General features: G+C 37.3%; 2 long non-coding RNA genes across 2 annotated transcripts; one reads left to right on the forward strand and one right to left on the reverse strand.

Annotated features, from left to right (window-relative positions):
• Nucleotides 1-19,290: 19,290 nt before the first annotated feature.
• On the forward strand, nucleotides 19,291-85,498 carry LOC147995456 (uncharacterized). The gene is made up of 4 exons (XR_015684938.1): nucleotides 19,291-19,360; nucleotides 66,215-66,378; nucleotides 67,926-67,996; nucleotides 85,414-85,498. It is a non-coding gene; the product is annotated as an uncharacterized LOC147995456 (long non-coding RNA).
• On the reverse strand, nucleotides 19,550-21,403 carry LOC134486358 (uncharacterized). Its single transcript, XR_015684937.1, has 2 exons — nucleotides 21,230-21,403; nucleotides 19,550-19,773 (listed from the first exon to the last, which is right to left on the reverse strand). It is a non-coding gene; the product is annotated as an uncharacterized LOC134486358 (long non-coding RNA).
• Nucleotides 85,499-144,179: the final 58,681 nt, after the last annotated feature.

A 144,179-nucleotide genomic window follows, 5' to 3' on the forward strand; every position in this document is an offset into this window, starting at 1 on the left:
AGGGAGTATGTCGTATGCTAGGAAAAGTAATCCTGAATTGGCACTCACAGGAAAGGTAGGATTTGCTGAGTTCTTTGAACATTAGTTCATATCCTTCATGTTCATTACACTGCAGACCATTAAGCTATTTTATGGGCAAGAGAGAAGTTCAAGTGCAGAACAAGCTGCCAAAAGGATTATGAAGTTCATTTTGATTGATCAATAATTAACTGTACCTTGTGAAATTACAGGCTTGACTAACCGTGGAACGTATTGTAGTGAACAGGCTCAGGCTGCCAGAAAGAACAGAGCAGAGAGAAGAAAAAGCAGTGCAAACCAAAACATCTGTCTCCTTTATGCAGCGAGAGCTGGTACACAGGGCCTCAGTGCTTCCTTCTCGATCTAAAGTACAAACAGCATAAAGCAGGATGGGGTTGATATGGGACGCCACAGAAGATATTTACTTATAATTATTTGTAGCACTTTTTTTGAAGCTCAGGGATAAAACGTTTCAAATTATTCATCAATCTCTTGGAACTCATAGGCCTCTGTAATAAGGATTTAGCAGAACAACAAATAACATACAAAGATTCAGATAAAAGGAAGGAAAATGAAGGGATTATTACCATATAAAAGCAAATGACTATTTGATGAAATTACACCAATATAGAGTCAGAGAGAGAGAGAGAGAGAGAGAGAGAGAGCGAAATAATGCTAATTGATAAACACATAGCTATTAGCATTGATTTGAATCATGTTATGACTCTGAAACCAATATTACCTGTCATTTTCTTTCCACTAACAAATATCACACACCTTTTGTGGCATACTGCAGTATCAGAGTAGCTCTCTTAAGAAAAAAATGCTAATATTTGACCACAAATTTCAGGCTTGAAAATACTTAAAGGAAATATCTTTGAATAGTAGTTGATTGCTTTAGTTTTATCCAACATTTTCTTACTCTCTGTGACCTCTGAAATACTTCTGAGCTGTTTTGGACATGATGTAAGATAAACTACCCTAAGTATTAAGCAAAGCACGAGAGTGAATTTCTTCACTTCTGCTGTAAAATTCTTTATACCTCTCCCTTCCTTTATCGATACAGAGAAAAAGTTAAATTATCTATAGACAATGACAATTATAACAGAGATACATTTCAAAAACAGAAATTGGACTTTCTAAGTAAAGAGGTCATGGCATTGGAGGTGATGACAGATAGAAGGTGAGTATGATCCTTTTAAAAGATGAATTGCATGAAATTCTCAAATGATTAGTGGAGATATCTTAAAAACATGTTTTCATAGCCATTTAGATACTAAGTTGCCTCGGAGTGGATGACAAAGTTACCTTTTGGCTATAAATATCTGAATTCCTCTTTTGACAGTAGACTTCAGAACAGAAAGGGGAAAATATTTAAATAGTTTACGTTGCCCCAAATTAGACAAAATTTTCTATTTTGTATAAAATGCTGTAAGGAAAAACTAATAAATACGAAGATGTCAAAATAGCATCTCAAAACATCTATTGCCCCAAGCCAGAGTAATCCACTGCCGATGGCTCATATCGGTAGGACGCTGAAGACCTCAATGTCAAACTACCCCCTTCTGTTACCCAGAATCTTCGGAGTTGGGCACAGAGCCATTCAGAGGACCAGGCAGCTAAAGCCTGCTGAATTTCATGTAGTTTTATGTCCTTATAAAAACAGTGTTGTGTTCTGAACTCTACTTGGTATTTGACTCCAATCTCTAGTTTGAAACACTGATAGCATATTGGTAGAACAGCCAAGCTTATGGGGTGCTGATGGCATAAAAAAAGTCAGGGTTGCTACCTAGTAGTAGCGGATATTTGAAGAATTTAAGAATTCAAACTAGCAGTTCCTAGAAGCTCAGGCTTATAATTAGGACACATGTGTTAGTATTGTACATGGTAACTTTATATCTACATTACTGAAGTTTGCAGTATGAGGACCATTCCTGGCTGGCTTCAGATGGGAAGGGAGAAAGGATATTATATTATGAACACCAGGGAAACCCAGACTACTAAGTATCAGTTGTGTCAATGAATACATGTGAGGAAAATAGTCTTCTGAGTTCTTTTTCAACAAAGAGAGGAGGTCAAGGCATGGGTGAAGAGTAAGTCAGAGAAGGAAGGATATGTAAACATTTCTATCCCTCTCTTCCCTGCAATTAGGAGCAGAGAAAGGTTTCAGTTTTCTGTACTTTTTATGGGTTTGGAAATTATTTATTTATATCATACTATATATAAATGTCACAGCAGAGTTTGTTGTTTGTTGCTGCTGATGTTCATCATGACTTAAAGTAAATGTTTGATGACCAAACTTTAGTTGTGTGTTTGTGACTGCAAACAATTCTTAGAAACTAATATTTTCCTGCGAACAGATCTGCAACATGTCGCTTTAAAAATGAAATAAAGCTTGTTGTGTTCATAGTGAGTCAATAACGTGGCAACATAATAATCAATTGCTATTTGTAGCAGCGAGACTACCAGTGGGGGCAGATCAGTGCAAATTACTGTCACTGTGTGCTGTCGTGTCTGTAGCCAGCCTGGAGAACCCAAGACAACTGATACTTGATGCCATGCCTGAGACAGTACTTAGTCATGCCCACACAATGGCAAGAGGCATGCTCCAGCACCATGTCGAAAGCATTGGTGGGTAGGGAAAATGAACTAATCCAGCTATGCTTTCCGTCCCCAAGATTTAAAGTTAAATGCCTGTAGTTTTTTCTATGAGCCAGAAATAGGTGGATTACTGGTGTTCGGGGAGCTACAAAAAGGTCCAGTTGCATTTCAGTGAATGCCAGTGAAGTTGGTGTTGTACTTGAGTCCACTGTGGCGAAGAGATGATTCAGATACCGTCTACACAATATAAACCACTCCTCCCGGCTAATGCTAAAGGCAAACTGAACTGACAACTTATTTCATATACAATTAAGAGAAACCTGAAGATTAGCAGAACCACAGTTGTCAGCAACATCAACTACGAACCTATTTTAGAATTCTTTTCATAATTTTACATTTAATTCAAAGGAAGAATGAAACTTCTGGGTTTCCTTAAGCCTTGTAATAAATTGAACAAGTAAATTTGAATCTAGTCTTCTCCTCTTTTTTTTTTTACCCTTGTTCCATTGTTGCACGAAACAGGCAAATCCCCCCCCACACCTATTTTTGGCAGGTGGCTAATGGGAAGAAAAGTGAAAAGGCATACTCATTCAAATTCTCACATGACTGTTTGCAAGAACCACATTGTCCGCATGCTTTTTTTGTGCATCGCAAAAACTCCCCCTAAGTAGCTAATCAGGTCTGCAAAGAAAAATATTAGCTCATAAATGAGAAATGCTTCAAATGCTATCTTGAACAGGATCAGAACCAGTTGCTTGGTTTACTATACCCTGTATGAAATGAATCCACCAAGGCTTCTGCTCCAACAACCTGTTAAGAATGTCACAGGGTCAACAGGAGAACACTACCCCAAACCGGGTGCCTTTCTAAGTGTGTGGTTCTTGCAGGTCACAGAGGTTGTCCATCTACGAAGTCCTCTCTCAAGAGGATGATTTATCTTCTTACTTTTTGACCCCTCAGCAAATACTTAGCTTCGTTTATGTTACTTAATCAAGCTTTGACAAATTGATTGCTTAAACAAGGTCTGAAGACTGATAGCCTTCAGGGAGAGGTTGGGGCCATAGGCACGTGAGACATATTTTCTTTTAGCTTGATTGACAGCATAAATGGATTAGCACAATGACAGCTGTGTTTAGATGACTCTTACTCTCTCCTTGTTTCTTAGGCTCAGGTATTTTCTATTGCTTTTCAATTAGTCAATTTTTGTCCCTTTTAGTACCTGTCCATATCATTGACATTTTAGTCTTTTGTCCACAACAACGGTAAAAACTTCATATTGATAAAGCTACATAGATACTAAGAATATGTTGGTTCAGACAAAAATAAATTTGGTTCCTTAGCATATTCTATAAAGTATGCTGTCAGGAGCAGATGGTTCAGTACACTTCTAATAAAGACCTGTTAGAACTGAATGCTGTCTCCACGCTGATCTAGAGGTAGAAAACCACACAAATTTTAGTCATCAATGTAGCAAGCCATTTCCAATTCTGAAATCATATTAAAAGCAACTAACAAATGCCAAAGAGAGAGGATTTTTAAGTGTTTCTAAGAAATCAACTGTGGTTAAAGAAAACTACCAACCAAATATGAGGTTTATTAAATCTGTCATAAATTTTCTTTTTTAAGGGATGGAAGAATTTACTTCATTGTCGTGTCAAACACACAGGAGATGAATTGAAATTACATGAAGGGAAATAATGCCCTGAAAAACACTGGAGGAAAAATTTAAGAGATATATGACAATTCTTTGAGTTCAATATAATGATTTTCTTAATGATGGTTCATGTGATCAGTGACTTACGAATTTTACCTTGAGTTATAATTCCATCGGTGGTTGAATCCAGCTGCAAACTCAGTATGAAACTCTATTTTCAAGTTCCTATGACATTTCTGAGTTAATGTGTAGTGATTGGACATGACTTCCGAATTCAGTTACCATGTAACAATATGAACAGGTAAGTCAGCACATTTAATAAATAATTATAATTATCTACTAATTAGGTTTATATATATAATTAGTATATATATCTACTAATTAGGTTTATATAAAATGGTCTATAGCCTCTTTTAGACCATTAGCTTTTCCTCATAAAAGCTATTTGCCTACTAAAAATGCACAGAGCAAACCATGGCATTAAATGTGCTCCATAGTTATCCACAACTGCATATTATATAATTTTGTATTCTTCCTTTTTATTATACTCCCCAAAGTGTATTTTATTGTTTTAAAAAATAGTCAAGTAACTAATCATATATGAGAACTCTCATTAAGAGATTTTTCATAAAATGTTGGTATTTTTCAAGACGAAGAATAAGTATGTCAACCTATAATATCTGAATTTTTTCTCAGGATGATAATTTTTAATAGTGGAAACTGCACTCTAGATCTTGCTATTGAAATATATACCACAGAAATAAGTGTGTTGGAAATGGATGGTTCTAGGATAAATGCATGTTGGGCTTTCCGTGTTACAGAAAGTGTTTTCTAAGAATCAATTTGCTTCACAGTGTGTGACTGACTCACTTGGTCCAGCAAGGCTGTGAAGTGAATGTCACTAGAAAGCTTGCATTTTTGAGGTACTCTGTATAGCTTCTTCCTTCCTGATGATCTCCATTTAATCTTTCCCTGGTTTTCTGTCTCATTGACAGCCTATCTTCTGTAATAAAGCTGGTTAGCAAAAGGAGGAATAAAGCTAGGCTTTGACAAGAACAGAAGACACCAAGTAGAAATTGGCTTTGCACAAACTCTTTTATTATGTAGAATCATTTGGAATCCCATAGTCCAAGGATGAGGCTGACTTGGCAACTATGTGCTTGATTGACCTGCTAAAATGCGCATGCTTGGAAAATGCCAGGGTGACTCTCTACCCCATGCGTGAAGGCCTTACACTTCCACTGGGCCTTGCTTTCTGCTCAGACCCTGTGGAAGATAGACCTCCGTACTTTAAAGGCCTTATCAAGAAATGACTCACAATCTTGTAGAATATTCTGGATTGCATCATAGGAAAACTTATAAAGATAGATACTCAAATTCAAACTCTCTTTTCCTCATATAACCTAGTGAGGAATATTCTATTACAGTAATAGTCATAAAAATACAGAGATTTTTTTGGGGGGGTGGCAGGGAGCAGGCCTGGTGGCTCAGGTCTTTAATCCCAACACTCAGGAGTCACAGGCAGAGAAATCTCTGAGTTTGAGGCTAAATTGGTCTACAGTGCAAGACCCAGGACAGCCAGAGCTACAAAGAAAAAAACTTTTCTCTAAACAAACAAACTTAACTTCTCCCACAAAAAACAAACAAACAAAAATCCAAAAAAAACCCCAAAAAACAAACAAACAAACAAAAACCCTACTACTTAGTTTGGATTAAACCTGGGATTAGAGTTCAGACACCTGAGTGGGGCTTGTCACATTCACAGAAAAAGATGGAAACACAATACAAATATCAAGATTAAAAGAAAATTAAGCATTTTCAACTACTTAAAAGTGAAATATACACAGAATATCTGTACACTAATGTCATTGACAATGGCTGTTTTAGTGATTCCATTGCTGTAAAGAGACACAATGACCAAGGCTACTCTTATAAAGGAAAATATGTAGTTGTACTGGCTTATAGTTTCAGAGGCTTGGTCCATGATGGTCACGGTTGAAGCACGGCAGCACCTAGGCAGCTATGGTGCTCAAGAAGGAGCTGAGAGTTCTACATCTTAATCTGAAGGCAGCCAGGAGAAAATTGAATATGTGCCATACTGGGCAAAGGCTGCCTTCACAGTGATACACTTCCTCTCACAAGCCATATCTCCTCCAATAAGGCCACACCTCCTAATTGTGGCACTCGCTATGGCCAAGCAGTCAAACACATGGATTTCTATTCAAACCACCACAATGGCCAATGCAGAGGAAACACCCACCTGGGATATTTTGAATCCAACCAATGACTTCAGTAACAGAGTACACTTCAGGAAAGCAGATGCATCTAATGTTAGGAAGTTTTCATGAGTAAATATGAAACAGTGAAAGATGGTGAGACTGTGTAGACTATTCTAAATGGAAGCAGCTGAGAAAGAGAACAAACAGGAAGCTAGAAAGCAACTTAGAAAGAAAATAGAATGCTGGGGGTGAGTATTTTGTTTCCCATTTTAAGAAGGACTGAAGCATGCATATTTTGGTCTTCCTTCTTCTTGAGCTTCATATGGTCTGTGAATTGTATCTTGAGAATTCTGAGCTTTTGGGCTAATATTCACTTATCAGTAAGTGTATACCATATGGGTTCTTTGTGACTGGGTTTCCTCACTTAGAATGATATTTTCTAGTTCCATTCATTTGCCTAAGAATTTCATGATGTCATTGTTTTTTTAATAGCTGAGTAGTACTCCATTGTGTAGATGTACCACATTTTCTGTATCCATTACTCTGCTGAAGGATATCTGGGTTCTTTCCAGCTTCTGGCTAATATAAAAAAAGGGCTGCTATGAACACACTGGAGCATGTGTCCTTGTTATATTTTGGAGCATCTTTTGGGTATACAGCCAGGTGTGGTATAGCTGGGTCCTCATGTAATACTATGTCGAATTTTCTGAGGAACTTCCAGACTGATTTCCAGAATGTTTGCACCAGCTTGGAATCCCACCAACAATGGAGGAGTGAGTGTTCCTCTTTCTCCACATCCTTGCCAGCATCTGCTGTCACCTGAGTTTTTGATCTTAGTCATTCTGACTGGTGTGAGGTAGAACACTCACAGGGGAGATACAGGAACAAACTGGAGCAGAGACTGAAGGAAAGACTGTCCAGAGACTGCTTCTCCCTGAGATCCATCTCATATGCAGCCACCAACCCCAGTCACTACTGCTGATGCCAAGAAGTGCTTGTTGACAGGAGCCTGATATGAATGTCTCTGGAGAGGCTCTGCCAGAGCCTTACTGATACAGATTAAGAAGCTTGCAGCTAACCATCAGACTGAACACTGAGACCCTTGTCAAGGAGTTATGAGAAAGGACTGAAGGAGCTAATGGGGTATGCAACCCCATAGGAAGAACAATATCAACCAACTAGACTCCCCCCCCAGAGCTTTCATGGACTAAACCACCATCCAAAGAGTACTCATGGGAAGGACCCATGTCTCCAGCTGCATATGTAGCAGAGGATGGCATTGACTGCGATCAATAGGAGGAGAAGCCCTTTTGAACGCTCTTTTCCCCAGTGTAGGGGAATGCCAGGGTAGTAAGGTGGGAGTGGGCGGGTGGGAGGGGGAGCATCCTCATAGAAGCAGGGGCATGGTGGATGGGAGAGGTAGGAACAGGGAAAGGGGATAATATTTGAAACATAAATACATAAATTATCCAATAAAAGAAAAGAAAAAATAAATAATGCTAGGGGTAGAGGCCCATGCCTTTATCTTCAGCTCTAAGGAGGTAAAGGCTAGAAGTTCTCTTTGAGTTCAAAAACAGTCTTATGGGAAAAGTGAATTGCAGCCCAGCCAGGGCTAAATAGTCAAAGTTTGTCAAAAGGAAAAATAAAAAGAATAAGAAAAAGAGATTAGAGATTTTGGAAATAACAAGGTGTCAGGGTGGTCTCCAGGGCAACCTGTGTCAAATCTCAACCTCAATATTTGTCAGTGTGATATTCCTTGACTTAAACTAGTTGCAATTGCTTTTTTTCCCTATGAAAAGAAAGAATAGTAATATATAACTTAAATTCCTTGAAATAAGGTTTTACACTATGTGGCTAAGGAACCAACAAAGTGCCTACCCATTCCTAACTATTTCATCTCAATTCAATCATGATATGTTTAGTTCTTCAGTCTAATAATTTGATTCCTGAAAGGTAACACCCAGGATTATTTTCTCCAAACTATTTGTAGGATTCTCACTATCCTGGAAAGCAAAATTTAGGAGATGAGCAGAAGAGGGGTAGGAACAGGTAGCGAGCAGATTGCAATCTTTCTTGCCACTATTTCTGCTTCTGTTTTTCCCAGAATTCCAATGGTTGTGTTAAGGTGAATGGAGCAGAAGAACCTGCCACGGTCCAAACACACAATGAATTCACAAAACTGTCCTTAATCTTTCCCTTTGAATGTAAATGTAGAATCTTGAGGTTTGTTTCCAGTAAGGAAGCCTTTAACAACCATCTATACTCTGGTGAGGTGGGGACCATTTCTCCTACCTCCACCCCATCCCTGCCAGGGGCTTTAGCTTAATTTTTTATGATGATGAATTATTCATAATTTATAAAAAGGAAGAAAAAGAATGACAGCCAAGCTTGTTCTCTGACCTCTACATACAAGCATATTATCCATGCATATTCTCACATACAAGTATGCCTCCCGACACTTAATGTGAAATGGCACTGTCACTGTGATGTTATGGAGGTTCCCTTGGATATCAAAAATAGAATTATATGTGCCTAAAGAATTCATAGCAAACCTACAGGAGATATTTGCTTACCCAGTTTCATACTATAATTCCGAAGGTACAAGAATCCCAAGTTGACAGTTGAATGGGTAAGGCATATGGAATACACACACACACACACACACACACACACACACACACACACACACACACACAACATGGTGAATCGGCAACCAGACATAAAGCTAATTCTGACAAATATAACAGCCTGCATGGAATTTGAAGGCATCACACCAAGGGCAAAAGACAGGAACAAGTATCTGATCGCACTTACAGGAGGACCCAAAGTGGTCAAATTTATAGACAGAAAGTAGAAGCATTGACAGGGGCTGGAGGAGAGAGGAATAGAACTTACTTGAGAGGAATAAAGTTTCAGTTTAGGGAAATGAGACAGGTTCTGGATATGGAGATGGATAACGGGGATGGATAATGGAGCCATCGATGTATCATGCAAATAAATGTTCTTAATGTCTCTGAACTATGTTTGAAACCAGTTTCTTAAGAAGAAGCAAGTACTACTCAGCTATTAATAACAATGACTTTATGAAATTCGCAGGCAAATGGATGGAACTTGAAATTATCACCCTGAGTGAGGTAACCCCATTACAAAAGAAAACAAATGGTATATATTTACTGATAAGTGGATATTAGCCAAAAAGAGCTCAGAGTACCGACGATACAACTCACAGAGCATATGAAACCCAAGAAGAAAGAAGACCACACCGAAGTGTGGATGCCACAGTCCTACTCAGAAGGGGGTAGAACATAATCTCAGGAAGTAGAGAAAGGGATTTGGGAGGATGAGAGGAAGGGAAGGGGAAGAGAGGATGATTCAGATATGGGAGGAGATGAGGGAGAAGTACAGAGGGTCAGGAATTTGTAAGGAGGTGTGTAGCAGTGCGGGAGGGAGAACTGGGGGTAGCTACTAGAAAGTTCCAGATGCCAGAGACCCAAGAATTTCCCAGGACCCAACATGGATAACATTAGCCAAAATACCTAACAGAGAGGAGAGAGAACCTGTAGAGACCATATCCAGTGGACAAGCACAGCACCCAGTTGAGGAATGGGACCACTCACCCACCTCAAAAATATTAATCCAGAATTCCTCCTGTCAAAAGGAAATGTGGAGATAAAGGATAGAGCAGAAACTGAAAGAAAGACCATCCAGAGATTTCCCCACCTAGGGATCTGACATCCATCTGTTGATGTCAAGAAAGATTTGCTGACAGGATCCTGCTACATATAGCTCTCCCCTGAGAAGCTCTACCAGAGTCTGATCAATACAAATGCAGATGCACACAGCCAAACATTGGATTGAGTGCAGGGACCCCAATGGAGAAATTAGGGCAAGGACTGAAGGAACTGAAGGGGTTTGCAATCCCATAGGAAGAACAACAACATCATCCAACCTGATTCTCCCCAGAGCTTCCAGGGACTAAACCAGCCTTCAAAGAGTATAAATGGGGGGACCCATGGCTCCAGCTGGATATATAGCAGAGGATGGCATTGTCTGACATCAATGGGAGGGAAGTTTCTTGGTCCCGTGGAGGCTCAATGGACCTAGGTAAGGGACAGCTAGTGTGCTGAGGCAGGAGTGGGTGGCTGGGTGGGGAAGCACCCTGATAGAGACAGGGGAGGCGCTAGAGGGTCTGTTGGGGGAAAACTGAGGAGAATATCAATTTGAATATAAATAATTAAAATAAGAAATAAAAATGATAAAAAAGCAAGTCTACTGCTTATGGATTTGTGATAAACTTTCTTTGATGTGACACTTATAAAGTGTTACATGATCTATTTCATTTTAAAATAATTTCTAAACTTTGAAATTTTAATCTTTTTAATGAGATATTTATCTTTATGCATTATATATTATATTATTAAGCTAATGCTTTAAAATTTAGTTGCTTATTCAGAAAGTTCTCATAAGGGGATATTTTATATATTAAGATAAATTATAAACTGCTCTTTGCTCAGTTTGTATATGATTAAAAAAATATCTGTACTAACCAGAATACTTAGGCTTTTCTGTTCGAAAAACTTGAGACTCTGAGCTGCAAAAACGTTTAAGATAATACATGTGGATAATAATATCTTAAACCCAGCTCTATACACCAGTGGAAGGGGAAGCCCTGGGTCCTGCTAAGACTGAACCCCCAGTGAACTAGATTGTTGGGGGGAGGGTGACAAGGGGGGGAGGATGGGGAGGGGAACACCCATAAAGAAGGGGAGGGGGGAGGGGGATGTTTGCCCGGAAACCGGGAAAGGGAATAACACTCGAAATGTATATAAGAAATACTCAAGTTAATAAAAAACAAAAAAACAAAAACAAAAAAACCCAGCTCTATAAAATGACAGGTACAACTATCAATTTCATGATTATCCTACACAGGTAACTTCAACACATCTCCATATTTCTATTCTCCTTCTTCTTGTTGTTCTTCTTCCTCCTCTCCTCCTCTTTCTACTCCTCACAATTCCTCCCTCCTCTTTCCTCCTTTTCCCCATTCTTCCTTCCTCCTCCTTCTCCCTTCCTCCCTACTTCCTCTTATTTTACTTCTTCTTTTTTGTTTGTCCTTAATAGTAACATGCGAACTATGTTTTATAACAACTCTGTCAATTATCTAATTTGCAGTTTGTAATTTTTTCATAAACTTTCTTAGTAGTCTAAATACTAGTTATTTTTTTAACCCTTTCACTTTTCATTGCAAATTCCCATGTCAAGTAAACAGCAGTGTATTTCACTCAATCAATCATTCACTGGTAATCCTGTTATTTATGAATAGAGAGGAAAAAGGAACTCTAGAAAAACCCATTTATTTTATGTAATATATATGATAAAGTGCATATCGAGATTTTTATTAAAATAGAAACTCACATTGGATGTTTGCTTGCAATGCTGACAGTATGCTCACAACTGTTGGTTCCAAAAGCATTGTGAAGAATTTTAATGATCTGCATTGTAAGAAAGGCATTAACATTAACTAAAGGTGGTAAAAATCTCTAGTTCTAATTTGCAAACTCCGTTTTTTTTTTCTTTCTTTTTTTATCACTTCTGTCTTACAATGGATTTTTGTTACATGAATAGGTATAGTATCGTCTTTTGTGAAGAGGTTAGGCTGATTGGGTACAAGAAAGTTAAAATTAAATAAATAGACTAAAAGTCAAGCTATCACTGAAGGAAGTGTACTCAATGTATTTTTTTAATAAAAGGCAAAATAGCAACTTAGATTTCTAATTCTTGCAGACTGTAAACTATCAGAAATTGTATTGCATTCTTTTTACTTGTAGCATAGTGACAAGCAACAACAACAACAGCAGCAGCAACAACAACAACAATAACAATAACAACAACAACAACAACAACAACAACAACAACAACAACAAAATTTAGACCATCCAAACCAAGATAAGGAGCAGAGAGCTGAAGCTGAGAGAATTGATGGCAGTGTATTCAGGTCAAATACCCCGGAAGGGAAAACCCTCCTACAATTGTAGACTATCAAGAGGAAATCCAGCCATAGAACTTGGGAATGAACTTCTCAGTACCTTTAGGTCTGAAGGAGGAAATAACTCTGGCAACTGACCTAAAGATATTTGCTGGCTGGCAATAATGATGTGTTTATATATAAAAAAAAAAGAGAGTGGGCATATGCTCTATGGAGGCGTAGGGGAAGGGGGTGCCTCTTGGCACCCATGCTGAGGCATCCTTTTCCTCTGAGGGACCAGCCACAATATGGTATAGATATAGTATAGAATAGTTCATTTGGGGCATGGGGAAGAGAGCGGGGGGAGGGGGAAGAGAGAGAGAGAGAAAGAGAGAGAGAGAGAGAGAGAGAGAGAGAGAGAGAGAGAGAGAGAGAGAGACTGGCCATGAGCATATGGAGAGAGACAGGGGAGAGGAATGGGGAGAGAAGGAACAAAGAGGGAAAAGGGTAAGAGAAGAAGAGAGCAAGAGAGTGAGGAGGAGAGGGTCAGAGGGCAAGCAGCCCCTTTTATAGTGAGTCAGGCATACCTGGCTATTGCCAGGTAACTGTGGGGTGGAGTTTAGACAGAATGTTTACAAATAATGATGACAGTGCTCAGATCTTTAAAAATGGTAATTTTCTTCTTACTAAAGATGTGTCTCAAGACCGTGAGGCCATTACAGAATGAAATAAAACCAATTCTACTTTAATCTAAAGTGAGAGGTAGCATTACATCCAGAAGCCCTTTTTCTGTTCTCGATAGTTTTCACGGAGACAAAAGTCAGCTTGTTATAGTATTGAAGAAGGATCTACTGACTGGTGCTGGGACCTCTAGTCTTCAAGTGAGTTTTCTTGTGCTCCACACAGTGAAACTTGTGTTTGCTACTGTCATTAATATGGATGTGAAAGATTCCAAAGTGTCTCACCTGTGTTTATCTCTTCTAACAAATTTCTAGTTGGGGACAAGTTCAAGTTCTCCATGTTTGATGGTATAAGTTAAGTGTTATTTTCAACAGTACGGTCTTACCATCAGATTGTAAAAGGCAAGCAGTAAATTGTTCTGGTGATAGCCTGTGATATTTGGAATTACCAAAGGCATCAGCAAGATGTAGCTGTAACTCACTCCTGGCTCCAGAGGTTTTACTTGGTGGTATAGGAGGTCTAGTGATGGCAATATCTGCTCCAATATATGATGACTCCATATAGAGTCCTTCCACATGTGCTTATATTTTAGGCTGCATTTATAGTTGTAATTTTCCATGAAGTTTTTTCGAAAGTCCCATGTCTAACCAAGAAGCTATTTGCAATTGATAGGCACTGGCAAAGAAAAAAGTCATCTTTCTTTATTGTAGTGTAACTAAGTATATCTACCATGCTCTAGGGGATCCCCCATGCCTTGGAGTAGTTGGCCAGTGTGAAAGTAACGTCATTTTCTTTTTGTGGGCATTTTGTTTTGTTTTGGTAGTTTTCTGTATTCTTTATTTGTCTGTTTTGATTTTATGTTATTTTTGTGTGTGTGCCTTTTTAGAAGGGGAGGGAGTAAGGGAGGGAGGGGAAGAGGGAGGGAGAGAGAGAGAGAGAGAGAGAGAGAGAGAGAGAGAGAGAGAGAGAGAGAGAAGGGAAGTGTATACTATTGCATTGGTAGGGAGGTGGGGAGAATATAGAAGTTGAGTAAGGGGTAAAAGGACCAAATATACTGCATGATAAGTATTTTTCTAAATAAAAAAGAGAAGACTATGTTCAATGTTCTCAGCCACTAAGCATGAGCGATCTGAATACAAAGAGAGCGATGGAGCTTTATAGAATAAAGCTGAACTCTGACCCTCAGGAACTTGCTCAATTACCAGCACCACTTTCCTTGTTTTCTCTGGTTTTCCAGATTAACCTCACGGGATCATCAGTGCATTTCTCATAAACGGAATTACACACCCAACATATTATAGATGTGGTTTTGCTTGTAGAATAACCAATCATATCAGCATTGTCCTCAGTTTGATTCAGTCAGCATATGATTCTGACACATGCCATTCATACATTACCAGAAGGAAAGAAGAAATGTAACTGAATTTCCAAAATACTTTATTTTGAAATCATATAACGCATTTTTTTACTCCAAGTTTTGATGTCTAAAGGAAGTTGCAATTATCAGGTAATGGAAAATATGCTATATAAATACATATTTGCTAGTAGTTCCCCCATAAATCAGAATTTTATTTGTTTTTAAAATGTAGTCTTGTTAAAACCATGATAATATTGACATTCAAGGGATTTTGGTTGAATCTATATTCTTATTCATTCTTATTCTATATGGTAGTCAACAATTTTAAAAGGTCTTAATCTTATTTATTTAAATAAAAGGCTAATACTATGTACAACAAGGATCCTTTTATATTGCTAAAAATAACAATCTTAAATATTACTTTGGGGGAAAACTCTGGGGTTTATAGATCACAGATACTCCACAAATATGTACAGTGTTGGGATAACAGGGAATCTGCCAGTGAAATGATGGCCTGATATTGAAGGAAATATCACCATTCATGATGTATATGTTTTTAGCATTTAAAATTATAAAAACAACTATAAGACTTGGTGAAACTGTCCTATTATTTAAAAATTATTATATTTTTCAAAGACTTCTATGGAGGTATTTTGAAGCACTTAGGATTCGTCAAAGTGCAACATTTTTAAAATGGAAAATTGACTTCAGTAATATCCCTTGCCCTAAAATGGTGGTGATTGTGGAGGACCTAATATGATTTGGCAAGAAGTATATTGTGTACTTCAATCAAGAACTGATTTAATCTCATTACAAAAACTATAATGGTTTTATTGAACTCCTGTCTAGTGTCTTCTGGTCTAGTCATGTGGGCAGAAAATTACTTCCTTTTTCTTTTTAAGTTAAGATGTTTTTGAAAAGGAAATTATAGTTATCAAGATAATGTAGTTGATGCTAAGGAGAGAACTTTGAAGTTGAAAGTAGTGTAGTTGGAGGAAAGTCAGCCTGTCTTCTATGGGGTGCTTAGATGCCTCATGTTTATGTGTGTGACCAGCCTCCTTTCAGAGAAAGGCAAATAGTAGTTGTTTCATATTATCCATGAAATTAGTATCAATCTACCCTTTTATTTCCAAAATAATCCATATATGACTAATATTTCACATCAGTTGAACAAGTTGCCAATCAAAAAGATATCAAATGGCTACGCTTCTTTACCTTTGTATTCTAAATTGAAAGGAACTACATTCACTGATAATTATTATGATGCTCATTGAGTTAAAATGGTTTGATAATATAGGGCAAAGGGCACTGTTACTGTTGAACTACAAAGGAAGGGGAGACTTCAGTTTTCCTTGGGAGTCTTCTTTAGTGATTTTCAATAAAGTGAACAGGAAGATTTACTGAACATTAGAGGCCCTGTTGAGCTTAGCTGAGAACAGGGTTTCAGTTCTTAGCATTGGCTCACCAAGCTCATGGTGACAAATAGGATGAGAGCCTGGTCTGTGAAAAAAAAAAACCTTCTCCTAGGTGAAAAGGTGGTGCTTTCCTTGACACAATATGCATCTTAGTTTGGTTCAGAATATGCAGCTCCAAAACACTGAAGTTTTTCCTAAAAGTGTCTCAGTTTGTAGGAACTCAGCAATTATTCTGCACGTATGACTAGGGCCATGACTGCCAGGACCACCACTTCTCTATTAAATGTGTTTTAAAATTTCCCTTGGGTTTTACTTGTTTGCTTTACAATTTTGTTTTGTTTTGTTTTCCTTAACATGTCTTTGCATGTATCTTGGGGTGACCATGAACTCGTAATCCTCTTGCTTCTGTATCTATAGTACCAGATTTATAATTGGAAACCTGAACTGAACCAACTTATTCATTGGGACTAGTCACTTGCGTAGATATTCTGATTTCAAACAAGGATCTGACCTGGAAACTGCCATTTTTAATGTGTTTATCTGCCATTTATTATTGAATACCATTAAATATATATTTATTCTTATTCTTATTCCTGTAAACATTTATATAAAATATCACACACACATACACACCCCAATACATATATACAACCAATAGATTCTCAAGAACAATAGAGAAACTAGAGTATTTTTATCTATTGTCCTAAAAATAGTGTTCTGGAAGATTATCTACACATTAACAAGAATGAATAAATTTATCTCTATTCAAAGCTGTTTTCTCTTAGAAATGCTGGAGAATTTAATATGTAATCAGTTTCAACTGGCACAGAACTGTCCTACTTTTGAATAGACTACACTTCAATCTACTTTTTTTTGAAATCATAGAGGGAACTTGGGAATCAAATTCAGGAATGGGAGTGTTGCCACCAAAGCATTTTATACACAGAACATATTTAACCTTCTCCATCAGCCTGCACCTATTCAGTTATACGTTCTAAATGGGAGAAAACACAAATAAATCTGAAGATTTTAGGGAGGTATCAGAAGGTGGTTTAGGCAAACAACAGAACAGGTCCCAATGTTCCTGGGGCCCTTCCTCTTCTTTGTAATGAACTCTCTGAATGTGGCTTAGACCAAGAAACTCACTTTTGACAAAAAGAATATTTTAAGATGTTGAAATGATTCTCATAAGACTAAATATGTAACTACCTATAATCATATTTGTTGACCAGTTTTTCCCAAAGGCATGATAGCTTAAGATCATTTAAGATGGTACTCAGATGCTTTAGGAGCTTTGTTTAGCTTTGTCAAAACTGGTCTTGGAATCTGGAGCATGACTCAGTCAGTAAAATCCCTGTTGGAAAATGATAAAGACCTGGTTTGGATCCTCATTACCCATGTAAAAAGCCAGACCTGGGGACATGGATCTGTAATAGTAGTGTCACTACTGAGGCTAGTCCGGGAAGCTCTAAGAACAGTGAGATGCCCTGTCTCAAAAAGTGAGATGATGACAGTGATGTCTGTCTTCCACATGAAAGTAAACTTGTGTATGGTCAACCCATGTGTTTGTTCGTGTGTGTGTGTGTGTGTGTGTGTGTGTGTGTGTGTTATTTACAGACATAAGAAGCAAAAAGTGAGAATGAAAATTATATTCTTCAATAACTAATTGCTTATACTAACCCATACCTATCATAGATGATAACTCATGACACACAGGGAATGACTTTTGATGTGTGTGATAACTTGGTTAACTTGATTAGATCTTGAAGTAATTGTGCTGAGTGGAAAAGTTAATCTAAAATCCATTGATGTACAATGGACTATTCAATGCATATAATAATTTAAAATAACAAATAATAGAACTTGAGAAAAGACAATGGTTGGCAATATTAGATATAGAGAGAAGGTAGGGTGTAGGTAGGGTAAGATTAGGAGAAAAAAGTATGAAAAAATAAGCCAATAAAGATAAATTCATTGCCAGCACAGTTAAAAATATCAGGTGAAGAAATAAGACTCATAAATTTACACATGTGGTAAAAGTATAAGGAGTTAAATACAAATATGCACTTGACTAAGCAAGAAATAATCTGTAGAAATCTTTTTTAAAAAATCTGATGAAATATGTATCAATTTCTTGAGTTCATTTTACTATAGTTTTACAAAAATTTTATTTCTCTATATTATTCTTTATAATTACATGCAGTTTTCATTATCTGGAGAAGTGTATCAATAAAGTTCAGATAAATTTTTAAGATAGACTACACAAAGACATAGTACTACTATTAATAGCTACTTCAGTCTCTTTGCTCTTCTCTTTTCTCTTTCCTATACCTTCTCAGGTAAGACAGATGCTGGGCTGTGAGAAACCCTATGTCAAAGCCAACAAGAAGGTGTGAGTACAGCCATCTGTAGCCTTAGAAATACCATCTTCTCACGTGGCCTCTAGCTGTAGGTGACACCTTGGAGACAAACATGGCCTTAGGTGGTATGACTTTGGACAACAGCAGGGACCACAGACCCAAAACCTAGACATGACCTTCATTGGCAGCATAGTTTGTGGACGACCACATGCCCGCCATACTACTGGAGGCCATTATGAGGTTCGTGTTGCATGCTGTCACCAGGGACCACATTGAAATCCATCTTCCATGGTACAACCTGAGGCTATGTGGATGTCCAAGATCCATGTAGCCATGAGAAACCATGAAAGTCCAGATCCATGCTGTTGCTGGCTGTTTGAGACAAGAAGCTTCTATTGCAGTGATATAATGACTCCAGACTCCTAATTGAGTCTGGGAGACATTGAAGACTTCTTTAACAAACCTTCCGGCTAAAATTGAAACACTCTAGACAGGAAGCCATTGTGGAGTGTACTTAAAATTGTGATAAAGATGCTGTTGTATAGCTTTTCACAGTTGATAGCTTATCCTGGGGCATGGGGTAGGGACAGACTCAGTTACTTTTAAAGGGATGACCATACTCCAATGAGTACATAGGTAACAAAAAGTGAATTTGGTATTTTGTTTTGTTTTTTATATTATTTTTTGGGGGAGCACATGGGTAATGGTTAGACGTGGAAGGAATTGGAAATGCGTGTGATAGGTACATGTATAAAATACTCAAAAGTGGGTCACTGCTGATGGGAGAGACTCTGAGCTAGAGGACCACAGATGATCATTGGCTGGACAATCAACTACAGCATCTTCAACATAGCAAAGAAATACACAACTGAGAAGTTATACATGGAAACAGTGGTTCTCAACCTTCCTGATGCTGTGCCTCTTCAACCCTGTTCCAGGTGTTGTGGGGACTCTCAATTATGAAACAATTTCTGTTGTTACTTCATACTGCTACTATTATGAATCATAATGCAACTATCATAGATGCAAGATATCTGATATACCACCCTTGCAAAAAGGTTCATTGACCCCAAGAGGCCACAACTCACAGGTATGGAACTATTGCCCTAACATGTCTTCATTTGGTTTCTTACTGGATGATGCATTTCATGGTGTCACCATCATACTCAGTTCCCCTTTCAGCCTCTCACTACAAAGTTTCAGTCCCATGGTCTATCTGCCTACCTTCTCAGATATTTCAAGCATATTCAGTCCAGCTCTACAAAAACAAGGCTGCAAGTATGAATAAATACAGATAAAACTTTTATTGGGTTTGATGTGAACAATGAGTAGATGCTGGAAAACGAAAGAATATGAAATTATATCTATATTTCTGACTCTGTAGGTTTCCATCAATATGGTGACAGCTGGACTGTATCCATTGATAGAGGATCTGCTTTTCCCAAAGCAGGTTGTACCTTTGGACTCTGGGATCTTGCTCTGAGGTTCTGCTCTTGCCACTTTCTGTAATGAAAATAATTTACATATTGTCAGCTGTCCACTGTGGTTTCCTCTACTTTCTAACCATACCTTTGCAATTAGACTTGGAAAATTATCCCACTACTAATTTCCTCTCCTATTCAGAGTTAATAGTTTCTTAATCTCATTTCCATTTCTTTTCTATGTGCTTTTTTCTTCACTCAGAATCTTTCTTTCTGCTAAGAGACCCATTTTGTTTCTTTGTTTTACCCAGATTACCTTGATGATCTTTCTAATGTTAATTTAGCTTCTCTAACTTTCTTTCAGGACTTAGAACTGAGCACTTCAAAAGAGTATTACTTGAAAAGCAGAAGCTGGTTAATCATTTTGAAGAGGTGTTAGTTTTGTCTAGGGTAACTTTGCAAGGATATATAGCTTTTATTCACCATAAAATCTCTGGAGAATAGGAGCAAACACAATTGAAATTCAAACTAGGCCATGCTCTACCTGTCAGAGCTTCGATTCAGGTATAGAACAGAACTGTTTCATAAGAACAATGCTTGAAACAAATGCACTTTCTTCTACATTCGCCTTTGACTGGGAGAGGGATTCTTCCAGAGGGAAGGATCTGATACACGAAGGAATCTACTATGATATATCTATATCATAGTAATATAATATATTCACCACATTTCCCTTTTCTTTTCCTTCCAAACCCTCCCACATAACTATTCCTTCTCTCCTTCAAATTTCCAAATAGATCCAAACCACATGGTCAAGAGAAAGGTTTCAGAATTATAGTGATAGATCTTGGATCCAATGTAGGTCAAAGGTAAACGTGTAGAAATGTTTGGATAAGTATATCATTCCACACTCCTATTTTGAAATATGGAGTCCAAGAAATTAGGTCTAAAGATTGAAGAGTCTGGATTCTCTAGGAGCAAATTGCATTTCTTAATTTTTGTTTCTCTTAACTTTCCTTCTTCTCTGCTTGTGACTAAACTTTGTAATTAATATCATTTATCTAAGAAAAACAGCTTGTATACAATTCAGAACTTTAAATTTATGCTAACCTCTTTGGAAGAATTTAATGTAACTTCACGATTGTAAGATGAGGAAAAAATAAAAACTTCTTATTTTTTCTAAATTCAAAAAACCTATCACATTTATATATACGTATGCATATACATCACATACACATAATGTACACATACACATATACACACAAACATACTCATACACATACACACACATGCACACATACAAACACATAAACATGCATACATATTACTCAGATAACTGTTCACTCTATACAATATTGTTTGTATGCATGTTTTCAGTATTGATTATTTGGCACTGGACAAGAAAATGGTATGTTCATCCCAGAAGAGGACCACTTCTACGGGTCCCCGATTTCCTCAATTGCCTATATTTCTTTGTGTAGGATTGAGGGTCTGTGAACTTTACTCTAATAGCAGTCTGGAAACATTTGTCTTCATACCCACTGATGCGTACAGTCTTCACTCGTCATCACAAAAACCTCTTATGACAGATGGAGAGCACAACAGAAATCTACAACTAATAGAAATGCATAGTTGAGGAATCCACTCTCAATGGATACATCTAGAAGACACTCCCACACCTAAGGTTCAGGCAACATGGCAGAATATGGGGCGAGAAGATTCTAAGAGTGTGCTGTGTGATGTGTCTCTTAGTAACATCAGAATCTATAGCCATAGAATCTCAGCAACATGACTGCTCAAATGTGAGCTGAACAAGAAAGATACAATGGAGATGCCAAGTTGATCTTCTTTTTATATAATTCTCACTGTGTGCTCCTGAAGGCTTTGGTTACATTTTCATTATCAGTTTTTGTTTACCTGCATTAATATGTTGGTACAAGAACTCCAATGTTTGGATCAGAGAACAAGACGTCTAATACAGGAAGCTAAGAATGACACTTATGTCCCAAGTGGCAGAACCTTTCTTCTTCTCTTTGCCTAGCAAGTGCTTCTTTATTTGTAACAGTTCTATATCCATCGTCTATCAGATTTTGGTAGCCAGTTGAATGGCAGCCAGTGTGATTGGGCTTCAATGAAAACATGAAATTAAGCCATAATGTGAGATATATTTAAAGCTGATTTGGCACCTCGTAGTCAACAAACTCCTATGCACTTAGAGATTCTCTCAGCCAAATAATGTAACCTCATAATTTATCAGTCAAGAGAAATTTAAATGGAAATGACAAACACATACACAGTATAAGCATGAACATGAAATGCCATCTTTTAAAAATGTTAAGAAATTTGGATCAAGCTCATCTGTGAATTATTTAGAAGCTGTTCATTTCTCATTCACACATACATACATTCAATCAGTCTGTATATGATTTTTCCTTTTTCTTGGGGGCATATCATGGCTCGATGTTCTAGGGTCAGCTTGCTTTTTACAAGAGAACCTAGCTTCATCTGTGCTATACATTCAGTAAAGTGCATGGAACAATGATTATCATGCCTAGGAAAGCAGAGATACCGGGATGCAGCAACAGTGCCTCTGAAAGCTTCCCTGAGCAATGACTCTCTTTGTTCAGTTAAAAATTTCTCTTGATTCTTACTGGTAATAGCTCTGTATGAGATAAGATACTGGCGATTAAATGCCTGCATCCTCATCATTTTCCATAAATTTTTAATTAGTATGGTTTTAATTTTTCAAAATATTTTAGGATTATATATCTAATTTCTTGAGGTTCTGCATGTGATCTTCATTCTCATCAAAACTGTATCTGAAAATTATCTCTGCTATGTCTTGATAAAATTATAATAAGAATGTTGGGTTCTGGCAGGAAAGTTTTTACTTATACTATGAATTATTTAAATGTTTTTGCTTGTAAAGTAGGTAGGAGAAATATACTTTTTTGATTTTGACATAATTAAAGTAACATTTTTTATTAAAACAAGCAAATATAGATGGTAAGCAGGCTAAGAATAGAGAATAAAGCATGTTTCAAACATGATGTTATAATAAAGATCCTTCAAAATATGGGCTTTATCTGCCTAAGCTAAAGAAAATATTATCTTCATAAACAACTAGATTTTAAAATAGAACAAACTATAGATCAGACAGCAAATAATTTTCTATGCATAAGCCTTTAAGATTTTACAGTATTAATTTGTAAGTATTCATTTATAACTACATGCAAATTTCCTTTCATTTTTTTCTCTTAGCTGGACAATTAAAAACTGATCACTTACAATTGTTCTTGAGAGATTAGTGACCAGAAAATTTACAAATGCTCTGGCTGCCAGAGAAGTGGGAAGTGCACGAACATGTTGAAGCAAACGCTACAGGCAAATTTGGCCATCATTAGTTACTCCTGCAGATACTGCAGAAGTTGAAATGCTTCCCTCATTGAAAATGTTGCTGAAGTGTCTTTGTAAAAATCCAAAGATGTATGCATGTGTATATATTATGTACATATTATGACATAATGTTGTATAATGTATTTTGTGATCACATTTCACAAATCACTTGTACTCAGTAGGTTCAAGATATTTTAAATGCCAAAACTTCAGCTGTATTTTATGACTTCATAAAACTCACATAACTCACCACAGAACAGAGGTGGCCCTCCAGACTCCTTCCCACATCCAGGGACAGCTTGACTCCCAGGAACTCCATCACAACCAGGTCACAGGTGAAACATACCCTGACCCAATACCTAGTATATTTGGGACCCCCAAGGGGCACAGCATAAGCAGGCCCTTTCTGCCCTGCCATCCTAAAGATACATCTTTTTTCCAGCCCACTATTTGACCCCAGGGGGTCAGGGGTGGCAAAGTTAGCACTCCAGACACCCTTCCACACCCAGACACAACTTGACTCCCAGGAGATTCATCACAACCAGGCAAAGTCTCACAGGGAGGAAGGAATCTAGTCAGAGACAGCAAGGCCAGATAACACCTGAGATAACCAGATGGTGTGGGGTAAGTGCAAAAACATAGGCAAAAGAAGCCAATGCCACTTGTTAAAATCAGAACCCAGTTCTCCTACCACAGCAAGCCCTGGATATCCTAACACACCAAAAAAGCAAAACTCTGACCTAAATTCCCGTCTCATGAAGATGATAGAGACCTTGAAACATATGTAATTCTCTTAAAGAAATATAGGAGAACACAGGTAAACCCTTAAAGAGGAAACACATAAATCCCTCAAAGAAATACAGGAAAACACAGTCAAACAGATGAAGGAGTTGAACAAAACCATCCAGTATCTAAAGCTGGAAATAGAAACAATAGAGGAAAACCCAGGAAAGAAATCAGTAGTTACAGATGCAAGCATCACCAACAGAATACAAGAGATAGAAGACAAAATCTCAGGCCTAGAAGATACCATAAAATATATTGACACAACAAAGAAAATACAAAGTAAAAAAAAAAAGCTTCTAACCCAAAACATTTAGGAAATTCCGGATATACAATGAAAATAAATAAACCTAAGAATAATAGAAATAGAAGATTTCCAAAGCAAAGGGTCAGGAAATATCTTAAACCAATCATAGAAGAAAACTGCCCTAACCTAAAGAAAGAAATGATCATAAATGTACAAGAAGCTCTCATAGAATACCAAATAGATGCAACCAGAAAAGAAATTCTTCCCATCACATAATAATCAAAACACTAAATGCACAGAACAAATTTTAAAAGTTGTAAGGGAAAAAGGTGAAGTAACACATATAGGCAGACCTATCAGAATAACACCAGACTTCTCAGCAAAGCTAGAAGATCTTGGACAGATGGCATATAGGCCCTGAAAGAATACAAATGCCAGCCCAGGCTACGATACCCAGCAAAATTCTCAATCACCATAGATGGAAAAAACCAATATATTCCATGACAAAACTAAAATTAAGCAATATCTTTCCAGCCCTACAGAGGATAATAGAAGGAAAACTCCAACACAAAGAGGGAAATGATACCCTAGGAAAAGCAAGAAAATAATCTTTCAACAAACCCAAAAGAACATAGCTACACAAACATAATTCTACCTCTAATAACTTAGATTTCTCAAATGGCCTAGAAGCATCTAAATAAATGTTCAATTTCCTTAGTCATCATGAAAATGCAAATCAAATTGACCCTGAGATTCCACCTTACACCAATCAAAACTCAGTTGACAGCAAATGCTGGTGAGGATGGGGAGAAAGAGGAACACTCCTCCATTGCTGGTGGGATTCTAAGCTGGTACAGTCACTTTGGAAATCAGTCTGTGGGTTCCTTGGAAAATGGAAATGTCTCTACCTGAAGACCCAACTATACCACTCCTGGGTGTGTACCCAAAAGGTGCTTCAACATATAACAAAGACACAGCTCCAATATGTTCATAGAAGCCATATTTATAATACCCAGAAGCTGGAAAAAACCCAGACGCTCCTCAATGGCACAATGGATACAATGGACACAGAAAATGTGGTACATTTACATAATGGAGTTCTACTTAACTATTAAAAATGACAACTTAGCAAAGCTATTAAAAACAATGACTTCCTAAAATCCATAGGCAAATGGACGAAACTAGAAAAACTCATCCTGTGTGAGGCAGCCCAGACTCAAAAGAACATACATGGTACGCACTTATTTACCCAAAAGTTCAGAAACGCGCAATACAACTTATAGACCATACAATACAACTTATAGACCATACAATACAACTTATAGACCATACAATACAACTTATAGACCATACAATACAACTTATAGACCATACAATACAACTTATAGACCATACAATACAACTTATAGACCATATGAAACTGAACAAGAAGGAAGGCCAAAGTGTGAAGGCTTCAAACCTACTTAGAAGGGGTAACAAAATAATTATGGTAGGCAGAGGGAAGGAGGAACCTGGCTGGGCGATGGGGAGCAGAGAGGAAAATAAGCAGAGGCAGGACCAGGTATGTGAGGAGACAGAGGATAAGTTCAGAGGGAAAGGAGAATGAGTAAAAATAAGTAGCAGTGAGCAGTAAGAGTGGGGAATGGGGGAACCACTAGAAAGTCCCAGATGTCAAGGATATGGGAGGCTCCCAGGACCTAGTGGGGATGATATTAGCTGAAATACTCAACAACAGGGCGATAGACCCTGAAGTGACCATCTCTAATAGATAGATATTGCCCACAGTGGAGGGATGGCACCATCCACACATCTCAAATGTTTTAATCCAGAACTATCTCTGTCTAAAGGAAATGCATGGGGGGAAAATGGAGCAGAGGCTGAAGGAAAGGGTGTCCAGACACTGACCCACTCCATCCCCAGATACCAAACTCCAACACTGTGGCTTATGCCAAGATGTTCTTGCAGACAGGAGCCTCGAATGACTCTCGTCTGAGAGACTCTGCTACACCCGACAAAGACAGATGCAGATATTCACAATCATTGCACTGAGTTTTCTCCAATGGAGTGACACTGGGTATACCAGCCACACTCTGTGCTGAGGAGTACTTAACTAACAACCACAACCACAACTACCACCACTACAACAACAACAACAACACCAACAACAACAAAATAGGATCCTCAGAGAGAGAGAGAGAGAGAGAGAGAGAGAGAGAGAGAGAGAGAGAGAGAGAGAGCACCTAAATGTTGGAGGGGAAGGGGATGAAAAGATCTAGAAGTAGTTGGAGAAGGGAAAAATAAAGCAATCAAAATATGTTTTATGAAACTCTCAAAGAATAAATAAAAACATTAAGAAGTATCTATTTATGCATATATACTTTGATGATGTTTTTGGAGGATGGAGGACATCATAGTCAATTCCTCTTGGATATTGCTTTTCTTTTCCATTTTAACAGTGACTTCATTTTCTCCTTGCTATTTTCAGTTTTCATGCTTACAGATGACCTTATTGTAAACATCTCTGTCAAGTACATTTTCCTAACACCTGTTACAAAATGCTACAGGCTTCCATACACATGTGACACCATATTGGAATGATCCAGTTCATTTGGCATAATGCAAATAGGTAGAGTGTATGTTGCCTAACAAATTTAAGCAGCATTATATTTTTTACCAAGGAGACTTTGAGAAGATTTTGGATGATATAGTATATAAATATTCTTTCAAATTACTTATTATCAAAGCAAACCATCCAAAGATACAATACTTAGAACTATGTGCTATTTTGTTAAAGATAATATAAAACATAAAATAAAATGTAAATATTTAAATCAGAATTTTCACAATATTACTATACATATAAGAATAAATTACAATTTTATAGATATTAATTTTTAGTTAATCAAATGTTTCCTGAAGGAAAATTTACAGCATACATACATATATGCATACATTCATGCATACATACAAACATACATATAAACATTAATTGATTGGTTTTTTGGGGTTTTTTTTTGCAGAGGTACTCAGGTGTCACTGTGCATGTAAGAAGGCCTACTTCCATCCTGTAGGTTCTGGGGATCAGGGTTAGAGCTAAGCACCTCACTCAGCAGACCACTAGCCCAGAGGGAGTCTTGTGCTTTACATTTTAAAATAGATTAAAAAGAGAAAATGGAAGATATTCTAAGGGGGAATTTTCCTCTTCGAATAATGTTCTATCTGTTGAGGAACTAGGAAATATTTAGTATCATCTATTGGTAAATAAATTCATAAAATGTTTATATGCTATTGATTTCACAATCAGAATAGAATCAGTATAATATAGAATAAAAAGATTATCTCTATGACTTCATTTATTTATTTCAAAAGGTGTTTTACAACCCAATATGTATCTTTATACTTGTTTTATTCATTTATAAGTCAAATTATCCAGTTACTATCCTATCGCCAAAGAAAAAATACACACACACACACACACACACACACACACACACACACACACACACCATCGTGCAAAGATTTTCTCCCAATTCAACAACAAGGTGTTCTAAAGGAGAATACAGTTACTGATTAGAAAGAGAAAAATTTAAGTCTAAAACTTCAAAATAATATTTTCCCTGAATATTGTTTTGCTTTGAGAGTAGTGTGTACATGTCCAGGACAGAGAAAGTGGCCAGGACCCTTACAACAGGTTGAGAAGACAGAATCACTTCTGAGAAGTAGGCCCTGAAGATTTTATTAGGAGTGCACAAGAGATTATTTTCCTGCAAGCCACTCAGGTAATTCTTAAGCACAGTCTGTGTTTCAGATAAACACTGATGGTAAGGGCCACCGTCCTTAGAACACACCACATGATACACAGATGCTTCACCATTAATGTTGCATATTTTCTGAATGTGACACTGATGGTTTTCTGTCCGTGTGAAATCTGGATTATCCCTTTAACAACATAGTCACATTTTTAACTTTGTATGTGAGGGATTTTATTAGTTTTTGTTGACAAAAAGCCTGCTTTTACGTGGGTTCCTAAAGCATACCTCTTATTTTATAGCCTCTTATTTTCGACTGCTAATTTTAAAAGAAAATCTAGCGATTATTAGTTTGGCAAACATTTCCATTTCTGTGTATTATTGCCTAAACGCTAGGTTTCCTGTCGCAAAGGCATCTTAGTTTTTCTGTTTTCAAGTGTCACTCCAAGTAGATGCTTCTTACCTAATTACTTTCTAATACATGTGTCGTCCCATCAAATAATTATCAAGAAAAAGCAGTAGGCACTGGAAATGAACAGCTCCTCTGTAATATGCTGTGTTCCCTGAGCATGGCTGGTCTTACTTCCTTAGCCTTTAAGACAGCAAAAATGCAAGCATAAACATACTACACATCAAATAACAAATTGCGTAGGAACGAACATAATAATATTGGATTCCTAAGCTGCACTGCTGTCCTTGTTTATACACAGGGCTTAGGCTTGATTAGGTGGTGGAGGATGATGCAAATGGCATAACAAATCTCTATTAATTGGGAAAGATTTCCCTAAGGATGCAGATTTGAAATTCTCTGCTAAAGGAGTCGAGCCTAGGAGGATGCTAGGAAAGAGATGCTTGAATGTATGACACCTTGTTTCCATAAAGGGATAAGGAGAGATTAGAAGTGATGGGGGGGAAATGCATCTTGGGAGTCTATTGGGAAATAAGGAAGTCCATACTCAGGATGCTTAAGTGCATGCGGCCATGTCAGGTTTGAAGACCTGAATGATCGCTGGGATGGTGACATTAGAGGAGGGGAACCATTTAAAACAGGGATCCCAGAGAGATGACTAAGGGTTGTGGCAGTGGTGTCTATTGTGGTGATGTTGATGGTGATGAAGTCTACATAGACGCATTTAACAGGTAGAGGGGAAGCAGTTTGCATGATTCTCTCAGGATGTTTTTTGTTTTTGTTTTTGTTTTTGTTTTTTTTTGTATTTCAACTTTTTTATAAGCCTGCTCTTAAGGCAATTATTAGACATTTTAAAGAATCATAATATGTGTATAGTTATGTCAAAGAATTAGAAACATGGGAAGCAGGAGGGAACTGAGACCAGATATTTGCCATTTAACCTCAGGCTCTTTTGGAGAGAAATTAGCAATGTTATATGAAAAGAAAGCTATACCTGGTGTCCTGTTTTCAAGGCTGGTGATACATTGTTCTAATGCCGGGTGATCACCAGCTAGAGAAGGCCTAGCTGACCTTCAGATCTTCTGGTATGTCATATCTGTCTATTAAGAGACCCCTAAAGAAAAGCAACAAATGATTTTAATTACTCTGAAAGAAACGAAATGTTGAACACTATAAACGGTTTGCTTTGTGAGGCTTCGTATATCAGATTAAGACTGTAATAAACTCACATATTGCATGATACTACAATACAACAAAACCCTGATTTTATTAAACACTGATAAAATGGAGAGTTTTGCTCAATAATACTGGGCCATCTGTACAGACTCTATATGGATATAGTGATCATAATGTGAGATTTTAGTTTAGGAAAGGCCAGAAAATATAGTCCTATAGGCATAAATACGTCACCATGGCAAGTATATTAATAAGTGTGCTGAGAATTACATTAAATATATGCTCTCTTGAAAATACATGTAGTTTGCCTAGCTGTGAGATCATTATTGAAAATATGATAACCAACATTTCTTACCCACCGCATTTCTTTGGTTTTGGTTGATAATTTTAGTCACCACATAACTAACTGTTAAAGCTCCATTTGGTTACAGGAAGAGGCTTTTACTGATTGGGATGTTTGTACAAAATGACTTGCCATCTCTCCTGAGTGTGAGCTATGCCAACCTTGAACTCTGCTGCTTTGAGAAAAGTGCATGCTTTCTGGTTTATTCTAACAGGATGGGGGCATCATATCTACTTTGTCACCAGTAGCTGAACTACGAAAGAAACAGTTTAATTAAATTAAAAGACATTGAATTGAATCTGCAGTACTTATAAACATCTTTGTACATTAAAACTGTGGAGAATCAGGTTTAGTTTGATAATTTGTAGAGGAGAAACATTCTGTGTTTTCTCCCATTGTTCAGACATTTATTTAGTTTAGTAAATATCATTTGTGCATTTTGAAACACCTTGTCTGTAATGATTCCTACTGTGACGAACTCTCCCACCATCACTTCACATATTTACCTACTGGAACCCTTACTTCTGAAGGGATTTTAGCAAGGGTTTACTTTCCTTAGCTCAAAGTATGTTTTTCTCTTGCACTGAGAATGAGAACTTAACTAATTAGTTAACACAAAACAATCAAAATATTTTGCACAACGAATTCTCACACATCTCAAGTGTAACAGCATGCTTTTGTGTAAAGGCCATTGTTCTGAATGACTTTCAAAAAAATTATACAAGTTCGAGGATGCTTGTTCCTGATGGCAGTCTTTCTTTGTCCACCATGAGATTATTTCTGTCTTGCTTTTTTGGAACTCTCTAGTGGACATGACATAATCAGTTAGTAATTTATACTTTTTTGTCCATTGGTTCCAAAAATGCAGGCTTTGCTGATTACGGAGGCGATACTCAGGAGAAATGAAAAGAAATAGGAAGATAGCCGAACAAAAGACAATTCAAAAACGACATAAATGACAGGATTTTTTAAAAATCTGGAATTACACAAATCGTCTTCTTGATACAGTTTAAAGATACTTCTGTAATGAGTCATGGGTGTTTGCATGTCCTTATGCACAAAGCTGTTTATTTCATACCAAAATATCAGATGTAGATGATTTTTCAAGTTCTTTTTCCCCTTAGACGTTTAGCAAAACCTGATCAGAAATAAAGATTGGAGAAGAATATTTTTCATATTGGTGACTTAGATTGAAACACACAGTAATTTATAACTTTAGCTTATTAAAAGCATGTGAATTGAACGTGCCAGAACTCAATAACAGCACTGTGATGCTTAACTCCAGCTGTATCTGTCTTTGTGAATGGGGTTCTAAAAAGGCAAATTTGCTTGCATCTTTCCTTGCTGACACTGAGGTCATTGCTTTATGGGATTGCTTTCATTTGTTCGTCTAGAGTCATTTCTGATTTTGGCTGCTGCTGCAAAAAAAAAAAAAAATCAGATGCCCCAGATCAAAACAGGGTCTCATAGCATAGTTGTAACACCAAGAAATAAAGGGAAGATCATGACTGATTTTATCATAAAACATAAGCAACAACATTATGATATTTAACAAGGGGGAAAGATTCCACACACCATTCTTTGCTATTACAGAAAATGCATTTTAAGGTTTTGCTTCACACGCAGTCTTTACAAAATAAATTAATATATCACATTACCTGTAACTGAAATTATGGTAAATTTTTAAAGAAAGGGTGCAGTGGCTCCTTCAAAGTACATCTTCCATAACTTGCTGCCTTGCTAATCGTAAGCACGCTGTACACTATGTGAGCCTGAAGCTAAGTTAAGCAGGCAGATTAGGGCTGGTAATATAGTATCCGAACTCATAAATCAGGCGTGTTTGCAGATTTTCTTTCACATATTGCTCCTTCTTACAGTTCAGACAAGTCATAATTACACATCAGTAGGCATTGTGAACAGAGGAATGAGCTACAACATAACGCACAATAAACCCTGTCATATAAAAGCAAACTGGATAAAATAGCAGAAGCAATACTCCATTTTACAACACAACACTAAAGAATTACACTGTGCCATTGTGTATTATTCCGATCAATCATGAATCCATCAACAATGGACAGCTCAGTGGGCTAAAATTTACCATTGAAGAATAGTTTTCAGCTTTATTATTCTCCTGTTTGATTATATACATTAAGTACGAGATTGCGGGTGATTCTTAAAAGCCACAGGTACATAGTATAACACCGCCCTGAACACATTGCAATTAAATAAATTCTGCTAATGCTCTTTTAAAGCGTTTTTTATTAGACATACTTAAAATAATTCATGCCAGATGAAGTATAAGTGGTTCTTTATTCATGTTTTATTAGTATTATAATTTTGAGTAATTATTCAGGTATTCTTGTTACCTTAGACCAAAGAGATGTTGACTTTGAAGTCTTTTCTGTTATTCTCAGGCTTAAATGATATTACCACTAAGCTCAAAGGACCTTCCTTCATCACTAGGTTTGAGCTCAACATTGAAAATGGGATTTAATGAAACATGAGCAAATATTGGTCGTTTCAATTCCAATAAAACATTTAAAAGAACTAATAAATGCTAGGTAATTGTTGAATGCTAATCTGAAATTGCTACTACAGGTTTTATTTTATAGCCTTAACCCAGCAGGTGTTGTGGGGTGTATTTTTGACGTTGTTCATCACAAATTATTTTTGAGAAGCATGGGGGTGTCTTGCTTGCTCAGTCTTCCGAAGAATTGCATTATGGTTAATCTATCAGAAATATAGGGTACACAATTTAAAAGCCAGAGAGTAAATTTAAGATGCACTGGAATTCCCCTCCATCTGTTGCTGGTTCACATTCTAAGTAGTATTGGCAGACATGTGAAGGAGAGCACCCCTTATTAAGAAATGGGGGGACATTTTAAATGAGAGGTTATTGTCATTACATTTATTTGACTTATTTATTCTTTTGATTTTCTTCTTCCTTTGGATGCCTGGGTCTTCTCTCTTTTTTTTTTTAATTTTAGGTTTTCCATACAAAATGAAAATAGATAATCGGGATAAAGAGAATGAGCACAAGTCAAACATTTTGTGCAAATATGTATGATATTGGAACAGCACACCCATATTGAGCATTGAGATGACAAGATTCCACTGTGCCCATGATGGCCACACTGATTAGTAAACAGTCCAATCTCACATTTGCATCATAGTAATACAAATACTTAGTGATGGTAATTTATATGTGCTTTCTAGATTAGCTCTCATTTCATTCCCAGAACAAGTAGACACGCACACAGAGCACTGTTTTCACAGTTGTTATTCACATTTATTACATATGGAAGTTGCTTAAGATAAATACCTAAGCCAGGTGCAGTGGTATAAACCTATAAGCCACCGTTCAGAAGGCTGAAGCATAGTTTCTGAGAGTTTCAGTCCAGCTTGGACTATGTAATGACCGCTGAGTTTGGCAGGTCTACTTTGTAGGACCGTGCCTCAAAAAATATACTAAAATAAAACATTAATCCACTCTGTCATGGAGAAGCCACATCTGAGTTCAGATGGCCTAAGTCTGAAAGCCTTCCGAGCAATCGTTTTCCAATTGCTGTCTTTTAGATAACCCCTATTTTACCAAATTCTAGTAAATTCTATTCTCCCCTCCTGAGGAGGTTACTGTCTAAATGGCTAAACTCAAACCTGATGCTGGGCTCGGCCCTGTTCTGGCTGCAATGTTCCCAGCACCTACACTGCACACACCTGCAGAGGAACTGGAGAAGACACCATGGCTGGATTCTCACCAGTACCACCTGCATTTTCTTTCTCGAAACATACAACAGTGCCTTATAGGTTTTATTCCATTTACTCTTTAATTCCATTTTGTTTGTTTTTGTTTGGCAGTTGCTCAATTCCTCTTTGAGTTTAGATGTTAAAATATATATATATATATATATATATATATATATATATATATATATATATATAAAGATCTATTTCCAAAAGGCCGATTAAACTTTTTTCTCTAATTCTCTAAATTGAAAACCACAATTATTTTGTTGGGGATATGATAAAAGTATGTGTTTTGCCATCGAAAAAAGGGACATCGGCTTGCTGTTCCTATTGTTCTATTGACTGAGATTAATAATACACTTCAACATCAGAAACATAATATAAAAAGTTGGGGAAGCTGACAACTCAGTACTGAGCTCAAAGTATGATTTCCAGTTGGCAAAATATTTGAAGACTTTATCTTTTGATTTGTTATTGCTGAAATATGACCTGATAGGGCAGGGAAAAGATGTTTAGGTCTGTGTCCAGAAAAAAAAAAAAGGTATCTTTTTAATTTAATTTTTTACTTATTTACTTTACATCCTGCTCACCCTCCTAGTTATTCCTTCCCACAATCCTTCCCCTATCCCCCTCCTTTGCCCTCTGAGTGGGTGGAGACCCCTGGGTATCCTCTGACCCTGGCACTTCAAGTTTCTGTGATGCCAGGCTTTCCTTTCCCGCTAAAGCCAGACAAGGCAGGCAACTAGAAGAACATATCCCACATACAAGCAATAGTTTTTTGGGACAGCCCCCACTCAAGTTGTTTGGAACCCACAGGAAGACTGAACTGCATATCTGCTGTATAAGTGCAGGGAGGCCTAGGTCCAGCCCCTGTATGTTCTTTGGTTGGTGGTTCAGACTCTGAGAGTCCTAAGGGTCCAGGTTAGTAGACTCTTGTACTACCTGTGGAGTTCCTATTCTGTTCTCTGCCAGCAACCTTCTTCTTATTCTTTCATAAGTGTCCCCAAAAATCCAACAACTGTTTGACTGTGGGTGTCTATATCTGTCTGAGTCAGTTTCTGGGTAGACCCTCTCAGAGGAAAACATGCTCCTGGCTATAACCATAATAAGTTTCATAAACAGTTTCAGGGATTGGTGCTTGTCCATGGAATGGGTCTTAAGTTGGGCCAGTCATTGGTTGGCCATCCCCCAAGTCTCTGTTCCATCCCCTGTGCCTGCATTTCTTGTAAACAGAGTACATTTTGGGTTAAAAGTTTTGTGGGTAAGTTTATGTCTCTATGACTCCACTGGTGTACCTGTCTGGCTAAAGGAGGTGGCCTTTCCAGGTTCGATATCCAAAAGGGGATGTTTAAGTGACTAGAGCTCTAATAATGATTGATAGATTTAAATCTCATTTTATAAAATAATTCCACTTTTCTCTGTGAATCTTTTATATGATCTGTTAGTAAACATTTGAAACAATTGCTTGAAAGTTTTCCCTTTATTAATATACTAGAGAAATTAACAACAAAGTAAGTGCAAATGAGAATGAAGGTGGGCATGTAAAGACCTAGCCCTCTCAACAAAGCAATGTCATATGTAGTTAAATATGAAATATAATACAAAAATAATGCTTTGTTTCCCAACCTGTGGGTCAAGTTAGAAACTTACGAAATTCTTGCTCAATGTTGATAATAATGCCAGCATTTCAAATAAGGAAACATATTTGTTTTCAAATGCAAAACTACATCTCTCTCTCTAACATACATGCACACTCACACCACAGGCAGAGGGAGAAGGGGGATGGATGGAGGGAAGGAGAGAGAGAGAGGGAGGGAGAGGGAGTGGGGATATTAGTATGTCTGTCAAGCTGAGAGGTGGCAAAGGGTAATTTTGTCTTTATCTAGAAATCTTGCTAACATCAGAAGGAATTGGTACAAAGAGTATTATGAGACATCTGTTAACTGGATCAGCCAAATTACACATATACATTCTTTAAAATTTCTAAATAGTCATCACTTTCAATGGATAGCTATGTGGACAGCAAAACTGTAGGAAATTCAGTTGAACTCCAATTGAATGAAAAAGGCATTTTGGCAATGAAAAATTTCGGCTGGAAACATGGCTGCTTAAATAATGAGTAATTCACAGTTGATTTGCAGTTTGGAGTTTATGTAAGTATATGCAGCCATGGGGTTAAAAGGCCTTTCTTCCTCATTCATTTTCTTAGAAAGTGCTATTATCCAGCCTGTTTAAATAGCAACTATGCAAATTTTCATGCTTTACAAATGTTACACCAAAGAATTTTCAACCAATCAATTAATTCTATTTATTTTTTTCTGATTGTCAGCAGATGATTATCTAGAGAGGATAACACTTTTTTTTTTATTTTTAAGTTGGGTTTGTACGAAGCTATGAAGCTGTTTTCTATGGAAGTAGTGAAGGAAAAGAAAATAATGAAACAAATGATGACACATGTTTTATCTCCTCATAGATTTAACGTCTTTTCACTCTCTTATCTCTTTCCTTCTTCATATTTGAAATATGGAGTAAAGAAAAATACACCCCACAATATTTTGTATTCACATTATTTAGTTTATTGCGTAGGCTATATTAAAGCTGCTTAGCAATCTCTAACATTTATTTTCCTGCACCGTCTCTAGTTCTTACTTTTGTAAATATCTGTGAGGAAATAGAGTGGGGGACTCTCACATTTTTGCTGTTCTTATAACTGTTTTGTGCTATCCGGCATTGCTTTGTGGTCTAGTTTATGCTTTACGTTACTATGTGTCTGCCTTTACTGCTGTCCCTACCACAATACCCCACTGGACTCTCACTTTTACAAAGGATATGTAAAAACACATCACCTTATAGCAAACCTGTAAAGCTATCATCTCCAATAAAATATTCCACAGAGAGTATGGATTAAAAGAAGAATATATAATGCGATCAATTTTTATGGCATCTAATATTATAAGACTGGAAATTTGAATGGAACTCAGTAAAATAAAATAAAGTTTGGAAAGAAGCAAACACTGAGTTTTGAAAGAAATCATGGCTATAATATCCTAGAAGCCAAGTGAAGACAATGGTCACATGTCAAGAATGTCAGAATTGTCCTTTCCCCCTGGGAACGGGAGGGATGAGGCAGGGAAGGATTGAGGGAGCGAATACTGAGAGAAACAACTGGATTGTGGGAACATCTATAGGATGAGCTAGAAACCTAGGACAATGGAAACTCCTGAAATCTATGAGGGTGACCCTAGCTAAGACTCCTAGCAATGAGGCAATATGGAGCCCTAACTGGCCATCTCCTATAACCAGGCAAGACTTCCAATGGAGGGCTTCAGACTCCAACCCATCTGCAAATTGTTAGACCCACAATCTTTCCTGTCTACAATATGTATAGGGATAAAAGATTGAGCAGAATTTGAGGGAAAGGCTAATCAATGACTGGTCCATCTTGAGACCCATGCAATGAGAAATAACCAACCTCTGAGACTATTAGTGATATTCTGTTAAACTTGCAGACAGGTACCTAGCATAACAGTCATTATAGAGGCTTCACCCAGCAACTGATGGAAACCCATGCAGAGACACACAACCAAACATTAAGTGGGTGTTGGTGAATCCTGTAAGTGAAGGAAAAATTGAAGGAGTCAAAAGGGTCAAAGACACCACATGAAAACCTACAGAAATCAACTAACCTGAAACTATAGCAGTCAGAGTCTGAACTGCCAGAGAGTACTCATTGGATTGACCTAGACTCCCTGCACATATACAATTGTACAGCTGTGCCTTCATGTGGGACTCTTAAACAGGAGTAAGGGTTGTCTGCACTGTTGGCCTTTGGATCACTTTCCACTAATTGGGCTGCTCTGTCTAGCCTCAATAGAATATGTGCCTAGTCTTACTGCAACTTGATATACCAAGGCTGGTTGATATTCCTGGGAGACCTCTACTTTACTTAGGAGAAAGGCAGGAGTGGTGGATGGGGGGTGAGGAGCAAGTACTAGTTGGAGAGGAGGGAGGGGAAGTTGTGATTGGGATATAAAGTAAATAATTTGTTAAAAGAATATCAGAATCAACAAGATAATAAAATAGGAGGCCTTAATGAGGCTCCATCAATAGTTTCTCTAGTAAAATATATTACTACACCTTTTGAGATAACAGGAGGAGAGAAACTGATTAATTTCTGAATAATTTTTATGAGAACTGACTCTATGGAATGATGAAGCAGCAGTAACTGGAAAGTAAAATAACTTTAGAGAAAATAAGATGATCCTAGTAACAGCAAGCCTCTATGACCATGAAAGTCAGTAAAAAGTAAATCCTTAACCTTGTAGGAGAAAATAATTGGAGGAAGACAATGTTGAAATAAGAGGTTTATATCCACTTTACTGAGTTAAATGATTTACAGGGAGCAGTTGAATTTAAAATTCTGCAATTACCAAGATTAGGACCCTATATCACTGTATGAATGGACATTTTAGCGTGCATGACACCTATAAATGTTCAGTGCCGAATAGCATTCAGCTATAAGGAGCAAGGAATTCATGAACTGTATAGGCAAATAGATTGAGCTACAGAAGAGTATATTGAGTAAGGTAACCCAGACTCCCAAAACACTCTACATGTTCTCTCATCTGAGGTTTCTAACTCTAAGTCCCCAGATTTCAGTACATAGCCCAGAGTAAGTGCAGAAACAAGGAAAGTAGTAATAAAGCATATCCAAGGTGGGTAAGTGGGTGAAAAAGAGTGGGTGAAAAATCTGATGAAGGAAATGAATGGAATAAAGTTGCCTCTACTTGGGGCGAAGGTAGAAGATAAATGCAGAAGAAGGAAAGATGTCTAGGAAACTCACTGGGAATCATATTTTTTACTACTTACCAAACAAAACAAAAAAAAAAAACTTAAACACTATAAAACCTACTATGCTGTTCATTGGTATGGTTTGTGTTAATCTGGGTATGATTATTGGCTGTTTCCCTCCTTTGGAAGGTTGTAAAAAGTTGTTCTCATGGAGGGACATTAAGGTCAGCTCCAGTTCAGGGTTTCAGTTTCCTGTTTCAGAAATATATCATGTCTTCAAAATGGAACTCATTTCTCACCTCCGGAGCTAAGCAAAGACAACTGTAATAGGCTGTATACGTTGGGAGCCTCTTAGACTGCCTTGGTGATGAACTCAAAATGGTACTACTCATGCCTTGATAAGGATGTAGAGGTAATCAACAGTTCTTAAATTGAGCTTGACATCAACCCAAAAAGAGGGTGATCATGCCTGGCACTGGAAACCTAGCCACCAACCCAGGGCTAGATCTTAGATCTTAGAAGAAAATCCTTAGCCACCACTTTATTAAACTATCATAATATATAATTATTTGTCCTTATGCCCACAGATAAGTGGTCCTCATCTCTCATCAAGGAATTTTCTCCTTGCAACTGACAGAGACCACTCCAAAACCCATGATCAATCAGAATGCAGAGCTATGGGACCAAATCCCAGGATATACGTTTATGAGAAAACTCCTGCACTCAATCCTTAGGGAATATTTGAAAAATGTCGATAAAAAGAATATAAGCTTAAGATTTTTTTCTGTGAAATTGTGTCTTCTACAATGTCAGAATCTCTAGCCATAGTGTCTAACCAACATGGTTGCTTAAACACTAGGTGAACATGGATAACAAAAATAAATATACTAAAGAGGACTGGGGAAAGTCCAGGAGGCCTCAGTTTTACACAAAGAACTACAGGCAAATAAGGAATGCCAAGAATCAGAGAAATAATCTTCCCTAGGAAAGAGTATACCAACTAATTTTTCAAATGACTAGCCCTGAAAACAAGCATAAAAGCAACTTTATACACATTGGGTAGGATGTAATTATGGATTTAAAAACTGTATCTGTGTTCATGAGTGCATGTGGGCGTACCAACAATTAATGAAAGAAGAAGAAGAGGAGGAAGAAGATGTCAGGAAGTTGAAAGATAGCAAATTGGAGGAAAGGAAAGGGAAAATTGATGTAATTATATCATAATATCAAATACTAAGTGCAATAATTTAAAAAATGAAGTCAAAACGCACAATTTGTGTTATTGGTAGATTATGTAATGTATTAGTTTGGTGTCCTAACTTTTATTCTCATTGCTCTGGAATGAAGTGTGTAATCGGCTTGTGGTGCCTGCATCCACCCCGCCACATGGCACTGCCACTTGGGGAGATGGAACTTGGGGAGTTTGTCTGTGTTTAAGGTGTGGGTACTGGGCCGTAGGGAAGCCCAGAGGCACTTCTCTGGTGTGGGAAAATACAGTCTGAGATGTGGGAAAGCCAGAGCTGGCTCAAGGGTCCCAGGGTCTGCCATGAGATCTGGGCTGAGGGGTTCCCATGCTCTTAGACATCCAGGCACCGCTGGGAGTCACAGAAGAGCAGAGAATGGATTCAGGACCCCAAGGGCTGGGGAGCCTGGAGCAGGGGGTGGGGGGTCGAAGTGGGGATTGTCCTTATCTTGGTGGTGGTTATGGCAGATCTTGGTGGAAAGAGACAGACCGTGGTTCTAAACAGTTTATTGCCACGGCAGAAAATAGATGACTAAAACCATACCCTGCTTCTCAGGGTGGGCCTGAGACTAAATACATTTTATAAGGAGGAATGTCTGGGAAGGAAAGCTTATTGGCTAAGCCCTCTGTGCCTCTAGGTACCTCATTAGGATAGAGAACTCAGTTTGGGGCCTATGTGACTGCAGTCATGTCCTTTTTTTGTAAGAACATTGGCAGGTTTTCTATGTCAGGAGTCTGGCAGGGAGCAGGGAGTCACCTAAGCCTCAGGTGTGTGACCACTGAGTCTCCAGGACTCAGTCTGCTCCACCTTACCAAACTTCCTGGCATGGTTACATCCTCCAGGCTTTAGTAAAGAACCCAGAAATGTAGGAAGGGAAAAGCATGGTTTGTCTACTGGTCAATGCCATTCTTCTTGTGTTTTAAATTAAGGCAACACCAGCAGCAGGTTGGTACAATTGTCTGTAGGTTGTCTGTAGCGTGGGAAGACCCAGAACACGAGGCTGTGGGGTCAGATTGAGATTTGAATCAAAGATGTGGGAAATTAATCTGGTAGGTCTTGTGAGGGTTCTGGGTGTGCCTTCAGGTACTTTCAGAGTTGCCACATATGATTCATTTAGGTAAAGGATGGCTAGCTGCTGTCTCTCAAGGTAGCCACCAAGGTGTGTACTTGTCATGGCGCTGAATCCAGCTTATCTTCCCTTTTCTTCTTTCTATTTTGTTTTCTTCACATCTGGCAGTGCCAGTGCCGACACAGTACTGAGAACCGGGCATAGGCCTGGGAGGTTTAAGGAAAAACACACACACTCATGTTATGTGAATGCCAAAGCTTTTACTGTGGTTCACAGAATATATACCCCAAGTTCACTGGGTGGAAAATTCCAGGAAGCACAGTGGAAAAACAGTCTTATGCCCTCAGGAACAAAGAAACAGGAACAAAAAACAGGAACCGACTTAACAGTGTTTCTACCCAGGTGTACCTCCCTGGTGTACCTCCCAGGGCAAACAGAAAGGTCAGGGCGTTCCTTTGTTAAGAAAAAAAAAAGGCTTCCACATGCATCAGCAAGACTCAGCAGGGGTCAAACACTGATGGGACCCAGGAGGGTGGAACATACATTCTGCCCCAGGGATTATATACTGGTTCCCCCATACATTGCTGAATTGTTTTCTAATGAGAATCCACTAGTCTTTTCTCATGGGTCTCCATTTCTCTTGGAAAATAAAATAAAAATTTACTTCTTTGCACATACCATTCTCCTCTCTTTATTCTCATTGGAACTGGTTCACACTTTTGGAGGATTTTGTCGCTCAGTGGTAATGAATATTGCCACATCTGAATCATTAGAAATGGGTTTTAAAAAGTTGTAGTGTAGGTGATGTTCATTTATTTATGCCTTGTGACTCTAATAGTTTCTGCTTATAATTATAAGTCGACATGTGTTATTATGAATAAATAATACAAAACGAGAGTGCGCAGTGATGACAAATGATTTTAAAATTTGGTAGCGAATGAGGTAAATTGAATTTAATGTATCAGACAGAATAAAGAAATACAAACTATATGGTGAAATACGAAGTATTCTTCTTAGAAAGATTGTGTCTCAGTACTTAATAGGAAAAAGGGAAAGAGCGTACAAGGAATTGGGGAGATGTCAGAGAAGCATACTTTGAATTCTGAGCTACCAGTTATAAACAGTCCAACAGCGCAACTATTTTCATTGTAAGGTGGATGCCGGTCCTCCCTCTGGCAGTGATACTGATGCTCTTTCCCCAGGGTTGTTTTACCTCTGATACCTTTTTGTGCAATGCATGATTTACCTGGCAACACTCAGTTTGTTTAGGTGCACACGGTCCATGATGAATTTTAGTATGTTTATATTACAAATTTTTGACACTAGAAATAAAAATCTACACAAAATTCCTATTAATGGTCTAGATGCATTGCTAATTGAAGTAAGAAAGAAAATCTGAATTCTAGTTGGAGATTGAAAGCCAGGCCCAGGTTGGTTTCATTTACTTAATAAATAAACACTAATTTAATGGGAAAACTAAACATTTATGTCAAATCTTCTGATTTGATCCAAAAAAATGCACTCGGAGGGGAAAGAATAACTTCCAGCTCTAGTTATCCACCGACTACGGGCAATCTGGCACCAGCACTCATGATAGGAATGTTCCCACGATATGGGTCACCTCTTTATGATATACAAAGCAATAAGCAACAACATATGAAGGCTTTTCTCAGATAAGGCAGCATCTGGGCTCAAGAAGTACCATACAGACATTACATTACTTACAAAAACCTAAACCAGAAAGAATACACTGAAAAGGATACAGAGAAAACAATAGGAGTGTCCAAATTCTGGAGAACTGGTAAGAGATCAAAGTTAGACAAAAGACCTAACTTAGTCCAGCAAATTCTAAAAGAAAATACAATCTGGAAAACTTTCATTCTATGTAACTTCTGTCCCCAGACTCATCATATGGGTAGCATTGGTAGTTGCAGGTTACATGCTTTTGTTAGTTGAAACAGCTGTGGTGAGCTGTAGTTTTGAACCTATTTTCTGAATGATATAGACTTTTCATTACACCTGACATCCATTTAGTGATATTATTGACTAGGTTTTCAATGTTGCAGTGTTCTATATAGTCTTGGCTAACCATCAGTAAAGGCATATAATCTGAAAACAGAACAAATAGCAAAGAAAAAATAAGGAAAGATTTTAAAACCTTAATTAGCTGTATTCCAGTAAACACACACATACACCACACACACACACACACACACACACACACACACACTGGAAAAAGTCTTTAATCTGTCTAGCTTTTGGTAAATGTTCAGTGTCTAGAGAACAAAAATAAATAAATAAAATAATATAGGTATGCAATTTTAAAAATGCAGTTATTTTCTTGTGTAAAGTATTGAAAAACTTTAATGTTATTGGCTATAAGGAAAAAATTAAGCAGAAGAGATTTTTCAATTATAAAGCATGGAGCTTTTATTGACTGCCCCCTTTTAATTACACCCCTTCTTCAGACTCTAAGTTTATTATACATAAGGCTACTTCCAAGAAAATTTACTAACAAAATATTGGCATGTAGGTGTTGGCCCAGAGCTGAGCACATGAGCTTTCGTAGCTGACCCTGTAAATGAGACATCTCTTTCTCTAATCCCTGAGATCTTAATTTTGCATTTGTGTAATCGCATGCTAGCTTCATCCATTTGACTTCCCTGACTGGCACTTGTTAGCCTTTGAGTTTAAAGCCCCACCCTTAATGGGGTCCTGACCTCTTTGACAAAGCTTGTCTCTCAGCCCTATGCTGACATGTTAAATTTATATTATATAATGAGGGGTCATTGCGTTCTGGATAGCAGGAAAAATTGTGTCAATTTTAATCGACACCCTTATAGGCATGTCTTGCTGTTTTAACCCTATAAATAATTAGCCCTTCTGTAAAAACAGGGACATTGATTCAAGTTCAGTAATGAAAGAATATTTGCAATAATTAAAGCATAATCAAAGAAATTAGATGAGCACGTTTGGTAGAACAAAGGCGTAAGGAATGGGGAGTTTTGAGAAATGGTAAAATATAAACAAAGCAAACAAAAAAATTTTTAAAAGCATCTATATCAGAAGTCTTTCAGCAGAATGGGCTGAAACAATTGCACAGCTTTTGGAACGGCTGCAATACCATCTCCAAAGAAGATACAGCAGATTTTCAGAAATACAAAATGATAATGGTTTTTTTTTCTCATTAGAACCAGATTTCTTGGATTAAATTGCTATTTAAGTTGAATTTGATAAAGATAAAATTTACAAATCCATGGAAAATATATTCATAATGATATTGTACCTTGCAGGAAAAGTAGATGAAGTAGATAATATGATATTTTTTTATTGGACCAATAAATAAAAGGTAATTCTCAAGCCCCAAAGTCTCAAGTACATTTTCAGTTTAAATGAATGCACTCAGGAAGCATTTTATTGCAACATTTTCTTGAGGGAATATATAGGTAAATGGTCACAAAATATGCAAGCATGTTGTAAACTATAAAGCTCTTGCTTGGTTTTTATTATTTCTACCACACAACCGACTACTGGTCTGACTTCTGAGTGCCAAAGGATTCACATCTGTCTGACAGAATATGAAGTAACTAGAAAAGAAAAAACTTACTAAAAGTCATGGAACCGAGAAAATAAATGAATGCTCGGTATGCAAAAAAAAAAAATGTCGATTTAGCAAGTGTTAATAAACGTAATTATGAGCCCATAGCAACAATTAGTGTAATTGCTATACAGTAATATTTCCAGTTATGCAATCGTAAGACTAATAGCTAGCATTTATTGAATATTTACTATGTGCCAATAAGGATTTTGCATGTATTAACTAATTTAATCCTTACATAAAACCAACTGTAGTTATTTGAAATTACAAATTGAGAATAACTGTCCCAAAATATTCTGGAGCAGAAAAGCTTCGAACTGTGGAGTTTTTCAGATGTGGCACTATTTGCATATGTAAAAATGACGTACCTATGGTATAGAACTCAAATGTAAAGATTTAATTCAGTTACTTACTTACTTTCCCATAGACATGTATGTCCTGAAAGTAATTGATAGGGGTGGGAGGATTCCTGATGCTGAGTTTCCAGCTCGTGGTGGCTGTGGGGCTCCCAGAAACTGAAGCCTGGAGGTCCCGGGAGCAGAAGGACAAACAAAACCCTGAGTGAAGACAGCACAATGTCACCAGTTTCTAACAAGCCAAAACCCGTGTGACCAGGCGCTAAGCACAACAGGCTAAAAGAAGCCCCACAACTACAACTGATGATCATTTTTTGTTCAGACCACTCTTCCTGATTGCCTGGATGCCAGTTTGGGGGTTTTGATACCTACTTTTGCTGAGGAACTCTTCTGTCTTCTACTACTGTAGCCAGGGCCAGCCCTAGATGCTCCTGTGTCTGCTAACTTACCCTAGATGAGGAACCAGATGACAGCCTTTCGGGCCTGGCAGACAGGTCACCAGAGAGTTCTTTATTTTCTACCCCTGCTCTAGTCAGTAATCAGGACTCTTCAAGCAGAGGGACTCTTTCCTGTCTCAACTATCAGTGACCTGTGACATTAGACTTCAAAACTGCCAGAGACATGAGGAGGTCTGCACCTGCTACTTCTGCGAGAAGACCTAGTCAGCAAAGGGCTGCTGTCTGATCACACTCTGAGCCCCGAAGAGTGTGGACATTAACACTTCTTGAAGCTTTAGTGGCTAGTATCTCAGTGCTAGGCAGAGTTCAAACTCCTTTTACTTGAATCCCCTGTGGCAATGCAGTTTAAGCAGTTTTACTGGTTTAAAGGTCTCTGCACTAAAGAATCTTCCATTTGCACTCATTGTCTCCCCCAACTCTGTTCTGCTAGCTAATGGGACAGGAACCAGGTTAGAGGGAGCAGACTGTGTCTACCTGGTGACCGTTCCATATTCAAATATAACAGTTGAAATAAATCTGTGATGAGCATAATTGATTTCAATTTTTCCACTTCTGGTACCATGGTAACACTAAAAATGTATCACATTTTAGAATATTTTTTAATTAATTATTCTATGTATTTACATCCCAGATGTTGCCTCCTCCTTGTCAACCTTCAGAGTTCTTTCCCCTATCCCCCATCCACTTTGCCTCAAACTCAGAGAGGCCACCCATATCCCCCCAACCTGGGACATCAAGCCTCTACAGAATTAGGTGAATCCTCTACCACGGAGGCCACACAAAGCAGCCCTCTGCTACATATGTGCCAGCGGGTTTGAATATTTTTAAATCACAGTTTTAGACTGAGATTGCCAACTGATATTTGCTGCATTTTAAAGTTGGGAAGCTGATTGGGGGAGGGGTGTTTATTGGGAGTGGAGTGTTCATACATTCTTTGAAATGACCCAATGAGAAGATTGCACTGTTGATTCTTTGAACATAACTGGGTTTGAGGCTTTGCCTATGCCTGATTAGACAGTAACACTCAGGGCAGAGGATGGTAACATTGCAACTCCTGCCTACTCCTTACGTGCATCAGTGTTTGCTCTCAGAGCTGACCAAAATAAGCTCCTATCCTTGCACTCAATGGCAAAATCTGGCATGTGGGATATTTCTAAGGCTGTATAAGAACCCAACTCTTCAGCTATACAGATTCAGATGCATTGACATTTGTCTGCAAACATAAACAGCCATCTATTCGCCCTACATAGGTCACCAGTGAAACACCAAAGAACTGATTCTACTCCAGCCCACATTAGAAACACAGCGAGTTTATTGGGGTTACTTACCAGCACATAGATGACTCAAAGGAAGTTCATCACCAAAAGCCCACCCCAGCAGGGGTGGTGAGTTCCAACAGCTTCACCTCTGGAGTTATGGAGGCAGGCAGCTTGCAAGTCACTCAGCATAATTCACTCTTCCCAACTGGACAGTCATGTGGCCTGCATATCCTTGGGCAGAACCCTTGCAAATATTTTGTTTCAGAAAATTCCTAAGATTTCTGGGCATTGTATACTTTGTTCTCCTTCTCCAGAAGGACACTGTTTATTTCCAAGTGGTTCTTTTCAGTTATTTATGGCCTTTATTTTTTTCACAGCCAGTATATTTTGATATTCTTTCCCCTCTGTCAGTTCGTTCTAGATTCTACCCTCCATGCTACCCAACCAAGTTCATATTCAGTCTCTGTAAAACAAAACAAAAACAAAACAAAACAAAACAAGCAAACAAATAGAAACTCCAGACAGAAATGTTCCTTTGGGTTTCTGTCCTACATCTTTCAGTGATGGATGGTAATTTGATACTGTAAGCAAGACAAACACTTTCCTCCCAAGGTGCTTCTGTCTATGATGTTCTATCACACAGAGCAGTAGATGCTGTAACTAAGGCAAACATTGTTATTGAGTTATGACATATTTCTATCAGATTGTGAGATATTGCTATGACTATCGTGACCAGTTTGGGGAGGGTTGTCAAAAGACTTTGAAATTTTAGGCTGTAGAAGTCATTACTTTCTGAGAGCACATAATGCTGTTCTGTAGGAACTTAGAAAAGAATGCTCATCTCTTAAAGACTATTGAAGTCATTTGATATTTTGAGCTTTAAGAACATGTAGATCTGGCTAGCCAGAGCTGAGAAATAGGCTATGATTAACAAGAGACCAGAACCATTAAAGTGAAATCTTGTAGGTCAAGTTGACTAGGCTCAGTTGTGTAGGCAAATTTTACATCAACTTTTAAAAAAATACAGAGTCATTCAGGAAGATGAGCTTCAATTAAGGAAATACCCATCATACACACACACACACACACACACACACACACACACACACACACACACGCACACACACACACACACAGATTGGCTTGTGGACAAGCCCATAGTGAATAGCGGTCGATGTGAGAGGGCCTAATAAGGCAGCAGTCATTTGTGATTATAAAGTTTTAATTAATATTAAATAAGTTATCTGGCCATATGAATCAACTCACATTAAGCATTTTAGAAAATTTTCTCAACCGGGAAAGGGAATAACACTCGAAATATATATAAGAAATACTCAAGTTAATAAAAAAAAAGAAAAATTTCCCAACACTTCCTGGTGGCATTGAATTGACAAATGTGGCCATGCCACAAACGTACTTTAGCAGAAGAGTACAGATGCAGGTGGAATACTTGTTGTTGAAATAATTGATGATGATCAAAAGCCACAGGCAAACCTGATCAAGAACAGAAACTGAAGTAGAGATGGGAGATGAACTCACCTACAGACAGACACACAGACGTTTTGCCTGATGTAACCAAAACTTATTCGAAGTTTATTGTGATAGGACATTGGAAAATTGCAGCCTGCATCACGTAAGGAAGGGGTGCAGACAATGGAGAGCATTAAGTGAAAAGAACATACCATGGAATGAGAAATATGAAATCTAGGAAGTGTCAGGAGAAAGATATCTCAGATCAGAGACTGCCTTCTCTCTGGTGCTGATAGAATGCTACACAAGCAGCTGCAGAAGAGGAAAGGACACAACCTGAGCTAAACGAGTTCAAGCATGAATGAAAAGAAATCAAATATTAGTTTCTCAGAAGTTATTTGGATTAAATGTCATGTCATCAGGTTTCCTATAATCTTGAAAGTCAGATTCTTTCTGTCTATGTTTACAGAGCATTTGGAAATAGTATACCGTATCTGTCAAATGTCAAAAGAAAATCTGAGTAAGATATCAGGGTAATGACAGTATCTAAAGATGAATACTTTGTGTATGGTATGACGTCAAGGTGGATTACAAAATAAAGAGATTATAATTTCCAAATAGAAAAGGAACCCATCATGTTAACATATTAACATATAACATATGTTGTATAATTTGTGTAGTAGACCTTGTGATATAACTCATTAATGAGATATGATGTAAAAAATGTACATATGCAACTTGTACTTATATTGAAAATCTGAAAATTAAATGGAAGAGAAGGTTATAGTCCTACATGGTAATAAACAAAAATACTGTATGCTTCTTTGGAAAATATTAATTCTATAAGAAAAATATAAAAAGAATGCAGTTCTGGAAATGAAAAGTAGATTAGTATGTCTAAGTGCCAAAAATCACCCTGAGGATCAGTTCTGAGAATGGTGAATTGGGTAAAACAAGAAGAAAAACCAGGAAAGGTTCATTTGGAGACAATGGGCTTTCTAGGCCACTGGATAAAGGATAGATTTGAATATGTAAAATGCATTCTTGTTCTTTTTGGTTAAGTGCAACTGAATGGAAAAAAAACAAAAACAAAAACAAAAACCCTTACCACCATAATCAACTAAAAGGCAAAGACAAAGAGAAAAAAAACCTATTTCAACAGAAATGTCTGAAGAATGTAAAATGCATTCTTCTTCTTTTTGGTTAAGTGCAACTGAATGGAAAAAAACCAAAACAAAACCAAAAACCTTTACCACCATAATCAACTAAAAGGCAAAGACAAAGAGGAAAAAAATCATTTCAACGGAAATGTCTGAAGAAAACCTATTACTATATATATGTATAATACATACTTACATATGTTGGTATGAGAAAAGAAATATTTTAATGAAAAGAGAAAGCACACAAAATTTAATTTCCTTTGTATTTAATACAGATCAAATTTGCTACTATGATGAAGCATCTCGGTTTAGGAAAGAAAGAACTATTCTAATACATTGTTAATAGCAAGGTAAACTAACACAAAGTTTCTGGAAGTAACGTAGTTATTAATATTTTTATAAGATTTGTAAGAACATTAATAAGAACCCAGTAATTTCATTATTCTTAAGAAGCCTATCAAAGAATTGTATACGTGATTTTCATTAAAATGTTAATACTAAAACAAGCTGAAAACAAGATATACTTCAACAATAGTAAAAAAAATAATAGTAATGATGGACTATCAATCAAAGTGAACTCTTCTCTTAAGACTTAAATAGGTGTGTGTGTCATAGAGATGTGGTTGGCCAAATTGTTTTGGAAGTAAATATATACACTACATATAAAAATGCATGAGTATCTTCATATATATCCACAAGGGCAAAGGAGGGGTGAGAAATGTGTGTGTGTGTGTGTGTGTGTGTGTGTGTGTGTGTGTGTGTGTGTGTGTGTGCATGTATATGCAATACCCACGGAAACCAGAAGAGGGCTTTGTACCTCCTAGATTTGGAGTTATAGGTGGCAGTGAGTGGCCTGACATGGGTGCTGGGAACAAAACTCTGGTACTCTGCAGGGGTAACAAGCATTCTTCACACTTTAATCATTTCTCTAGCTCAACATTAAAGTTCCATTGTCATATACATACATATCTATTATATTTGCATATCGTCTTTTCTACAACATACATTTGTTGCTATCTCTTTCTTGATCTATATTTCACACAATTTCCTAAGAAATATAGGTCTTACCTGTCAATCATGACTATGTCAGTATTATAGGAATGTTGATGAATTTATCATTTCATGATCTTTACTCGTATCTTTATGTTTTCTATATGTGCACATTAAATAATGTGAGTAAATTGCCTGCCATGAGTTAGCAACTAACTTTGTCCTTTTCTATGTGTGATTGGTGTGATTCTGATTAGATTTTGTGCTTGGTTGAGAATAAAAAGTTCCTTCTTCAATTTTAATCAACTCCTGCATTAGTCACTGGCAGCTCGAACAAATATTTCACTGATGAACACGAGGAAGAAACTGGTTTTTGTACAAATGCATCTTTCTAAAGAACTACCCACTGCTTAGTAGGTTGTAACTCATTAGCGTTGTTCTGTAAACTGATATTAAAAATAGAGGCGAATAGTTAAGACTGACACAAAAATCACACTAATGAAGTACACTAAGATGTTTTTTCTTTCTCTCTCTCTCAAACTACAGTGGGCAGTGCTGTCTGGATTTGCTTTAAATTCTCAGTGAATATTCTCCATTAGCAACACACCATCTCTCTTTGACTGCAGTGCATGTCATCTTTGCCTAGTGGGAACCCTAATTTGCTTTGAATTGCCAAAGTGCTCATTATGGAGTGCTTAGTAGCTACAGTTTGTACATAATATTTGAAAATCAGCCTTAATTTTTTTTCTGCCTGAGATGAACACTTGGATTTCACAGTAAATATAATCAGAGATTTACAGAAACCTAGTGAACCCTGTTTATTATACTTGCCCAGAATAGCTACAAAAAAGGTCAGAGGTCCAATGTCTTCATGCAGAGACAGATCATGTTCTAGCTGGTTCTGTGGAAGGAAAAAACAGTAGGTGACGCTTTAATGAATGGCTTCTCATGTGAAACACACTATGTGATAATAGCAGTGTGGGTAAGACAAGAAGCAAGGTTTTTTTTTTTCCTTCTTCTTTTTTTTCCCCCTAAGGGTTTAGTTAGCTTTCATGACGGCAGTACAGTGGTAGCAGGCAAACCCCTCAGTTCACTAAGGGACTATGAGACTCTACGATAACTCCCAAACAACTTTGACTTCATAGACGACTAGAAACATTTAAAATATTTAACTTATATCTGAAAAATAACTTTTATAAAGGTAAACACCTGGAATAGACTTCACGGGACTTGCTAAATCTCTGATTTTTCTGGTTAGCTTTTCTCCTCTGAAATTGCCTTTAGCTGAAGAAAACAGACCCTCACAGTAGAACACACTTTAAATAAACATGGTCTTAGGGTTGGTTCAACATGAGGTCCTGGAAGAAAACAGGAGTATTTTAGGCAACCCCTCTTTTTACAAATGCCTCTTTCACAATGCAGTAGATCATTGAGACATTTAACTTTCCGGAGTCTCTTGTCTCCATATTATATGCTTGCTCCCTTGTGTGTCCATCAGAACAAGAACAAACATAATGCTGACGTACAATGTTGGTTTGTAAGTTCCTCTGACTTCAATGTCTGTTTGAGTAGAGCAAGGAACCTGAATGGTTAGAGCTTGGATGCTCTTTTATAAACTGGAGAGCAATGCTACTACTCACCAGCCAACACTCCGTCCAACACTAGGTGAGGAGGGAATGGACAGTGGTCAAAAGGACAAATCTATGAATCACTGTATGAACTAGAAGAGGATGGAATGACAAGACTGGGGTTAAAAAAAATGAGAATTTATGAAATGATTGTGCTAGTGCTTTAACTAATTGCAAAACCAAGATTTACTCCATTGCTGATGCTGGGAAATCAACTATGCTTTTGAAGAAGAGTCAAACGAATTTGATTTTTATACCTGTGTTAAAAACCATTATTGATATATAAAAATATTTCAAAATAAAACAAATTATGAATATATTAAATTAGCGCAGACTCAGAATAAGAAAGATTATTTTATATACAAAACAAAAACAGTACCCTAGAGGAAAACAATGGCAACATTTGAAAAAAATAGGTGTAAAGCTTCTGACATCAATATCATTGAATGCAATCGAGCTATAGGGTTTCATGTTCAAAGCTTTTTGGCATTCGGCTTAAATTTTAAGAAAGTATGCCCAGATGTTTTCTGGTTGATCTTGGTTATTACAAATAATATTACTTCGTAACAGAAGATAGCTAACCAGATTGTGAATGAGAGATGTACACTGAAATGCTGTAACAATAGATGGGGTAGGCATTTTAAAGCAGTACTGGATGCCACAAGAGGGTCTCATGACTATTTTGCACTGTGAAGTGAATCATAAAATTCCGATAAACATAAATATGTACATGTATATATGATGTATATTATGATCATGGGCATATGCATTCATAGTTAGAGAATAAGCAGATTGATACAAGTACATTGAAGAAAACATTTGTGAAAGGCAGGTTTCAATAAACATTCCCTGAAGTTTTGGAGCATTAATTTATTTTTTATTCCCTTCTATTAATTCAAATTTTCAGTGTGAAACTACATTACTTTATGGTTATAAAAGATCCAACTGTGTTCTTGTAAACGAGTTAGGGATGTCAGTGTTGAAGGGGCATTTTCATGCCATAACCAACTAAAAAATATCAGTCCTGCCTGGCAAAATGCAGAGCAAAGACCTAGAGAAGCTTGGGACTTGGCAGCCGGTCTACTGATGTTTAAGTAATGCAAAATGGACTCCAAAGAAATAAGGCTTATCTAGATCACTTTTTGAGTTTGTCAATCATAAGGCATTATTAAGCACCCACGATATGTCTAGCACTCTGTTGATGCATCTGTTAGCATGAGCAACCCAATGAATTAGCATGACAAAAATACAAACTCAGAGAAGAAAAGTTCTTCTCTTTAAAAGTCATTTAGAGTTATGACACTCTGGTACCTTTCTCTTTCGCTCATCTTCAGCACTTTTTGTGAAGGGAATGTGGATGGATTGGATTCAATGAGTAGCGTACAGTGTATTCAGGCTTCCCTGTATGTGCTGGACTTAATAATCACAAGTTCTTGGCAAAATATTCTCCTCCATTTTCAGATTTCGTAATTAAGAAATTTTTAGGAGGAGGAGAGGGAGGAGGAGGAGGAGGAGGAGGAGGGGGAGGGGGAGGGGGAGGAGGATGAGAAGGAGGGGGAGGAGGAGGGGTAACTGCTGCTATCACTACCTGGAAATTGATACCAGTAGCATCTGTGCTTAGATTCCTGAGGCTGGAGGATTACTATGGCTTCTGAGTCAGACTAGGCAAAGCAGCGGTTCCCAAGCCCCATCCATGAGAACTTCATGCATGAAATCTCATCAGAAACAAACAAACAAACAGCATTTTCTTAAATCAAGAGAATAATAGTCTTTCCAGGAAGGTAACCAGGTTTCTTGTTTTTGTGCTACTTCAGTTATTTTCAGAGTTTTAATAACTGAGAGAGAGGAAAAAGAAAAAAAAAAAAAAACGGCCTATACTGTTGAACGTTATGTATTTGCAGCCAGGTCTGTTTAGCTCCTGGGTATAGTCTGTCCTGATTTCTTAGCCTAACAGCCCTCCTTCTGTCCCCTGAGCAGGGAACAGACAATAATTGAGTTATTTCTAGTCTGTTTTGTGATTACGGTTGTCCCCCAGGGAAAGTGCCCAATGTGTTCTGTGAACGTCCCTCATTTATTAAGAATCCACACTGCAGAGGTCTACTGAACAAACAGGAACAAATTTGTAATGAGGAGACAAATCCTTATAGAGGCCTAATTGTTTGTAAAGAAGTAGAGATGTCATGGATATTTCTCTAATGGGCTTGTATTTCTTCCCCAGGTTATAGGAAACAGGTGCGTCGTATTTGCTCCAGTAACTGGAATTTATCCATCCTCTGCCTCCTCTTTGCTTTTCACCAAACAGAAGGGAACTGACAGTTGTATACTTAGTCATAGGAACAGCATACATTCATTTAAATGTGAAGTAAACCACACTGGAAAAGTGGTATCAGAAAAGTTGGTATTGGCCATGCACAAGCCTGCCTGGGTCTTGAGCATATGACTTCTTCAGTGTACTGCCAGAGCATTTGTGTGTCCCTTGAGTTCAGGAACTCTGTGGGTGGTGGTGGTGGTTTCAGACCAGCGCTTCCTCAAGGGGTAGTCTATAACCCGAAAGATCCCGTCAGAGTACTCGTGCACTTTATTTAGCAAGCTCTGTAGCTTGTTTAAACCTACAAATGCAAATGTGTTTTCATTTGTGTTAATGTGATTTCTTCTTCGTTTGTCTGAATTCCCTAACCTTTCCACTATTTTTTCTATAACCTTAGCCAAGAGAATGTATGAAGCACTGATTCAGGAAGTGTGCACAACAATGACCAGCATCTTTAATCCCAGAACTTAGATCTCTGTGAGTTTTATGCAAGCCTGGTCAACACAGCAAGTTCCAGGGTAGCCAGGGATATGTTGACATATTATATCTTTAAAAACATAAAGAAACATAATATGAAAATTAACAAAAGTCTCTTTGGGGGGGTTAAGCTTTGTTTAAATAAGTAAGAAAATATTCAATGGGTATATTTCATTGGGTTTTATTACTATTATGTTGTTCTAGAATACTATTGCCATGTGAAAGAGAATACTATAACAGAGAACTGGGGGGTGAGGTCAGAGGGTAAAGTGGTGAGTAAGCATGAAATGAGATCAGATCCCCAATATCTATGTAAAACACAGTTGTGATGGAGCATGCTGATAATACCAAAGTGGGGTGAGGGGTGTTAGACAGGTAGATCCTGGGTATTAGTAACCAGCTAGTCTAGCAAAACGGTGAGCTCCAATGTCATTGAGAGAATTCGTGTCAAAAAGAAAGGTGAGATCAACAGATATCCAGGGTTTTATAAGAAAGGCAGCTAAGGGCGAGCCAGAGAGTGAGCCAGAAACCAGAGTTCTTCCACAACTTCTGCTCCAGGATTTATTCCTGCTTCGTGATACTGTCATGGCTTAGCTCAGTGACAGAATCTGACCAGGAAGTCTAAAAGGATATGAATCCTTTCTTCTGTCTGTACGTTTGTAAGTCCTATTTTCTATTTTGTTCCTTTCAGTTACAAACTATTTGTTCCTTTTGTAAAACAGACTATCTGAAATGGTCTTGTCTACTCACATACTGAGGTTTCTTCATGGCAAGGCATATAAGGAAAAACTGATTCTACCTTAGCATAATTTTTGCACTCTTCGATGGCCAGTAAGTATCTGGATTTATGGTGCCAAGTTTATAATCTTGTATAGCTGCTAGTCAACTTCTACTTAGTAAGTAGCCTTTTCACAGTGGACGTATGGCTATGTAGAGATCACACTGTCTGATGTATATACGAGACAAACTTCAGGCTCAAATCCACTGCGGGATTTTTCTCTGCCCATAAAATAGCATCATGTTCAGTGAGTGCTTGTGAAAATTCTGACTCTTTGAATATCTGATCCACATTTGATGTGTGCTTCTATACAATGCTGGTGATAAGCATCAGCTTTTTCCTGAGGTCTTGTCACACTCTGCTACTCTGATATTTGCTGCTGAGTGTGGTCTCTAAGTCAACGTGGCACTTCTATAAATACACTGATTCTAAATATGTGGAGCAGGGAGATCTTGAGATCCACCCTGAGATCATTTGCATGATGATGATGAGGTAAACAGTACTTTCCTAGTAAAATCAAGATATTATATGAATTATAATTTTCATTCTCTCATCTGATTTTTCTAGTGTGCATTTGGTGGGTCTATTTAGTTCAATGACATGATGCACAATTTTGTAAAATCATGTGTGATTAACAGACACATTTGAAGTTCATGCTGGACAGATTGGTATTAATATAAACAAATGAAAAAAAGTACATTAGTATTGTTTTAGAGTTCACTTTCTAATCCTTTTGAAAACACTGAGATTTGTAAAATGCTGATATATTAAAGAATATGCAAACTGTTTAAAAGATTTTAAATTACCCCTATATTTCCCAACTACATTATATGTGTTTTTTTATATATACTTCAATCAAAAGACTGCATTTTCATAGATCAAATACAGAAGCAAATAAAGAACTTAGGTGTTTTTTTTTTATTGCCAGATACAGTGTAGTTTTAAATATGTGAACCAGTAGCCCATGCCAATATTTTTCATTTTGAAAATGACAGCAAAATACATTTAACATTATCCTGTTTGAGTTTGTTATTACTTTGAGTGGTAAATACATATTTTAAGATGTCTGCCTTTCATTATTAGTATGAGGAAAGTTGAGAGATACAATCAACAGCTCTTTAGGGTGCACAGATAATCTTACGAGTGTAAATGGAGCTTCCGACCAAATGTTGGAGAACTGTTGCCAGGAATCACCGAGAATACAGTCAGTGCCACAGCAGTTAATCAGATGGGGCCAGAACAGAACAGTAAGTTCACCTTCTCCAAGGAGTTAGAGCTTTTGTGCAAACGCACCAGTTTTGTAAAGGATATTGAAAGGCAAACAGAGACAGGTTCTTTCAGGACACATCTTCCCACCTGGGAGTGGCTGCTAATGTTCTTTTATTTACAGAAGCAAGATCTCCCTTGCAAGTGATTCTTTGGAGACAAAAAAGTCAGTGTCTTAAATAGAAAACTCAAATAACAGGGTTGTTTTTTCCCACCCCCGTGCAGAGTCACCTGAGTCCCCTGCTGCTCACAGAACTTGCCAATTGCAAAATAACTCATTGAGACACATTTTACTGAAATGAAAATGACTGACTTCAGGTAAACAAAACAACAATTGGAAGTTTCTTGGTACTGAAAATGTCACCGTTTGTCTATGGAAATAAATACTGGTTTCTTATATGCATTGAAAGATTGTCAGCATTTCACCAAAGCGAATCACATAATTTTAGTTTTACAAATGTCTGCAACTCGATGAATATGATCCATAATACTGTACACAAATACTCACTTACTTGAAAGAAAATGTTTGCATGTCTTACATAATTGTAAATTAAATAGATATTTGTGTTTATATTTATTCATATCTTTTATAATAAAATTTGATTTCTCAAAATAAGACATGATATTAAAATATACTTTGCAAGTAAAAGTTGTTTTTATTACTATATTACAATAATGAAACCAACATTCTGTTTGAGTGAACGTCATGAAACTTGCTTTCCCTCAGCAATAATTAGGTAAAGAGAACAAGAACGTCTATCAAGAGCTCCATCACACTTGAGGTACTAGCCAATTCTTATTATATATGCATGTTTTAAGACTAAACTGCAGGTTTAGATGCTTCGGTTCCATGTTTGAAGTCTCTTTCTAGTTTGTTTGTTATTTTACATATCTGTTCATTAGATAATTACCTGACACCTGCTCATGACAGATTGTTTTGACAGCTTCTATTGGCTGAGATGAGTTTGTCACTGCCATCTGTCCAGTAAAGGTGAGCTCAACAAGCTGGTACTTCCTAGATTTGTTTTAAAACTTTTTCTTTTAATTCTTTGGAATGAAAATGCAAGATATTTTTCCTCCGTTATAATTATCCTTTATCCTGAATGGGATAAGCATTATATTCTATGGCAACGTCATCTTAGCATGTATATTGATCTGAAATATTATTCAGGACAAATTTAGAACCTGTGTCCTGGAAAGGTTGCGTACCCAGAAACGCCAGCCTCAACACTTTCTTGACTTAATTGTAAAACTATCTTATACTAAAAGATTAAGTGGCGTGTTGAATTCAACATTTGAATTGGAATTAATTAATTTCATTCATGTTTTTGTCAGGCTGCTGAATTAGTGCTTTTGTTTCTGTGGAGATCAAGGATAGATTTGGGGATCTCTTCTTGCCTTCCACATTGTCAGTGCAAGCGTTCTTTTGTGTCCACTCTTGTGTACTTATGCTCCAGGTGATTCTAGTCCTTGCTGAGCGTTTCACTGCAAGAACGCTTTGATTTTAGACAGGCACTGTGTCTGCCTTGTTTGATTTTGTTTTGCATGGTTGCCTAGGATCAAACTCCGCTCGTCAGGCCTGGGTGGCCTGTGATTTAAGTTGATCAACAATCTCATTGTCTTCTCAGTACTAGGTTTTGTTAGTATCATACCGAACTTTAAACAAAAATTAATTGTATTTTCATTTAGGTGGATCTTTAAACATTAATGAATTCCAAACACTTCAAATTCAATTGAAAAATTTTATAGCTCAAATGCAATATTGTATACAACATTGTGGACTGAGACCAACTCTACTTTTATATGTTTTCTGAATCTAAATACGGACAATAATATTTAAGAAGGAAAGAGTTGTTAGGCTGCTATACGTCTGACTTTATGCAATAAAATCACTTTGTTTCTTGTGATCAGTGATAACATTTTGAAATAAGAGATCGAAAAACTTGGAAACCAACTATAAAAACCATTTAAAAGTAAAAATAAACATTTGTCTAAAGTGAACCAAATTTTAGCTATTTTAGCTCTATAATTAATTCTAGTGAAAGAAATAATAGTTACTACTCCCCTTTCTCTTATAATTATTTATGTTATACAGCTTGGATATTTGCTATGTACTAGACATGGAAGATGATAGCAACCACCCAGATCTATTGCCCACTCTTGCTATGCTCTAGGTCAAGCTTCCATTATATTCCAACAGTAGCTTTTGATTCTGCTCTCGTGGTAAATCACTGTTATCTGCATAGGCACGCTTTCCAAAACTTCATGAATTTACAATTAAAAATGGTGAAACTTGTACTGAAAATAAAAATAGAACAGCATGAGGCATTTCAAATGTATCCAATGGCTGCTGAGATGTGTGTGTTTATTGGGAAGGTGAGGGCCCAGGATTTTGCTACCCTTGTAAATTCTGCCTAGTTATGTGGCATGATAGGAATTTTTCACAGGCTACTCTCAGAAAGTAGGCAGTGCTGATTTAGAGTCATCTATTGGACTATGGGGACTTCAAGCAAAGGAGCAGGGCAGGTCTGTAAAGACCTCCTGGCATAATGGGAAGGCAACACCAACATAAATATATGGATAGAAGTACAAGTGACTCCAAGAAATAAATATACACAGCCAACTGCAGGACCACAGGCACTCTCAGGGGCCTCTTTGTGCTATATGATCCCATGATTTGTTGAATCACAGTCTTCTAGGGGACCATCCAAAAATCTTGAATTTCAAGAAGCATGAAGTTTGAATAGCTGGGAATCTGTCAAACTTTTGCAGAAAATCTCCATCAAAGCATTGAGTTGTAGGTCATACACGTCAGACACACAGCCTCGCATTCATCAGAGGCGTGGCCAAACTGCCTTGATGTCAGCATGCTGCCAAAGTATTTAGCAGAGGAATGAAAAGTATAACCAACTGGGCCATTGTCTACATGGCATGGAGAAATTGCTCAACTAATTTTTTTGATTGATGTGGCCAGTTGTTTTGGCATCTTTTCAAAACTGTTCATACACAAATTCCCTGTGGGAGTCATCAAATTCCGAAGATGCTTAAATTCCAGTTTGGATACATTTTGAAAACAAAGATTAGAGAGAGATTGTCTAATAAATATGTTGACTTATTTCTGATCTAACTCATCATGAGAATTCTGCATCTTTGATTTTAAAAAAGATTTCTCTGTAACACTCAGGCCAAGCTTCATTATTGGCTTTATGGCTATATTATATTATCTCACAGAAAATTTTGCATGACTTGTAATACTAAAAATAGTATTTTGAGTTTTCTCTAATAAAATCCTTCATATGGAAATAGTTACCTGATGGCAAATTGACTTTAGGGGATAATCATGGGAATTTGTACAGGAATAACGGTGCCATACAACACAAATATATATATATATACACACACATATACATATATATATGATGACTTCTCCTATTTAATATATTTGTATTATTTTTACTTTATTTGTGTGAATGTTTTGTTTGCGTGTATGTCTGTGTACCACATGCATTCCTGGTTCCCACAGAGATCAGAAGTAGGAACCAGATCCTCTGGAATTGAAATTATTAACAGTTTTGAGCTGTCATGTTGCTGCTGGGAAGTGAACCCAGATTTCGTGCAAAAAACAAGTACTCTCTCCAACATTTAAAATTTAAAATTGTAAATCTACAAATTTTACATGACACACATTAGATGCTGATTCAAGAAATGCAAAGTATGTAAATGAAAAGACCAAAAAGGAGAAAATACAAGAAACACGGAAAACAAAATGAGAACATGGCCACTGGACAAGTCAGAAAAATTTTCAGGAAGTCATTCAAGTTCCAGAAGAGATGATGATTTACAAAGGCATGTAGCCTCATGGTTTCAGGTTAGATAGAATGAATAGAGGATCTGTCTGAGGGAAGAACAGGATGGGGATGGACTGTAAAAAACGTTTTAAGATATTAAAAACAAAACCAGGAAAGAGATTGCAACAAGTGAATTATAATATCCAATTATTTAGATTGTAAATTGGTGTTTTAGAAGTGCCAGTAAGTTTAAATGATAACACTTTCCTTTTCATGTTTTTTCTCATGCCTATGATCTTTTTCTCATTTATATTATCTCTCCGTCAATGGCCTTCTTATTATCCATATATAATAATAAGTTTGACTGGCAAAAGTAACGTGGTTAAAGAGTTTTAATATGGGAGAGAACAAGGTCATACTTTATATGGAGATTTATCACCGAAAAGATTCTACAGAAGAGTAACACATATCTGAAACATGGAAGAGGCAAAAACATTTATCATATAAAGATGAGAGAAAAGTAAGGGTTAAAACAGAAAAGTGAAGAAGTGTAAAAAAGTGTTGAAAATTCAAGCAAAAAGTAGTGTGCTAGATGTCCTGAGTTAACAAAATTCTTTCGTTCTGAAGTCTCTCAGAAAATGGAAAGTCTGCCATTCCAATCACTTTGGTCAAGGAATCATCCTTTTTTATACACCTACCTCCATCCTGCCTTATGTCAGTTCAGTCTAACTTTGCGACATGCCTAGATGTTTGTTATTTCTTCCTGTATTGGCACACAATCTCTGATGCCTCCCTTCTCACTGTTCAAACTAGCATTAGTGATCTTTGAGGCCTACACACTCTGCATCCCGAAATTGTTTCTCTTTCACAATATCCTATTTATACCAACAGCCTGTGTAGCCTCTGGAGATTAGTATCAGGATACTTATGAAGACCATTCCTTGAGATCTATAGTACAGAGCTCTGTTCAAATGGCATATTATCAGTGAGTTCCCTAAGTCACTGACTCCTCCATTCCTGCTCTGCTCTCCTTAACTCTCTCCCTGGCTTTACCTTGTTTGATTGTGACACCCACTAGCTGTTTTAAGCACATTTACATATCTGGATCACATGTGTCTGTTGCATGAGAAACTCTCCCTACCATTTCAGGATAAAATGTTACTTCTGTCCAGGTTACTACTGGTCATTTTGGCAGAAGGTAATGAAAGAAAAATCAGTGATAATCTGACTCTGAATGAAACTTTTGAGAATGCCACAATTTTTCACACACACACACACACACACCACACACACACACACACACACACACACACACTTCCTTTTGTGTGAGCATGTATATGCATATGTGTGTGTAAATATATGACATCAAAGATATAAGAAAATAAGATTCTTATACACAATAAAACAACATGTTGGAGTATACAGAAAGAAGCAATGGAAACATCTACCTTATATGTCATAAATGTACAAGATTTGTTTTTTACTTTTTGTCTTCATGTCTTAGATAAAGTTCACTTGGAAGTGTTCTGAAATGAAGACTGCCCAGAAAGGAAGTGCTACTTGGAAATATACCTGTAGTCAAGTAAGGAAGGACAAGTAAGGAAAGGATGAAACTGAGTTCTCATGTGCTTGCAACTGAGTATCAATTCACGTTACAATGAAGGATGGATTTTGGAAGCCCATTAGCGTTGTTGCTACTTGAGTTCATTGGGCCAGATCTTTGTATATTCATACATGATGACTATGAATTGAAGTTTGTCTGAAGTGTTCCCTGCTCTAGAAGGGGAATGTAAATAAAGACTCAGAAATAATCATCAAACCAAACAAAATATAGTGACTGGGAGTGTCAGTCTGACCAGGATATCAGAACAGGGTACCTTAGTAACAACTGTCTTCCAATCAGAATACGAGACTCATGAAAACATTCCTTTTATCTGTTTTGTGTACGGCTATGGGTTCTGTGCTCTGAGCACCTCTTGGCATAGGACAGGCAAGTTGTAAATGAGGAAATATTTCATGCAAAACTACTTAGGCTAACAGGTAGGAAGAGGTAAGAGCACAGTGTTTACATTGACTAGCTAGATTGAAGCTCACACACATAACAAAGTTAAAAGTCTTCGAAGCACCTTTCAAGAGCTCTGATATCACAGAAGTATGTCCTGTGGAATGCGTGGCAGGAAGCCAGTATCACACTGCAGTGGAGGTAATGAAATGGAGTCAGGGGCTCACAGCATGGAGGAGAAGCTGTGAAGAGGCAAGGGAGCTATAGAATGTTTTAAAAATAGACAATTAATGACAGTAGAACAGGCAGAGAAATCCAGCGCACAATAAAATGTTGATATGTGATAAAAATAATTGTACCATGTCAAACAGTCATGTGAACAGTTGAATGTCAACTGTTTTTACTAAGGAACCAGTACAAGAATAGCCATATTAAGTGATGAAATGTTCATTTCTTTACTATGACAATCTTTCAACTATTATATGTATCTGTGCTTTGTACCTTAATAACATTCAATTAAAATATTTTAAATGTAAGGAAAATTTGTTAAGATGGATAGAAGGTGGAAAAGTGAATAGAAATTCAAGGTGACATGGAGTGATACAGGTGACAAACACACACACACACACACACACACAAAATGATACCACGTCTTCTAATACTAACTGAAACACACTCTAATGAAATCTTAAGAACATAAAAATATGAATCAGAGAATATGGCCTACTATTTAAATATTGCATTTTTTAATAACTTATGTCCACTTTTGGTATCAGTTGCACATTGTAGAACTGGAAACTTTGAGATTGGTGTGCATGGAATATCCAAATTTCATAGTAATGCATAATAACCACCAGATAGAAAAGTAATAATTGGTATATGGTGATGAGTTCAGGGCTGCTGGTCAGAACTTACATACATATGAACTAATATTAAATATTAACATTATTCTAACGAATCCAAAGGAAGAAATGTACAAGCAACTAAAAATGGAAATGTACAGGCAACCTCCAGCTGTGACAGCGTGCCTTGTCATTCAGTTTGATGACTGCTGAGAGAAAACACTGTTTAGAGGAATCCAGTCTCTATAATCAGTGCATAACGCATACATAGTAAACAAACTATGACATGATTTCTCTATTGTCCTGGAAATGCTACTGTGAAATGTTGGACAAAGAAATGTAAGGTATATTACATTACTTAATAAAGTGAATGGTATATTATATCAATGAGTTTTCATCTACAATGACCTGGAAAGATATTGTAATTAAATGGCTCCGCCTTTTATAAAATCCACATGGCTTACTGAAATTCCAGAAATACAGCAAAATATGTTATCCTATAGTCAACAGCTTATTTAGTTTCTATATTTTAAAATACAAATTTCAGATTCATCACTATGGACTTTAAGTAAAGTTATTGATCCTCAATTTTCAAACATTATATAGTATGTGATTTGCCAAATTACAGAGCATCAAGTTTATTAAATTCAGTTTTATGTGAAAAACACATTTCTGATATTTTTGCACAAGAGCTGAAGAAATAGATGCTCACATCTCTGTTAATAAATGCATACATAGGGGTTGGAGATTTAGCTCAGTGGTAGAGCGCTTGCCTAGGAAGCGCAAGGCCCTGGGTTCGGTCCCCAGCTCCGAAAAAAAGTACCAAAAAAAATAAATGCATACATAAATAAAACCATATAGGAAGGCATGTTTTGGGTGTCTAACACAGCAGTGCTGCCTAGTGACTCTGTCTTTAAGATACTCGTTCCTATATTGTGCCATAAAGCAGCATTTGCCTTTTCTATCTACACAGATGCCATTTTTTTCCTACATTGATTTTTTTAAGGCTAAAAAAATAAATGATTTTCAGTTTTTTCCTAGCCTATGGGTAGATTAGAACATGATGCATTTCAAAAGCATCCACATACCTTTAAAGTGTGGCTGAAGAATTTCTCAAGGCACTAAGAGAAAATAAACCCTCCTTTTAAAAGTATTTGTTCACCTTTCTTTAAAAACATGGGAGGGGTTAAGAAACTTGGGGGTTTATTGAATCGAGTAAAGCCTCAATCCTATAGTAATCCCTATTCAGGGGTGATATTGATCAATAAAGTCAAAGACATAAGAACCTAAGTGAAATAAACAGTGGCCTTGTTTTATCCTCGATGGGTTCATCATGAGCTTCCTGTAGGTAAGAACACAAATATCGTTTTACTTTAGAGATTTGTTATTTATTTCTATTAAATATGCCCCAGGAATGTTCTAACACCAGTTAAGCCCATAGTGCATTCAACTGTGTGCTTTGTTTTTCCCAAGAATTCTTAGAGGTTTGACAAGTTCAGGAAGCCAATTGGCTGCAGCCGGTATAATTAGCTATGCCTCATAAATAAAATAATAGGAGTATGGCGATGCCTATCTGTATTTCCAGCACCCCGAAGGCTGACTTAGGATTGCCACAGGTTTGAAATCAACGTGCGTCACATGATGGGGTAGCATCCTCATTAGACTTAGTCGTATTGAAAGAAAAAAATATTTAACAAATGTGTTTCCACTGTTAGCTTCGTTAGTCAATGTTCAAAAATGCACAGTCACGATCACACGACTTTGATGTGAATTAAAATGAATATTAGTTATTAAGCACTAGTGACTCGATGATTTTAACCTTGTCTCTATAGAGTGTGCATAACAGAGTAAAAGATTCTACAATCTATTACTTTAGTATTGCTAATGTGTGTGCCTATGCCTGCTCCCTTTGCTGCCTTAGGACCTCACTGTACCTTCTCTTTCTTCCACACCTTTTCACTCCCTCAGTTTGTGTTATGTTTAATGGTTTCAATTTTGTATTTTATTTTATTTTTATTTTTTTTTGGTGTTAAATTGACGTATGTGTCAAAAAGAAATAAACCAAAGAACTACCAGGCCCCCATATAACTTAGATCCTCATAGGGCCATGGAATAACATTAAATGCTGTCATCATGTAATTAAAAATAAACGCTTTTTAAAAAGTCGTGACTTTGTGGAGATGTAGGTGCTGACCGCTCTGGCTTTCTGGGCCCTTCACAGGCAGCTTTAGTGCGCACACTCGAAGTCAAAGGCCTCTGAAGTCTTCCTCTCCGTGCATAGCTAATGTTTCTCTCCCACTCAATTACGTTCTCTTCATTATGCTCCTTTCCTCACTCTCACAGTTGTTAAAATGAAAAGGCTCTTTCCCAGAACCAGGGCTCCATTATGCAGGCCTATACCTGTGCTGGCAGCGTGTTCTTCTTCTCACCTCATATTGCCTTTTGCCTAGGGAGGAGAACCCTGCCGTGCATCTCAAACTGAAAACTGAAAGAAAATTAAGTTGCTGTTTGGAGTTTGAGCGAATTATGGAAAACGGGCCCTTTTTTGTCTACCAGGCATGTTGGTATAAGCTATTACCCACCTTCTACCCCGTTCCCTACTGAGGTAGCTGTCAATATGGAAATCTCATCTAAACTTTTTATCAGTTTGTACCTAAGGCAAGGATATGATAGACAGGCGAACTTCCTACCGTCTGTGGCTAGGTGTCAAGCATAGCAAGACACAAAATGATTGATCTGGCTACTGTAATGTGAGGAATGGAACTGTAAAGTCTGGAAACTCAATTAAAATTTGTTTCTGGTTGTAAACATAAACCAAAATCAATTATTTGGTAAAAAAAATGTGGGGGGAAGCAAAACTATATATGATTAGCCTCCAGCTAATCTAGACTTCTGTCATAGAAAGACACATTATTTAATGGCTTCAAGATTTATTTATACTTTTCTTCTGTATGACATGTAGAAGGAAACATAACCTATATTGTCTGAAGCTACAGGATGAGAACATTCAGTTACTAAGTAAATTGGGAGGCCGATAGGCACTTGGTTCAGATGCTAACCCAAGTCAAGCAAGCAGGAACATGGGACTTTGATCAAAGTCACCTTATTGTCAAATTTATCCTATAGTAAGTTGCAGGACTGTAGCATATAAACCACATTGAAATGATTTATTTATTCTGATTTTAGGACTAAATAGCAGAAGAGGAGATGAATTCCGTGTGTCTCCTTTTGTTCCTCCACATCAGTCTCAGCCTACGGACAATGCTTCAGCTTTTTCTCCCCAGAAAATAACTTCAGTTTCTCTTGAGCTTCATACAAATTGGTGTCTTGTCTATGGCTGTCAGAATTTGGTAAATTAAAAAAAATATGTTTAACTATATTATTACCGTGTATATGTGTGTGTGTGTGTGTGTGTGTGTGTGCATATCTGTGTGTTTGCATCTGTGTGTGCATGAGTGTGTGTACATATGTGTGCATAGGTGTGTCCTGGCTCTCTTGTGCCAGTGAGTCTCTGGAGTTCATTCTCTCCTTGCTTTACATTTGTTATAGGAAACAAACACAGATTATCAAGTTGGCAGCAAGCCCCTTTATGTACAAGTAATCTCACTATGCCCACTCATTATGTTTAACCTATAATAGGTATCTGTTTTTTAATTTTTTAATTTTTAAAAATGTCTTTATTTTATGTATATGGGTACACTGTACCTGTTTTCAGACACACCAGAAGAGGGCATCAGATCCCATTACAGATGGCTGTGAGCCACATGTGGTTGCTGGGAATTGAACTCAGGACCTCTGGAAGAGCAATGAGTGCTCTTAACCACTAAACCATCTCTCTAGCCTCTCAGATACCAATTTAATAAAACACTAAGTAATCAACCCTAGTAGCATAGCCTTCTAAGGCCAGCCAGCTATTCAGGAATCAGAGACTGGAACTTCAAAAGCTGAAGACCTCTCTGGGTTACAGAATAGATTCAAACCCAACCTGTATGTGTTAGCAAGACCCCATCTCAAAACAAACAAAAAAAGTGCTGGGATTTTGTACAGTGATGAAGTAATTGGCAACAATGTGCAAAACCTTAGTTTCAATCCTCAGTACCAGAGTAAATCAATCCATCCATCCATCAATCAATCAATCAATCAGCAAATAACATTCTATTGTATGACTCCATCCTACGTTGTTTCCTGATTCTCATCCCTATTGGATAACATTGGTTTTGTTTGGAAGTACTATAAAGCGAGGAAGCTGTATTATCCTGCTATCAATCTACTTGGACTGCACTGCTGATTTCTAGAGTAGAAGTTTGCTTGATTTTATCTGTTCATGATTCTCCTACCTAGTGGTGACATTTTACACCTATGGGAATGCTGTTAAAGAGATTAATTTCTTCTACATCCATTCTTTGAATGTTATCCACCATACCTGGTGTCAAATGACATACCATTTTTATTAGCCTTACTTCACTACAGTGTCAAAGACAGGTCCTGTGTTCTATATGAACTTTTGTCAGAAGTTATAACATTTTATGTTGTGTTGAAATGTCGCAGATACTATAAGAATTATGAGTACCTATTCCCATTACTTAACTTTTCAGATAATGCTTCCATTTATGTAGTAGGAGGACTCATTGTTCTGAATTAGGAAAACTAGAATAAACAAAACCTACCTACTGCTACTAACTATCCATTTATACCACTGATGACACCCTACCATATGGAAGTAACCACAAATCTTGTTTGATGACATTTCTTTCAAATAACCATTAATATATATGTGAATCAAAAAAACCTATAAGTAATAGGAACAAAGTAGAAAACAGTATGTTAGTGGTCTCTGGGTCATGCTTGAAAACCTATTTTAGTATTAATTTTATGGATACTCTATCTGATATTTTAGTGAATGACAAGAAGGAAATAACAAGAGAAGAGGATCAAGAGGGCGATGATTGTGAGGATACTCAACTGATGGTAAGTACTTTAGAGCGATACATTTCCAAGTCACCATTTTGTGGTGGGTCCCCCACATTATGTCCTGATTCTAATCCTTTCACAGCAGTTTCTTCAGTGCTCGGCTCTCCTGGCCTTTTGTAAGCCAAGACTGTTTGACAAGCCTGTATCAAATTCCCTTCAAACATAGCGTTCACTCAGACAACAGCATTACTCTATCTGTACACACTATTCTGCGAATTCCCCTTGTCTTTCCTTTCTGCTAAGGTGTGTGTTTGGAAGGATCGTCCAGTTGTTTGTTTGGGCACAGTCTTGCCTCCAGGACTTTCTCTATTCAATTATATAACCAATGACTTCTGACTCAGGAGATTTTGAAGATTATAAGTTATTTCCCCACTGGTATCAGAGGAATTAAGTCCAATTTGGGAAGACTTTGACTTTGCAGAGGGGAGTTAAGAGATTTCGGTGGAAATTATAGGACCGTGTAAAAATAACAAACCAGCAACCACAAGACAAAAATCTATCCGAGTTCTTTAAAGAGTTATGAGTGATTTCCCTTGAATAAACAAGTTATTTTGACAGGGTTCTAAAGTAATTTAGAGAGAAATCCAGGAGAGCATATGAAAACCCACATGGCAAGCAGCAACACTGTTTTAAAAAGTTTGTCAATCTAATGAGCACTTAATTAAAGTCAACAGGGTCTCTAAGTCTCCAAGTAATTTTCCAAAGGAGCTTTTGGGAAAGGGAAAATTTTCTCCATGCTTGTCCTCATTTTCTCTTATTTTCCATTTGTCTGAAAACTCTGGAAAGTCTTTATAATATTATCTTTGGGGTTTTGTTCTTATTAACTCTTTCTTCCTGCCACAGAACTCAGTGTGAGACCAATCAGAATTAAATCCATTTTTTTTTCTTTCATGTTTGAGTCGTTTGGTCTTAGGAAACTCAGTAACTGTTTGGTTTTTTTTTTCAGTTTATTTACTCAATTTCTTTTGAGATAAATGTCAATATTCTCTCTTTCCTTCCTTCTACCCTGGCTGGCCATGTCAGTGTCATCTACTGTTTGCATTAAGTCTTGTCCAGGGAGCCATGATGCTGAGCTTTCTTAGGTGTACCTTTTCTGTCAGAAAGAGAAAAATACAATCTCACAGTCGATTTGTTGCTCCTCAGGCTTCTACAATCTATGCCCTGTCTTCTATCATGTTCATGAGCTCCTGGTTGTATCCTTGATACATCAATGGAAACAGGCCCCTGGTCTGCTCTCTCATTCTGGTCATCTGTGGCTTCTTTAATGAGGTTTGAGGTCTGAACTTACCTTGGTCTGCAACTCCTATGATGGAGGGGGAGACCATGGCAGGAAGCTGGACTGAGGTGTGCCTCAAATCCAAAAGGAATATCTTCCTAATTTTGTCTGTTTGTCTGTCTGTCTGTCTGTGTTGGTTTACTTGTCATTTTCTGTGTTTTCAGTTTGATTATATTGTACACAGTTTTGATATGTTTATTTCTTAACATAAATTACCAAGGAAAATAGAGAGACCTAGGAGAGACAGAAATTATAAGATACAATAGGAATATTAGTAACAATACATTGATATGAAAAGTAAACATATCCCTGGTCAACTAAAAACTCATTTTACAAAGCTTGAGATATGTAAAACTGACTCTTCTCCCATAGCCCCACATTTTGAGAACAAGTACTGTTCTTTCTCTGGACTGCGTCCTCAGTTTATTTACTATGCAGAAGCTAAAACCACATTTCTCCTGCTTTCAGCGCTCAGGACTTTCTCATCTACTGTCTAGTGACACTGAATGGAAAACATGAGATAAGATTTCTCTTAAGAAAATAGACATACACACACATACACACATATATACACATATACACACATACACACACATATATACACATACATACATGTTTGTATACATTTCATATATATATATATATATATATATATGAAACAAAATTGTGTGAAAGGTTATGACGTCACCTGAGGGAAAAATGTATCCTGAGATTGGATTAGGAAGCAATAAGGTTAGAGGAATGAAGAAAACTGATTCCAGGTGTCCTGTGACTATTACTAGAACAGCACAAAGTCACAACACCAGCCATACTGCTTCAAAGAAGAGAAAAATCTATAAAAGAAGGACTATAAGGACAAACCCACAAGAAAACATAACAAGGCTCCATCTGCAAGCACCTATTGTTAACATAACACTAATATTTATATAGGAAAAAATCTACAAAGAGCTCATGCATTGAAGACTGAAAAAACAAAGGAAAAGCAAAATAGACACACACACACACACATACACATAGAAATAAAAGTATCTAAGCTGTTTTCACTTAGAAAAGCAAATTAGAGATTTTTAAATGCATATATATATTGACATGTAAGTGTTTACAATAGATAGAAATATTCTTATTCTTCAATAATAAAAGTTAAAATAATACATTCCTCTATAAAATAATGTTTGATTATAATTCGAATAAAATGTTATATAATTATATAGATAAACATAAATTATTTATAACCAAAGTACACCTAAATGAAATTATTTACATAATAATCTCATTCACTTCATTGAATGATATCTGGACACTTTTTTAAAAGAGATGTCCCAGTAATATTTCAAAGATCCAATGTCATTAGTATATCATTTTGACAGTTTGAATCTAAAATGTTATAAAAAAAAAGCCCAACAAATAACCTATTTTCAATAACATTCATTATTTTAATGACATATGCAGCAAAAAGAAAACAATACAGTCTTGAGTTTTTAACCTAAAAAAAAAAGTACATTGTATCCAGAATTTTAATTTTCCTTTTGATTTTCACTAGAAGATGCTCATATCTCAAAACAATTCAACAGTTTAAGAGTTGGGCTATGTGAAGACCTGTAATTTCCCTGTAATTCCTCTACCAGCAACAGTGCCCATTTTGAGTTGGCGCCAATTCTCAGGAAACTGATTTTCTAGAATAAACTTCCTATGAAATTTGAATATTGATTTGAACGGCGATTGACTCTCAACCGAGGCAGTTTCACTAAAAACCTACACTTACTTAAATGTTAAGTCCTGAAAGAGGTCACATTCTAGAAGTTAAGAACAGTATAAGGCAAGGTTCTCTCATTTGCAACCTGTGGATTGGGGTCTGTATGCATTCCAAGGGGGCCATGAATGCAGACTAATACATTTTCAGATGACCCCATTATTCAGTGTCAAAAGGTTCAACTCCCTTCTGTATTTAGTGGAAAAGAACATGTAGAATCTCTCTCTCTCTCTCTCTCTCTCTCTCTCTCTCTCTCTCTCTCTCACACACACACACACACACACACACTCATTCAGGGACTACTAGAATGGCTTAAAACTGGTAGGAGCTAAGTACTGAAACACTATCCACCTAGGTGACAAGAAGCTGAGAACAGGATAGTTGCAAGGCCTGTGAAACTGGATGCTTCAGCAGTCCCAATTTGGTACTGAGATCTTAGACATGTTGGATAATGAATTGTATTGCTGTCCATACTGGAACCCATAAAAGCTTGAGTATCATGTCAGTGAAAAATAGAACGTCAGCATCACAGTTAGAACCTTCCCAGACCATGAAGTAAAGACAAGCCATGGTGGGGCTTTTTCTTCAGACATCCTAATATCTGGGTCACAAGAAAGTGACACCAATCTGGGAAGGGTCTTCTTCCAGCACCCCAAGTCTTTCTGGAACACACACATGTAGAAAAATCTAGAAAATGTTTTAGCTATTTCCAGGTGAATAAAATTTACAGTCAAGTTACCCATAATGATAACTTTCCATTAATGGAAAAACCCAAGATATCTATCATTTGGTGGCTTTTAGAAAGAATGGGAAGCAGAGAGAGAGAGAGAGAGAGAGAGAGAGAGAGAGAGAGAGAGAGAGAGAGAGAGAGAGAGAGAGAGAGAGAGAGAGAGGAGAGAGAGAACGGTAGTGTCCAAGTCTTACTAGGGAAGACAAATCAAGCACCACTAGTGTAGCATAAACAGGTACTTTATTTTGACTTAAAGATTGGACTCTAAACTTATCAGGATTCATTATCAGCAGAGATAAAAGATAAATATTCAGTACATTCTTTCACTCTAAAGGGAGGTTGGATTATATGGTCACTCTTTAAATCTAGGTCCTGTATCATATATGTATCGATATCTCTGCCCATGAAAGCTCACATGGAGTTGATTGTAATTCATGTTTATGGGGATCCGTCAGACATGCACACATACTGACACACACATAGACATGCACTTGCTCATGCACATGCACACGCAAGCACACACACACTCACATACACAGGGGCACATGTAATCAACCCTGGATACCAGCACTAGTTGTCTGTCAATCCATGTGATCCACTCAGGCTGTTTATCCCTTTTAGGCTCGTGTGGACCTGAAGAAGTCCATGTGCATCTCCCTCACACACCCACTGGGGCTTCTTTTCAGACAACTGAGTTGCCAGCTATCCACCTGCACACTTGTAATCGGTCCCACAGACCTCTGTCCTAAAGCGACACAATGTCATCTTGTTCTCCTTCATGAGCCATCCTTTCCTATGTCCTCTAGATCTTCCCTTTAAGAATCAATAAACACAGCTGTGCCCCCAACCTCTCCAGGAAATTGTTTCCTGTTTCCCTTATCTAAAATCTGGATCTCCCCTAAGGGTACTCTCTTCTTGAGGAGAATTTCTGATTCTTGCACAATCTACTAACACTCATGTGGCATTTTTGCTTTCTCTTATTAACACCTTTAAAACATAATTAGGAAGAAAACTAATGAAATGATAAAATTGTGTTGCGACCCAGGCACTTTGTACCAAGCACCCATCTTACCCACTAAAACTACTGACTTCTTTTCTCCTTTATGTCTCTTTACTAATACTCTACTTTGTCTGTATACATTGAGGTTGGTTATAGTTGGCAACATATTCTTTGAAGCCCTTCCTCATGATAGGAACTACAACATTTTCATCTAAACTACTGCAGGTTTCATGACTGCTTGACTAAAATAGTAAGGCAACCATGCACTGCACAAGTCCTTGGCCCTATCATCAAGTGTCCCGCAAACCTAACTCCCCATTTATTGGGAGAGGTGTCCCTAGAGCATAGTCAGGATGTTGTGCTGAAGATTAAAGCAGTGTCTTGACAAACCCCATGTGCTAGTTGGCAGCCTATTCTGTGGTTATTGCTAATTATTCCCTGTTCTAGCTAACTTCCAAGTGGACTCTTAACCCGAGTAGATTTCCACAACCTGTGATCTATTTAACAGCGATAAATTCTTTTGATGGTTAATTAGTGAATTAAATATTGTTTTTTGTCATTACTACTTACATAGCTTATAACTGATATATATGACATATATGTAGGTTGATATATATATATATTTGATATATATTATATATATGTAGGCCGATATATATAAGTGATATATATGATATATATTTATGATATATGTATAATACATATATATCATATCTATATCTATGTATGTATCAGAATAGTAATTTAGCTATCTTATTAAAAGAAATAGTCCATTAATTCAATTCTGAATGTTTGAGTTTCATTAGTCTATTTTTTCCTGGTTATTGTGGGAAAGATGTCTTGAATGTCTGAGCACACCAATCTGTCTAACTCTTTTGACAGCTACATTGCTGGTCACAGTTATTCTGCCATGGACATGGAGAGAATGGACATCCTTCTACTGTTCGTGATGGAAGTGGGATTTCTTTGAGGACTCTTCATTTAATTTGATGTTGCCTGTCAGATTGGTGCAAACTGCCTTTATTTTGTTTAGGTATGCCCCTTGTGTCCTCAGTCTCTCCAAGATATTCATCATGTTGTGGTTTTGGATTTTGTCAGAGGCCTTTTTGGAATCTGATGAGATTGGCATATGATTTTTTTTCTTTCAGTTTGTTTATATGTTGGATGACATTGACTGATTTGTGTATGTTGACCCATCCCTGGATTTTTGGGACATGGCCTACTTAATCATGTCGGATGATCTTGATGTGTTCTTGGATTCAGTTTGTTAGCATTTCGATTATTTTTGTATCTGTGTTCTTAAGGAAAACTGTTCTGTAATTCTCTTTCTTTGTTGACTCTTTGTATGTTTAGGTGTCAGGGTGACTTTGACCTCATAAAATGAATTTAGTAATGTTTCCTGTATTTCTATTTTGTGGAATAATTTGATGGATATTGGCATTAATTCTTCTTTGAAAATCTGATAGAATTCTGCACTAAAACCATCTGGCCCTGGGCTTTTATGGTTGGAAGATATTTAATGACTGATTTTTACTTCCTTAGTAGTTATGTATCTATTTATGTTGGTTATTTGATCTTGATTTAACTTGGAAAAGTGGTATCTATCGAGAAAATTGTATGCAGCAGAAGGATGAAAATTATTTTCCCATCCATTTTGTTAGTTTGTATCTTTTTATTGGGAAATTAAATTCATTGATACTGGGAGATATCAATAACAAATGATTGTTAATTCCTGTTACTTTGTTGTTGTTGTTGGTGGTGGTTTGCTTGTGTGTTTGTGTGTATGTTTGTGTTTGTGTGTGTGTGTGTGTGTGTGTGTGTGTGTGTGCATTTTCCTTCTTTTGATGTGGTTGGCATGAGATTTATTTCCTGTGATTTCATGGATCTAGTTAACCTTCTTGGTTTGGAGTTTTCTTTCTAGTATCTTCCATGTTCCATATTCATAGATAGATATTTCTTTATTTTCTTAATTTTTTATTTATTCATTACATCCCGATTACTGCTCCCCTCCATACTCTCCACCCAGTCCCAGCCTCTTTCCCATCCTCACCTCCTCTTCCCTAATGAGAAGGGAAACCCAAGCCCTCCTGGGTACTTTCTCACATTGGCACATCAAGGTATATCAGACTAGGTACATCCTCTTCCACTGAGGCCAGAAAAGGCAGCCCAGCTAGGGGAAAGGGATTTAAAGGAAGGCAAAAGAGTAAGAGTCAGCCCCTGCTGTGGTGGTTAGAATGCCCACATTGATAACATACTGCAATTTGCTATGTATGTGAAGAGGGCCTACGTTTAGCCCATTCATACTCTGTGATTGGTGGTTCAGTTTCTGGGAGTCCCCATGGGCCCAAGATAGTTGACTCTGTTGATCTTGACCCCTCTGGATGCCTCAATCATTCCTCCACTCTTCCGCTGACTCTATCAATGATACTGTACTATGCTTAGAGATAGGAGTAGCTAGCATAACTGTCTTCTGAAAGGCATCATTGAGAAGCTGACGGAAACAAATAAGAGACCCACGGTCAAGCATTAGGCACAGCTCAGGGTAGACATTTCTGTCTCTCTATTCTTTAAGAATGAAGCTTCTTTAACTGCAAAAAACAAAAACAAAAACACAAACAAAAACAAAACAAACAAACAAAAAACAACCAAAGAACAAACCAAATCTTGTGTTAGCATTTGTTCTTTCCCTTGACCTGTAAAGCATTATACACATTAGATTCAATATGCTCTCTGTGTGTTTTCTTAATTTCACCATCCCAGGTAGAGTAAAATCATTTGTTAGAGCTGATGAGATTGTTCAGCTGGTGAAGTGAACAATGAAAGTTTGATGACTTGAGTTAATCTCTGGAATCCATACAGAGGTAGGAGGAGAGAAATGGCTATTGAACAGTGCTGTCTGCCCTTTCCACATTTGTGTGCCTACACTCACACAGACACATAATAACAATAAATATATACAGTTTTAAAGAATCATTAAGTTGCATTGTTTGGAATTGCTTCACATCCCTCTGTCCTAGTGTGAAAAGCAGCATGAGTGGACTTGGTACTTCTTCACTTGGACCCCTTTTTGATATGAGACATCTTGCTTGTCCAGTGATACCTTCATGACCTCGAAATGCCCCTTGTGTATAGTCACATGTAATAAATCTTTGAGAAGCCCAATATATTGTCTTACATCTCAAAAGAACACAACTTACATATTATGTGTCCTGATGAGAATTTCAAACAGTAAATTCTGGCCACCATAATCATGACTTTGGGTAAGAGAAGAAAGGCTTCCTCCTGACAGGGAGGGTGTCTCCAGCCAAAGATTTGCCCTGACATCACTCTATGATTAAATATTACCTCTGAGTTTGTGTGTGATATCTGACTTGGAAATAGTCTTAGCTTCTCTAATGAATAGTGTCCTTAAACCTCAAATGTTATTAGTTCACATCTTGAGACCAGAAACCTCAGCCACAGAGTCCAACACAATGATCCAGGTAACTATAAAACCTTTCTTGTTGTTAAAATTTCATCTGCCCATCATGTTTAATGAAAGGTCGTTTCAAGAGACAATATCATCATTTATATAAAGTTAAGAACACACAGTATATATATAGAGTAGGTAGAATAAGTGAGATGCACTAATTACTAAGAATTCCTAGGAAATAAATATTTTTCTTTTCTTAACAGATCAGCATCCTTTCAGCCACATATATAGTATATGAAATACATAATATATCACATTATGTTATGAATATATATCCATAATATATTAATATATATTCATATATTAATATACATATGAATATGCAGTAATCTTTTCCATGGATTAATATGCTCTGACCAAGGTGGAAACTATATCATAGTTAATCTTCATGGATATATTTTCTTTTTATTCCTTTCCTTTTTTTCTTTCACAGTTTATTGGACTTTTTATGTATTTACATTTCAAATGTTATCCCCTTCATGGTTCCTCCCTCTCCCATTCCCCTTCGCACCATTTCTACGAGGATGCTCTCCCTCCCACCCACTCACTCCCACCTCAACACCCTGCCATTCCCTAAAACTGGGGAAACAAACCTTCACAGGACCAAGTGCTTCTCCTCTTATTGATGCCAGACAATGCCACTCTCTGCTATATATGAAGCTGGAGCCATGGGTCCCTCCATATGTATCCTTTGGTTGGTGGTTTAATCCCTGGGAGCTCTGGTTGGTTACTATTGTTGTTTTTCTTATGGGGTTGCAAACTCCTTCACCTCCTTCAGTCCTTTCTCTAACTCCTCTATTGGGGTCCCTGTGCTCAATCTGATGGATAGCTTCAATCATGCTCATCTGTATTGGTCAGGATCTGGCAGAGCCTCTCAGGAGACAGCCATATCCGTCTCTTGTCAGTAAGCACTTCTTGGCATCAGCAATAGTGACTGGGTTTAGTGTCTGCATATGGGATGGATCCCCAGGTGGGGCAGTCTCTGGGTAGCCTTTCCTTCAGTCTCTGCTCTACTCTTTGTCCCTGTATTTCCTCCAATGAGTATTTTGTTTCACCCTTCTAAGAAGGATTGAAACATACATATTTTGGTCTTCCATTGTCTTGAGCTTCATATGATCTATGAATTTTATCATGTGTATTCTGAGATTTTGGGCTAATATCCACTTATACATGAGTACATATCATGTGTGTTCTTTTTGGCCTGGGTTACCTCACTCAGAATAATATTTTATAGTTCCATCTATTTGCCTAAAAGTCTCATGAAGTGATTGTTTTTAATGCCTGAGTAGTACTCCACTAAGTAGATGTACCATATTTTCTGTATCCATTTCTCTGTTGAAGAACATCTGAGTTCTTTCTAGATTCTGGCTATTATAAATAAAGCTGTTATGAACATAGTGGAGCATGTGTCCTTGTTATATGTTGGAGCATCTTTTGGGTATATGCCCAGGAATGGTATACCTGTGTCCTCAGGTAGTGCAATGTTCAATTTTCTGAGGAACCACCACACTGATTTCCAGAGTGGTTGTAACAGCTTGAAATGCCATCAACAATGGAGTAGTATTCCCCTTTCTCCACATTCTTGACAGTATCTGCTGTCATCTGAGTTTTGTTATCTTAGCCATTCTGACTGATGTGAGGTGGAATCTAAGGGTTGTTTTAATTTGCATTTTCTTCATGACTAAGGATGTTGAACATTTCTTAAGGTGCTTCTCAGCCATTATATATTCCTCAGTTTAGAATTCTTTGTTTAGTTCTGTACCCCATTTTAACAAGGTTATTTGATTCTCTGCAGTCTAACTTCTTCAGTTCTTTGCATACATTAGATATTTGCCCTCTATCAGATGTAGGATTGGTTAAGGTCTTTTCCCAATCTGTTGGTTGCCATTTTGTCCAATTGACAGTGCTCTTTGCCTCACAGAAGCTTTGCAATTTTATGAGGTCCCATTTATCAATTCTTGATCTTAGAGGATAGCCATTGGTGCTTTTTTCAGGAAATTTTCCCCAGTGTTCATGTGTTCAAGGCTCATTTCCACTTTATTTCCTATCAGTTTGAATGTATCTGGTTTGATGTGGAGGTCCTTGATCTACTTGAACTTGAACTTTGTACAAAGAGATAAGAATGGATTGATTTGCATTCTTCAACATGCTGACCACCAGTTAAACCAGCACCATTTGTTGAAAATGCTGTCTTTTATCCACTGGATGGTTTTAGTTACTTTGTCAAAAATCAAGTGACCATTGGTGTGTGGGTTCATTTCTGGGTCTTCAATTCTATTCCACTGATCTATCTGCCTGTCTTTGTACCAATACCATGCAGTTTTTAATCACTATTTCTCTGTAATATTGCTTGAACTCAGGGATGGTGATTTCCTCAGTTCTTTTATTGTTGAGGATAGTTTTCGCTATCCTGGGTTTTTTGTTATTCCAAATGAATTTGCAAATTACTCTTTCTATCTCTATGAAGAATTGGATTGGAATTTTGATGAGAATTGCATTAAATATGTAAATTGTTTTCGGCAAGATGGCCATTTTTACTATGTTAATCCTGCCAATCCATGAGCATGGGAGATTTTTCCATCTTCTGAGATCTTCTTTGATTTCTAACCACAGAGACATAAAGTTTTTGTCATAAAAATCTTTTGATTGCTTGGTTAGAGTTACTCCACGATATTTTATATTATTTGCGACTATTGTGAAGGGTGTCCTTTTTCTAATTTCTTTCTCAGTTGGTTTTTCCTTTGAGTAGAGGAAGGTTACTCATTTGCTTGAGTTAATTTTATATCTAGCCACTTTGCTGAAGTTGTTTATCAGCTTTAGGAATTCTCTGTGGAATTTTTGTGGTCACTTAAGTATACTATCATATCATCTGCAAACAGTGACATTTTGACTTCTTCTTTTCCAATTTGTATACCTTTGACATCTTTTAGTTGTCTAATTGCTCTGGCTAGGACTTCAAGTACTATATTGAATAGGTAGCAAAAGAATGGGCAGCCATTTTTTATTGTGGAATGCTCTTTTTGTTCATCGATTGTAGTTAATAGTTTTGCTGGGTGAAGTATTTGGCACTGCCATTTGTGCTCTCTTGATGTCTGGAGGACATCGGTCCAGGCCCTTATAGGTTTTAGTGTCTTCGTTGAAAAGTTGGATGTAATGCTAGCAGGTCTACCTCTACTTGTTACTTCCTTTTTTATTTTGTAGCTGTAATAGTCTTTTCTTTTCTGCATTCATTGTTTTGATTATTATGTGGCTAGGGGACTTTATTTCTGGAACAATATATTTGATGTTCTGTAAGCTTATACATTTATAGGCATCTGTTTCTTTAGATTAGAAATTTTTCTTCTTTGATTTTTTTAAAAAGTAGTTTGTGGACCTTTAACCTGATAATTTTCTCCTTTTTTTCCCTCTTATTCTTAGGTTTGGTCTTTTGTCATGTCCCAAATTTCCTCCATGTCTTATGTCAGGAATTTTCTGATTTAACTTTTCATTTGACTGATTTATTTACTTCTTCTATCGTGTCTTTAAAGCCTGGGATTCTCTCCCCAGTCTCTTGTATTCTGTTGGTGATACTTAATCTGTACTTCCTGTTGCTTACCTATATTTTCCATTTCCACAATCCCTACAATTTGTGTTTTCTTTCTTGCTTATTTTTCCTTTTCTAGATTTTGAACACTTTCATTTGTTTTCTACAGCTGTTTGGTTTTGCTTGGCTTTCTGTAAGGGAATTATTCATTTTCTCCTTTTTTTTAAAAAAATTTTTATTAGATATATTTTTTTACATTTCAAATGGTTTTCCCTTTCCCAGTTTCTTGTCCATAAGCCCGCATCCCCACCTTCTCCCCCATACAGGTGTTCCTCCCTCTACTTCCCTTACTCCACCCCCAAAATTCCCCTGCACTGGGGGTCCAACCATGTCAGGACCAAAGGCTTCCCCATCCACTGGGCCCCAACAAGGCTGCATAGGAAGTTGGAGCCCTGGGTCAGTCCATGTATAGACTTTAGGTAGTGGTTTAGTCCCTGGAAGCTCTGGCTGGTTGGCATTGCTGTTCTTATGGGGTTGCAAGCCCCTTCAGTTCTTTCAATCCTTCCTCTAATTCCCCTAAATGGGGTCCTGTTCTCAGTTCATTGATTTGCTGCTAGCATTGACATCAGTATTGGACATGCTGTGGATGTGCTCAGGAGAGATCTATATCCAGTCCCTTTCAGCATGCATTTTTTTTAGCTTCATCAATCTTATCTAGTTTTGGTGGCTGTATATATATATATATATATATATGGGCCACATGTGGGGCATGCTCTAAATGGCTGTTTATTCAGTCGCTGCTCCAAACTTTGCTTCCATATCTCCTCCTATGGATATATTTTTCCCCTTTTAAAAAGGAGTGGGAGCTTCCCCATTTTGGTCAACCTTCTTCTTGAGCTTCCTGTGGTCTGTGGATTGCATCTTGGATAATTCGAGCTTTTGGGCTTATATCCACTTATGAATAAGTGCATACCAAGTGTGTTTTTCTGTGATTGGGTTACCTCACTCAGGATGATATTTTCTAGTTCATTCCATTTGCCTATGAATTTCACGAAGTCGTTGTTTTTGATCTTAGAGCATAAGCCATTGGTGTTTTGTTCAGGAAATTTTCCACAGTGCCCATGTGTTCAAGACCCTTCCCCATTCTTTCTTCTATTAGTTTGAGTGTATCTGGTTTGATGTGGAGGTCCTTGATCCACTTGGACTTAAGCTTTGTACATAAGAATGAATTGATTTGCATTCTTCTACATGCTGACCTCCAGCTGAACCACCACCATTTATTGAAAATGCTATCTTTCTTCCATTGGATAGTTTTAGCTCCTTTGTTGAATATCAAGTGTCCATAGGTGTGTGGGTTTATTTCTTGGTCTTCAATTCTGTTCCACTGATCTATCTGCCTGTCTCTCTACCAATACCATACAGTTTTTATAATTATTGCTGTGTAATACTGCTTGAAGTCAGAGGATGATGATTCTCCCAGATGTTCTTTTATTGTTGAGTATAGTTTCACTATCCTGTTTTTTTGTTATTTCAAATGTATTTGCAAATTGCTCTTTCTATCTCTGTAAAGAATTGTGTAGGAATTTTGATGGGGATTGCATTGAATCTATTGATCGCTTTTGGTTAAATGACCATTTTTACTATATTAATCCTGCCAATTCATGAGCATGGGTGATATTTCCATCTTCTGAGATCTACCTCAATTTCTTTCTTCAGAGGCTTGAAATTCTTGTCATACAAATCTTTCACTTGCTTGGTTAAAGTCACACCAAGGTATTTTATATTATTTGGGACTATTGTGAAGGGTGTCATTTCCCTAATTTCTTTCTCATCCTTTTTATCCTTTGAGTAGAGGAAGACTACTAATTTGTTTGAGTTAATTTATACCCAGTTATTTTGTTGAAGTTGTTTATCAGGTTAAGTAGTTCTCTGGTGGAATTTTGGGCTCACTTAAGTATACTATCATATCATTTGCAAATAGTGATAACTTGATTTCTTCTCTTCCAATTTGTATCCTTTTGACCTCCTTTCCTTGTCTGATTGCTCTAGCTAGGACTTCAAGTACTATATTAAATAAGTAGGGAGAGAGTGGGCAGCCTTGTCTAGTCCCTGATTTTAGTGGGATTGCTTCAAGTTTCTCTCCATTTAGTTTGATATTAACTACTGGTTTTCTGTATATTGCTTTTACTATTTTTAGATATAGGCCTTGAATTCCTGATCTTTCCAGGACTTGTATCATGAAGTGGTGCTGAATTTTTTTCAAATGCTTTCTCAGCATCTAATGAAATGATCATGTGGTTCTTATCTTCAAGTTTGGCTATATAGTGTATTATGTTGATGGATTTCCGTATATTAAACCATCCCTGCATTCCTGGGATAAAGCCTACTTGATCATGATGGATGATCATTTTGTTGTGTTCTTGGATTCAGTTTGCAAGAATTTTATCGAGTATTTTTGTGTCAATATTCATTAAGAAAATTGGTCTGAAGTTCTCTTTCTTTGTTGGGTTTTTGCGTGGTTTCAGTATAAGAGTAATTGTAGCTTCATAGAAGGTATTTGGTAGTACTCTGTCTGTTTCTATTTTATGGAGTAGTTTGGACAGTATTGGTATGAGGTCTTCTATGAAGGTCTAATAGAATTCTGTACTAAACCCATCTGGTCCTGGGATCTTTTTGGTTGGGAGACTTTTAATAAATGCTTTTATTTCTTTAGGAGTTATGGAGTTGTTTAGGTAGTTTATTTGCTCCTGATTTAACTTTGGTACCTGGTATCTGTCTAGAAACTGTCCATTTCCTCCAGATTTTCCAGTTTTGTTGAATATAGGTTTTTGTAGTAGGATCTGATGATTTTTTTTAAATATATTTCCCCCTGTGCCTACACTCAGCATCCTAATTTATTACAGTACTGGAAGCTTGACTCACTAGAATTGGACAGTAATCTTAAGTGAAAAAACATGAATAGGAAAGAACAAAATTAAAGTATTCCTACTCACAGATGATAGGACTATAGCCATAATCAAAGCAATACCCTTCTAAAAACACGGAAACTACCACAATTGAGAAATATATTATGTTAGTTTTCAGTATTCAATCTGAACATACAAAATTAAGTATTTTATCTATTGATGATAAATCTTTATCCTACCCACACTTTTTAAAATTTATTCCATAAGAATAAAGCAGACCATCACATGGAGAGATCCTTGGTTCCACCTGCATATGTAGCTGTGAATGGCATTGTCTGGCATCAATAGGAGAAGAAGCCCTTGGTCCTGTGAAGACTCATTTTTCCAGTGTAGGGGAATGCTAGGGCGGTGAGGTGGGCATCAGTGGGTGGGAGGGGGAGTACTCTCATAAAAACAGGGGAGGAGGAATGGGAGAGGGGTGTTCCAGAAGAGAACCCGATAAAGGGGATAACATTTGAAATGTAAATTCATAAAATATCCAATAAAAATTTCTATAGTAAAAATTAAAGGAGACCAATTAAAAAATACACAATGGGAGTGCCAGCCATGTTCATGACTTTAAAGATTTAACACTTTTAAAATAAATATCCTATCTAAAATTTTGTGTACTTTCAATGAAATTTTGATCAAGCTAGCTAGGATAGTCTTCACAGAATTAGACAATATATCCCCAGAACTCGTACTGCAAAAGACAATGCATATCTAAAACAATCTTGAACAATAACAACCAATATTCAGAGTGAGTATGAGTGAAATTTAAACCTTATCAGCATGCAAGAAATAATCCAACTGAAATTGTATAGCTGACTGGGATGGTATGTACGCTAAGCACTTGTCTGGCCAAGGAAGGAGAATTGCTAAGAATTCAAAGATAGCTTGGGCTATACAGCGAGTGTAAGACTGGCATAGACCACAGAGACTTAAATATCTTTCAAAATAAGAAAGATAAATGATCAACAAGTGTTTGAAAAGTGTTCATTATCACTAGCCATCAGAGAAATGTACCGAGACGAAAATCGGATAACTTTTAGTAAGATTATAATTTTTGAAAAACAAAGAATAACAAATGCTTGGAAGGGTATCAAGAGAGAAGACATGTAAGTAACATTTTGGTTAAACGTAAATTAAGTACCATCTTTCAGAAAGCTAAAAATCAGTGTCCTGTTCTTTAATCTGCTATTCATATTTAACAAATCAGAGACAAATATTGTTCAATGTATTTCCTCCATATCTGTTCCCATTGTTTATATTCAGATGGCTCAAGAAGTTAACTATCTGGAGTGACTCGTTCACTTCTGGGTATGATTCCAAAATTGATGAAATAACACACCAAGCAGATACCTGAACTTTCCTGTTCATTGTAGCACTAGTCATGTAGTCACAGCAGCTAAACGGAGTCGATGCATGTGTCTATCCATGATGGCTGCATAAAACAGCACAGATCATAGCCACCAGGAATTCCCAATTAATTACAAAAACAATGTCTTTAGTTATTTTTAGAGAAAAAAAATAAATTCACTAATTTGTAGAGAAGAAAAGACAGAACTGAAGAAATTATAATAAACAAAATAATACAGACACAGAAGCACAAAGCCATTGTTCTGCTTCTAATGTGAAATCTGAAATACCAACATAAATACAGAATTGTTAATCCTGAAGATTGGGGAATAATACAAAGGAGGGGTAATGGAATTGGCTTTGACCACTGTCTTTTTGTGTGCATTGAAATAACACAATCTTTTTTTATTTTACACTCCAGATTTGATTCCCCTCCTGGTCCACCCTCTGACCATTCCACATCCCATATCTCACCCTTTTCCCCATATCCAGGAGGATTTGCCCACCATACCCACTGCACCAGACCTCTAAACTCCCTAGGGCCTCCAGTCTCTTGAAGGTTAGGTACATCTTTACTGACTGAACCCAGGCCTGGGAGTCCTCTGCTATATATATGTGTTGGAGGCCTCATCTCAGCTGGTGTATGCTGCCTGGTTGGTGATCCAGTGTCTGAGAGACCTCAGGGGTCCAGGTTAATTGAGACTGCTGGTCCTCCTACAGGGTTGCCCTCCTCCTCAGCTTCTCCCAGCTTTTCCTAATTCAACCACAGGGTCAGCAGCTTCTGCCCATTGGTTGGGTGTAAATATCTGCATCTGACTCTTTCAGCTGCTTATTGGGTCTTCAGGAGGGCAGCCATGATAGATCCCTTTTTGTGAGCACTCTAAAGCCTCAGTAATGGTGTCAGGCCCTAGGGCCTCTGCTTGAGCTGGATCCCACTTTGGGCCTGTCACTGGACCTAGACAAGTGAAAAACAATGATGTTCTGAGAAGTTCATGCATATGGAATTATGAAAGCCTTAGATTCAAAAATGTAGATGTAATCTTTTTTTTTCTGACTTGTATAAGTTTGGACTTAATTTATCTGCTTGGCTATCATATAACCATTTAAATTATATATAATAAACCCTATCAACCTCAAAAAAACTCACATAGTCTAGTTAATAGGTAGAAGGACTACATGAGGATCTGAAATAAATTATAATACAGTGCTTTGTAATGTATTTGTAATGCATTAAATAAAGAGATGGGACAGATAGACAGTATTCTTGCTTTTTGGAATAATTATTTTGTTACTCAAACAGTGAAATGTAGATTACACATTTCATTTTGGTGAACATTGTGCTCTCTGTGTACTTTTCAGCAGTTCCTGAAGCGATATTTCTGAGTTCACAACTGCTGCAGTGGCTACTTCTTGACAACAGAAATAAATGGAAAATGGAACATTTGTTCAGTTCTATTGATTTCCTTAATCACTGAACCTTAACGCAATTTGTCCACTAGAATTTGAACTCCTGGTGGACGAGGACTGCGTTTTATTTATCTTTGTAATACCAGCATTTTTGGTTGACTGTTTACAGTATCTGGAAAAGTATTAATACATAGCTTCTTTGAAAAGTCATTGTGTAATTAGAAAGTCCAAGAAGAAAAACAGCAAGAGCAAACTTGCATTGCTTCCTGGACTTCACAAGCCATTGATGGAGTGGAAAATGTTTTAATGGATCTGCAGAAATGTGAAGCTTCATCAGCTGTCTTGAAAAACAGAAAGGGTGCATGGGCTTATTTTCTATATGAGTATAGTCCACACATCATCAGAAGCACGAATTCAAGCAATGCTCAGTCTGGGGTTTAGTGCCTGCTTGGGAAAAAAAAATTATTCACAAAATCACCAGTAGGTATTTTTTTTAATTTTTAACTGTTTTATTGATTTTTTGAGACAGGGTTTCTCTTTATAGCCTGGTTGTCCTCGAACTTAGTTTATAGGCCAGGGTGGCTTTGAATGCCCAGAGATCTGCTTACCTCTCCCTCCTGAATTTTGGGATTAAAGAAACTACTACCCTGCTTTGTTTGGATAAAGCATTTGTAATTACCCTTAATTTAAATATAAACTCTTTTCATTGCCCAAAATATGTATCCTTAGTTATGGTAAGAAGTCAGGAAACATAAAAACTAGCTATATACACATCTTAAATCATAATCTAATATTAATTAAGACCACATTCCCTATAACAAACATAAATTAATAATCGAATGACAAACCTGAGTACATTTAGAAAATAATAACATGACTCACAGTCTTCAAATGATGCAGAGGTTGCTAATGATCTGGTTTATTTTTACTGCCTTTGAAAATATTTTTCCAGAGGAATCAAAACAAAATATTCACCTGTTAATAAAGTAGATTTTTAAAGGTCTTTGTGTGTCCTGTAAGCTGTTAAATAATCAGTAAATGAAAGAATTTGTTTAAAAGCTGTCGACTAACATAAAAACCTAGAAAGTACATATGAAATTATACTGTTCTTTAAAATAGAACTCTAGTCTGAAGACAGATAACGGGCATTTCCGACAGGCTCTTAGAGATGTAAAAACAGACATTTAGTTACGGTGACTCCTTTGGATTGATGCTCTCTGCTGCCCACACAACTGAAACATTTCGTTTTCCAGCTGCTGAGTATTCAATCTGACAGCTCTCAGCTAAGTTTCTTTTACAGGATATCTTTTCCTGTCACTGTACCAAGATCGTAGAGTCAAATTCATCAGTTGGGTGTCTCTCAACCCTACTTCACCTGTAGGATGTCACCAACATCTCTGACAAACATCCAGTTAATGGTAGTGAAGTTCTGGGCTAGATGTTTCCAAGTATTTGACATATAATTCAAGATTAAAGTAAAGACATACACAGTAGGTGAAGTAGCAGGGAAAACTTTATTCTGAGCCCAGTGCTAGTCCACATTAGAAGGAAGATACTGTCAAGTTTGGTGGCACATCACGGGTAGAAGTACTAAAAGACTCCAATTAATGTTAGGAACTATCTTTCATGGGTTTACATGGAAGCTTGGTGAATAGGAGCACAATTTTTATGTGATTATATATTATGATTGGCAGATTAACTTATATAACCACTTACTATCTGCATATACGTGTTTCCAGAATACATCTGATTTTAATAATATACTGAGTAAGTTATACATAGACACAAGATGGTAAATGGTAAATTCTTCCTGAAGTTCACTTTGGGTTACAGTTATTCTGTATTGAATAAGAACCCCAAATGAATCCAGGCCTGATTCCCCTACTCCCACCACATAGCATTTTACCTGGACACAGTTGGAGTATAGTTGAATATATCTACACTTGATGATCACTAAAGGGAGGAGAAACTTACTTGGTAGTTTAGAGAAGATGGTACTGAAAATGTGATGAGACCAGATACTGGATTGGTTTGTTCAGAGAAGGATAGAACAGACACATAAGAGTCACTGGCTGCCAAGAGCATATTATCAGAAGAGAAGCGAGTGTGTAACCCGAGGAAGTCACTGAACTAGTCCCTGCCACTGCCTGCCTCAATCCACCACACAGATAGCAGCTTGGGATCTTCTTTCCGAAGAAGCCAATCTTCAACAGATAGTCTGACTAAAAACATGAAACAGATATAAATATAGAATTCATGTTATGTTTATAAGGATAATGAAACTGTTGGAAAGAAACAAGTCTGTCTTAACTATTTTCTCTTTCAAACACTTTGGAAGGTGTTTGGTTAGAAATAGCTTGGTCTATGTCTGTAATCATAGCAATGCAGATACCCATAACTATGCAGCGACAGAGCTTCCTGGGGTTTCTCCAGGACCCTTCTTACCACGGTTGCCGTATCTTTACTTTCTTCTTTTAAAAAATGATAGCATTTCTTTGTTTTCCAACAAACTAATATACTTGAAGGTTGCAGTAATATAAATGAACAAAAGCCAGTAAAAATGGCTCAGTGGGTAAAGGCCATGTGTGCCAAGCTTCACAGCCTGAGATAAGACCCTGAATTCCACCTGATGGAAGGGAAATACAAACTCCAGAAAGTCTTCATCTGATCCCTTCCCAAAAACCATGGCACAGAAACTCTTACACACATCCACCCATGCACCACACTCGCATGTTGAAATGCATATATAAATGTACAAAAATGAAAAGAATACTGAAATCTATGCTGGAAAACCAATGTTTTGATGCCATAAGTACCTGAAATCTTTCCTGACTGTTCAAAGCAACCATTTCCTAAATGGACTTAGGAAACTAGTTGTATTTTCCTAAGGCATTTTTAAAAGGGCACTTTTAAAAGATGAGTGTTTGGATTTTGGAACACTCCAGAATAAGGCTCCATCGATAAACCACTCTCCCAGATGAATTCAGTACTCAATTAGACATAATAACAAACCAAATAACAGAAGCAAAAGCATTATCCAAGGAAGAAACCAATAGCTTAAATTCATAGTTTCTAGTGCACCTCCAACTTAACTATGCATATTTCACAGGATGATTGGCCTCACTCTCACTACCTCTAGACTGGAACCCAAGTTTATCCAGTTCAAGAAAGCATTCTATTCATTCTGCTCATGAGATACGCTAAGAAGCAAACATTTGGCTGAATTGGAAGCAGTGAGAAAATGAAACATTTGATCTTATCAGGAATCTCTGACAGTTTAGAATTTTATATAAGAGTTTATCTTTATTTTATCTTATTGTAATTTCATTATTACTCTCCTAGAGTATACATGTGCAGATGTGGTAGAAATTATTTTCTTCTGTAAGTTGGGTTTTTTGGGGTTTTGTTTGTTTGGTTGGTTTTTGGTTTTTAGTTTTTGTTTTTGTTTTTTTTTTTTTTTTTTTTTTTTTTTTTTTTGGCACAGAACAACATAGACCCAGCCTTGGGTTTTGTGACAATCACTACTTCCAGACATCGGAAAGGCTTGCGATTCTGACTCAATCATGAAAGTATCCTTGATCAAGGTATTTGCAGTGGTATCAAGTATTCTCAAATTGATCATCTGCTTTTTATGTTCTTCAGGCCTCCCAGATTAATGAGTTTTTAAGGGTCTCAGTAAGATAAAAGGGTCCTGTAGGACAAAAGTAGTGTGATACATTATTAGATGACTTCCAGTAGAAGACTAGCAAATAGACTGTCTTATTACATTTTAGATGTATGACTTTTAAGCCAGTACATGAATTGGTAACTCAATGTTGATGATGAGCGTAGCTTTAGTTTTTTTCAAAACCGATTTTTAATAATGGTTCTTCAACAATTTTATCTCCCTCGTAGCCCACCACCCACCAGAGGTAGTAGAAAAGAAAGAATGTGGGGGAAAGTAGACCTGTGTAGAAAGGTTCTTTAGGGCAACTCCTGTCTGAGCTGTCTGGAAATTGACAGTTCATTTCATAGGTCAGCAACAGCAGCTGGATCCACTCTCAAACACTTCGAGTCTATGTGAACAGACCAGCTCGGTGGAGTTGGGATAGAAAACACGAATCAGCAGCAGTTGCACTATGTAGCAGAGACAGCCAGGCCTTAGTCTTGGCATGAATCAGCAGGAGGGATCTGAAGGGAGGCTAGAGAAGTGCTTGGCGAAGAACAGTAGATTCGAGACCAACAAGCTTTGCACAGCTAGCTCTATAAGCAAGCCTAGCTCAGTCTCTGTCATTGTACCCTCTCAACATCACATATCCTCCACACGTCTTACCTCCAATGTGTGTCTGTCTCAGTTGACATCAATCTGCCAATCATCCTGAGTCTAAGGAACTGGCAAGAAACTGCAACACGCCACTAGAAGCTTTTTGGTACATTTTTCTCTACGGATTCCTGACAAACGGAGCTCAACTAACACAATGAAGGGACCTAATGCATACATGTTGTTAGCAAAGAATCCTAGACCATGTGTCCTTTGATGTGCTTGCGTTAGCAGAACATCCTCGCTCTTGTGTCTGCTTCCATGAAACCTTCCTTCATGCATCTGCCTTAATCTTTCACCTGTGTCCACTTCAGCTGTACATTCCTTCAAGTTTGCCCTAGCAAAACACCATCCAACAGACTTTCCAATGAACCCGCAAATTTCCACTTAAGATGACCATGAAAGAGGTGTTTTAACAGTTGATTTATCAAACTCATGTTCTCATTAGCTCTGCTTTCTTGTCTGATTCTTATGCTACAAATGTATAACAGCTGAGTTTTAGATGAATGCTATCTATGTTGAAACTGCATCATGTAGTCATATATATGTTATATAATATTTTTGTAGTACATGTATATTTCATTTTGCCTTTCCTTATTAAAACACTGGGCTGTCATTATCTAATGTCTTTATTCTGGGACTATCTGGAGATAAAACTAACCCCAACATAATTAAATTAAATTAAATAACAACCAACGTGTCAGATAACTTTAGTCAAGGTCTCCCTAGAATAGCGAAAGCTTTGTTACAGAAATCCAAGGCCTCTTGGAACTTCCCTCTGCTCAGTTTTGACTCTTATCTGAATTGAGTACAATTTTCTTTTAAACCCTTAAGGAGATTGCTGATCTTCCTTTTTTTCTAATTTTAAGCCAATGATTAATACTTAGAAGGTTTCCCTTTGCTTCCTTTACTCTTAATAATCTTTTTGGCATAGATTTGAAGAATGAATTATTTGTGTAGAAATACTCCCATAATATGAGATGATTTCCAAACAAGTCTTTTATTATAGGATTCATTTCATGTTATCTCTTCATGACTAAAAGATATTTCAACATCCCATGAGACATTTGTTCATTTTAAGTCTGTAGTCTGGAATGTGTGGACTAGAGTACCACCTTTTTCCATGCCTGTCAACTGCCATAGAGCTTGCATTCCTCTTGTATAGCGATTGTGGATGGGTTACTCAGAGACTTTCAGAACTTATGACAAGCAAACTTCCCAGCAAAGACATGGATTACTCTAGAGATAATTTACAAATGTCTTTCCATGAACATTACTCCCACTTTCCTGGAATCGCGATATTTCTAATTGAAACAGGAATGCAAGACTAACAGAGTTTGTCTCTAGTTACCTACTGTTCATAAATATATTTTAACATGGTTTTACAGACTAATTCATCCATTCTCAGCTTTAAAGTACTTCTAATTTATATATATAAATGTTTCCTGGGACCCTTACAGTATCACATTGTGGAGATAGTGGGTGGGGTCAAATGATTTACATTTCTTGACTGTTCCTCAGGAGGCTAAATGCTAATGCTGAAGCCACAATCTAGAGCATATTTTGAAAACTATAGGGCCTCTGTTTTCAAGCTTCCTCTCCAAATCCCATCCTGAAGAATCAAGATTCATTAAGTGCAAATATCAATTTACATATAAAAATAGAAAAGGAGTAAAATATAATTTAAGATAGTGCTGCCCAGCTCTGACTGGAAGCCTCTTGAGAAGAGTTTGAGGCCAGCTCACGTCAGCTTAAGAAGAATCTGGTTTAAAACAACAACAACCAAACAAACAAGAGAACAAAAACCATATACTTAATGTGAGCATGAGGAAATATTGTGAAGTGTTGTGAATGTTTGCTGACTTTGTTTTAGTAGCAATGTCTTTTTACATATTGTTTAAATGCAGATATTTATATGCTAAGGCATTCAAAACTCTTGTGTGATTGAAAAATTAAAAACAATGTAATCTACTCAGCTAATTTAGGCTAAAGTTCAGTGGTTAGAATTAATGATGGCCCTCCTTGAGGCAGGTGAATTTTAACATATCTGTCCCCTGGTTGTGGTTTTTCAGTTGCCATCCCACTCTTGGGGAACAGTCTATACAGGAAGGAGCAAGGTAGACAAGGACAGCCCACTGTCAGTCCCACAGCCATCAATTTCTGGACTTTTGAGTAGTTAAAACTTCTTGAATTCAGATCAATTTTTCATTGTCTTCCCTTTATGAATGAATGGTTACTCTACAACCAGGTAGGTAAAATGCTACCCCTCTCTACCATTGTAACACATTTTTATAGTTATTTTTTTCTCCTGAAATTGTCTTTACTCTTGCTTTCCTGGTTATTTTCATTTTTCTAAACTACAGTGCTTAAGTCACAAATGTTTGTTGACAAGATCAATATAACAATCAGAGGATTCTCTACATGGAACTCAAGGCAGAGACATGGCCCCAGAGAGGGAAACCATTTCTGTTTATTTTGCATGCACAAGGACCAGATTTAAAACATTAAACTCTATGCCACACCTTCCTCCACATATCATTCTTCTAGATATCTTGTCATGAATCAGGGAGTTTGAAATCAATAACAGATATCTAGAAAACTAGTAGAAAATAAAACTGGCTATTTCTCTTGGACAACTAAAAGCAAAAAAGAATGTTTGCTATATCGGAGTCCTTTGTTTCTTGGAATTTTCTACTAACAAAAGAGAAAAATATCTGTGCTATCAGTTAAACATTAAAAAAATGGTATTGTTCAGAGAGAGGGTTTACATTTGGAGGATCCATTTGGTGCCACAGAGTCTTTTGAAAGATGTTGCTGTCATTACTATGGGCCATTTGCTTCACCTGCTAATTCCCAGGAACGTGAATGTAGCAGGAGGTTAGCGCCTGAGGCAGTCCTGCCTAATGCAGGAGCCAAATCAGCGCAATGGTTCCGGTAAGTATAAATGTTTTGTCACCTTCTCAGTACCAGAGAGCTCAAATTGCTGAACATTTTATTTCCTCTCATTTCTGAGAAGCATGTGCTCCTTATTATAAAAGGTTTAGGGATGGCATACTGTGTAATAGCTCAGATGAGTGAAAACAAATTTAAATATAAGCAATGCTCTGGCTTATGCTTTACATGTTGTAAATACTCTTAGAAACAGTATGGGGCCTTATTAAGTTTGAACCTCAGGTCTTTCAACTTCCCCGAGAATAGGGAACAAATGGTAAGTGCATGAGAAAATAAGTAACTAACCTTTGTGATTTTCTACTTCAGCTCAAGCCCAGATATTTTTGTCAGTTGCTAATTACAGCCATATTTCTCTAACGTATTTTCTTTTGAAAAAGGAAAACAAAAAGAGGAGAGAAGCATTTCAAGGAGAAAAGCAGCATCAGGCACCACAGATTCACAATTTTCTGAGCTGAGAGGGACTTACCAGAAAGGAGGCAATTGGCAGGGCTGCCTGCTGGAAACGAGAGAGCTGGCATTTAACTAGATTAGCTAGAAGTGGAAATCAGACTGTGATAGGTCTAAAGGAGAAAACTGTAAGGATTCGGGCTTGAAAGAGTTGGATGTCTCGGGCCAACAAGGAGATGAAAGCACACTGGGCTGTGTATAGATTCATTAAGTGCTCTCTCTTCCCCCTTGCTGGATACAAGCTTATGTATAATGCATACTCACTCCCAGCACCCCTCCCCTACTGAGTCACCTTCGTACACCTCACATGCCTTAAGAGGAGGAACAGAAGTAACAACATCATTTTTACATTATAAAGAATTCAGCAGAAAGCAGAAAACCGATTCATTTAAAGTCAGATATCTCAAGCGCTAAAGAGATGTAAGTAATCTGAGGTATTACGCTATATATTTTTTTTCTAGAATGTTTATACTGAATGCGACCAGAGTTCTTTAGGGCTGGATCTCCAGGATCTCATCCACCTTTCCTTGGAGGTTAAGATGCTAAGCATTGCACCAAGTGCTAGCCTCGGAGTGATGCTGATAACTCCTCGCAGCATGGGGCTGCTTCCAATCAAGGCACCAAACAGGTGGTTTTGTTGATCACAAAGCCTGAGTCCTCTTCTGAAATTTCCGTTACTCTTTTTATTGTTTTCTTATTTTTCTACACAGACAAGTTGTACTGTTAACAGGAACGATGTCTGCGGCCCCCATGCATTGTATTAAAGTAATCAGACACCCACAAACTGTCACTTTCATTTCCTGCCATGGTCCATTTCTTTAGCTGCATGTTTATCGGGGTAGCTGCATGCCCGGTGCCACCGTATATCAGAAATAGAAGCTGAAATGTGTGCAGGTGCTAAAACAACGTGAGAAGAAAACACTAAATACTTGTAACTCCATCGCTGGCTCTGAGTTTACATCACTCGTTCGCGAGTTTACAAATGCTTTTTTTGTCTGTCGGATCAAATAAAAATCCTTACCTGATTACTACAGGATTTTCCTAATCCCCCCACAGTAGCTAAAGACTATCCCTGGGTTCACTTTGATTGCCGTAGTAGCATGTTCAAGAGTGATGTGGAGCGAGCCGAAGTGTTTCCGTCAGCAGCTACCAGAGAAGCTTTTGTGACGGTAAGAATAAGATTTGGTTGTCCTTCACAAGGACCTTACTCCCAGATGTTTTCCCATAAATATGTGTCTGCGAAACTTGGAAGACTATCAGGAAACAGGTGCTATTCTATTAATAGGCAAGATGTATCCACTGAAAGGGAAGGTATAGAGTATGTGAAAGTCAGGTGGCCCACAGTTGAATAGTTTCTACACAATAACTAATCACTCTAAGCTTACATCTATTTATCACAGAGTCTATAATTACAAGCCAGGTGGCTGTAGTCAGGGGACTGTGCCAATTTTAAGCAGGTTGTTTGGTTCAACCTTACATCTTTAAAGATGATATGTCTACCTCAGTAGCTGAAGACATGGCTTATGTCTGCCTCAAAACTGTGCACCTCTCAGCCTTAACTTATCTGTGAATTTTCACCTTAGCTTACCTACATAAATCGTGTTCTACAAATAGCCCGACCCGTTTGAAAACACAATGGCTAGGATTAACAGGAGAATCGATGGAATTTGGTTCCAGAAGTTACAAGTCTCTCTACTGAATTGTATTTGTGATCAGTAAAACTGGAGTTTGCTGATGCGTTATTTAAAAAACCAAAAGGCTAAAGATTCACTTAGTCTGACAACTCTCATGTGGTATTCTGAGTAGTGACATAATAGGGACATAATTTGGATGTAAAGCTATTTATACGTTGCCAAATATTTAGTGATTGTTATTTATAGCTACAAATTGGTAGGGTCTCTGAAGGACCTAGAGGAGGACAAGGGATGGTCCCTGAAGTGGTGACACTTTCTTCTCAAGTAGGGAGCAAGAAATGATGAAAAGAATTATGCTGTCTACTCAGGCTCTACCCCTGGCACAGATATCACTACCTCCAGTATCATACTTAAAGGGAGTAGTTAAGATGACTTAACACACAAGTTAATATGTTAAGAAAACTGTAGGAAAGACACTTGAGTGGGCTGGCTGTTCTACTTTTGTTTTATTGTATGGTAAATTACCTAAACCACTATTACTATGTGACATACTACCCATTTATCATTTTACAGTTCTAGGTCCTGTGAGCCATCTAGAAGTGGGGTCTTGTCACTTTTGTTCAAGGCTGAATATATGTGTATATTGATATGTGTATTTCTCCATGTGCAATTATCTGTTGACAGAATTTAGGCTCTTAACTCTTATTACTGCATTACTTTACTTACCAACTACTGTCTATGGACTACTCAACTCACTGAGACTTCTCTGCTGTCTCAGGTGGTGTTGCTCTGTTGGTCTCTTAGAACATGAAAAGTGCAAACACACGAGTATATTTTGCTTGAAAGATTTCTGATAAGGAAGGTTCTGGTTGCTCTTCGTAAGGCTTACTTAAAAGATTCCCCTGCATCAATTCCACTTGATTAACTTAAATCCAACAGTTTAGTTAACATATACATAAAGTGAAATGCCATCAAATTCATAAATCATTGGGCCAATTCACAGGAAATAATTGTAAGCTGCTATAATTTAGTGTGTTTGCAACCCATCTAGTCAATCCACATAACTTCACAAAGCCGTTGCAAGATAATTCTAAACTGAAAATTTAAAAACAAAATTTAGCAAGGCCATAAATATATTCAGTCTTAATTGATATTATGTTCTCTGTGTAGAATCTAATTTCCATGTAGTAGGCTGCAGCTTAAAATTGCTTGTTCTACAGTTGAAATACTGTTTAAAAATGGGAAGAGAGAGAGAGAGAGAGAGAGAGAGAGAGAGAGAGAGAAAGGAGGAGGAGGAAGAAAAAGAGGAGGAATGAGAACAGAAACCAGGAAAATGAAAGAAGAGTAAACAAGACAGGAGGAAAAGGTTAGGGATGAAGAGGAAGGGGAGAGGGACAGGATGAAGTGCGATACTGAGGAAGATAAAGATGAGGAAGGGACATGTGACCTTCAATCCTCCTGCCCCCAGCATTTCTTACTTGGTAGAGTGAAAACTAAACTCAGCTAAGCTAAGCTAAATTAAAATGCTGCCACCTCCTCTTAGCTCTAAGGCAAAACAACAACAAAATAAAACAAACAATCAAACCAGAAGGCAGTCTTTTAAATTGTAGAGCAAAGGAACTAAAACACTACATAAACATTAGTATTAAAGCAAAAACCGAAAAACAAAACAAAACAAATGAAAAAAACACACCACCAAAATACAAAAACAAAACCCCTGCAAGTTTTTTTTTCTTTCCTTTTTCTTTTTTTGGCTTTTTTTTCTTTCTTATACTACAGTATGTAAGAGGGTGTCTGGAAATCTCATGTGTTTGTAGGAACAGGAGTGTATGGAGAAACTGGGGTATTCTCACTTCTGTGGGCAGCCAGGTAGATGTTTAGCCTCAGAAGGGTAACCCTGCTTATCAATCCATTAATGTTTCAGTACTCCATGGTCCCACCTAATGACAAGTGCTCTGTCATTGAACCTAAACTCTAAGAAAAAGTATTCTATTTTGGCATTGTTTGAACTTGTTTGACATTTAATATCTATTTGTATGAAGATACAAATATTTCCATGCTGTGTAATATCCCTTACCCACGAGACATAAGCAATTGTTTACTCACCCCAGAAAGTAAAAAACAGACTAAAGATACCATTTTACCAAAGCCCAACTTGCTGGATCAATGTGTTTGTTGGAGTTATTGACAAGAGTATGGTTCGTGATTACTTGGATAACCAAGAAGAACTCAAGGGCAGCTACTTCACTGAAAAGTCTAACTTAACTTAAGTGCTACATTATGAAACCAGGAGCTCTCTGCCCAACTTGCAACCAGCCATGCAGGTTGAAGAGTATCTTTTTCTAGGCCACCAGCAAATCAGTCTTTTTCCTAGGAGTCCACTTCTGTCATAACTTTGAGAAGTGGCCTTTTAAATCTTGTTAGTTTTTAGCACTTCCTGAGACTTGGGAGGTGTTTACTTCCTGAGTCTCATGAACCTCTAATTCTTTCCTGGAGGGAATGTTTCAAAGAGGCGAAATTGCTACACAATATCCCATTTCTGGATATTACTGTTTTAATAATTCCAGTGTTATTACTTTTATTCCCTTGAAAAGAAAAAAAATCACTAAAATAGCAAAACCCAGTAGCTTCAAGGTGTTATTGACATTGTACTTATGCATATTTTTAACCTGTATTTTTTTTTCTAGACTGTTTCTCTTTCTCTTCAAGCAATCACCTCAAATATATCCTAACATTCTGAGACATCACTTAAATTCATAATAGATTCAAAATTTTTGTAATTGAAAGTATAAACGTCTTTCATATGTTAAGGGAATCGGGGTGATATTGACGTTTATAGAGTTTGCTTTAGTCACATGTACCACCTCTTTTTCACCTTCTTTTTCTTTTTCTTTTCTTCACCTTCCACTAAAGCAGTGTTTTATGTGCTCCTTGAGTCTACTTTGTCTTTGTCATATTAGTTTGCTGTCCCTCAGATTTCTCTTCTCTTAGAAGTCCTTTCTGCACATTTATTATAGTTTCAATTTTAACATTGTGAATTTTTATTGTCAATGATCCTTCTTCTTAGAGAAAGAGGAGCTTCCGAGAGGGAAGGGCAGAGATATGGCCTAGGGAGTAAAAGTGTTCAACATCCTTAAGTCAGCAGGAAAATTCAAATCAAAACAACCCTGAGATTTCACCTCACACCACTCAGAATGACTAAGATCAAAAACTCAGGTGACAGCAGATGCTGACGAGGATGTGGAGAAAGAAGAACACTCCTCCATTCTTGGTGGGATTGCAAACTGGTACAACCACTCTGGAAATCAGTCTGGAGGTTCCTCAGAAAATAGGACATTCCATTACCTGAGGACCTAATTTCATCTCTCCTGGGCATGTACCCAAAAGATCCTCTAACATACAACTAAGACACATGCTCCACTATGTTCATAGCAGCCGTATTTATAATAGCTGGAAGCTAGAAAGAACCCAGATGCCCTTCAACAGAAGAATGGATTAAAAAAAATGTAGTACATCTACACAATGGAGTACTATGCAGCTATCTAAAATAATGACTTCATGAAATTCATAGGCTAATGGAATGAACTAGAAAATATCATCCTGAGTGAGGTAACTCAATTCCAGAAAAACACACTTGGTATGCACTCACTGATAGATGGATATTAGCCAAAAAGCTCGAATTACCCAAGATGCAATCCACAGACCACAGGAAGCTCAAGAAGAAGGATGACCAAAATGCAGATGTCCCCACTCCTTCTTAAAGGGGGGAATAATATCCATAGGAGGGGAAATGGAAGTTTAGAGCAATGACTCAAGGAATGGCCATTGAGAGCCTGCCCCACATGTGGCACATATATATATATATATATATATATATATATATATATATATATATATATATATACAGCCACCAAAACTAGATGAGATCGATGAAACTAAAAAATGCATATGCATGCTGAAAGGGACTGGGATGTATCCTGAGAGATACATCCAGAGAATGTCCAATACAGAAGTCAATGCTAGCAGCAAACTACTGAACCGAGAACAGGACCCCCTTGTGGGGAATTAGAGGAAGTATTGAAAAAGTTGAAGGAGCTTGCAACCCCATAAAAACAACAATGCCAACCAACCAGAGCTTCCAGGGACTGAACCACTACCGAAAGACTACATGGACTGACCCAGGGCTCCAACTGCATATGTAGCAGAGAATAGCCTTGTTGGGGCACCAGTGGAAGGGGAAGCCCTTGGTCCTGCCAAGGTTGGACCCCCAGTGCAGGGGAATATAGGGGGGGCAGTAAGGGGGATGTATGGGGGGAATACCCATATGGGAGAGGGGGAGGGGAGGGGGAGGGGACTTATGGACAGGAAACCGGGAAGAATAACATTTAAAATGTAAGTAAAGAAATATATCTAATACAAAAAAAGAACAAAAAACAAAAAACGAAGGGGAATTGGGGAGGGGAGAGAACTTTCATGAGGTGGAGAGGAAGGGCTGATATTGGGTTGTAAAAAGAATAAATAAATTAATTTTTAGAAATCCCCCCAAAAAGTGTTTGAATCCAAGCATGACCACCTGAGCTTCCCCACCTGAATTTCATATAGTTGCACAGAGAAACAACACATCCACCTCTTCTTTCACAATAACATGCATGTTACAAGATGTACAAAATCACACAAGCAAATATATAAATAAATTTCATTTGTATACATTTATTTATTTTTGTTGCAAGTCAATTTTTTTCTTTCTTTCTTTCTTTTTTTCCCGGAGCTGGGGACCGAACCCAGGGCCTTGCACTTGCTAGGCAAGCGCTCTACCACTGAGCTAAATCCCCAACCCCTAGTTTTTTCTTTCTTACAGTACAACCTGACCACAGTTTCCCCAGTTTCCCCCTTTCCTCTCCTCACAGCTGCCTGCTAAGTCCAATCTCTGCCAGTTCCTGGGTTTCTTTATGGTATTTAATCCTCTTTAAGAACCTCTATCATCTTCATATGGTTGGTTTAAAGTTTTTTATTTGTGTTTCAGTTATGGTGGAATATTCAGAGCCTGATATGGTAGGATAGTTCAGCTCTGGTGGAAACATATTGCTTTGGTGTTTTAATTGTGTTCTTACACTGGTATCCAGGCTGGTGTCTGGATTTGTGATGAGGATAGGTCTAGCTGCCGGTTTCTGGATTTGGCTTTGTTGGGTGGTATTTTATTCCTTGGTTTCTGTTTTGTCTCTGAGTTTTCAGTGAGTATGTTGACTATGTGTTCTGTGATTGGCCTGTTTAGCTGGCATCTTCATGGGAAATAGTTGCTGGTGTTGGAGGGTGGGGGAAGGGGATGCAAAAGGGAGATGGTCCACTGTTGCAGCACTAGGTTGAACCTGAGTATTGGTTCTGAGGGAACAAAGAGAGTGGAGAAGGTCCAGCTCAGTCTAACTGGTCATCTGGCAAGCATGACCTGCGGTTGACCAGGAATGTATTTGCCAGAGTTGCAAGCTAGAACATAGTGATGAGGTGATGGGGGAATGGGCAGGAGGAGATGGTGTATAAGATCCACAGAAGAGGGGGGACTGCAGCTGGTGTTCTGAATTTCAATTGGGGAAACAGAGAGAGTGGGAAAGTTTCCCAGGTATCCTTCATGGTCTTCTGGCTGACTTAAGCTATGGTTGAGCAGGGCAATTTAATTAAGAAAAAATGAACAACTGTGGATTATGTTTTTGTTCATATGATACATATAGTTAATAAATAATTTTGTAGTTAGTAAGAGAGCCAAGAGTTACTTAAATATTTTACTCTAAAAATATAAAGAGATGGAATGTTACTGCATTTTGTCTCATAACATTTGTGTGTGTGTCTGCCTCTGTGTGTGTGTGTGTGTGTGTGTGTGTGTGTGTGTGTGTATGTATGTGTTTCTTATTTACCCATTCTTAATTAGTCCAGAGGAGGAAGAGGTGATAAAAATGAGTTTTCGAACTGATTTCTTGGTGTGGACATCATAGTGATTTTGTTTTGTGGCCATTTTTGATTATTAGTTTTCTTTCAGCATAACAAAGAATGACCTTCCAATATCTCTAGGCCATTGTGTCTTCAGAGAGGCATTCTTAAAAATCCTTATCTTTGGTAATATATGCCTATGCCTTTTTCTTATGTACTGTTTCTTTGTTTTAACTCTTAGTAGTTTGAGTTTTAGGGTAATATAAATCTATATATTTATACACACACACACACACACAGAGAGAGAGAGAGAGAGAGAGAGAGAGAGAGAGAGAGAGAGAGAGAGATGGGGGAAAGTAGTCATGTTCCTGAGATTTATAGATATGTTCATAGATAACTAACGTACTCTTAGGTCTTGCAGGCTTGTCTTTTCCCAAAATATTTCCACATATATTTCAGTCTCCAATTTGAGTCTTCATCCTTCCACGTTCTTTGTCTTTTTCTGAGTTCATGCTGTATCTGTTGATGGACTCTCAGGAGGACATTCCGCTGGTGACATCTGAGTTCCTCACGTCTGCCATTTTCCTGCGCTTCTTTCTTACAGTTTTCATTTCTCCATTGAAAGTATTTTGTTTTTGCATGCTGTCAAATTCATGCTGTCAGAATGTCCTCTAGGGTTGCAGAAACAGATTTTTTTCCCCAACCAATTTAAAAAAATAAAAATCGAAGGAAATATAAGCTCTCATTGCTCGGTATTGTTTAAAATAGCATTTTATTAATTTCTTGAGATTTTTATGCAATGCATCCTAATATATTTACCCTTTCTCTGCCAACTGGCCATAGATCCAGTCCCAACCTCCCTATCTACTCCAAGTTTCTTTCAAGCTAGCAATATTCTTTTCTTTGGTTTCTGGGTACATGGATCACAGACATGCATCCCTATGCCCAGCTAAACAATCCCTAAACATTGTAAGGAGAAATAATGTTTCGATTATACAGATATTAAATAAGGTATTGAGTAATTGGATTTTACTTTCAAATGTGATACATATAGAAAATGACTTATATTTTCAAAGCTGTATTTATTATATGCTTAATATTTAGAATAATTCATTTAGGTAGATAAGTTATTTCCTCTTCAATTAGCAGAAAAGGTGGTAACAAAGAGATGTCAAGTCTAATGGCTTTAGAAGTGACATAGGCAGACCTCACTGTTTCTTCTCCTTTTGACTCACATTCTTTTGGTTGTAAATACAGTGATTTATTTCTTCATTTTTCCACCATGGATGCCATTCTTCCTTTCAAACATGCAGAATGTCAGTGTATTATTATTATTATTATTATTATTATTATTATTAGTAGTAGTAGTAGTAGTAGTAGTAGTAGTACTAGTGTGTAATTGTACATTAAACCCAAGGCCTTGTATTTACTAGGCAATCCATTTACCAACAAGTTATAAGATTTAGCATTTTGAACAAATCTCAGAGTAAAACTGCGGGAATATAAGTTAAAGTTTAACCAGAAGAAGCCTCTCTCTATTTAAGTTTTATGCTGACTGTCTAAATAAACTACTAATAATGGCATTTAATAGGAAAGGAAATGTGTATGATGAATAGCAGGTTTGATTTCACTTCCCCTTTTCATGTAGAAATTTAGTTGTAAAGAGATATAAAGTCCTAAAACGTTGGGTAACAAAATACTAAAGTCTGCAAGTTGTGCTGAGACTTATCTTTTATAATTAAAGATTTTTCAACCTCATTTTCCTTGTGTAGTAAATAAATATAAATATTTTGTATACTGCATAAATATTTTCATAATAATAAAATATTTATTATAGAAGTTACATAAATTTTATATAAGCTTTAAAATGTGAGTGATGCTAGGCATGATAGTGGACACCTTTATTCCCAGCACTCAGGAGGGAAAGGCCAGTGGCTGTCTTGAGTTTGAGGCCTTCCACATAGACATAGTCAGTTACAGAACAACTACACCTACAGTGAGACTATCTGCAAATGCCAATCCATCAATAAAACAAAGGAAACAAACAAAGCAAACAACAACAACAATTTAAACTCCAGTGGGCTAGATGAACTGAATTTTCTTTGACATTGATAAAGAAAAAATATTTTCCTGAATCTTCTAATTATCCCACCAAATACGTTTGAAGAAAAAAAAAACCCTTTGAGGACTTTATCCTTTGCATTATAAAGTTACTTTTGTAGATTTTTGCACTTAAATTTCTTATATTGCTGGTTTCCCTTGAGAGCTAACCAGCATGGTAAAAAACCTAGATGGAACCGCTGTAAAGCTGTGAGTGTTTTTCTTCTTAATAAAGTCTTTGTAAGGCTTGTAAATGCCTTCGGCAACATTTCCTTCCTCCTCACCTTGTCATAAGGCCAGGTTATGAACAGAAAAGAACAAATATCCCTTACAAGGTTAGTTCATGTGTACACCAAACAGTGCACTTCCAGCAGCTCTTTGTTGGGGAGGGGTAGCCTTTTTCCCTTAGGTAATATGCTAAAGGAAAAGAAGTCAGGATCGTTTATACACTCTCTTGAGATTTGCAAACTTCAGAACATTATAAAACATTGAGGATGTTCAGTGTTGTAATCTAGAGCAAAGTGTACTTGAAATACCCTGGGATTTGATAATTTTCTAAAGTTTTATGATGGTCTGAGCAACAGTGTACCAATTCAAATAGAAAAGAATGTGCTAAAATTGGCAATGCGATTTTCTCTTCAAAGCTATCACTTCCTAAAGCCAACGGGGTCTTAAAACTTACTATTTTGGAAAAACATATGCTATATTTTAGCCATCTTGGCTAGCTGTAGATTCTCCTCACTCTAGCACGCCTATAGCAATGAGTATTTTACCAATAATTCTGAGATTTTATTTTATCTAAAATATCCAACTTGAATAAGAAAGGTCTGAGAAACCTATAAGATCTAAAGCACACCTAGGGCTACTCACTGAAGTACCCCTGAAGCATGAACCCCTCTCTAGTGACTATGTTAGGCTCTACAGGTTTCTTGGAAATTTTTGATTTTCAACTTAACAAAAGCTAGATTCATCAAGGAAGAAAGAGCCTTCGTAAAAGCTTTCCTCCATCTAACTGGCCTGTATACACGCCTATAGAGCATTTTCTTAATTTATGATGATGGGGGTGGAGGGGGCAAACCATTGCATATGACTGAGTGGTGTGCCTTGGGCTGTGTAGGAAAGCAAAGAGTCATGAAGAGTGAACTAGCAAGTAGCTTCTCTCCATGGTTCCTGCCTCTGTTCCTGCATGTGTTCTTACCCTGGCATCCCCTAACGATGGACCATAATTAAGAAGTGTAAGCCAAATAAATCCTTTCCTTTCTAAGTTCGTTTTTGTCAGTGTTTTCTTACCGCAACCAAAATTAAACAGGATAGAGAACAAAGAACATCTTTTTCTGATGAGAAGAATCAAATTCCGCAGTGAAGTCTACCATTCATATGTTGCTTTTATTCCCATCTGTATTTTCATAGACACATGTCCCTGGAAAAGAAAGTAAGAGCACAGCCTGTCACCATAGTTCCAGTATTCTCTGAGGAAAAAGTTAGGACAAAAGAAGGAACTAATATCACACAACTGACTAGAGTCAGTGACATCATCAATATGACAAATTATGAATTTTCTAGCACCGTCTGCCACAGTATACCAATTTGGGCAAACACTTAGACTACCCTGACTGTGTCGATGATGTCTTGGAGTACTTGAGCCTGAATCTGAGACAGAGTCACTTCATGCACAATTTCCGTTACAGAAAAAGTAAGAGAATAATGGGTTGAGTGGTCAGGTAATCTAACTATGTGGGTGGACTGTTCCAAGAAGTCATGGCTTATAAGCAACAAGAAGCTCTCTGACCTACTAGTCTTTGGACCTCACCAGGCAGCCCACCTGCATTCATGTGTGGCCTATGGGAACCACTGTGCTTCAATTTTCTAATCAGCCCATAGACTGTGCCACAAATGTGCACACACATAGTAGTAGATCGGAGCCTTTTTATACAAATCCTGAACATGTTCCTTTCTTATAGTCCTAACTGACTGGCCTCACTTTCACTGCTAAGCCTATGTGAGGATTCTGAGACTCTTTCAGCCCTCTCTGAGTGTGGCCCTCCTTTACTCTTCCAATCCCCTCCACAAAGATTGTTTCTAAGATTTTGTATAACTAGAGCATTGTTGACCAAAAATCCCATATGAGGTCCTGTCATATTAGAAGCAACAAACACACACACACACACACACACACACACACACACACACACACTCTCTCTCTCTCTCTCTCTCTCTCTCTCTCTCTCTCTCTCTCTCTTCAGCAAACACCTAGTGAGTAAGAAATTCATAGCAGCCAGTCTGGTGGTAGAGCATCAAGAGACCCTACAAAAGATGGCAGAGTTTTGACTGGAGGCAATGAGGAGCAAGAGTGGAGAGAGTAAGATAATATGAAGGTATCAAGGTACTTCCTGTCTAAAGAGTAAATCTGGGGTGATGCAGAATTTTAATGAATCCTAGCTGTGGGGTGATTATATGCATGTAAAGCTGCTACAGCTGGTTGGACCAGTACCTCAAGTACAGGATACTGAGAGAATGGAAATGCTGTATTGTCTTATAAGGACCCTAGGTGCCATTGTAACATAGTTTTATAAGTTATATGAGGTATAAGAGCAAGAAGTATAAATATTTATGTGATTCCTATGGTCTGGTTTGAATATCCAAATATGAATCAGCAGGTATTTCAAATATATCTCACTTTGAAATAAGGGGGAAGAAGGAAATAATCTGCAGAGAATTCTGTGCAGATTCCATTGTAGACTCACTTTTACCCACCTGGGCTATTCAGTGTGGGACTTCAGGCGCCGCTCCTACTTCTACAGTCTACCTTGGAGTCTTTATCAGGATGGAGTGACTTGGAAGATGGACAGAGGGCATGTGGTGGAGGCACAGATCTTTATAGTAAAGCACATAAAAAGGAGGGTGAGATTTCTCCTGAGACATTATTGCCTTCTAGCCACAGAAGGATCGGCAAAGGCAGAATGCACAGCGATATTGCTAATGGTCACAAGGTACATGGGCTGTTCACAGACACTAGACTCACAAGGGCCATTTACCTTATGAGTTGAAAAAAATAGGTTTTTAAGTGTTAAATCATTTGGTTTGGCCTTGGAGAGTTTCATTGTAACAGAACATTTGACTGTGCACACAAATATAATTACTCTGTAACTCACATATAATAAGCAAGAAAGGCACTCCTATAATAAAGGGTAGTTATGAAGAAGAGACCCGTACTTTTTTTTGATCCATGATCGTAACTTGTTATGATATTATGAATATGCTATACAATTAAGGAAAGTGCTAATTTGAAGGAAACCAAAACCGTGTCTTCAAAATCTTGAACGAACGCCACGCAGAGGGCAGACCCTGCTGCCTATTCGTGTGCTTCCTATGCTTTGAGAATCCAGGAGGTAAGTCCAGTCTGCCACCATGTGTCAGGATCTGTAGGCTTCCAGAAGCTTAGCATTTAAAAGGTTTCACTTCAGAGCTCAAGGGGGAGGGGGCGAATCTCTGTTTGTTTGTGGTCTTTAGCTCTAATTACATAATTACATTGGAAAGGGGACTGACTTCTGAGGAAAAGCAACAAAGCAAACAGGTAAAATTGTAGCAGGTCAGTCCCGCTATTATCTCTGTTACTCTCCAGTGTGTGTGTGTGTGTGTGTGTGTGTGTGTGTGTGTGTATGTGTGTGTGTGTGTCTGTGTGTGTCTCGCGTGTGCACCAGTGCATGGCATTATCAGATAAAGGCAACCGGGGCAGCACACTAGGCTATCATTTTACCTTTCCTGCACTGTGGAACCCTGATTATCTCATTGAAATTGGGAGGTAAACAGGATGTTGTAGAAACAGAGGGTCTTCCATGGCAGGTAATAGAGCAGACCTAATTAGCCTCAAGTACCTGTAATCCTAGGAGATGTACTTGGAGATAAAAGCGAGGGAGAGTCCCTCAGGTATAGCTAATAGGTCCCCAGCCAGGTTGGCTCTGGGTCAGGTGTAGTGTGTCAGCTGTGCTGAATGCTTGCCATTGATCAGGAAAGCTGCACTTTCTGCCACAAATTGGATTCAAATTGCTTACAAGGGAAAGGCACTGGGCTTTACCTGCCTTATATTTCAAAATAGTCTCTTTTCATTCTAGCTGTGTGGTCAATTGTTTGTAGCTTTAAAACCCATTATTTTAAACCTTGCCTGTGCCTTTCTTTCAAGCCATTTTAAAATGCTATGGACAAGTGCGTAGTATACTAATTCCATGTTTTAGAAAAAAGAGTTTGTTTAAAGATTAGGGGCTGCTTACTAGGTGATTTTTCTTTTAAGAAATTCTATTTCCACATGTGTATTTCAGCTTGTTAATTAATTAATTCTTCTGGCAAGAAACAAAACAATGCCAGTCATAAATCTGAGGTCAGAGAGTGAAGGAGACAAGGTCTCTGGAGGTAAGCAAAAGTCAGTGTGTTTGCCCATCTAACGGAGCAGAGGGCCAACTTCTCTTGACTCTCTTTGGAGACATAATTTTAACAGATTAAAATGAATCCTGATGGCATTACACCTACCACCGAAACCAGAACCACAGTGATCTGATTCCATAGGCAGCATACGGGGAAAAAACAGTCAATTTTCTTTGCTTTAAATGCAAAATTTTTATTTATTATTTGGGAATTTTATACACTGCATCCTGATCACACTCACTCTCATTCCTCCCATGTCTACCTTGTGACTCCCCTTCCCCCACCCTCAAAACACCTAAACCTAAACCACCAAGTGTATTTTGTGTTGCCGTTGTACTCATTGGAATATGGTCAAACTCCCACAGGCCACCTCTTAAAGATAACGGATTCCTTTCAACTTCCACCCCAGCCAGAAGCTGTCAGCTGTGAAGAAATGTACTACAGCATCTTTATCACAATTTTTAAGCACTCTCTTCAATGGCTTCCTGTTTGACTTGGATTGTTTCTTTTTTTTTTTTCTTTCTTTCTTCCTTCCTTCCTTCCTTCCTTCCTTTCTTTCTTTCTTTCTTTCTTCCTTTTCTTTTCTTTCTTCCTTCCTTTCTTTCTTTCCTTTTTTTTTCTGAGTCTTTGTGGGGTTGGGGTGGGGTTATCATAGAAGCCTTCAATGTGTCTCATTCTCAATTTCCCATTCTCAGTCGACTGTCATCAGTACTACTTCAAAAGAAGCGTCTCTGTCCATAATGACCACTGGTTGTATGGGTTGTAGACTCCATACAGCCTCTGATGGCTGCACAGGCCATGGACACCAACATGCCTCTCATATCATCATGGACCACAAGGGTTTTTCAAGGAGTGTTAACACAGAAAATGAATCTTGTTGCTCAAAGCTAGCAGTGCATTTGTAAGACAGAACCCGCATGAGCCCCAGATTACTGGGACACTTGCATCTCTCTCGAGAGGTCCCAAAAAGCTACATCCCAGAATGTCAACGGACCATGGAATCCATTTACATAAGAAGCATCGTTCTTCCCATTGGTCATCTCAGAGGTTTTGTTTCATGAACAAAGACCACAAGTCTTCTTGACATTTCAAATTAATGTGTCAAATGTACAAAGCTGGATCTTTCGCTACTGTCTTCTCTCTTCACCACCCAGGGCTCTTCATTCTGAGTCGCAGGTGAGCAGCGCTTGCTGAGCAATGGGAGAATCTCTTAATGAGGGCTGCTGTTCTTCTGTAAGAAGAGATCTTTGTACAAAGCCCTGGGAGTAGGATATAGACATTCCACCCTTCTAGCGGAAGTCCACAGTACAGTGCTGACTTCTGGGCTGCTCTTGCTGCCACTTCATTGCTGGCTCATGACTTTCTCTGGGTCAACTGACCCTTAGGAGAGTTTCTCATTGTGCAAAACCCAGTCAGGGTCTTCTATCCTGAGTCAAGAGCATAATATTGTCAATGATCAATGGCTTTAACTTACTGTTTCATAGTTAAAACTGGTGACATTCGCAGGAAGTCTTCTCTCAAAATCCTATTAAATCACTTGCTAACAGTTTTAATGAGTGAATACCTGCCCTCCATGGAAGTTATTTGACCAACTTACCAACCTGTTCTTAGCATAGCAGAAGAAACTAAACTTAAGGCAAAGCATTTCACAAAATTTTTCCTTTAAATAGGCTCTTGAGCAATTTGGTCAAGACATTTCATTCAATATTGCCAGGTTCTGTTTATGGGAAGGATAAGTAGAGTGCTAAATAAAAATAAGAATAATCCTTTGAAGAATATGGCTGACCTGATTTGAAAACAATCTTCAGGGCTGGAGAGATGTTTCAGTATTTAAGAAGAACACTGGCTGTTCTTCCAGAGGAACCAGATACAATTCTCCGAACACAACCTCCTCTAACTCCAGTTTTAGGGGATGTGATGCTCTCATCTGATGTGCACATGTACACATGTGCACACACACACACACACACTATACAGGCAAACATGTAGTCACACACATAAAATAAAATTAAAAAATAAAAGGAATAAAATGGAGCAAACTCGAAGGTTGTGGAATTTGTAGGTAAGAGAAAATGCCTTCCAAGCAACGTATAAAATATTTGTTTGTTTACATTTCCTCTATGCTGGATCATTGAACCTCCACAGGACCAAGGGGATTCCCTCTAAAGTCCCAGATGCCAGGGACACAAGAGGTTTCCCAGAACCCAGCAGGGAGGACATTAGTGGAAATACCCAACAAAGGCGAGATAGAACATATAAATCCTACAAGTTCCCATTTAGAGGGCTATCTGCTTAGCCTCTGTTTACTATAGATGCTGTGACTCAGAATTAAGAATTAGCAAATGTAAACGTCTTGGTAGTATTTTCTGTTGTCCAAAGTGCATTTGCTTTCCAAGTCACTTTCAGAATTTAGAAGAAAATTTTAAAACAGGACACCTAGAAAAGCTTGACAATCACAGTTCCTTGCACATTTAAATTTGACGTCATGAGGCTGTATTTTCCTTAAGGAAGGCATGCCATTACGTCAACATCATTTCTAAGCTGAGACTTTGAAAGGTACTTTATAAGGTAAACACATCAACAGACACAGACTACGGGACCAGGTTTGCTGAACAAGAATCTAAGATACAAATGAGACAGCTGCTTTTTTTCTCACTCATTTCACTCCATTACTGGCTAACTTAGTGGAAAAATGTAAATTTTCCAGGGATTTTAGGTTCAAGGTATCTCAGCCAACTTTGATGTGTACTTGACTTGAGGCCTAATTTAACTCCCATGTAGTATTGATCAGCATAGACCACCAGGGACGCTTACAATCTTCCTTTGCCAAAGGTAGACAATGGTAGAAAAGTAAAGTGTAATAAATGCTCCTGTCCAGTCCCATGTCGATATCCAGCTGCTGCTGGTGCTGTGTGTGTGTGTGTGCGCGCGCGTTTGTGTCTGTGTGTGTGTGTGAGTGTCTGCGTGCGCGCGTGCACATGCCATTTTGAGTGCATCCGTATTTCACGTTTATTGTAGTGTGATGAAACACCTTTCAAAATGGCCGGAGGGACACTCAGCCGTAAGCATTTAGGCAGTACAAATTGGAGTGTACAGGAGGACAGTTAGCAGGGAATATTTCTGAGGTCAAAGTAGTTTAGCTCGGAGCTGAATCAGCTAAATGCAGAGTTAAGAGCTACAGTACCTGCTGTAAAGTAAATATAGATTACCTCCTTGATGACAAATTGATCCACTGGACAAGGATCTTTCAGACAAAGAGACAAGCGAGAAAAAAAATTAAGTGATTCACACCCAGCAATTTTTAACTCTTTACTCTGTAGCCACATTGTCTATTTTCCTGTCCTTTTTCTTCATTATTTCAGTCTGTAACAATCTATCAAACTAATAAAAAGATATGCAAAACTTAACATTCTATGTGTTCAGCCCACGCAAATTGAAGAAGAAAATTTTAAGTCTCCTGATTTAACGTATAACTAACTCTATTTAACTACAACTTTTAGTTTTGTTTATATATCTTAAGGCCATTAGAGTAAGCAGCACTATTTCACTGGCGTAATATTCACTTCTGAGCAACTTGTGTGTGGATACAATATCACCCCAGTATGGAGGACATATTCTGAATTAATTTAGAAAATGGTTTTCCACCTCATGATGTCCTTATCTGCTCTAATATGTTTTGTTTACTTTATTGGAGTGATCACGTGAGTGATGTATGGGTGACTCTGAATAGTGTATCATCCTTCATCCAAACATATTTGAAAAGCAGGTTTTGATTTTGTCTTTTTTTCCCCCACAGGGTCAACAACAGATGATGTCATACAGGTCTTTGCTGTTTCCCACTGTTCAGTGTTTACTTGAGGTGGATGAGCAATAAAATAAGCATGTCATAGTATGCTGGATAAGAAAGGGATTTCAACAAGGAGATGGCAGCCAAGTTATTGAGTGAGAACGGATGAAGAACACACAGTCTTATGGAATAGATGATGAAATAGAAACATGCTATCTGGACAGATTAAAGAGAGAAGAGAGAATAGATGCTGACGAAAGGAAGCAAAACATCGGTACTGCGCAGAAGAACATGCACAGGCAGAGCCCTTCCTAGGGATGGAGAGCGAGTTTGATACGGCCATGCAAACGAGCGTTATAACAAGCTGAAGAGCATGTTGGAAGTTGGCAGGTGGGAATAATATAAAATTAGCAAAATCAAGTGATTGAAATTCTTCCTGAGGCTCATTACCAAGCCATGGAAATGAGCACAGGGGAGGATAACAAGCTAGACAACCTGAGTTATCTGTCTAGTTGACAGATCCTCCAGACGATTTAACTTTTCCATGAAGTAAAAAAAAATCCACAGTAAGGACAGTTTCTTTCAAATAAATACTTAAAATTTTGAGCCTAACTTGTACCATCTTGTTTCTAGTTTTAAGTGGATTTCTCCCAGTAATATATACTCAGATACCAGTTACCCCTATGTGCTGAGGTCACCCCAGGATATAGCAAGCACAAACCAAAGAACCCTTGACTCTTTTTCTATTTGGATCTTGAGAATATTATGTGGGCATCAGGGGAGGAATATAACTTCCTGTTCAGGCAGCACAGATTCAGAAAACTGAGTTCAGAATTTTTCACTGTGATAACACATTTTTAATGCCTACCTAATAGACTATAGTTAAAAGAAAGAGATTGAAGTGCTTAAATAAACTTATATGTGGCTTGGGAGACAACTCAATGGGAAGAGTGATAGTTGAACAACCATCGAGATGTGAGTTCAAATCTCAGCACACACACACACACACACACATACACACACACACACACACACGCAACTAGACATGACTTAGTGCCCCATCTGTAATATCAGTACTAAGCAGGATACGGTAGTAAACAACGTGGAAAGGAACATATTAGTAAGTAAAATGTAAGTAAATTGGGATCAAATATCAAGACGTCACTCCGTTTTAAATATAAAACTTACATCTGTAAACTTATTATTATGAAATTAAAATCCAGATTTTTCACAATACAGTCACTGACAATTCTTCATGACTATAACTTGGCATCTGTCAATATATGTGGGGATAACATTTGTTCATGTCAGAAGGAAAATGAGAGAGGAAGACAAGGTGTGGGGGACGTTAGGGAGTGATAACTAGTCATTTTAATGTCAAGTTAGGGCTGAAAAAACGTGTTGGTTTCAATATTCATTTTAAGTAAAAAATCAGAAGCATTTGCTATGTGCTTTATTGCAAATCATGCATGCAATTGCATCCGTGGACACATTAAGCCATAGAGTTGCGAGCATGTGTTTCCGAGTGTGCTCCATTATATTCCAATTGCAATTTTCTGAACACTAATTTACAGCTGTACTTTAAGCTTACTCTAGCTACACTGAACTAAATACTGTATATATTTCAGGAATTCTACACAAAATTATATATTTGATAACAGAGTGAGGGCTAATTTAATCAACATCACATAGCTGCACATAATTCACAGTAGAACCCCTGATTTTTTACACAGCAGGTACATAGAATAGGGGTATTTGTGTACATTAATATTTTGAGGTCAAATCTTTAAATTCTTAGGGAATCATTTTAGCTGTTATTACCATCAGCACCCTTATACCATCATGTTTCAGGGGCGGAAGACCCATTTCAGAGATGAACTGACAGTGATATTATATTAGCCTCTGTGATAAATAAGTGTTAGTTATGAAGATAATATCAAATCAAGACCATAAACAGACTAATTTCAAGATCTTCGATCTAGGCCTCCCAGCAGTTGTCAAAGGTTTAGAATTTCCTGGAGGAAAAAAAAAGGCATTAACTAGAAATCGTGGAAGGAGCAAGTCTTAGACAATTCAGACATCTCACCTCTGAGCATAGCATTCTTCACCTTTGATCCAAGGATGCTCATTGCTTCCCATTCTACTTTTGTTGCCCCGGGCAATAACTAAAGAAAAAAAGAGCCTGTGCATTTAAGGCATTGCGGTTCATAAGTCTCCAATGTATCCAGGGCATCTGTATACACCGGTGGGAAGTATTTTCAATGCAATCACCCTGGAAGCCTGAAAAACAGAGGATCAGGCAGACTTGCAGAACGGCAGCAACATCCTCCCCCTCCTATTTCTTTCATCACCATGAGGCTTAGCAATTGCGCCAAGCATTGATTTCAGTGGCCTGTTTGTAGGCACTACAGGGGTCTTTGTAGCTGTACAGTGCAGACATATGCTGAACAGCCTTTGATTTTTCCCCTTACAAGTGTGTTTTATAGGATAGGCCACTGACAGTGTGTGTTGGTCTGGCCATTATGTAAGATCTTTATCATCACGTTGCCTGTTAAAATAACCTGTTCCCACCCTTGCCTTTCTCATCTTCTCTCAGTCATTGGGTGTTTGCTGGCCATACGCATCCCAATCTGATAATTTCTGGGTTTCTTGTACAGATCTTGTATAAAGAATGTCATTGCAGTAAACAATTTTCCTTGGACTACTCTCTTCTTTGTTCCATGGGCACCACACAGAAGGCTGTGTGGCTCATTACTGGCAGGCAAGTTATGCATGTGCTTAAGCATAGCACGGCTCCTCTGTGTAAACTTTGCCCACAGAAGTCTCAGAAACAACTTTTCAAAAACCTTGTCTCATTTATTTTGTTCTGTTTTTCCTTCTGGTTTGATGTCAGTCATCAATCGAGCAAGAGACAACTCATTTCATTTCTGTGACACACCATGATGGACTTGTGTTGCAACCCTGACTTATTTTGAGAACTTCAATTTCTCAAGCTGAAAGCTTGAATGTCCCATGGTTGGAAGAGCTATTGATCTGATGTAGATGGACGGCTCAAGAGGAACTGATACATTCCTTAGAGCACTTTTCTTTTTCCCTGACTTCTTGGCCACTATATAATACAGTCTTTTTTAGACTTTGATGTCATATATAATCTTTGATCTGGCATCATATATGTATTCTTTTTTCTAACATTTTATTGTTATAGTTTTGTTTTAACACTCTACTGCTCCATTGGATTGCATATGAATTGTCCATTAAATAAAGTATCAATTAATGTTGCTCTTTTCTGCAACATATAGAAAATCTGCACACTGAGAATAACTGCTATTTCCAATATGCCTTTAAAATGATTTTTTAAATAATTACATATATAATTTCTCCCATGTATATGATGAGAAGAGGGCCTAAAATTGATAATTCTATCTGTAATTAAAACAGTAATTTAAACTCCAAGTGACTGATTATAGTAAGTTTTACAAATGTGACATCATACAAAATAACTGTTCCAGAATAAGATATTAAGAAGTCCTGACCTGTAGACCTCATCTTGTCAGGCCTATAATTCTTTTGTTCATTGAGAAGAAAATTGGTGTAGAGAATAGAATCTAGGACATCTCAGTCTCTCCTGACCAGTGTATAAAATAAAACACAAACATTTCCCTTAGCATAATTCATGAAATCATAACTTATTTTAACTTAATTTCTTCCCTAACGTTGGTCATATCACTGAGGAATAGCCTGTAGACAGTAGTTTATATCCTCTTGTTCACCAAGTCTTCAGAGGACTGCAATAAAGCTCATCTATTAATCACACTCATTTTAGACATGTGAACATCCAAAGTCATAGCTCGCTCTAGTCCTACAAGTCACAGGGGTGGAGTAACTATTGAAAACATAGAATTAGAAAATGATGTGTTCTATATGGAGACACATTTATTTTAGAAAAGTTTAGCAGTGCAACAACTTACTTTTACACACAGATTACCAATAATAGAAAATACCAGCTGCCCCAGAAATGGGTGGATATTGAGAGCAAAGTCAACCTAACTATTGGGCATAGTGGAACTAGAGCAAAGGACGGAACTCCAGACATATCCTCAGAACAGAGGATTCAGAAACAACATTTCTCTTTTCCATTTTTCCAATTCTTGCTTGTGTTCTAAATGACTGGATTTTATTAGTAGCCAATCTATAGAGTAGTTTAGGGGATGTAATTATCAGGAGTCCATATCCAAGGTTTCAAAGTAGAACAAAGAAAATTGGAGGATAGGTAGGGACAGGTGTCAGGGGAGGAGGATAGGCACAGGTCAGTTACTACCTTAGGATCTACTAACGATCTGGGAGAATCTCCATGTGCACATAATGGAACCAACTTTGCTTGCTGAAGAATATTTCTTGACTCTATTTTACCATGCAAAGGAAAGGCAAGACATTATTTAACTGGAGTATTTAACAAGCCCCAGTAAGTTAAATTGTTTTCATATACATTAATGCCAGTACTCACATTAGATAGTTCACAACAGACTGTGATTCTGGTTCCTGAGTATCTATCACCTTCTTATGGCCTCTGTGCACTCATGTATGAGCAGACATATATAAATTAACAAATTAATAATCTTTAAATTTCTTCCTAGAAACTGAGTAGCTATTACATGGTATTTTCTTCAGTGTTTAATGACATATTTACTAGAAATTTTATTTTATTGTTTAAAATATATTGTTTTAAAAGTACAAGTAATTTTGAAGTTACCTAAGATTTAATGATTAAACATTATCAAATAAGGCAGGGGAAGTTTCTTTATCATTTTCACGGGTTGATAACTTTAAACTTTCATACCATCAATCATTTGTTTTTATTTTTAATTTTTATAAATAAAAACAATATCCTGTATACAGCAACCTAATCACATACATAATGCCTGAGAGGATTTTGAATTTATTATTATTATTAATTATTTAATTATTTTACTTATATATTACATCCCATCTTCCTTTCCTTCCCTCTTCTCTACCAAGTTCTTTTTCCCACCTCCACTCTCCTCCAGATCCACACCTTTTCTATCCCTTCAAAATAATAATAATTTTACAAAAAGAAGACAGAGAGAGAGGCAGAGGAGGAAGGGGAGGAGGAAGAGAGGAGAAGGAGGAGAAGGAGGAAGATGAGGAGGAGGAAGAGGAGGAGGAGGAGGAGAAGGAGAAGGAGAAGGAGAAGAAGAAGAAGAAGAAGAAGAAGAAGAAGAAGAAGAAGAAGAAGAAGAAGAAGAAGAAGAAGAAGAAGAAAAAGCAGCTTTCCAGTGACATAACCCAACCATGCTCTAACAAGTTACAGTGAAACTAGGCATAAAGCATGATTTTGAAACTGGACTAGGCAATGCAATAGGAGAAAAAAAGATACCAAGATGAGGCAAAAGAGTCAGAGACAACCCTCATTCCCACTGTTGGGAGTTCCACAGTGACACCAAGTTATATACCTTAATGCATGTGGAGTACCTAAGCTCAGACTCTTATGGGTCTGTTTTTGTTATTTCAGTCTCTTTATGTCCCTATGGGCTCTTCTTAATTAATTCTGTGGGCTGCTTTCCTTGTTTTAAAATGTTGCCATTTCCTTAGTTTACTTAGCCATATTTCTAAAAACTATTAATAAAAATAAAATTTATAAAGGCTAAACACAACCCCTGATTGACTGAACATGCCATTGCTAACTATTACTCATTACATACTGGTATTTTTCTACCGTTATATTCACATACTCTTCATTAACTGGATGCAGCAGTTAACTCTGAGTACCTCCTTCCCAAGTACAGTATGGTAGCTACTTTTTGTTTTACTGTTCTGGTTAGCTACTCTCCTTGAATGGCTTATCTCCAAAATCGGATCTGTATGTCCCTAGCTTTCTTCTAAATGATCTCTCTGTATTTGGTTCTTCATCCTCATATGCTGCTTGGTTATCTTAATAAATAAGCAAATATTGATCCTAACATCTATGTTGAATCTTCAAAACCCACAAGATGAAAAATCGAAGTTTCTAAATTAGTCATTCATGGTTCCATATCCCTCTAGTCTCATCTGTTCCAGGATTCTGACTCAAGCACTAGATACCCACCAACAATTACATTTTCTTCTGCCTTTGTCATGATGTGACTGGATAGCTCTTCCTTTCCTCCATATATGTGGTGAATTTGTATTATCCATTCATCTTCTTCTATCCCAATACTTTTTTCTTTTCATTGACTCAACATCTTACTAATTTGTATACACATTCAAATCACTAGTAAGAGGTTTTCATCTTTGATAAGAAACTCTTCAAGAGATGGCTATTCAATTCTGAATAGAGGCAGACAACCTTTTCTAGCTTCAATTTTAATATAGTTGAATAAGACAGATAAGGTTATATGCCATCGCCAACATAATTACAAACAGAATAAAGAAATAGTTGTGTGAGAATATTTAAAAAGACCATTTACCTTTGACTGGTGGTAGCAGTGTAGACAGGTCCATAAAGGGTTTTTGTTGGATAAAGTTAAACAAAACAAATACTTTACAACAAACAAGCAAATGCTTAACCTTACATATGAAGATGAGTGGGAGATAACCTCTGAAGATGATAAGAGGAAAGAAAAGTAATCAATCAAAGGGAGTGCATGACCAGACATTATGTGAAGAAAGCATAAAAGACTTTTTCGACTGACAGATTTCACACATTGGAGTGGGTTGTGACAGTGTCTGTGAGAGATTGTCTTGATTAATGATTGATACAAAGGGGCCTAACTCATTGTGGCAGGGCTAGTCTTATGCAGGTCAATCCTGGGCTGTGTAAGAAAACCAGAAATGCATGAGGCAGAGAGTGAGCACGATAGCAACATCCTTCACACTTTCTCCTCAAGTTTCAGTTCTTGCTTCCCTCACTGATGGACTGTGACCTGGAAGTGTAAGCCAAATAATCTCTTTCTTCTTCAATTTGCTTTTGATTATTGTGTTAAGCAGAGCAAAAGAAAAACAGATTAGAACACCTGGTGACTTAAGTCAGTGATCAACAGCATACACTGTTCTTTCAGAGGATCCAAATTTAGTTCCCCTCATCCTTATCTGTAGGCTTGAAATCACCTGGACTCATGTGTGGGCATTCAGAGACACATATAATTAAAAACAAAACAAATCTTAAAAACCACCAGTTTGTCTAAAGGTCTTTTGAACATTACTAAGGTGTAGGAGCTTTAGGCTTGTTTCAGGTCAAGAGTTCCAGAAAAATGAATTAGTTGTTTTTCCTTTATGTGCATGAGTGATATACCTGCATGCATGTAGGTGTATTACATGTGTGTCTGGAACCAAAGGAAGAGAGAATTGGGTCAGAGGCACTAGAACTAGAGTTGAACACTCCTGTCAGCTGTCTTGTGGAGAACTGGCTAGAAAAGAAATTTGCCTCCTCTTCCAGAATGATAATTGCTGAATCGTCTCTTCCCCAAATAGATATGTTTAAAGAAGCAAGCATAACAAGAAAGGAATTGTATTAATGTATATTCCTGGGCATTTTATTAATTATGATTTAATATAATAGAATAATCCCAATTACATTTTGATGGATGTTTCAAGTGGTTTTGAGGACTATTAAATTTATATCTATATATACACGTGGTTTTTGTTACCATTTAATATGAGATAACTTAGGCCTTCTAGAACCCACATTAAGTTACATCATTAATAACAGTTGACTGTGCTTATGAAATCAATGTGTTATCTTTCCAAAATTTTGTACCTCTACCAGCTATTTCCTACCAGTTATTCTTCGAATTCCGTTGTGATTCAAATTATTTGATTTTAGCTTCTTCCCTGTTTCCTTACTTTAACGAACATTGAGTTAAAAATCATAAAGTGATAATTACTTTTGGCTTGTTCAGAGAGACTCCTGTTTCTTAAAAATTGTCTTTCCAAACCCACACTCCCATTTTTGATATTCTTAGTGAGTACACTCAGATCTTGCTCCTACACTAGCCAGAATGACTCGTATTATCAAATCTTGAAGAAATAAAGAAGACTATATTCTGAAATTTTAAATACATGTAATGGAAAAATTGGTCCAATGAACAGAGATAGAGCTTGGGGTGAGGTCTTCCTTCAGTAACTGAATGCCTGCCCTATTTCTATTTCATAAAAATTCCCCCAAAAATGTGATGATAAATTATGTTTGCTTCTAAGTTACTTCAAATTGAGTAACTGTTACTTTTATCTCAGTGGAAAACTCAGTAGCTTCTTAGTTCTAATCGAGTCTTATGAATTTGATCCTTTCCCCACACACTTCTTGTCATCATCATAAATTAAAGACTGACAGCCCTCATTCTCTGACAACTAACTAGTAATGGAAATACAAATTAAAGGAGAAACAGTCTCTGCTCGAAAGAGGTTTCATATCGATGTGTGATATTCAAAGACTATTTCCTTCTGTCGTTTCCTCCTCTCACCTTTTCTTTCTCCTTTTCCAGTTAATACCAAAGGCATTGCTCTGCGACAGGTACTGCATGAGGAGGTGGAGGATATAATCCACACGACATGCTAGGGACTGCCCTGAAGGGTCCTTGAATTTAGGGGTGGAAACTTGTCGTTACTGTCAAAGATTTCCTTTCTTTTGTGACTAGGTTCACAGCTCAGTCTTTGTACATACAGACAATCTTTAGGGGCTTTAAAACACTGATTTATAATAGCATTTTTTTTTCATTTGGTCCAAGCTGTGAACCTTTAGAAGGTCAACGTTTACCCTTGATGTCCTAGATGACTTCTGCCTAATAACACACTTTCAGCATGGAGGAAGAGCGATAGCTCAGGCTTGAATGTCATTGACTTATGACAGGACTTGGCTTGAAGAAGCTCAGCTAGCAGAACAAACTGCCACCAAGGATGGTGCTAGTGGGGATTATGTAATCAGAGAAGTTTTGAAGTAAATCAGGATAACTAGTAACATAAAACATAAGGTGTCACAGGAAAGCTCTTAAAACTTTCTTTCTTTCTTTCTTTCTTTCTTTCTTTCTTTCTTTCTTTCTTTCTTTCATCTTTCTGAAGAAGATAATGGGATAATTGTAACTTTCAACCACAATTTAAGATACGTCGATTTCAACTAGAAAACTACTTTCAGAAAATAAAAAATATATTTAAATTTCTGGTTATGTAACATCTTAGTTATCCTAGATGGTTACAATTTCAATCTGTTTAGGAGCTGTACTTTTAATAATCTCCAGGATAAACACTCAGTTCAAACATGGATAAATGGGGTTAAATTTTTTTTGAAATAGTCATTTAAAATTCCAGAAGCTTAAGCTGTGTATTTGATGCCATTAGCTTTGCAAAGGAACTAGAAGAAAAAGAAAATATTATCAGCAGATTCCACGTAATGAGCAGAGGAAAGCATCAGACAGATGTTCCAAATGACAGGTGTTTCTTTTCAGGAGGAAAGTTTGATTAGAAATAGAAGTTAAAGGTGATAGTAGGTCAATAATAATGTATTTGGATATAAAGGAACAGAGATAAAAATGTTACAAATCTGAAATTACTGCTGGGTCATTTGGCTAAGCAATTAAACTTGATGAGATACCACTGAATATATAAATTGTACTTTTACAATTTTATGTAGTAGAAAATAATCTTACTGAGCTCTTGAGAAATTACAGTTAGACTTGTTAAAGCCTTGCATTTCCTATCCATCTTGTTCAGCCCATCATCTGAAGATGATCCGTGAGCTAGGAACTACCTCACTCTACTCATATTAGGGATATAAGAAGTCTCGGTTTTTCCTCTGGTTCAAAAAGTAAAATCTACTTTGAGTGACATTTGCCCTTTCAGAATTGACTTCTCCACACATATTCTGTTCCTTTTCAATTGCTTTGTAATAGTATTTTTCAATTGCCTTATGATACTACCTCTCAATTGCCCTATGATAATTCATGTATGAAATGACATTCAATTGTTAAATATGATTCTTACTCAACCATAATTGTTGACTAATTTGCATGGAGCTCATTCAGTCTGTAAGATACTGATACTTGTTTTTATGTCATATGCTTTTCTGAGGAAAAAAAAAGGAAAAGAGAAAGAAAAAAATAAAAAGGAAGAAACAGCTACGGTTTTCATGAGTGGCTCTCAAGGCCTGTCATACTGAATGCTATTCTAAAGACGTGATGAGCTGGCGAGCCAAAATAAGCTCCTATTGACTGATATTTTACCTTGCCTCCCCCAAGACAGGATCATTATCTTATTCCACTGTTCTTGTACAGGGGAGTGTTTTAATTGGCAAATGGGCTTGCATTTATTATTTCATTTGCATTTTAATTCGTATTCATTTTTTTAAGTGGGAAGCAAATCAACAACTTTGAGTTCCATTGATATGATTGACAATATAGCAATATCCTGTTGTTATTTAGTGCCCATCTGTTTTCAGATTGTTAAGAACCAAATTAACTGTGCTTTCACATGATGTTGTAAATGCATGTAAGGGGCAAGATGCTTTTCATTTTCTCCCTGAGAATCGATTGACTCCACTCTCCTTTTTAAAGGTTAGAAAGAAAGGAAGTGAGACAGGGATAGAGTCAGAAACAGAGTTTTCAGTCATTCCTACCCAGTATGCCAGGAATCAAGGAGAACGTTTGGTGTTTAGAGCTGGAAATTCAAGGCGAAGCCCTGCTTCTGAAGGCAAAAGAAAGTCAAGTAGTGGCTTTTCATGAAAGAGTTAGAGCTCTTAGTTCAATTAGCAAGGAATGACTAGTACAAATAAATTCTGATTTACATACCAGCATAATATATCCTCTTATGTGTTTCTACAGCTGCCTAAAACAACAGCCTACTTAACATATCTGCTACCTAGATAGATATACTTTCCTCAACAACCATAAACTTGGTGTTGTACTTGGGAAATAGCAGTCAATAGCAATTATCGCTTCTCTCTTTATCTTTAGTTCTAACACATTTGGCATTTAGAAGAAAGAATAGCAATTAATTGCTCCAGTCTCCTAGTTGTGACAGTATATAGTATGTCGATATCTCATCACTGGGAAACTATGAAAAGGACCAAAATCTCTGTGTAGTATATCTTGCATCATGTAATTGTACCTTACCTTAAACAATGATGTTCAATTGTAAAAATTAGCTGGAAACATTGATTCCATCACTTTCTACCTCCCAAATACACAGGTACCACATGTTTACATAGCAACCATCATTATGTAAAATTTGATACACTGTTTATTATGCTTAACAGTAATCAATAACCTCTTTTCCTGTTATTTGGTCTAGATGATTATTATTGTCAATTGCATGGTCCACCTGATAGGCCAAAATTATATTTTTTATCAAATACAAATTTTCAACCTTTGCACAGAATATAACTGTATTTAAGCAGTAGTAGAGATAATAAGTTCGAAAAGCAAATCAAAAGTCTCATTCTCATTGGAGAAGGGAATTGGATGCAAGTTGATTATCTAAGAGCTGTGAAGTCTTGTGACTTGATTTTAAAATAATTTTTCTTTGATTTATTTTTTATTCATATTACATCCCAATTGCAGTCTCATTCCCTCCTCTCCCCTAGCCTTGCCCTTGGAAATCCCTTCTTACATTTCTTCCTCTCCTTCTCCTCAGAGAAGTTGAAGCATCCCTTATATAGCACCCCACCCTAGGACATCTAGTTCCAACAGAACTAAGCAACTTCTCTCCCACTGAGGCTCAACCAAACATGTTTACATAAGCAGTTTAGATAGGGGAAGGGAATCTCATGACAGGCCACAGAATCAGAGAGAGCCCTAGTCCAATTGTTAAGGGACCCATATATTTTAGTCAGGGTTCTCTAGAGTCACTGAACTTATGGAATGTCTCTCTATATTAAGGGGATTTATTGTAATGACTTACAGTCTGGGGTCTAACTCAACAGTGGGCAGCTGGGAATGGGAAGTCCAAGGACCTAATAGTTGCTCAGTCCCAAGAGGCTAGTTGTTTAAGCTGGTCTTCTGTACATGTAGTTTCTAACAGAAGTGCTGGCAAGTAAGTGCAAGCAGTCAAAGACGAGTGATTCTTCTTTCTTCCATTGTCCTTATGTAGGAATCCAACAGAAGGTATGGTTCAGATTAAAGATGTGTAAGACCACTCCTTAACCTAAAACTTGCTTTGTCCCAGGCTGACATTTAACTCAAAGATCTGCTTGCTTTAGTTTTCTGTACTACCTTGCCTGGGCCTAAAATTTTTATGACTGCTATGCCTCAAGATCTCCATGTCAAGATCCAGATCAGAACCTTGTCTTCCAGCCTCAAAATCTGGATCACCCTTGTGCCCTCCATTTCTGGATTGTAGTTCATTCCAGATATAATCAAATTGACAACGAGTAATATCCATCACACCATATGAAAGCCAAGCTGCACATCTGCTGCAGATATGTGTGTATGGTGGGCTAGATCCAGCCACTGAATGATATTTGGTTGGTGGTTCAGGCTCTGTGAGTCCTCACTGATGTAGGTTAGTTAGCTCTGTACGTCTTCTTGTGGTGTCCTTGCCTTCCCCCAAAAGACTCTCCACCCTGCTGGATGACTATGGGTCTCTGAATCAATTTCTTTCCTGTCTGTAAGAATAGCAGAGTCTCACTAATAGTGTCAGCGGTTGGCTGTCTCCATTAAGAGAGGTCTAAAATTGAGCCAGTCATTGGTTGGCCATTCACTAAGTCTTTATCCATGTACATTCTACTGCAGTACAAATTTTGAGTTGAAGAATATGTAGGTAGGTTGATGTTCCCTCCTCCCCCTGAAAGTCCTGACTGGTTACAAGAGGTGGACATTTTATTCTCTAGATCCCCTGTTAGTAGGAATCTCAACTAAGGTCACCACCATAAACTCCCAGTAGTCTCCCCCATCCCAGGTGTCCAATACATCCGTTGGTTGATGTCATTATGCATGATGTTGAAAATCAAATTTCTCTCTTCTTAATGAGGAGTTAGTGATCTTAAGTGCTGAGACATCTTACCAGTCCAATACACTAGTTTTTAAATTTAAGAAAATTTAAAACAAAAGGCAGGTACAGGATAGAACGAGGCCGGTCATTGGATAAGAAGGAAGAATGGGCGGGAGTAAAGCTTTAGAGAGTCAGAGGAGGCAGAGCGAGGAGGAGGCCGCTGAGAGAACATGGTGGCTGATGTTAAGATTCCCTTCTGCACATTTTACAGGATGTTTTGACTATTCTTAAGAGATGGATGTGCACAGGATTTCGTGTTGTCTAGATGGGAAAATTGTATCCTATCTAGGTGGGCAGTTTATATTCTTATCAATCGGTTGTGAGCTTTTGCGGATAGCTGAAAGCCTGTGGGAGAGATACTACCCTGAGATGAATTAGTGCTAGTTCCAAGGACCCGTTGAAGCTGGAACTAGTGACCAGCAAGACACGTGTGAGACACGGTTCTGCTGCTTTTTTACTTTTACCGCAACGTGTGTGTGTGTGTGTGTGTGTGTGTGTGTGTGTGTGTGTAATATATGCATATCATATATGTATATGGGTATTTTACCTATGTAGATGTATTTTTTATTCGCCTGAAGTAATTGTCGAATCAGAAGCTTACTGCTGAATAAGCTCACCCTTTCTAGCTTTTTCTGAACTATGGCTGGCTTAGCTATTCTGGTGCAAATTCCTCTCCAAGCTGATTGATTCAATCTTGGTTCTTTTAACTATTCACTTAATTGCCCTGCTTGGCCTAAAACTATCTTTTCTTTCTTTTTTTTTTTTTTGGTTCTTTTTTTTTTTTTCGGAGCTGGGGACCGAACCCAGGGCCTTGCGCTTCCTAGGTAAGCGCTCTACCACTGAGCTAAATCCCCAGCCCCTAAAACTATCTTTAACAACGTGTTCTAATTTCCTAGCTCCTTGTTATTCTCTGGCTTCACCTGCTTCTGCTGACCTTTACTGAAGTGCATGGCGTTCTGAAGGAACTCAACTCCAGTCCACTGCACACACTGCAATGAATCCCAAGTGACTCGACTGAACTCAACTGAACGGACTGAACTGACTCTCCTTTGCAACACTACTCTGAAGTAGCTGTTCTCCTGAGAGTTGTGTGTATCCTTCCGTTGACTGAATCTGGCAAATCTCTTTCCAGTACATTACTTTGTCTGTCCTTCAATTAGAAGTCACTTTTAAACATGGGTGTTTCCTTCTACAAACTAATTTTACCTTAAAGGTGTGACTAATGATGTTGCCAGAGGAATTAAAAATGTGTGTCTTGTTTGAATTCCAGTCAGATCACACAGACCTAGCTCTTTGGATGTGATCCTTTTTTGAGAGCAGCCATGTTGCTGGAGTAAAATTCCTCTACCTCTTATATATTTTTCTATAACATTTGCAAACCTTTTGCTCATGGAGACCACAAGAGAGAGTTACTGACAGTTATGAGCTGCCATGTGGATGTTGAAATTCAAACTTCTGTCCTCTTAATGAGAAGCTAGTGATCATAAGCGCTGAGACATCTTACTAGTCCAATACACTAATTTTTTAATTTAAGAAATTTTAAAACAAAATTTCTGTTGCGATACAAAGAAAATGATTGTATTATTATTCACATTGATTGTACTAGCTTGTAATCCCACCAGCAATGGAGGAGTGTTCCTTTTTCTCCACATCCTCACCAGCATCTGCTATCACCTAAGATTTTGATCTTAGCAGACTGGTGTGAGGTTAAATTCTGGGTTAAAAATTTGGAGATGAGTAGGTGGCCGTATCCCCAACTGGGGACCTTGCCTAACCTTTGGATATGGCCTCTACAGATTCTCCCTCTCCTCTGTTGTGCATTTAAGCTAATCTCATCCCCGTTGGGTCCTCAGTGCCTCTTGCTTACACGGTATCTGTGACTTGTTGGTGGTTACCCCATCCACCATTGCTACACACTCTATTCAAATTCCTGACCCTCTGTATATCATCCACATCTCCTCCCATACCTGATCCTGCCCCCTTTTTCCTGTCCCCCTCTTCTCTTCCTCCCAATTCCCTTCCACCCTCTACCTCCTGTGAGTATATTTTTCCCATTTCTAAGTATACAGAAGTATACTTTCTATCTCTATGAAGAATTGAGTGGGAATTTTTCTGGGGATTTCATTGTATCTGTAGACTGCTTTTGGTAAGTATGCCATTTTTACTACGTTAAGCCTGCTGATCCATGAACATGGGAGGTCTTTCCATCTTCTGAGGTCTTCCTCTATTTCTTCCTTCAGAGACTAGAAGTTCTTGTCCCACAGATCTTTCACTTGCTTAGTTAGAGTCACACCAGGATATTTTATATTATTTATTACTATTGTGAAGGGTGTCATTTCCCTCATTTCTTTCTCAGCCTGTTTATCCTTTGAGTAGAGGAAGGCTACTGATTATTTGAGTTAATTTTTTACCTAGCCATTTTGCTGAAGTTGTTTATCAGGCTCAGGAGTTCTCTGGTGGAATTTTTGGGGTCACTTAAGTATGCTATCATATCATCTGCAAATAGTTATATTTTGTCTTCTTCCTTTCTAATTTGTATCCCTTTGACCTCCTTTTGTTGTCTAATTTCTTGGCTAGAACTTAGATTACTATATTGAATAGATAGAGAGTGAGTGGGCAGCCTTGACTAGTCCCTGATTTTAGCATGATTTCTTTAAATTTCTCTTAATTTAGTCTGATGTTGGCTACTGGTTTGCTGTATATTGCGTTTACTATGCTTAGGTATGGGCCTTGAGTTCCTGATCTTTCTAAGACTTTTAACATAAAGGGGTGTTGAATTTCTTAACCAATAAAAAAAATAAAAATGAATTTGGGCTTCATTGGTCCCAGTCAGCAGAACTTTAATTTCATCTGACAGAACTCATCTGAAGAACAGTGCGCTCTCTGCCTGTAAAGAACAAATCATATTTAAATGGGCTCATTTAAATATGAGTTTCAATCTATAAAAAAATACAAATGAGAAAAAACAACACTTTTTAAAAAGATAATAAAAATTATATAATTTAGAATCACCACACTTCTAAATTCTTAATCTTCTTATATAATCTAGGCAACTCTAAATTATTCATGGCATAAAAGGAGATATTGTGTATCTATAGCCATTTTTAATAATATAACCATAGAACATAGTCAAAGAAATAGCATGAAAGAAACATCAATATCTTGAAAGAAATATATTGAAAGAAATATATTGAGAGAAAATATCTTATTTTAAAATCAGCCAATAAAATGGTTCCAAGTGGTCAGTGGGTAACCCATAAAATCAGTGCAAGGTATCTCACTCCAGTCCTCAATGTCTGTGATCCTAGCAGTTGAGAGCTGAACGAAAGGGATTGTGAAACAAAAATTCAACACAAACACAAAACTGAGCAAATCTCTAAGTATGATTTTAAAATTCTTTGTATCGACCCATAAATATTCTTTAACATATTACTAAAAATCATAAAGAAAATTAGAAAAAATGCATGAGTGTGTTTATGACTGTCATCAAGAGATTTCAATGTAACTCTCAGCATTTTTATTCAAAGGACATTGCAGAATGTTGGATTCAAAGTTCTATTTCTGAGATGATCTTTATGAGTTGTCAAAATTACCTTAAAATTATCTGAAAACTACAAATAAATGTAAAGCTGCAAATAAAAGCGTGAGCTGTGGTTCTCCACACCTGTGATATTGGGATTATGGTGAGACCACTGTACCTTAAAATGACAGTCTTACTGCTACTATAGATGCATAGACTCAAAAACGAACATAGTTCATCACAAACGAAAGCTTGTCTTTCTATTTGTCATGTGTTTTGTTTTTGTTAATGTTGATGGCATTCAAAACCAGTGAGGAAATTTAGCATCAATAAATCATACTGTGAACAAACTTTATTAAGAACAATTATCAATCAAATATTAATAAGCATATTTATATCACTACTCTTGTAAGAGTATAATTAATTGCTCTATTCAAGTACATTGCCTGAAGAAGTCTGAGGGTTGTCCTATGGCATTACAGATATAAAATAGGGGCAGCGTTGGTTATTCCAAATGGTGCTAAAGTAGAAAATTTAAGGAATTGGTGCAAATAACCAATGGGCTAATTCATGGGACTGGGTGTCCTCACTACGCTGTTTGTGAGATTCCTGGAGCCACAGATGGCTGGGCAGTTAGGTTTTGTAGAAGGACGAAGAAATGCTGGAGTTTCCTTCAAGGGCATTTGTCTTTAAGAAAAGTTTCCTACGTGGAATTGTGTCATGTGCTTCCATATAGTGTAAATAAATTGTTTTACAGGTCACACAGAGCATACAAACGCCTATTTCTTCCCATATGACCGCGTTAAAACACTTTATTGTTAGTTTTGAGTGGCGAGGTTTCTGTTTGATTCTGCAAACTTAGACTCTCCCAGTATTCCAGACTCATTTCAGACTTGCAGTTTTCTTTCTAGTTTCTGGCAAGTGCTGATTGCAGACATATGGCAGCATACCTGACACTTTTTAAAAATATCAAATTAAATTTTACTGATATGTGTTGCTATTTCAAAAATAATTTTATTTAAAGTTAAGCTGTATGATAGAATCTAATGATATAAAGTGTCAAGAAAAAAGCATTTTCATTTAATTAAATGTAAGGCAAAAAATGTGTTCTTTATCTAAGTTTACAACAGAGTTAAACTAACCGAAGAAAATTAAAAGCTAAATTCTCCTTTTCATATTTTTTCCTGAGGGACAATACTCAGACTTTGATCAGGACTTCAGTGTATATTATTCGAATATGGTGAAAGAGGGCATTTTGGACATAAGAGCAACAAAAAATCAATTTGCATATATCAGTAGAAGAAATGATGTCTACATATTTTTGCTGAAAGAGTTGAATACACTTACAAGGAAACTCCAAACTGCACAGACAGATAAGAGGACTCACTCTTTTCTCCCATGAATAGTCACAAAATTGTCAGCTCTAATTCACAATAAACAACGTCCTGTTCACTAGAGTACAGTCCCCCAAACAGACACACACTGTTGGTGTTTATGCCTTTTTTGTGATGACTACAATTAATATGATAACTTAATACCATAAAATAGGATCTAGTCAAAGTATTAATTTAATAACAGACGTGTTCTAGGACTTAACATTGTAATATTTCTAACCATGATAAATTCACACAAACACACATACAGAGTCAAATTTTGAAAGGTGCTCTACTAAAATCTACCTAATAATATTGACTGTTTGCACTGCTAAGGAGCAGGGAGGGTTTCTCGTTTTCTGGTTTACCTTCTTCCTTTTTCCTAGATAATGGTAGTGTCGGTTGCCGCACATGAAACTATAAAAATAATGGCTAGGTTGTTCCTTGATTTTTCTGCATGTTCATGTCATTATACATTAGTGAATTCCACATCAAAGTGTCTGCATCCAGTTCTGTTCATCTCCCATTTAGTTTCTGGAAGCAGAATGTTATAGTTGATGTGCAGTAAATGCTACTGGTCACAAACAGACTGCCTACAGGTCTATTTGCTTAATAATAAAAATAAATAAATAAATGCATACATACATGTATACATAAATTAAAGCCATGGGCTTTCAAAACAAACAAACAAACAAACAACAAAATAAAAAATGTCCTTCCAAAAAGTCTTGGGTGTTTTTCCTCTGTACAAGAAGTTTTAAGTAGGACTTTAGTTATAGTATGATTGCATAGAAAGCTTCTATAAAACCATTTCTTTTTCTAGCCTGTATGATTAAAGATTATATACTTTATCCAAATAGTAGCACAGGAACTAAAAGTTAGGCCTATCCTGTGGGTCCAGGAGGTTTGCTAATTGAAATTAACTATGAAATATAAGAGCAAAATCCTCATTGCATTTATTTTAAAGAAAGAAATCCCTGTATTTCATATAATAGGTGATATGTACTTTCTGATCTTTGTCTTCCTAACACTTTCTAAAAACCACTGAAATGTTTAGAAATTTCCGTGATTTAAAGACTCTCATTTGAGACAATTTCTTTCCTTTCCCTGTCAGCTGTCTTTCTGATGGAGGACTAGATCACTTCTAAGTTCCATAGCTTCCATATATTCTTTACATTCCTGTTGTTTTGTTTTCCTGAGGACCCTCTAAGCTCTCTAGCCTTCTCCATTCCTTTGTGGGCTGTTGTGAATCTGTAGACACACTTCCTATGCCAGTTGCCAGTTGCTATACTAGGCAAGGATTCAGGTAGGCAATAGTCACTATTTTTACTATTGTCCATTCTGGAAACATTCTGTTCTCCACACAGCTCCACCAAACACAGACTACACGCATGTGCCATTCACTTTTATATAATACATAAATGTGAGGTTCTCAACTTCTGACGGCAGAGTAAGCCTTGCAAAACCAGAACTATGGCAAGCAAAACTGTTTACAACACACACACACACACACACACACACACACACACACACACTTCTACTCAATGGGGACTCTTGAGAGGAATCTAGGTTCCCACTTTCCTGCCAACATTCTCAGCCTTTTCTATTAGGCAATTAGTCTCTATTTGTGTGTTTGGTTGTATGTGTGTGTGTGTATGTTTGTGCGTGTGTGTGTCAGCCAACATCTTACAGAAGTGCACTCTATCAAGGACCCTACAGCTGCCATATTTGCATAGAATCTAGACTGAGCAACAGTAACCTACGAATGGAACTCCAATTCAACATGTCTATACCAAGAATCATCTCAAAGCTAATAATAACATGTGCCCAAATCCTAATCACTACAAAAAATCATGAACTGCTATGACAATATGCCTCCTCCAGAAACCAGTTAACTTGGAATAGGCCCTGAGGAATATATCTGATGCACAAGAAAAACGACTTCAAAGTAGCAACCATGCATACGTTCAAGTACCTTCAAGTGGGTATATATAAAGTCTTTAATAAGTCTGTGAAAACACAAACAGTTGAAAGAAAATAATGAGACACATTTCAAGACAATAGAATTGAAATAGAATTGATAAAGCTCAAACTGAAACAAAACTTGAAATTGAAAAGTTGAGACCCTCAGAGGTAGGACACACTCGTACATTACTTGATAGTTGATGTGGTTAGCACCACTTGACTGTGTCTCGGACCATGACTTGATAGGTTTTCCTTGAGTGTTTAATTAAGTTATCTGAGTCATAGCTACCTGAACATCAACAAGCAGTTTTCCTTCTTGTTATCTGTTTTCCCATTCCTACTTGCTTCAGTAATAGACTGATCTGGTAGTATATTATGAAAAACAAAACAACAACAACAACGACAACAACAAAAACCCCCACTACCATTAAGCGTCTTTCCTTACAATTATCACAGCAAATGAAGTGAAACCAGGATCAAAGTCATTAGGAAAACATTGGCATAACTTGCAAATTGGAAGAAAGAATATTCTTGAAAACATTTTAAGTTATTGTTTTCAGCATATATCTTTACAATTAACTTGTATATGTTGGTGATCATATTAGAGATTTTTGGCCACATTGCTATTAATGATGAGTAAATGTCACTTTGAAAGAGTAGGCATAATCTCTATTCTATATTGAGAGGTTGCAATAAATTCTATCACATATGGGATGCAAGCCAGAGTTTTCTTTCTCAGCATTGTGCCCTTCATGTCTAAGAATGTAGAGGGGGTGCTCTGGTACCTTAGACATTCTTAATGATCCCAGGGGGGAAAACAATGTACTTTCCTAAACAATGACGAGTGAGTGATAGTTTATTTTCTTCTGACAGAGCGGAGAAAATTTGCAGCAGTTAAATGTTAATAACAGTTATAAAAATCTATTAGTAAAATTTTATAGGTAATGGATAATAAACAGAACAATTTTCTAATTTTTCAGGATTTTATGATGTTAAAGTAATTTTCATTAGTGACTCTGTCTAACTGCTTATGATTTAAACTCATCCCTGAAGATTAATTGTTCTATATTACTTAAAATTCAAATTAGCTTTTTCCTAGGCTTTATTTTATCTAAACCGTAAATCACCTGTACAGATTCAATATTCTGACTTTGACTTCCTATAATATGACTTAGTCATATATAAGAAACAATTTTAGATTTATTGGTACAAATTTTGTATGAAATAATACTAGAGGACAATGCCTTCTCAGTCATTAGAGAAAAGTAAAGTATACTTCAGCGCTTCATTGTCTTTGTTCTGTAGTTCGTCTCTGCTGTTACTTGCACAGCTGAACACAAAACTCTTTCCTAAGTGGTGTCAAAGGACCCACAAAAGCTGTAGAAAATAAAATTGTCTTATAATTAAAATTAGTGATTTCAAGGGTAAAATGGCTCACCAATAGTTTCTTTCACATGATTCTGTACATGAGAAAAGTTGATGCAACCACAGAGTAACAATAATCTTTACAGATGAATTGAGAGATGGTTCTATGAATCATAAAGTGGTGTAAAAATCAATGGGAAAGAGAAAGACAGCCTGGTATTCTTCTCTCACCGTAATCAGGAGTTGTCTTCGGAATTCTTGTTGTCGTAAATAAACTCCAACCAGGAAGAGCAGAACAAGGATCATCCACAATTGAGCACCTGTAGGACTGTCCTGTTTCGGAGACAGAGTGACAAAGTTAAGGACCTTCCAGAGTTTCAAGGAAAGCAAGGATCTATCATCAACTCACTGAGAATTTGGGCTGTGACAGTAAAGTGGTATTTTGGCACCCTTGGCAAGACTGAGACCAACTTCATGTGTTTTAGTGTAAGGGGATTGGAGCTTCTGGAATGAATGAGTGCCTGCCTATTCTGCATATTAACAGAGATCCTTGTGGTTTGGTTAGCAGCAATTCCACATATGAGTACTAAGAAGCTTTTATAGTGAATACAGCCTTGCCACAGCCAGGTTTCATGACTTCATGGGAAATACTGGACAGAATGCACAAACAGCTAGAATCAATTAGTTTGATAGAACAGATAGGAAATAAAGGAATCTGCATATTCAAATCATTAGTCTCTAGACCTAATCTATTTCCAGAATTAGACTATTCTTGACTAGGAAGAAATTGTTAGCTGTTTTCCCCTTTTCTCTTACTTTAATTTTATTTAAAATTATTTTTAGTTGATTTTACATATAATTATTTTATATTTTGCTTCACTTATTCTTTCTTTCCTCCCTTCTGACACTCTTTTAAATGACTTTTAATTGTAAACTTTTTAAAGTTCTAACTCTTTATTTCACATAGTTTTTGACACTTTATTTTCTATTATTTCTAGGCAAGCTTGTATTTAAATGCATTTGTACATCTATATTTTATGTTTTGTTGTTGTTACAGCAGTTGTTTTGCATTTTCATTACCTAACAATACTTAAGATTCAAATTTCATAAGATCAATAAGTCACTCAGCTAAATGTGCATAATTCCTGCATTTCAAAAGACATGGAATTCTAAAAATGGAAACACATGTAAAATGAAAACTAAGTCATTGTGATTCTACAAAAAGCTAACAACATTGAAGAAACAAACTCTAAAGATATCAAATTGGATAGAATTGCAAAAGATTGGGCTTTTTAAATTGTTAATAAAAGAAGAAAGGATATAAGTAAACTGCTGAATTAGTTAAGAAGGAATTAGAGGTCATGATAGTTCAATACAAAATAGAAATTTTTCTCTTTAAAATGAATTGTTAATTATTTGATAATTTCATAGTGCATTTTGATTATGTTCAGCCCTTTCTCCTTTGCTTCACTCTTATTCACAATATCTCTCCAGTAAATGAAGTTTTATGTCCTGTTTTACTATACCACTCCTGGGCATATACCCAAAAAATGCTCCAACATACAACAAAGACACATGCTCCACTATGTTCACAACAGCCTTATTTATATAATAGCCAGAAGTCGGAAAGAACCCAGACATGCTTCAACAGAGGAATGGATTAAAAAAATGTAGTACATCTACCTAATGGAGTACTACTCAGCTATCTAAAACAACGACTTCATGAAATTCATAGGCTAATGGAATGAACTAGAAAATATCATCCTGAGTGAGGTAACCCAATCACAGAAAAACACACTTGGTATGCACTCATTGATAAGTGGATATTAACCAAAGAGCTCGGATTAACAGAGATGCAATCCACAGACCACAGGAAGCTCAAGAAGAAAGATGACCAAAATGGGGATGCTTTCACTCCTTCCTAAAAGGGGAAAAATAAATATCCATAGGAGGGGATATGGAAGCAAAGTTTAGAGCAGCGACTAAAGGAACGGCCATTCAGAGCCTGCCCCATATGTGACCCATATGTATATACAATCAACAAAACTAGATAAGATTGATGAAGCTAAAAAATGCATGCTGAAAGGGACCAGATATAGATCTCTCCTGAGAAACACATCCAGAGCATGTCCAATACAGAAGTCAATGCAGCAGCAAACCATTGAACTGAGAACAGGAACCCCTTGGGGGAAATTAGAGGAAGTATTGAAAGAGTTGAAGGAGCTTGCAACTCCATAAGAACAACAATGCTAACCAAACAGCGCTTTCAGGGACTAAACTACTACTGAAAGACTATACATGGACTGATCCAGGGCTCCAACTGCATATGTAGCAGAGAATAGCCTTGTTGGGTCACCAGTGGAAGGGGAAGCCCTTGGTCCTGCCATGGTTGGACGCCCCCCCCAGTGCAGGGGAATATGTGGGGGCAGTAAGGTGGATGTATTGGAGTTAATACCCATATGGAGGAGGGGAGGGGACAGGAAACTGGGAAGGGGAATAAAATTTGAAATGTAAGTAAAGAAATATATTTAATAAAAATTTAAAACAATTATACTTCTGAATGTTGGCTATTCACTGGATTGTGTTTGTCCTATGTGATACCCTTAAAGAAAACTGACTTTCCTTTTCCTATAACTCATTGAGCACCATAGCTCCTATTTTGTGTTTTGTGGCTCACAAACGAACTCATATTCCATGCTACAATATTGATTGGCTTGATCTTTTACAGATCTTGGGCAAGCAATCACAGCTGCCACAATTTCATGATTGCAATGGTCCTTTCATGTTCAGAGGAGTGTTCACTCTTGCCTTCTATCATCTTTGAGTCTTAAATGAGTTCTTCCTTCTCTTCTATAATGGTTACTCAGTCAGGGACAGGTGTATAATACAAATGTCTTTTTTATGATTGGGCACACTTCCGAAACTTATTCTCTTTTACTATTTGTATGTTTTTGTGTTAAGCACTATTGACTACACAAACAAATTTGTCAGGAAGGTCTGAGAGCAGCATTAATCTATGTGTAGAGAGATATAAACATACCTAAACTTTGAAAATATATTGATGTTATTATAGAGGAATCACTTAATGACAAATGTGGAAATGATCAGAAACTAACATTTATTTTATAGTTAAACTATAAGTGCATGGAAGATTAAAAAATACTTCTGAAAACTATCAAAGTTCTCACTGAAGTAACTTTTAAAGGCAAGTACAATGAAACAAATATAAGTTTCTCTGAAGAAACTTTACGAGCCACAAGTACATGCAATAATATATGTTAGGGACCTAAGGAAAATGCATGTCAATCCAGATTATAATTTACTTCAGAATTTAAGGTTAAATAAAACTCCCTAAAACAATCATAACTGAGAAGTTCATGACCACTGATTCAGAATTGTCAACATTACTTAAAGGAATTCTGCGCACAAAGAGGAAGAAATATATGCAGAACCAATAGATTAAGGAAAAGAATAATCCTCAATAGAAGGGCAAATGGACAAACAAATGACATATAGGAACGAATCAAGTGGAATCAGTTTAGTGAGTCAACAGATAAACAGATGAACATAGAGTGTAGAAAACCATATAATAATGTGATAGCAGCTAGTATATACCTTTCAAAAGCAACCTTTGGTATAAATAACTTTAGTTTTCAGTTGTGAACTGTGTAATTAACTACTTGGTTTAAAATAAATTCTGAGTCTGCACCAGGTGCTGACCCTGGGACACAGCTCTCTGTACCCAGAACCCATGGGTGGAGAGCTGGATGCTCAGAAGTGATGAACAATCCAGAGAACACAGATGAGATGACCTATTCTGCTCACATACCTGGCCCAAGAGGAACTGCCTGCAGCCCTCTAGACACAGGAATCAAGGAGCAGTCTGGGACAGGATCCTTCACGTTTCCACATAATCTCGGAGCTCAACCTGGCACACAGCTCTCTGTACCCAGATCCTGTGGGAGAAAGCCAGTCTCCAGCCTCCAAGCTGACACACAGGCTTACAGAAGGGTCAAGCCACTGTCAGAGACTGCAAGACCAGCTAACACCTGAGGTAAGCACAAGAGGCAAGAACAAGAACCCAAGCAATAGAAACCAAGGCCATTCAGCATCATTAGAACCCAGTTTCCCCAACACAGCAAGTCCTGAATATCCCCAACACACTGGAAAAGCAAGACTTTGATTTAAAATCACAACTAATAATGAAGTCAGAGAACTTTAAAAAGGACATAAATAACTTCCTTAAAGAAATGCAGGACAACATGGGCAAACAGGTAGAAGCCCTTAAGGAGGAAACACAAAAATCCCTTAAAGAATTACAAAAAAACACAACCAAACAGGTGAAGGAATTGAACAAAACTATCCAGGAACTAAAAATGGAAATAGAAACAATAAAGAAATCACAAAGGGAGACAACCCTGGAGATAGAAAACCTAGGAAAGAGATCAGGAGTCATAGATACAAACATTGCCAACAGAATACAAGAGATAGAAGAGAGAATCTCAGGGGCAGAAGATAAGATAGAAAACATTGGCACAGCAGTCAAAGAAGATACAAAACACAAAAAGCTCCTAACCAAAAACATCCAGGAAATCTGGGACACAATGAGAAGACTAAACCTAAGGATAATAGGTATAGAAAAGAGTGAAGACTCTCAACTTAAGGGACCAGTAAATATCTTCAACAAAATTATAGAAGAAAACTTTCCTTACCTAAAGAAAAAGATGCCCACAATCATACCAGAATCATGCAGAACTCTAAAGAGATTGAACCAGAAAAGAAATTCCTCCTGTCACATAATAGTCAAAACACCAAATACACAAAAAAGAAAGAATATTAAAAGCGGTAAGAGAAAAAGGTCAAGTAAGATAAAAAGGCAGTCCTATTTGTATCACACCAGACTTCTCACCAGAGACTATGAAAGCCAGAAGATCCTGGGCAGATGTCATACAGACCCTAAAAGAACACAAATGCCAGTCCAGTCTACTATATCCAGCAAAACTCTCATTTAACGTAAATGGAGAAACTAAGATATTCCATGATAAAACCAAATTTACCCAATATCTTTCTACAAATCCAGCAAGGGATAATAGATGGAAAACTCCAGCACTAGGAGAGAAACTACGCCTTAGATAAAGCAAGAAAGCAATCTCCTTGCAACAAATCCAAAAGACGAGAATCACACAAACATAGTTCCACCTCTAACAACAAAAATATCAGGAAACAACAATCACTATTCCTTAATATATCTTAATATCAATGGACTCAATTCCCCAATAAAAAGACATACACATGTTTACTGAATGTATAAAGAGGACACAACATTTTGCTGCATGCAGGAAACACACCTCAGTAACAAAGACAGGCACTACCTTAGAGTAAAAAGCTGGAAAACAATTTTCCAAGCAAATGGTACAAAGAAACAAGCTAGAGTACTTATTCTAATATCAAATAAAATCAACATTCAACCAAAAGTTATCAAAAATGATAAGGACATATACTTCATAGTCATCAAAGGAAAATTCCACCAAGTTGAACTCTCAATCCTGAATATCTATGCTCCAAATGCAAGGTGCACCCACATTCATAAAAGAAACCTTACTAAAGCTCAAAGCACATATTGCACCTCACACAATAGTAGTGGAACATTTCAACACCCCACTCTCATCAATGGACAGGTCATGGAAACAGAAACTAAAAAGAGATTCAGAGAAACTAACAGGAGTTATGAACCAAATGGATTTAACAGATATCTAAAGAATGTTTTCTCCTAAAACAAAATAATAAAATAAATTCTGACAATTTGCTGTCAGCAAGAAACTCACCACACCCAGAAAGACATAAATAAAATGAAAAAAAGAGAAAGAAACAGGAATATGATATTCTCAGCAAATGGAATTTGTAAGCAAACAGGAGGAGTTACAATCATAAACATCAAAACAGATAATAAACAGAGTTGTTCAGAAAACAGTGCTATAAATCAGTAAAGGGAGCACTCCAATAAGAAGATCCATTTGTAAATATGCATGCATTGAATGTGGCTGTGACTACATATAAATGTCCTACACAATATCAAGTCAATTAACTTTCCAACATGGGTGTTGAAGGGGTCAGGAAGTTCCACTCAATTTAGCTACCAGCAAATGTTGGCTTCTTGGGAAAGGGGATTCTGTTTTCTTTGGAAGTGGTTCCTGGTAGTTTACCTGTGCTCCATTTGATGACCCTACAAAAATACTCACATTAGCAGTACTAAATAGACTCCATGGTTTTACAAAAGAGTACATCAAGTTGAAAGATAAAAGTGATAGTATTGTAGAAGAAGGGTTTGAAGAGGGAAAGCTGGAGAGAATTTGATCAAAACATATTATATGCTGGTGTGAAATTCTCACATCATACTTTTTAAAATTACACTACAACTCAGATGGATTTATGATATATTTACTAATTGCTCCATCCAGGTGTATGTAAGCACCAAATTTGAATAGATTATAATTTAGGATATAAACACATATTAACAAAAACAAAAATCATTCTAATAATTTTGGGTCATATCATAAGAAATAAAAATGTTACTAAATAAATACAGAAATTGTACTTGTACACAGAGATTAATAATGCACTTGAGAATAAAGAAGTTAAGAAGAGGTTACAACTTCTCTAGAATCAAAAGCAAAGTCAATCCACACTCTGAGGGGAACATAAATACATTTATAAGAGGGAACATCTTAAATTAAGCTAGAAATGTTTGGGGAGATGATTAAGTGCTTAAAAGCACTGTCTACTTTATCAGAGGACCCAGGTCCTATTCCCAGAACCCAAGTGGTGGTTTACAATTTTCTATAATTCCAGATCCAGGCTATCCAATGGGCACTATATGCATTTGGTGGGCATGCATACATACAGACCAACACACTCCTACATATTGGGAATGAATCTATTTAAATTTATTGTATGAAGCCAATATTGCACTGTTAATAGAGATTGATATATAAAAGGGGGAAGAGTTTTCCTTATAGACACAATCCTATCATTCTTTTATGGTCATTTTGACACAAACCTAAACATGCTTCAAAAAAATGTAATCTGGATTGCCTTCATCAGATAATTCTGTCGATACTTCTGTTGGGACTTTACTTGACTAATGGAGTATTCAACCTTCTCTGGGCAGGGAATAATAAATGCCACCCTCTCCCAGAAGATAGCCTTGAGTTGCACAACAAACCAACTTAAACAATCATGCTATGAACAAAATTCAGTAAGCATTTTCTCCCATGATTCCTGACTTTGTTCTTGTTGAAGGTCCTGCCTTATCTTCCTTCAGTGGTGGAATATGACAGAAAATAAAAGTTAAATAAATTTTTTATAAATAAGGCTGCTATAAGCATAGTGGAGTATGTGTCCTTGTTATATATTGGAGCATCTTTTGGTCATATGCCCATTCAGAGCCTGCCCCACCAGGGGATCCAGTCCATATACATATAGCCACCACACCCAGACAATATTGCTGACTGCAAAGAAGGACATGCTGTCAAGAGCCTGATATAGCTGTCTCCTGAGAGGCTTAATCAGAGCATGCCAAATATAGAGGTGAATCTCCCAGCCTACCATTGAACTGAGAATGGGGTCCCCTCTGAAGGAGTTAGAGAAAGGATTGAAGGAGCTGAAGGGGTTTGCAACCCCATAAGAACAACAATACCAACCATCCAGAGCTCCCAGGGACTAAACCACCACCCAAAGAGTACACATGGACAGACCCATGGCTCCAGCTGCATATGTAGCAGAGGATGGCTTTGTTGGGCACCAAAGGGAGGAGAAGCCCTTCATGCTGCCAAAGCTGAACCCCCTCCCAGTGTAGGGGAATCTCTGGGTGGGGAGGCAGAAGGGGTGTGTCGTTGGGTGAGGGAAAGGGGATAACATTTGAAATGTAAATTAAAAAATCCAATAAACGTAAATTAAAAAAATAAATATTTTAATCCTTTTTGTGGCTTTTGGCCATGGTCTTCATCATAGCAACAGAAAGCAATGTAGGACAAACCCAACAATCATAAAAATATGTAAAAATTAATTTTAGGAGTACGGTAGAAAGATCATCTACATTGATCCAGGAAATTTCACTTCAGGAATGCATAGATTTTTTTATATGCACAAATAAATGTATACAAGTCCCAAACAAAATCAAGTGTGAAAATACTATTATCTTCATAGATGTGGATAAAAGCCTTAATAGAATTCAGTATTACTGCATGACAGAAATGTTAAATAATGTAGACAATGAAGGATTACATTTTGATACAATAAATATTATATGCTACAAACCTATAGTCAATGCTACTCTCAATGGGTAAATAACAGATCATTTTCTCCAAGTTTAGGAATAAAAATGAACATGTTCAGCCTCATAATTCTACTTAATACAAGGCACAAAATTTTAATCAGGCCAGTAAAAATAAATAAATGATAGGACTAGTAATAGAAAGGGAGCTCTTTTGTTTGGTTGTTGTTTTATTTTGTTTTTGCTGTTAGCAGATATTGTGATCTGTACTTAAAATCATTGAGAGTCCCCACTGAATGACCCTTATTTACAAGTAGCCAATTTATAGAAATAGCATTGCACAAAAATAAAAAAACTTACTTAAAGACAGCAAAATAAACTTATTCTCCAAACATAAAACCAAACAACTGAATTACTTAGTGACAAATGTAACCAAGAAGATGAAAGACTTCTACATTAAAAATTAAAAGTATTTAAAAATATTGTAATGAATTTGCTCATATAAAAAGTGAAAAGGACTCTTATGCTCTTGAATAAGGAGAATCACTATTACTATGGGCCTACTATCAAAACTGATATGTACATTCAATATTTCAATGACATGTTTCACTTAGCTAGAAAAATAACTTTAAAAATCATAGGAAAGCACAAAAGACTTTTCAGAATAAACCAAATTTTCCTGTAAAACAAAATAAAACATACATGTGCACACACATACACACAACATGTTCAAAGTTTTACAATACCTGGCTTTAAAATATATTACAGAGTCATAGTAGCAAAGTCAGAGTTGAGACTGACACAAAAACAGATATGGTAATCAATGAGCAAATAACACAAAATAGGCACATGTAGCTACATTAAATTGATTTTCAGCAAATATGTCAAAAATCATTTGGATAAAAGACAACCTGCTCTTAGTAAACACTGGCTTTCTTCATCCTAATACTTAGCCTCTTCTGCTGGAAATTAAGCACTGTGGGTACATGTGCTTGTGGCTGAGCTTAAATTTCATCACAAAACCCTTGTGCTTTGGAAAGAGAACACGTAACTCTACCAGGCGTCCTCTGACCTTCACACTCGATATCCTAGGATACATGCCCCTCCCTCACACTAAATAAATGAATGCATTTTTAAATCTGTTAAGTAAGATGAAGAAAAGGTGGACCTATCTATCACATCACCTATGTATATATACTAGTAGAGGACAATTTCAATACACATATGAAACACTTTCTGGTCAATGTTACTATACTGGTATTCACAGCAGACTAACTAGGAATGAGCTTGGATGCATCGATAAAGAAAATGTGGTGTGAACTAACATTTGGCCTATTATTTAGCCATAAAGAAGAATAAGCCATACATAGCAACACAAGTATTGCATGTTTTCTTTCAATCAGGGAAAGTACAATAAAAAGCAAATAAAAACTCCCCAAATAACAAAAAGGAGCAGGAAGAGAGAAAGTTTTGTTGTTTATTTTTGTTGTTTTTCTAATTTACAGGGTCGGTTTGCTTATCTATCATCTATCTATCTATCTATCTATCTATCTATCTATCTATCTATCTATCTATCTATCTATCTATCTATCTATCTATTTAATTTACATCCCATCCCAATCACTGCTGCTCTTCCTGGTCATCCCTCCCACTATCCTTTCTACCTACTCTGTCCCCGTGTCCTCTGAGACGGTGGACAACCCCCCTTCCCTCCCAGGTATCTTTCCATGCTACCACCCACATTAAGTCTCTGTGGGTTTGGTGCATCCTTTCCAAATGAGGCCAGACAAGGCAGCCCAGCTAGAAGAACATATCCCATGGACAGGCAAGAGCTTTCAGGACAGAACTGGCTTCAGTTGTTCAAGACCCATGTGAAGACCAAGCTGCATATCTATTACATATGTGCAGGGACAGGAAGAGTCCGGTCCAGCCTATGAACGCTCTTTGGTTGGTGGTTCAGTCTTTGAGAGCCCCAAAGGTTCAGGTTAGTTGAGTCTGTTGGTTCTCCTGAGGAGTTCCTATATCCTTAGGTTGCCTCTCCTTAAGAGTACCAAGCTCTATCCACTGTTTGGCTGTGGGAATCTGCATTTGTCTTAGTCAGCTGCTGGGTCCTCTCAGAAGAAAGTCATGCTATATTCTTGTCTGCAAGCATAACAGAAAATCACTGAGAGTTTCAGAGACTGTTTCTTGCCCATGGGATGGGTCTCAAATTGGACCAGTTATTGTTTGGTCACCTCAGTCTCTGCTCCATCCCCTATTCCTGCATTTCTTGTAGACAGGATAAATTTTGGGCCAAAAGTTTTGTGGATTGGAGACAAAATAGAAGAAACTTATACAGAATCAATTTTTAAATGAATGTGGGAGCTATAGAAAAGTGATGGGAGGCAGGGTAGACACAGTCAAATCCTAATCAAGTTTATAGAACATTCAATTATTTTATTTGAGGATCTAACCTCTAGACCTTGAGTTCTAACCTCTAGGCCTTGTGTTTGATTTAAGCATCATTAAAATCTAAGGTATCTTTTGCGGGCCTTCAGAGTAAGTGCTTTCATGTGAAGATGTGAGAGTGATGTGGTAATAGGCTACCAAAGTGTTCTTGTGATAAATCACCCAACTTCACAGGAAATGCTTACAATTTGTAAATAGTTTTGTTTTTGATAGAGTTCCACATCAGCAGTTAATGGCAGCTTACTCCGTGTAGGAGTCTTTGGACAAGTTGAATGTTGGCTCAACAAATTAGAGACCTAGAGCTTGTCATAGATGAGTGACATTGCATTGGCAGTCAAAGTGGCTATGTGAAGACAAAGTCTGAAATTGACAGTTTTAGATTATTGGAAGTCTAAAATATAAAATGTAATATATTTAAGGCAGATAGCCTAGAATTGCATCACAAAAGCTGTAACTAAACAGTGCTTCATTTTCTGGGTTTACTGGGACTGACAAAAATGAACTAAGTACAAGCCAGCCCTTGGTGGGCTTGGTCTTAAGCCAGTAGCACTGTTTATTTTTTAAACCATGAAATGTACTTGGCCTTCTTCAGTTACCAAGAAAAGAATCAGAAAGGAAAACTCAGTTGGCACAAACTGGCTTCATTTAGAAAACACAAATTATTATTTTGCCAAAACCCTGTCCTAGTTGAGTTTCTCATGAAATCAGATGAAGGGGTAGGAATTTTCAGCACAAGTCAGGTTCAATGCGATTCACTTTTATATAATACATAAATGTGAGGTTCTCAACTTCTGAGGCCAGAGTAAGCCTTGCAAAAACCAGGACTATGGCAAGCAAGGCTGTTTACAATGCACACACACACACACACACACACACACACACACACACACACACACACACACACACAAACCCATTTAACCACATAGATAGAAATTTATTTTCTTTGAAGCTAATAGATTTCATTATTTTTCCCAACTTTATTTTTTATTACTTTTAGCTTTTTTTACAGTCCAGTCCTTACTCACCTCCCTGTCCACCCTCCCACAATTCCTTGTCCCATTTCTCCTTCCCTTTGAGTCCAAGAGCATGTTTCCAGCCCCAACCCCAGCCCCACCCCAACCCTTGCAAGGCCTTCCCATTCCTGGGGCCTCAAGTCTCTTAAGGTTGGGCTAGCATTTTCCCACTGAGGCCAGCTTCTTTTACCATTATCATCATCATCATCATCATTATTATTATTGTTAATTT

The sequence above is a fragment of the Rattus norvegicus genome, chromosome 3 (assembly GCF_021556685.1).
Source record: "Rattus norvegicus strain SHRSP/BbbUtx chromosome 3, alternate assembly SHRSP_T2T, whole genome shotgun sequence".
Lineage (NCBI taxonomy): Eukaryota > Metazoa > Chordata > Mammalia > Rodentia > Muridae > Rattus > Rattus norvegicus.